General features: G+C 36.9%; 4 protein-coding genes across 4 annotated transcripts; 3 read left to right on the top strand and 1 right to left on the bottom strand.

The window, feature by feature from the left end:
• The first annotated feature begins 5,580 nt into the window (after positions 1-5,580).
• LOC149839460 (uncharacterized) lies at positions 5,581-29,404 on the top strand. Its single transcript, XM_090004134.1, has 4 exons — positions 5,581-6,111; positions 9,174-9,659; positions 28,340-28,855; positions 28,967-29,404. The coding sequence occupies exons 1-4, from the start codon at positions 5,626-5,628 to the stop codon at positions 29,048-29,050; spliced, it is 1,572 nt and encodes a 523-aa protein (XP_089860260.1). The 5' UTR covers positions 5,581-5,625; the 3' UTR covers positions 29,051-29,404.
• Positions 29,405-68,878: 39,474 nt separating this feature from the next.
• LOC149839459 (laccase-3-like) lies at positions 68,879-84,246 on the bottom strand. The gene is made up of 7 exons (XM_090004872.1): positions 84,171-84,246; positions 77,295-77,341; positions 72,075-72,226; positions 71,216-71,460; positions 70,404-70,532; positions 69,343-70,290; positions 68,879-69,018 (listed from the first exon to the last, which is right to left on the bottom strand). The coding sequence occupies exons 1-7, from the start codon at positions 84,244-84,246 to the stop codon at positions 68,879-68,881; spliced, it is 1,737 nt and encodes a 578-aa protein (XP_089860998.1).
• Positions 84,247-89,032: 4,786 nt separating this feature from the next.
• Positions 89,033-100,047, top strand: LOC149839458 (26S proteasome non-ATPase regulatory subunit 14 homolog). Its single transcript, XM_090002560.1, has 6 exons — positions 89,033-89,205; positions 89,356-89,533; positions 96,663-96,744; positions 97,394-97,570; positions 97,658-97,825; positions 99,621-100,047. Exons 1-6 carry the CDS (start codon positions 89,076-89,078, stop codon positions 99,810-99,812), a joined length of 927 nt encoding a protein of 308 aa, XP_089858686.1. The 5' UTR covers positions 89,033-89,075; the 3' UTR covers positions 99,813-100,047.
• A 6,108-nt stretch (positions 100,048-106,155) lies between these two features.
• Positions 106,156-137,143, top strand: LOC149839457 (uncharacterized). Its single transcript, XM_090004133.1, has 4 exons — positions 106,156-106,590; positions 106,865-107,106; positions 136,338-136,441; positions 136,609-137,143. Exons 1-4 carry the CDS (start codon positions 106,246-106,248, stop codon positions 136,761-136,763), a joined length of 846 nt encoding a protein of 281 aa, XP_089860259.1. The 5' UTR covers positions 106,156-106,245; the 3' UTR covers positions 136,764-137,143.
• Positions 137,144-144,179: the final 7,036 nt, after the last annotated feature.

Genomic DNA, 144,179 nt, shown 5'->3' with positions numbered 1-144,179 from the left:
CTTTATAATATATGTACAAAGTGAAATTTTTTCTTTCTTACATACAATAAAAAAACTAAATTATGTTAATTATGTGTGAATAGACGGAAGACTCCTAAGACGAGGAGAACTGTACCAAGCGAGGAGTCCAACACTTAGAAGTTTCTTTTGGAAACCCTTAACAATCAAGTTACCGTCATTCATGAAACAAGGTAGGAACTGGTCTGCCTCATAACGAGAACATTCAAAAAATCACTTATGAGAAATTCCTCAAGCTAGACCTGTTGGTCATTGCTAGTAAAGCTGACCCAGAACTTGCAGAAAGCTGGATCGAGAAAATCAAGTATGTGTTTCAAGTACTGGGAGTGCTAGAGGAACGAAAATTAAATTTTAGCACATACTAATTAAAGGACAATATACGAAAGTGATGGGACACCGCCAAGATTATCCAGTTTTCAGAATACAAAATCATTTCTTAGAGTGATTTTCAAAGAGGCTTCCTGGATAACTACTTTCCCATATAATCTAGAAAGCATAAGAAGATGAAATTTTTAGAGTTGGAACAAGGTAGTACAAGTCTCATCGACTATACTACCAATTTATAAAACCTCGAGCGATAATGCTTTAGTTTTTTTAAGACTGACCAGGAAAGAGTCGATAAATATATCAATGGGTTACAGTCTCGCGTAATAACAAGCATGCCCCGATCATTCCAAGCTGACATAGCGACAACTTCGAGGATAAATATGGACTGGGAGAGATCCAAGGAAATCATAGGAAAGAGACTAACAACTAGTTATGAAAACAACAAGTGGATGTTCCCAAACGGGCAGGAATCACAACCACCTTTTCGTAAAAGAGAGTTCCAAAGAAAAAACTTTGCTTCACCAGCCAAGGGGCCATCACAGATGGAGAAAGCCATTCAACCCTACCAACAATCCAATTTTAGTTGCCTAAAGTGTAGCACACATCACTCCGGATAGACCTGTCTCCGCAATATAGGTGGTTGCCTATATTGTGATAAGTAAGGCCATCGTATAAGAGAATGTGGCAAAAAGACTTCAAATGATCAACAAAGAAATATAGGATCTGCAAGATCCTCCCAACAAACACAACAACATCCTCCATTGCAACGACCACAACTACCAAAGACAGAGCAAAAACTAGTAATAGGTTGTGTCTATATTGTATCAACTGAACAACTCACAAATAATGGCCTTATCAAGGAACTCGAATACCTTTGATAGGTAGAAGTTATGTTGGTAGAAAGCAACTAAAAAATAACTTATGATCAATTGAATGTTGAGGCCCTAACATGTGGCTCATGACCTTGTGTATGGTCATCTAAATGGATATGTATTTTTGCCCCAAAATGGTAGTCAATAATCTTGTGACTTGTCAATTGAATTTATATGTGCTTGCCCCCAAATTGGTGGCCATTGACCCTATAAGTGGGTAACTGTGATTGTGCAGTTACGACACTAGAAGTCACTTGATAAAATCCAAAAATTATTAAGGAACAGTTCTCAGAAGGAGAATCCTGTGAGGTTTTACATATCCAATATCTAATAGTCTGGCTAGGGCGAGCCTGTGAGGATATACAACTCCACGACCAGGTAATTTTGAGAGACCCTATACGAGTATACATGTATAATACCAGTAGCTTGGCTAGGATGATTTTATGAGGGTGTATTATTTTAATATCAAGTAAGTTCGATAAGGATGAGCTAGTGCGGAGGTATATTTCCAAGATCAGGTAATCTGATGGGGGACTTATTCCAATATGGTAAAAATCTTTATGAGAATGATCAGGTTATATGAAATGATTATGATTGATAGCATGTTGGAAGACTATGAATTCATCATTGTTGTGATTCTTGTAGCATGATTTCATATTGAACTCAGATATGAGAAACATACCCTCATCGATTATAGATCATGATATGAGGTTATGATTGAAACAAATGTGATAACGAACTAGGTGAATGACATATCATACCTATCTTGACACCTTGCAAATGATTGTATAATTGTTTATCCAATATCTGACTAGGATGGATACATTGACATACTAGTGAAAGAAATGTTATGCCTACTTAGTCTTGTTGTTGATAGCATTATCAATCCACTATGCATAAGAACTATCTCAAGCTATTCATGTAGTACTCGTAACGGAATTTTGAGGACAAAATTCTTTTAAGGAGGTAAATTTTTTGAATAAGACTAAGAGGTGTTTTATGTAAATTTATCATATTAACTTAGAATGTGAAACAAATGAATTTTGTAGAGCCAATTATACTTAGGATGCATATATCCTCAGGGATATATGCTCAAATAGTCAAGGAGCCATAACTCACTTTGCAGACAAAATTAAAGAACTTCACAGAGCCAATCTTCTTCATCTTGTCGAGAGGAAAAAATGGTATATTCATTTTTTTTTAAATATCAACGAAACCTAAAAAATACGTGAGCCCCCAAAAAATATCCGGCGAGCCTCACATAAATATCTCAAAAAAATATCTTTTGCGCTCATATAAATATCTCATAGAAATATCAAGTGGGCCCCATAGAGACATGGATGTCATTATGTTACTTTGGCCTTAAGTTTGGATCTTGGTTCAGGTAGACTAATTAGATCAAAACTAGACCACACATGGATCCAAAATTCATATTTTTTCTATAAATAGGAGGAGACCCCCCTTCAAAATCATCTCCCTCTCTCTCTACTTTCTCTCTCTAGCCTCTCTCGCCTCTCTCCTCTCTCTTGGTTCTAGACTAGACAAAGCCCACTTGCAGTGAGCTTGAACCTGCATGGCCTAGCCTGAGCTAAGTTGGGTCAAGTTAACTTGACCTATCAGGTTAGCCTTTTTCTCTCTTCCTTTATTTTGGTCTTAGCTTGGGTCAAGCCCACTTAGCCTAGATTGAGCCTACTTGAGGTTAGCTTGGACCTACCTGACCTACACTGAACACAATTGGGTCAAGACCCCTTAGCCCTGACTGTTTGACCTCCTCTACATTTTCCTTGACTAGGTCCAACTCATTTGACCTAGCGTAGCCCACTTGAGGTAGGTTCAAACCTAGTTGAACCTAAACTAGGTCCAATACATTTTGACCTAAACTTTATCGTTTCACGCAAGAGACGCCCTTGGTTGTGACTCACTCTCTACCCACTTTCGCACACTGAGTCATGCTTCCAAATTTCCAAGATGATCCAGTTCATAGTTCTTCATTGGCTTTTGTTGTTATACTTATGAAATTTTAGATGATATGGGTGTGGTCCCTTTCTTGTTATTGGTCATATTGTATTAATAAACATATTCAAAATTTCCTACAATAACAATACAAAAAATATTGAACAAGCATTGCAAAAAATAAATAAACTATTTGCGTTTAAAAGAAAAAAGTGAACATTTCATTTCAAGCAAAACAAACAAACAAAAGTGAATAGTATTTCATTCATCCATTAAACAAAATGAAACAGAATTTGATTCAGCCGTTAAACAAAAGGGCACATTATACTTACCGAAAAAATACACCATCGATGGTTCAACACTCATGACATGCCTTCGATGAATAGTTGATAGAAATAATTACCAAAAATATTTGATGAAAATAGTTGTTGGAAGGAAAGCAGGTTAGGGACCACTAGTTGTGGACAAAAGATAAAAAAAAATCCTAGATCATGCGAAAATAATCAAATTGGAGATCACATCGAGTTTATATAATATTTGAAAAAATATTTTGCAACAAATAAGCAATATCTAATATGTGTCATACTTTTGTAAATAGTTAAGTACGATATTTATGATATAAGTTGATTTGCAAATTACGTTATGCAAGATCATGTAGTATAAACAAATAGGTGAGATATTTACGTATTTGGTAGTAAGTGAAAAGTGTAGTTTCACACATAAATTTATATGATTTCAGAAAGTATATGCGAAATAGTAAGATATTTATGAATTTAGTGGTAAGTGAAGTTTCACACATAAATTTATGCAATTTCTGAAAGTATATGCCAAAAAGTAGGATATTTGTGAATTTAGTGCTAAGTGGTAAGTGGAGTTTCACACATATATTTTTGTGTTTTCATGAAATATATGCAAAAGAGTAAGATATTTACGATCTTGGTGGTTTCAGTTTCACAAAAAAATCACAAATAAATTTATGCGAGTTTGTTAGGTCTAAGTTTTTGCATAAAAACCTACGATTCTTGATTTAATTAGGAGTTGAAACTAACCAATGGGTGGTACAATTTTATAGTAATAAGACATAAATTCGCATACACTTTACAAACTTACCAGTGGATTTTAAAAACCAGAGTTGCACCAACTCAAAGTGGTACAGCTATCAATGCATCAGATCTACACGAGATTGTTAGATCTGGATTCAGTTCTGACTCTGAAGCGCTGATGTCTGGTCCAGGTAGGGGTGTCAATGGGTTGGACCATTCACAGGATCGATCTGTCTAGACCCAAATCCAGCTCTGAGGTACATCTACTGGGTTAGAGTTTGGGGTCCAATATAATTGGACCTACCAAACGCAAAGCCATACTTAGGTCATGTATGTATAACGTAAACCAGACTCGGACCAAAAAATAGGTTTTCTTTTTTTCCCATCTTTTACACTAAAAATTGCAGATTTTAATCGAGACTCCTGTCAAAGTAGGGTCTGATATAAATGATGCATGGTTTGGTATACTAATCAGACCCTACGAGTCTAACCTGAATAGTTAATCATACTTCTTTCTTTGTCACCAAAGCCAGATCCTATGGATGCGATACAGTGAGTGATCTTGATGTAAATATGTCGTTAGATTTACAGAGAAAATGACTAAAAACTATGAATATCTTAAAATATCTAGCTTTATCTAAGAAAATAGAGAAAAAACATGAAATAATTAACAAAAAAATTAGAATAAACTACCAAAAACTATTATTATCTAAAAATATCTAACAATTTCTAAAAAACAAAAAATGAGAAAAGAAATAAAGAAAATTTCCCATATCAATCTGAACTGCTTAAACTTCAAGATTTCTCATCCAGTAGATGAGAATTTTTAAGTTTGATAAACTCTAAATAAGACGTGTCTCCTGGTGTAAACAAGCATCATAATTAAATATGGATCCAATATTCAAATACAATTTATAAAAAAGTTCAAATTCAAATATGAATTCAAAATAATCCAATCGCCCCAAAGGGGTTGGCATAGTGGGATGAGGCCTAGGCCGCTAGGCAAGCGGTCTAGGTTCAAATCCCGTGAGAGTCTTCCCTTGTGCAAGCCAAAGCGCGATGACTCACTGGAAGCAAGGATAAGCCCACGGAGTTTTACGCTGCCAGTATCCGTGAAGTATAAAAAAAAAAAATCAAAGGGACCCATATCCATGTTTATATGATACTCTATGAGTCCGACCCGATAGCTTATCGGACCTACTTCATGGTCACTGAACCCGGGTCGAATCGGGTCACACCCGACCCATTAACATTCCTTTGACTTAATGAGGGTCATGTAAAACACCGAATGAGCCACCAAAGGGGTCCGACACTCGACCGCAGTGGAGTTCACCACTCGGAGGCACAGAAAATCGAGAAGAAGAAGAAGAAGAAGAAGGGGCTCACAGTCCCCTCGTTTCCTCTTCTTCCTCATGGAGACCGCCAAAGGAGAGACACCCTCTCCCCCTCCAATCGAAGAAGAAGAAAAAGAGAATGGCGACGAAGTTTTAGAAGAAGAAGAAGAAGAAGGAGACGAAGAGGAAGATGAGGAAGAAGCCAATGTGGTTGCAGGGACGGAGGGGCAGAGGACCAAAGTGGAGAGAATGTTCAGGAGGTTGTCCACGGAGAAGGTGGGCGTCCGCGTCCACGACATCCTCATAAAGGGCAACACCAAGACCAAGGATTCTCTCATCGAGGCCGAACTCCAGCTGCTGAGGGATGCCGGTACCGTGCAGGAACTGATCCAGGCCGCCACCTTCGCCAACGCCAGGCTGAGAAGCCTGGAAATCTTCGATTCTGTCTCGATCACCCTCGATGGCGGCCCGGCCGAACTCCCTGGCACTGTCAACGTCATCGTCGAGGTTCAGGAGTTGAAGAACCCGCTTACGGGGGACATTGGTGTCTTCTCGAAACCAGAGGTATTCCTCGATTTCCTTTCGTGGATATCTATTTTTTGGCCATTTCGTGAGGTTTTCTTTCTTGGCATAAAATCTTGGTTTGTTAGGGTAATTCTTGGTGGGTTGAGGTTTTGATTGGCAGTTGCTGGATGAATACATTGAATCATGTGGGGAAACGGGCGCCACCTTGGTGATCAAAATGAGAATAGAAGGATGCCAAATACTTTTTAGAGATTTATTTACTAAGTGCTGTGTTGGAAGAGTTATTATCTGGAGATCATATAGCGGGAAAAAATCTATGTTTGATCTTTGAAAGAGACATTTGAGTAGTAATCAGTTTGATGTTGCCGAGACAATCCTTTGGTTTGTGCTCAAGTGGTTCACAATGATATATCGGAACTTTTCAAGATAACTTACAAGGCTTAATGTGACCATTTCCACAGCCACAAACACAGACCTGTCACCATCACCACCATTCCATGTCAACAATCACCTCCACCAACTTGTGTCAACCCTTAATGTTGATCATTACCACCTTCATCACCTGTAATTATCACCAACGAATTTTCTACTTCCACTACTTCTCATTCCATCTCATCTTGACCTCCATTGAACATTTTCAGCACTTCATATCTCATACATTGCTCGATAGAATAATCCAATAAACACAATCGAAACCTAGTGACCAATTTTGCAAATATTTTGAATTTCTCATGATATTCTAGCAAGAAATTCCAAAACTCTTTGGTGAAAGGTAATTTGCCATGAGAAAACCCAAACATAATATTTTGCATTTCTCATGATATACTCTTAAGAAGCTCCAACTTTTTAAAGTTTTGCAAAAGTTCCTTTTCCTTTTTCTTTGTGCAATTTATGTTTGTTCCTGCTAATTTTCACAATAAGCACAGATTGTTTTTAAATTACCCTGAGAAATATACCTGGAGAGCCATTGGTTGGTGCAATGGCATGAAGTACACAGTCTGTTAGTATGGAAATGCATCTCCTAGCCCTAAGAGCAGCCACCTCATTAAAAGGTAGAAGGTGAGGACCACACACAATTTGCCACTCCTCAGTGTCTAGGGAAATAAAACAACACTGTGGCCTTCTTCTTCTTTTTTTCTAAATGGAATTTATTTCTCTGAACAAGAGAAGGTACAAATTTTTATAGTAGGACACCAGCGTGCTACACTAAGGTGATTTTTATAATGAATCATATTTGAAGGTTAAAGCCAAACACCATCCATGCCCCATCATCAAGCTTATGCCTTTATGATGACATACATCTTATCCTCTAACAATTTTTTTTAGCGAACTAACATCATACACTACTATCTTTTGCTTATTGTGTTATTTATTTGTAGCATTCATTGTTTGGTTTGTTTACCAAGGAGATTGTAAGTAATCTTTAGAAGGCTGCAGTAATAATTTGCCTTTTTGGCTTTTGTTGTTTCAAATGATGAAAGCATTGCAAACTTGTTTCTTCTTGATGTACTCATTTCTTGTCGTACTACATGATGTTTTAACCTTTTAACTGTTTACTTTAAATTGTTCATCAGGACTCTTATCTACTTGATATCATTGTAGCACTATGTCACATAGGTGTGGGTGCGGGTGCGGATGCGGCGATGTGGCACTTTAAAAAAACTTAGGTGCGGAGGTGTGGAGAGGGTATATATATATATATATAATTTTTAACAGTTTTAAGTTAACATTACGTGTATGTGTGTGCATTTATTTATTTATATATAATATTAGATAAAAATGGACTTGATTAGGGTTAACTGAATCTACTTTTGGATAGAAATGGACCTCAGTGTGGTTGACTTCACATAACACAAAAGAAGCCGTGTCCAAGTGTCTCTCCTGCCTGGGTGTGACGCGGGTGCGACGCCCTGTTAGAAGAGTCCATGTTACATAGTTGTAGCATTATTTGTGAGATAAATTTATTGGACAAATGATAGAAGGTGGCTGTTATTGAGGATGGTATTCTTAACTATGTTATCTACTCAATACATATTGCAACATCCGTTGCTGTGCCCAACATAGCTTATGAGTGGCTGAACCAAAAACTTAATTTTCTTAAAGTATTATCCTAACTATTCTATTAGTTCAACTTTCCAGTTACCTTCATTATATCTATTTGTGTACCTTACAATACATTTGCAAACCTGATACTTTGTGTGTTCTTTGTGTAATATATCTGCAGCTAGTCAATTTTGTTAAATAATGAGAATGGAAGCAGTCACATTGTATTTAATCTCATGTAATTAGAGCGCCCCATTATATTTAATCTCATGTAATTAGAGCAAGGAATGAACCATTATCAATTATGCCAAAACATATAATAATAAGAGCGATTTGACTGTAAAAGGTAATGAACTAGCATCTTAATATAATAGGAATAAGCAATTGCAATATTTATGCACCCAATCGGGTCTAGAACTTGTGGATATTCAATGTTGCTACAAATGAAAATCCAGAAAGATTCTTATGGCATTCAGAAATACCCATACAATTCTATCAAATTTACACAGGATAGGACAAGTGGTCAGCTTGTATTTCTTGATCATTATTCATGTGGAACCACATGTAAATCATTTAGTTAAATGCTTGTCCATTGTAAGAGCTTGAATGATGTGTAGGGGTTTGGTGGCTAAGCCTCACATGAGATTTGTGTCCTATACAGGCAATAACTTTTTTTTCTTCTGATGTACTGATATATAATTCAGAATAGTCTTGCATGTATCATCATTTAGATTATGATCCCTTGACAGAGATTCTTAGCAGTAAGTCTGCTATTTTATTTTTCCAATTTTCTCTTTTTTTCCTGGTTTTCTGCTGCAAAATCTGTTAGGATATAGCCCTGAAGTCCTGGGGTGCTCTCATTGTGTTTTTTACTTTAATCTTTTTTTGGGTTTAGTATTAATATATTTCTTGTGCTTTTGTATTTTTTTTTCTTTCTGGCTAAGTTACAAGGTACTGGCACTATTTCCTAACAAAGGGCACATATGGCAGATTGAAATGCTTCGATGTGGTTTTGTTTTGGATAAATTTGTTGTTTCATAATTTGTCATGCATTGCAGGCTCGATCTTGGTCTGTTGAAGGATCATTGAAGTTGAAAAACTTGCTTGGATATGGAGACATTTGGGATGGTTCTGGGTCTTATGGATGGGACCAGACCATGGAAGTTAGTTCTGGAGTATCATTGCCAAGACTGGGAAGATTATCAACCCCTCTGACAGCCAGAATATCCTTACTTTCACAAGATTGGTTGAAGTTCTCATCTTACAAAGAGAGACTCTTGGGTCTTTCTCTTGGCTTGTTTTCAACCAGACATCATGATTTGTCTTACACCCTTTTGTGGCGTACCTTGACAGACCCTTCACATATGTCGTCAAGGTCAATAAGGAGACAGCTTGGTCATAGTTTGCTATCTTCAGTGAAATACATATACAAGCTTGACAGGAGAGACTCACAGCTGCGGCCAACATGTGGCTATGCATTTATGTCAGCTTCTCAGATTGGTGGTCTTGACCCAGATAGTAGGTCCTTGCGGTTTATAAGACAGGTGCAATATTTTAATAATCTATTTTCATTGAGATACAAATTCTAGTGTTGGTTGGTGCTTCCATTTCTTTTTTATTCTAGTCTACTTATTTTAAAAGTTATAGCTAAGCCTATATGTTACGTGCCTTGCACTTCTATTCCTTGGTACCAATGATCTTCATGAAGCAGGCAGTGTTTTTGTCATTTTCTGTGTGCAGTCTGAGAAAATAAAATTTGTGACACTGGTTTGAAATATTTCTTGGCATTGTTTCTCATATTGTAGATCTCTTCCATTTTGTTATATACTAACTTTATGAATCTGAACTATAATTTTATGTCAACAAGTTACATGTTATTTTAATGTTGTGTCATGTTATTAAGGGTGTTGAGATTGCTGGGCTACATTTGGACATTATAATGGGATGGGATCTATAAGTTTATTAAAAAAAAGAGGATGGGAACTATAAAATTTGGTGTTTGGTCATTTTTTGGCAAGCTTGAGAGCACAAACCTCCATTTCAAACTTAATGGTCATGTATTGTGTCTCTTAGTTGTCAAAAGTGGCACTTAGGCACAAGACCACCGCCTAGACTTATGGGTCTCAGCGGTAGGACCCTGTTTTCCTGCCTAGGCACTGCCCAGGTTGTCCCCACCTAGGCGGTGGGGATACAATTGTCTTTTTTTGTCTTCTCCTTTTTTATCTCCTTCCTCCTCCTGCCCAACCCCTTTTCTTTTTCTTCCTCTTTTTTTCTTTTTCTTTTTTCTGTCTTTTTTTCCTCAATTGTTTTCTTCTCTTTCTCCCTATGTCACCTGGGTACTGGCATGGGTACAAGTATAGAGGGTACGACACGGCAGTTCCAAAAAATGTGAGTATGGGGACATGACTATATATATATATATATAAATATATATATATATATATATAAATATATATATATATATATAAATATATATATATATATATATATATATATATATATATATATATATATATATATATATATATATAAAGAGAGAGAGAGAGTTTGGATCTAGATCAAGTGTGGATCTATATTTGGGTCCACACTTAGTCCAGACCCAATTTTTTAATAAAAAGGTGGGTGAGTTTCGGCTGAGAGGGCATGAAAGTCCCCTTTCCCCCCTCCCCTTCCCTCTGTTTGGGTCTAGATCAAGTGTGGATCTATATTAGGGTCCACACTTGATCCAGACCCACCTTTTTTAATAAAAAGGTGGGTAGGCACGAAACCCCTTTCTCTCTCTCTCTCTCGTGTGGGTTTCGGCCGAGAGGGAACCCTCTCTCTCTCATGTGGGTTTCGGTTGAGAGGGCACCCTCTCTCTCTCTCTCATGCGCGCACGCACACACACACAGGTATATTGGAAGAAGAAGAAGAAGAGGAGGAGGAGGAGAAGGTTACCGCCTCACTGATATGCCCCCCCTCTCTCTCTGGCAGATTGAAAGAAGAAGAAGAAGAAGAAGAGGAGGAGAGGCCCAACCCTAACCGGTATGCCCTCTCTCTCTCTCTATCTTTTTCTTCCTCTTGTTTTTTTCTTCTTCTTGCTTGTCCTCTTCTTCCTCACTGCCTTTCGTTGGAGAAAGAAAAACTGGGTTGGGTCCGGGTTGGACCCGACTTGATCCAGACCAGCACGTACCCGTAATGTGTTTGGTACCTGCACCCATGTCGACGTATGTCGACACGGGTACACCGACTGGTTTGGCGTGCCCCGGTTACCTTCTTCTTTTTCTTCATTTTTTTCCTTTTCTCCTTCTTTCTTTTTCCTTTTTTCCTTCTTTTCTTTCCTTTTTCCTTTTGTTTTATTCCTGTTCTTCACATGTATGTTTGTATTTTCTATATATACATATGTATATATATAATCTGTTTTTTCAGTTATATATGTATTATATATGTAGTTTTTATATCTATGTTTGTAGATACATTATACAATATATATATGTTTGTGTTCAATGTTATGAAATTTTACAAATTTTGTGATACAAAAAATTACTCTTATACTCTATTCATAGTGACAATCATATGTTTATTACTAAATTTAATTATTTATTGTAATATTTATGTTTTTCTTAATGTTTTGTTATTTTGGTCCCAACTATACCCAACTAATTCTACTTAGGCCTCAACTAGTCCTTTTAGGGGTCTTTTCCCTCGGCCTCTGACACAGAACTTGAGAAACAACCAAATAAAAACAAAAAGGGACTAAAGCATAAACATAATTCATTTAGCCAACAATGATGAACAACATATTTGTACATCCACAATAATACCAATAAATAAAATAAATAATTTTATTAATAACAAAAATATACAAAAAATGTACAAAGCATCTTCACTACAAAACACTCAAGCATGCACCCTATGTATACCCATCCTCTCTCAACCTTCACATAGCACACACACAACACACTAAGTAGGAGAGAGAGAGAGAAAGAGAGAGAGAGGACTAGCCTAATGGCTAGTTGGACCTCCTCCAACTAGCCATTAGGCATAGTCCTAACGGCTAGCTGGTCAACCTAGTTTGACCAAAAATAAAAACAGAAAAACACAAGAATAAGTCATTCGATGACTAAAAATAAATGAACTTTAAATACCTATTTTTCCCTTAAAAGTATACATTAAGTATACTTAATATACTAAATACTAAATACCCAATAGGTATACCATAAGTATGTAATGAAATATGAAGACTACTTATAGGTCAAGATACAATCATTAACTCAATTCCACTTATGGGCAAGAAAAACAACGTAAAAAATATAAGTAGTTTATTGAGAGAATGCTTGAGAACAAGCTTAAAATACAAGAGGGGGTTCACCTCTATTTATACACAAAAACTACAACTAGAGCCATTGGGAGTGCTCCTAATGGCTTGCAATATAGTGTTTGGAAACTCTCCCAACAACTCCATTTTAAGGGCATTATAAGGACTGTAATACCCTTAATAAAATAAGTAAAATACAAAAAAAAAATAAAACCCTACATAAGGTGAAATGGTGAAAATACCCCTAATAGGTTTTACTTATTACTTGAATATATATATATATATATATATATATATATATCTTAGTTGTCATAGGCGCTAGGTGGAGTCTAGGCGGTGAGCCCCTTAAAAAGCCTAGGCGGTACCCCAAATAAAAAAACATAAAAAATGTACAAATATTTTAACAAACTACTAAAATCAATAACAAACATGTATACAACATAAAATCAATCAACAATAAGCAATAGACAAAACAAAATATGTCGTCGAACACTATAAGACAATTATATTAAATAACTTGCTCAATACATTGTCCACCACAAAACATTTAACATTTAATAACATAATACATTTAACTAAACATAGAGTTCAAAAACATATGTTTATATATAAAAGTCATCTTCATTCTTCAGTAGCAAACTTCATTCCAATCATTTTCTTCGTTTATTGCATTGTTTAGTAGCTTGAGATGATGATGGCGGGTCATCATCTTCTTAATCAGGGACCACCTCTGGCAATTTTTATCTCACAAATGTTGCATGTACTTATGCCTTTCTCTCGTCGCCTTCTCTAAGACTAGTAAGAGGCTCAACACGAATATCTGAAGGAATGCAATGTGTACATAATTTCACAGTGGAGTTTATATGCCCCATAATATGACATTTAAATATATACAATCTTCCATGCATTATAAAATCACAAAAGTTACACTTCACTATTCCTTTGAGAGGCATCTCCAAGTCAACTGATGTACAATATTTCAATACAGGATCCTTTGAGGGGCATCCTCCATCGACCTCCTAGAACATAAATTAATAAATCTAATAACTACAAAGAAGTAAAACAATATAACTGATAATTATGTTAAAAAATGAAATAAAGAACAATTGAATAAACAGACAATGCAACTTATAACCTATACAAAAAATTAAAACATAACCAATTAATCACCAAATAAAAATATAGGCATACCGATATTCAACATATCTACACATACATAACATAACTAACTTTAAGTGTATTCAAGTATAAAATAGTCAAAGAACCCCAATAAATTTATAATAAGTTTACAATAACAACTTGAATTTAATCCTTAGATGATGAACTTGAATCATCTTCAACGATATATTGCTTTTCTTCTCCAGTTTCATCTGCAGAGGTAGCTTCTTTCTCTTCTTCTTCCATGCTCACCACCTTCTTTGTTTTGTCAGACCTTTTCTTTCTTAGGTCTTTAGTAGAATGCGTTCTTGCCCCCGCCCTATGCCTTACGCTCCGGATGCCTTATTAACAAGATTCTATGTAAGTAACACGCCATCTTCGAAGACTGCCTCATCTTCACATGGCCACAAATCCTTATGATCGACTTCTCTTAAGACGATGGGGTCGAGATCGCCTTTGTTCATTCGCTCCTCATACCTTCATTTCAATCTCCGATTATATTGTACAAAAACCAAATCATTCAACTTTTTGTGCAAAAGTTAGTTTTTTTTTTGTATGAATCTGCAAAAAAAAATATATAAAGTTCAAATATATACAAACTGACAACTATTTAATAATTACTAATTAGTAGTAAATAATATTTTACTGTTTTAAAGGTACTCCAGTTACGTTCGCAACTAGATGCACTGCATGTGAGGCCTAAAACTTGAACAAGGGTCTGGAGTTGGGGACAACCAATGGCAAAAGAAATCCACCAATCCACTAAAAAAAATCAAATTAGATGTAAATAAAATATATAAGTTATAAAAATATTGTAAGGCGAGGTATTAAAATTTAATCATCTTACCTAGCGTTTGCACTTTTCTCTTCTTCTTTGCTAAGTCCATCCTGAAAGACCCACTAGCAGTTCTATATCTTATGAGTTGGTCTACTAGTGCATCTCGATCAACTTCGCTTCGAACAAGACGGTTGATGCAATCATATAAGCCATTATTTATCTCCTTATTGGACTCAATATTTTCGTACTCATAATATATGGTTGGATTCAAATACAAGCCTGCTGCATACAAAGGTTTGTACAATTGATTGTTCTATCTTTTATCGATTATCTCCCAAATAGGGCCATATCTTTCTCTATCATTACACAAATTTATCAATTATGTAAAATAATTAAAAATAATCATTATAAAAGCTAAGGTAAATTTTAAAAACAAAATTTATAATTAGTAAAATACAAAAAAATTAAATTATACCTTGATTTGTTCCTTTGCATGTCCCATTTTCTCGTAGATGGAACTTATAGCAGGGTTTTCATCGCTATCAACCAATCAAAGCACTCCAATCAAAGGAGCCATTGTTTTCAGAGCATGACTCACTCACTTTCAAAAATTTGAACTCAAAATCATGCTTTCACATCTTTTACCAACTGACATTTTTGAAAAACTACTTTTTGCCCAATCATCTCCAATAAACATGAACCTTATGCCTTTTTTGCAATTATATATGTTTCTAGAGTAAAAAATGTAGTAGCAAATCTCGTCACTGCAGGCCTATGTAAGTCCCTTTGTGTGTGTGTGCGCTCTCGTCACACTCAACAATTGAGTATGTTTGTATATAAATACTACCAATTGCTTTGCTTTTCAAAAAATGTTCTTTAACTCTTTTAATTCTCGTATATCTTCCAACATCAAATCTATACAATGTGCAGTACAAGGATTCCAAAATAAATATCTTCTCTTATCCATCAACAACTTACCTACTTTGACGTAGTTGGAGGAATTATCGGTAACAACTTGAACCACATTCTCCTCCCCATCTTCTTCAACAATATCATTTAACAATGCAAAAAACAAATTTGCATATTTTATTTCATTTGATGCATCAACCGATTTCAAAAACATTGTTTTCAATGGACAATTAACCAAAAAATTAATAAGTGTATGCCCTTTTGTATCGGTCCAGCCATCTGACGGTATGTTGCATCCGTCCGTCTATGTCCAAATTGTTCCAAGAAAAGAGTTCTGCCATTATCTCTTAATCAGAGAGTCCTATTATTATTTCATCTCCTATTACCACTGTCTAAAGAGTCTTGCCATTTTTATGTGTCCTCTTGGTCCTTAGTGGCTTTTGTGCTTGAACCCATATTTGGGTTGTGTGAGTGACTTTTTGCCTATTGTATATGAACTTTTTTGGGTTATCATGCATTATTTTGTGCATTAAATATGCTCTAATTGCATGTTGGATATATATGTTGAGGATATTTAGATTTTTTCAATGATGGTTATCTTTGTATGAATTTAATTAATTTTTTCTTAATGCACTTTGTAGTGGTCCAAGAACTTCTTCATTTTCTTCATTTCTTTATTCAAAAGTGGTTCTCGCAGCTCGTGATATGATGAAGGCTTCATCCGTGGTCTAAATTGGCCTATAACTTCAATCATACTGTAAAATGAAGGCAATTTTGCTGTATTAAAAGGTATCCTACCATCATAAAATCACCTACTAATGTAAAATTTTTCTTCTTTTTTAAAGCAATTCTCTAACATGGTTTGTTTGCCTTCCTTTCTCTGCTAGATCACTTCAGAAGTATAAATTCATAGGCCCTTTTTCCTGTGATAGTTTCAAGCTGAATGTGCTACTCGACTGCCCCACCATCTATGAAACTGCAACATATCTTTCGCCAAAATCAAAAGCTGAGAACAAACTTTCACTTCTTTCATATATATTAACTGTTTCTCTTATTTTTTTCATCTCTCTTCTTCGATTCCTCCATGTACTTAGAAAGTACTTGTTTGATTTCTGCAGTTGTTTTATCACAAACCTTCACGTTTCTTCCAATCCCAAATAGATGCTGTTTTATTCTGTATATGCCTCCTTTATAAGTTATTTTACATTTAAGGCACATCACAAAATTTGGATCTTGTTTATCCTTAATATAGGTCCACTCCCATTGCTGGATCACTTGATTTTCGCTTGAAGTTTTGCATATCTTCCAAATTTGAAAATGTCAAGCTTAGAGTGGATTTGCTAGTACTTGCAGACGAAGTCCCTTCTATCGTTCTAAAAAATGATAAGAATATAAAAAAAAGGAACATGTAAATTCGCTAAATAAAAAGGAGTAAGCATAAGCACCAATTAACATAAACACAAAATATGAATTCAGCCTTTCACAGAAACACACATTGTCACCTATTACATATATATAAATATATAATATATTATATAATAAGTAATAGTTGCTTTTGGGCTTTTATAAACAAATTTACAAAAACAAATAAATAAGCATCAATTTCATTGCCCGAGCTCGAGACCGAAACCAAGACCAAGCAAAAAATGAAAAGAAGCCTAAGAATAACATAGTATGACCTTAAAGGTGATAATATAAAATTTTAAGAAAACACATTAGAGAAGAAGCTTACTCAAAATCCTTAAGAGAGATGGTTAGTGCTTGATGAATGTGAAGATGTGTCAATCAATAAATTTATTATTGTTTTTTTTAACTTACTCAAGCAAAAATAATAAAAAACATGGAAGAATTGCAAGACCATATCAGGAACTCAGAACAACATATGTTATTAGTTCTAAATGCATGCACTAAAAGTTAAACAACAAGAAGAGAAATCAAAAGAAGCCAAGAATTACATAGTATGACACACATTAGAGCAAAAAGATTTAAACCATAGTCACAAATATCGATAATTCGAACACATTGTTTGTTATAGTTCTTGTCCTGATGTTTTAATAAATGAATTATTCAATAGTTGATTTGAAACTTAAACTTTGAGGTTAGTGTATATCATTTTATGTTCAAAAGAATAAGATGAAGAGGAATTGGTGGGTCCCAACCAGTTTATCCTTCTAACAACCCTCACCACTTCAAAAAGATGGTAGTTTTTTTGCTTAATGTAAACTTGTAGACGTGTTTATCAGAGCCTAATTACTAAAAAACATGATTTGGATTGAACTTATTTAAATGCAAATTTGAATTTTTATCATCAAGTTCTAGTAAAATATGTGTCATTGATTTTGGCTGTTCTTGTTATCCAAGATATACTTTTGGGTTTTTGTCAATGCCATCTTAAGTGAAATAATTATAAAATAAAATACAAATGAAAACATTCATGAGAAATTCTGAATTATTGACAACCAGTTATCCGCTATGGAAGTACGCCTTCCAACAAATCAACTATTGGATAATTCATTTATTAAAACATCTGGACAAGAACTATAACAAACAATGTGTTCGAATTATCAAATTTGAACCAAGCCCGAGAGAGAGAGAGAGAGAGAGAGAGAGAGAGAGAGAGAGAGAGAGAGAGAGTACCCATACATTCTTCTTCCTTTTCTTCTTCTTCTTCTTCGTGCCCTAACGAGAGAGAGGAGAGCACACATAAAAGGGGGAAAAGGGATCCCTTTTCCCCCTTTTATAGTCGTTGACAGTCAACAACTTAATCAAAAGTCCTAGGCGAAAAAATAGAGCCCGACCTCCCAAACTGTATTGCCCAGGCGGTGGGGCTGTGCCTAGACTGTATCATCCAGCCTTATATAGCATCGGAATTTCAGCGACTTCTTTACGAAAGCTCTTCCTTCTCCCTGGTTTCTTTTTTTGCTTGACAAACGTTTGGTGATTACATTGTAAGTTTGAGGAGTGTTAAATTATATATATATATATATATATAATTTAAAGATTAAATTTCAAAAAAATATCTAAGAAAGCCTAAATCAGTTATTTCAAAGCTTTGTTTTAAAACATTCTTAATAAAACTATTGCTTTTCCTAGAGAGGTTTTGATTGCCCCTCACCTCAGCTCTAGGGGCACCCGTTGGAAGTTTTTATGGCATGTTTGGGTATTGAGTCTATTGACTGCTTGGCGGCTCATTTGGCTTGAGAGGAACCATCGTGTGTATTCAGAGGTAGAGCAAGTGACCTCGAGGGATTTTATGATCAGATTTGATGGGAGATTGGTGTGAGGGTTTGCCTTAAGTGGCCGCACCTACATACGGACTGGATTGGGGAACACAGCGTTTTTTTCGATTCAGTCCGAACAGTCTGCTTGAAGGGTTTCCGGATGTATTGAATGAACATTGTACAAGGAATAGGGACGGCTGCTGTACTTCTGCGTTTCTGGTTTTCGTAGATGGTACAAGCCGAGCTAAGGAGGCCGATCATTGTCGCTGCTGTGATGCTCATGTTTTTCTGCAGTAACTGCGTTTGAACTGCAATTCAGGTGCTGTTCTTGGTCTTGTTTTCTGTACTACGATTCATGCTTGTTGTGCTGTACTGTATAGGTGTTTTTGGTTTTGGTTTTACTGTTTTCGTTTTCATGTACTGTCTTCCTTTGCAGCAGGTGATACCTCATCGCTTGCTGCTATAACTCTATTATGTTTCACTTTTTTGAATGAAATGATATATTTTTCCTTAAAAATAAGAGTCATCTGGATTGAAGTGTTGGATGACTTCAAGTGCTGCTCTGCTCATGATAGGTCGGGGTAGTATGCGATGTTTCTAGACCGATAGGTGGCTATGTGGTTACAAACTCTCAGGCAATTTTCTTGCACTGTTTGTGTTGGAAAGATCTTGTAACTGCTCAGTGAGAGATCGTTGGGCTCATGATGATGGTTGGACCATTCTCTCGATAAAAAACTTCAAGGAGTTGGCTGATTGGCATAAGTTGATGTTCCTCCTAGTTGGTGTCCAACTTAATAAAGGTACTTTAGATGGGGCTCATTGGAGCTACAGTCAAAAGGGAACTTTTATAGTGGCATCCTGCTAAGAATCTTGCTAAAACCATGTGCACAATTATTTTCTAAACACACCTTATGAGGGCTTAGTCCTCTATAGATGTCTAAGACCTTTGCCTTGTTGTGCATAGTGGTGACCAACAAATAGAAAATTCACTCTAAAGAATTAATTTTGACTAATGATAAAGATTACAACATAAAACATAAAGTACAAAGAAAATGACAGAAAATTTAATAACTCTTAACTCAAACTATTCACATAAGCAGTCCTTGATCTTCTTTTGCAAGTGTGAACACATAACCAATCCTTGATCTCCGTTTATCTAAATCTCCAGCAAAATCAGAGTCAACATACAACAACAACAACTACGCCTTCATCCCAAAACAATTGGGGTCGGCGATACGAACCAAAAAAGAAAATCATTCTGGGTCTTCCACAAAAATCCTTCTCCTCCAATCATTTCTATCCAATGCCATGTCCTCGGTGAGGTTCAAAGCATTCATATCCTTTCCTATCACCTCCATCCATGTCTTCTTAGGCCTACCCCGACCTCTTTTAACTAATATATTTTCCCATTTCTCCATCATTCTAACTGGAGCATTATTAGGCCTTCGCCGAATATGTCCAAACCACCGTAAACGATTCTCTCTCATCTTATTTTCAATGGGTGCAACGGCTACCTTCTTACGTATCTCCTCGTTCTGAATCTTATCTTTTATTGTATTTCCACACATCCATCTCAGCATACGCATCTCAGCTACACTCATTTTCTAATCAGAGTCAACATATCCAATTAAATTTTCTAATAGCTTTTCATCATCATTTTCACCTCGGACTTCTGCTTTAAGACATAAATTCAAACATTCCTCAAAAAATCATCTATGAAGGAGACAATTAACCATACCTTAGTTGTCGAAGGCGGCCTAGGCGCTGCCTAAGTGATTAGGTTTGGGCGGTGGGGCCCTATATTGTCGCCTAGGCTGGGACCACCTAGGCTTTTTTTAGAGCCTGGCTATTTTTTTTAAGATGTTCTTTTTTTGAAAACATCATTTGTTTTCTTCTTCTTCTTCGAGAAGAAGAGAAAGAAAAAAAAGAAGAAGGAGAAAACATGTTATTTGTCTATTGCTTGTACTGTATCTATTGTCGAGAAGAATAAGAAGAAGAAGACATATTATTTATCTACTGCTTGTATTATGTCTATTGTTGAGAAGAAGAAGAAGACATTATTTGTCTATTGCTTGTATTATGTCTATTATTGTTATTTTTTTTTTTTTTTTTTTTTTGTATACATGATTTTATTTTTTAACTCCGCCTGTGTAGTTATACACTGCCGGTCCCAAGCCCGGATAAAGGAGGAGGGTTGCGGTAGGCCTGTGACAGCCAGCATAAAAACTTTGTCATATCTTATGAAAATGAACCAATATGAGAATTTCGTTGGGGCGTTCCCTACTGAGCGACGCGCTGTACTCTCTAGGCCCGGAGGCAGTGATAAATGTGCAAGGGTTGCTAGGTCGTCGCCCAGAAGCGACGCGTCACACCGACGCCCGGGTGTGGTGTCAAATAGGCAAGGGTTCCCTCACTTTGTTGGACGGGTGGGGGTAAATAAGTTAGTCCAAGACCATAAAATTAGGTTAGCCACTTGGAACATAGGGTCTTTAACTGGTAAGTTGGTAGAGTTAGTAGATGTTATGTGTAGGAGAAAGATTGATATTTTATGTCTTCAAGAGACCAAATGGGTAGGTGAGAAAGCTAAAGTGATAGAACCTTGGGGATATAAGATTTGGTATACAGGAATAAATAGGAATAGGAATGGAGTAGGGATTGTTATGAGTCGTCAGTTTATAGATAATGTAGTTGAGGTCCGTAGGAAGGGTGATAGAATTTTACTTATTAAATTAGTATTAGGTACGGATATTATTAATATTATTAGTGTTTATGCACCTCAAGTAGGTTTAGATGATTCCATTAAGCATCAATTTTGGGAAGATTTAGATGGAGTAGTACAAGAGACATCTTATGGAGAAAAGCTTTTCATCGGCGGTGACCTTAATGGACATGTAGGCATTAGTAGGGATGGATTTGAGAATATCCATGGAGGCTATGGTATAGGAGAAAGAAATGAAAGTGGAGAAAGGATTTTAGATTTTTGTTTGTCCTATGATATGATCTTAGCAAACACTTGGTTTAGGAAGAGGGAGTCTCACCTAGTAACATTTAAAAGTGGGGTTAATACGAGTCAGATAGATTTTTTCCTACTTAGAAAGAGAGATAAGGGTTGTTGCATCGATTGTAAGGTTATACCAGGAGAAAGTGTAGCTACACAACATAGAGTCTTAATTTTAGATCTTAGAATTAGACAATGCCGCAAAAGGGATAGACATAGGATAGATCCTAGAATTAAGTGGTGGGCACTGAAAGGAGCTAAACAAGGAATGTTTGTAGAGCAGGTAGTTAAGGAAGTTGATTGGTGTCTCGAGGAGGATTCAGAATCAATGTGGAATAAGATAGCGGGTGGTATGAGAAAAGTAGCTAAGGAGGTATTGGGTGAGTCTAAAGGCGGTGCACCACTAGGTAAGGATACATCATGGTGGAACGAGGATGTCAAATTAGCTATTAAGGTTAAAAGAGAGTGTTATAGAAATCTAAGTAAGAGTCGTGATAATGAGAATTTGGAGAAGTATATGATAGCAAAGAAGGAAGCTAAAAAAGTTGTTCGAAACGCGAGGGCTAAGGTATATAAGGAGGTTTATGACAAGTTGGATACCAAAGAAGGCGACAAGGATATTTATAGGCTTGCAAAGATGAGAGATAGGAAATCGAAGGATTTGGGTATGGTTAGATGTATCAAAGATGAAACGCAAAGGGTTTTAGTCAAAGATGAGGAGATTAAGGAGAGATGGAAAGATTATTTTGATAAGCTATTTAATGATAGTCATGCTCAAGATCTTGGAGACTTCTCCATTCCTTTTCATGAGATAAATCGTGACTTCATGCGCAAGATTCAAAAGAAAGAAATTGCAGAGGCTTTGAAGAAAATGAAATCAAGAAGGGCAGTTGGCCCAGATGGTATACCTATCGAGGCTTGGAAATGCTTGGGAGAGAAAGGTTTAGAATGGTTGACAAATCTTTTTAACTTGATTTGGCGAACAAATAAGATGCCTAATGAGTGGAGGAAGAGTACTTTGGTGCCTTTATATAAGAATAAGGGTGATATACAAGATTGCACAAACTATCGTGGTATAAAACTCATGAGTCATACTATGAAACTTTGGGAGAGGGTGATTGAGTCTAGGTTGAGGAAGGTTGTCATGATATCGGAGAATCAATTTGGTTTTATTCCTGGAAGATCAACTATGGAAGCTATACATCTTCTTAGACAACTTATTGAAAGATATAGAGAGAGGAACAAAGATTTGCATATGGTTTTTATTGATTTAGAGAAGGCATACGATAGAGTACCTAGGGACGTTCTCTGGTGGACAATGATGAAGAAAGGTGTTTCTCTCAAGTACATTAGTATAATTAAAGATATGTATGAAGGAGTAGTAACCAATGTCCGCACTTGTGGAGGGGTGACAACCAATTTTCCGATAACGGTTGGGTTACATCAAGGATCTGCTTTAAGCCCTTTCCTATTTGCAATAGTGATGGATGAGCTTACGAGATCAATTCAAGAAAATGTACCGTGGTGTATGTTGTTTGCTGATGATATTGTTTTGATTGATGAGTCTAGAGCTGGGGTTAATGCTAAGTTAGAATTATGGAGACAGACATTGGAAGCTAGAGGTTTTAAGTTGAGTAAGAGTAAGACTGAATATATGGAATGTCGGTTTAGTAAGCAACGAAGTAGTGATGGGAGTGTAGTGAAGCTTGGTGAGCAAGATATACCGGTGAATGATTATTTCAAATATTTGGGATCCATCATTCAAAAGTATGGAGAAATTGATGGAGATGTAAATCATAGGATAAAGGTTGGGTGGATGAAATGGAAAAGTGCTACTGGAGTGTTGTGCGATCGTAGAATGCCATTGCGGTTGAAGGGAAAGTTTTATAGGACGACTATTAGACCCGCTTTACTATATGGTACGGAATGTTGGGCTGCCAAGAGACATCATATTCAAAAAATGAGTGTAGCTGAGATGCGGATGCTTAGATGGATGTGTGGAAATACAATAAAAGATAAGATTCGGAACGAAGAGATACGTAAGAAGGTAGGTGTTGCACCCATTGAAAATAAGATGCGAGAGAATCGTTTACGGTGGTTTGGACATATTCGGCGAAGGCCTAATGATGCTCCAGTTAGAAGGTTGGAGAAATGGGAAAATATATTAGTTAAAAGAGGTCGGGGTAGGCCTAGGAAGACTTGGATGGAGATGATAGGAAAGGATATGAATGCTTTGAACCTCACCGAGGACATGGCGTTGGATAGAAATGATTGGAGGAAAAGGATTCATGTGGAAGACCCAAAATGAATTTCTTTTTTGGTTCATATCGCTGACCCCAATTGTTTTGGGATGAAGGCGTAGTTGTTGTTGTTGTTGTTGTATACATGATTTTATTTTTTGTTTATTGTTCATTCACATTATTAGTTGTATGGTTTGTTTATTCAAATTGTTAATTTATTCCTAATTTGTTTGAGTAGGTTAAGGTTATGTAAGATAATTGCTTTACAATGTTCAACGACATATTATTTGTCTATTGCTTATTGCTGATTGATTTTATGTTGTATACATGTTTCTTATTATGTTTTTTTTAATTTTCTTTATTTGGGGTACCGCCTAAGCCGCCTAGCCTAGGCCTTTTTAGGGGCTCACCTCCTAGGCTCTGCCTAGTGCCTATGACAACTAAGAACCATGCTCACAAATATTCTCTCGATCATATCTCGACAAAGCAATTTCTCGAGATATTATAGGTTAGGTTGATAAATCGCAGGCTTAAAATTTAAAAATATTAAAAAAAAGTAAGAAAATAACATTTATTTTAGATAATTAGAAAAATAAATAACAAATGTAAAAGAAAGAAGAAAAACATATTTAAGATGTAGAAAATAAATAAAAAACTAACAAAAAATGATAATATCGTGATATTATTACTAGAACATCGCAAGATATTTAAAATGTTCAAAATAACACAATATTTTACATTTATTATTGCTTGCAGATTTACAATGCAAACAACAACAACAACTACGCCTTTATCCCAAAACAATTGGGGTCAGCGATATGAACCAAAAAAGAAATTCATTTTGGGTCTTCCACATGAATCCTTTTCCTCCAATCATTTCTATCCAACGCCATGTCCTCGGTGAGGTTCAAAGCATTCATATCCTTTCCTATCATCTCCATCCAAGTCTTCCTAGGCCTACCCCGACCTCTTTTAACTAATATATTTTCCCATTTCTCCAACCTTCTAACTGGAGCATCATTAGGCCTTCGCCGAATATGTCCAAACCACCGTAAACGATTCTCTCGCATCTTATTTTCAATGGGTGCAACACCTACCTTCTTACGTATCTCTTCGTTCCGAATCTTATCTTTTATTGTATTTCCACACATCCATCTAAGCATCCGCATCTCAGCTACACTCATTTTTTGAATATGATGTCTCTTGGCAGCCCAACATTCCGTACCATATAGTAAAGCGGGTCTAATAGTCGTCCTATAAAACTTTCCCTTCAACCGCAATGGCATTCTACGATCGCACAGCACTCCAGTAGCACTTTTCCATTTCATCCACCCAACCTTTATCCTATGATTTACATCTCCATCAATTTCTCCATACTTTTGAATGATGGATCCCAAATATTTGAAATAATCATTCACCGGTATATCTTGCTCACCAAGCTTCACTACACTCCCATCACTACTTCGTTGCTTACTAAACCGACATTCCATATATTCAGTCTTACTCTTACTCAACTTAAAACCTCTAGCTTCCAATGTCTGTCTCCATAATTCTAACTTAGCATTAACCCCAGCTCTAGACTCATCAATCAAAACAATATCATCAGCAAACAACATACACCACGGTACATTTTCTTGAATTGATCTCGTAAGCTCATCCATCACTATCGCAAATAGGAAAGGGCTTAAAGCAGATCCTTGATGTAACCCAACCGTTATCGGAAAATTGGTTGTCACCCCTCCACAAGTGCGGACATTGGTTACTACTCCTTCATACATATCTTTAATTATACTAATGTACTTGAGAGAAACACCTTTCTTCATCATTGTCCACCAGAGAACGTCCCTAGGTACTCTATCGTATGCCTTCTCTAAATCAATAAAAACCATATGCAAATCTTTGTTCCTCTCTCTATATCTTACTATAAGTTGTCTAAGAAGATGTATAGCTTCCATAGTTGATCTTCCAGGCATAAAACCAAATTGATTCTCCGATATCATGACAACCTTCCTCAACCTAGACTCAATCACCCTCTCCCAAAGTTTCATAGTATGACTCATGAGTTTTATACCACGATAGTTTGTGCAGATTTACAATGCAATATTTGAAAATATCATTGATATCTATGACTGTTTTTAACTAATTTCTCCTTTGCAAGTGTGAATACATAACCAATTGTTGATCTCATTTTATTTAATTTCTAGCAAAATCACAGTCAACATGTCCAATCAATTTTTCTAATAGCTTTTTGTCATCACCTATATAGGGTCCTGCAAAAGTTACTTATGAAGGTGGAGCAAATTATTGTCTCCTTCATAGATGATTTTTTTAGGAATATCTGAATTTATGTCTTACCAGGTGAAAATGATGATGAAAAGCTATTAGAAAATTTGATTGGATATGTTGACTCTGATTTTGCTGGAGATTTAGATAAACGGAAATCAAGGACTGCTTATGTGTTCACACTTGCAAAAAAAGATCAAGGATTGTTTATGGGAATAGTTTGAGAGTTGAAAGTTATTAAATCTTCTTTGTCATTTTCTCTGTACTTTGTGTTTTATGTTGTAATCTTTATCATTAGTCAAAATTAAGTCTTTAGAGTGAATTTTTTTAGAAAATAATTGTGCACCTGGTTCTAGCAAGATTCTTAGAAGGATGCCACTATAAAAGTGCCCTTTTGACTGTAGCTCCAATGAGCCCCATCTGAAGTATCTTTATTAAGTTGGATACCAACTAAGAGGGACATCAACTTATGCCAATCAGCCAACTCCTTGAAGTTTTTTATCGAGAGAATGGTCCAACCATCATCATGAGCCCAACGATCTCTCACTGAGCAGTTACAAGATCTTTCCAACACAAACAGTGCAAGAAACCTGAGAGTTTGTAACCACATAGCCACCTATCAGTCTAGAAACATTGCATACTACCCCGACCTATCATGAGCAGAGCAGCACTTGAAGTCATCCAACACTTCAATCTAGATGACTTTTTTTTTTAAGGAAAAATATATCATTCCATTCAAAAGCAGGTCCACCTACCACAGTTTATGTTGATGTTTCAGCGAAAATAAACACATTGAAGTAAGATATCATTTCTTCAAAGATGTGATTAATACAAATAAACTTCTCATAAAGAAAGTTGTAATGGTAGAGAATTTAGCTGAAATGTTTACCAAGTTGGTACCGAAGGATAAATTCAAGTAATCTGCTTAACATTTATGCTTGAAAAATGTTCAGGCCGAGGTAAAGATTGTTATCATATATGGGTCTCACTTTTAAATAGGATTTCTTGAAATTCAATTAGTTTGGGCTATCTAGAATAGAAACCAACTAGTTGGGCTACCCAAAATATTTGGGATAGAGAAAGTTAGGTGTGCCACCTACTACTATGGTAGGTGCCTACAATTTTCAACCATGGTAAGTTGGTGAAAAAAATGTGTTGGACAAGGTTGGCTATTGGTTGGTGAAAATCCTTTTATAGATAAGCATCAAATAAACCCTCAAAGGCTAACGACTCAGTTTGTAGTTCTTTTGTAATCAAAACATGAGTTTCAAATTGAGTTTTTTTAAGAGTTGTGTGAGAATATTTTAAGGTTTAAGAGTTGCTGTTAAATCTTCTTTATAATTATTTTGTACTTTATGTTTTATGTTGTAATCTTCATCATTTAAGTCTTTTAGAGTGAAATTTTCTATTTACTGCTTGCTGCTGCACACAACACGCCTGACTCATTTACCTCACATCAAAAGGTTAGGCTTGTGTGGCCGGGCAGGTCCATTCTATGTCTCAAATAGGAGGAACCCACGAGGCATCTGTTCTGGACCTGCGAGTTCTTCCAGGTTTTATGGACCAGGCCATGACCTAGTCTACAGATTTACATCAGTGAAGAGGCTCCATTAATGGACCTGTTACTGGGTCTAGCTTAATTGAGGCAGAGCAAAAGGTGAAAACGAGGCATCTGTTCTGGACCTGCGAGTTCTTCCAGGTTTTATGGACCAGGCCATGACCTAGTCTACAGATTTACATCAGTGAAGAGGCTCCATTAATGGATCTGTTACTGGGTCTAGCTTAATTGAGGCAGGGCAAAAGGTGAAAATTTGTTTTGGGGGGGGGGGCTGGCTGTTCATAGCATGGTGAATTGGAAAGAAAAGAATAACCATTCGTTCAGGGACTCCCCACTCAGAACTGGCTATGTGCACAAACTTATCATGTCAGATGTACTTTTATGTGCGTCTTTAAGATGTGGAGAATCTGATCAGTCTTGGTTTAGATCTTTTTGTGGTTCGGGTTTCTTTGTTTTTGACTGTTGAGGATTGACATCTTGTTATCCTTTTTGGATTTCTTCTCTGTTCAAGGCAGTTTTCTTTCCTCAAAAACAAAAAAAAGATGCTGATTCATAATGTTGATGGTAATTAGTTTATACTTGCCTGTTTCTACATTGGATCAATTAGTGTTGCTGATGTTTTCTTGTTGCCATTTGTTTTTCTGTTTTAATATACAGTAAATTAAATAAATTGTTGGTCAAACATAACTGTTATTGTTCTCATTCTTCTCATTGCTGTTAGTAAAATAGTTGTCAAAGAGTTGTTTTTTATTAGTCTCATCATGGTTTCACTCCATGAACAGGAATTTGATATGCGTTATGCTTTTCCACTTGGATTCTTTAGTGCGGCTGTTAATTTGGGAATCTCTGCTGGTGTTATCCTACCTTGGGGAAAAGGATTCATGAACTTGCCTTCCCCCTTGCCAGAGAGATTCTTCATAGGTGGGCATTCTTCTCCAGTATGCACATTGAGTGGGCCAACCTCATTGTTGGGGTTCAAGTGTCGGGGTTTAGGCCCAACAGATGCAAGGAGAGTGCGTATCGATCCATCCAATGAGAAAGTGACCAATGTTTCTTCCAGTAGGGATGTCCTGGGAGGAGATCTTGCAGTCACTGCCTTTGCTGATTTGTCATTTGATCTCCCTTTGAAGCTGTTCAGGGATGCAGGAATTCATGGCCATCTCTTTGCCTCTGCTGGCAATCTCACCAAGTTAACTGAGAATGAGTTTAGGAATTTCTCGCTTAGGAAATTTGGGGAATCCTTTAGAAGCTCTGTTGGAGGTGGTATTATTGTTCCAACCAAGCTTTTTCGCATGGAGGTTTGCCACTTTGCCTTTTAAATTTAACTGGATCTAGTGAATCTTAGCTTTGTTATGCCACCTGGAATCTCTCTTGCTTGTAATGATAACATGTTCTTTTAAATTTTCCAGATAAACTACTGTTACATATTAAGGCAGTTTGATCATGACCAAGGAAAGACCGGAATACAGTTCAATTTTTCTGCTTCAGCCTAGGCTGGTAGGCACTAATAACATATTGACCCTACAAAGTGGATAGAATTTTTGCTGCTGATTGAGATGGTAACTGGTAGTCTCTTCTATTTGCTCGCTGCCATTTTACACATCCATTTTTCTTGCTGCAAAGTGGGAATTCTTGTGCCTTGGCAAGCCCAACTTTTCTTGAAGGCTGTCGTCAAGCAATTACTGTTAAGAATATTACAGACTTAAAATAAGGTTTTTGTTATCGGTTTCATTTTATGGCATTACTTATGTGGTCCTTTTGAAGGACTCGTCTCCTCTACTCTTATACTGTTCTCGTGTGTATCAAATATTTTATTGGCCCGACTATGAAGTCCGATTGAAACTTCATTTCCGAGACTTTTGTGCTGCCATCCTTAAAGCGGTAAATACTTTATCCAAGAGTACCTCATCTTTTTCTGCTTCCCTGCCATCAAATATTTCCCGCCTGGCAAAGCTGAAGCACGATGGATAAACCGTCACTAGTATCATATCACCTAATGGAAGATCGTGAAGTTTCATTTTTCCTATTACAAGATTATTATTATTATTATTATTATTTTTTGTGTTGCCATGCCCATTGCTTGTAACTACCCCAATTTATCCTCGTAAAAAGTGGATTTTTTTTATTATTTAATTTCTTGTTATTAAAGGTTTACTCTAGAGGGTGACGTCCCCTCTAGAGAACTCATTTAGGTAGAGTTTTATTCAATTTAACCTTTAATTTGATTTTAAAGTTTTAAATTGATCATATTTTGGATTTCGGATTCAAGATTCAAATACATATCTAAAATTCATATGGATTTTACCTGGACTAGATCTTAGTTACTATGGATCCTAGATTGGGTCTAGATTCATATTGACTTCGATCAAACAAATTTAGTTTGATCCAATCTAGAAAAAAGTAAAAATAGGGGTAGGTTATTTTTGAAAAACACAATTTTTGAGTCAACTATAACCTGATCAAAATTCTTAGAATTTTCTTAAAATTATGAGATGCATCTAACAATATACTTATCTTATTTTCGTCTTTGAATTTAACCTGAATTTTGCTTGATTTTAAAGGTTAAAAATAAAAAAATTTATAAATATTAATAGTCTCATTTTGGTCTTGTCAGGGCACTCTAGGCCATGCTCAGACCCAGTCGACGTCGACGTGAATATGAAAAAACTAAGGTGGAAGCGCTACACAATAAACTGAATCACCAACATGCTCAAGAATTTCGAAAGGTCCAACATACCGAAGGCTCAACTTTTCCTTCTTCCTGAAAACACTATTCGTAGGCAAGATCCGAATAAACACGTGATCACCCATGGTAAAACTAAGCTCTCTACGCCGCTGATTAGCGCAGCTCTTCTGCCTGTTCTGCGTTGTAACCAAACGTTGTCTAGATCAACCACACTTAGTCCGAGTAGCGTTGGATGGCCTCTAAAGACTCTACTGCTTGCACTCCAACCTTATTCTAGTACACCGGAGATCTGCATGGTTTGCCATACAAAGCTTCATACGAGGTCGTACTAACACTGGCATGGTAGCTGCTGTTGTACGAAAACTCTGCAAGTTTCATATGCCTATCCCACTCCCCTGCCCAATCCAGTGTGCACGCTCTAAGCATATCCTCAAGCGTCTGTATCGTGCACTCTGTCTGTTCGTCAGTCTGTAGGTGAAATGCCGTGCTCAACTTCAACATGCTACCAAGGGCCTTCTGCAACTGATGCCAGAAACGAGACGTGAAACACGGGTCTCGATCTGACACGATTGAACGTGACATCCTATGAAGTTGGACAATCTCATACACATGCAGATCTACTAATGTCTCCAAACTTTGACGGACCCTGATAGGTAGAAAATGAACACTCTTTGTTAACGGGTCCACAACCACCCAGATGGCATCGTGCTGATGATGGGTCCTCGGCAAACCCATGATGAAATCCAACAAGATGTCATCCCACTTCCACTTTGGAATGTCCAATGGCTGAAGAAGTCCACTCAGTCTCTGATTCTCGATCTTTACCTATTGGTAGGTGAGACACTGATACACAAACTCTGCAATATCTCACTTCATTCCGTTCCAATAATAAGTCTGTTGGAGATCATTGAACATCTTGGCAGAACCAAGGTGAACATAATACATAGACTTGTGGGCTTCACTCATCCGCTCTTCCCGGAGTGCCTTCAGAACCCAACATCTGTCTCCAAACATTATGGCCCCATCCTCCTCATAGTGAAACTGTGCATTAGGCTTCTGGGCACTCACGCATAACCTCTCAAAATCCGGATCGACCTACTAAAGCTTCTCGATGTGATCTGTGATCTTAGGTCACGCCTTCATCCTCACACAAATGATGTATCTAGAATCGTCTGCAAATGACTGCCATTTGACAAATTCTTCAATCAAGTCCCAACTGCAACCAATCAAGCTGGCTGCTGTGACTGAAGTCTTCTTGCTAAGCGCATCTACTACTACATTCACCTTATCAGGGTGGTAGGCGATGGTGAACTCATAGTCCTTGATGAACTCCAACCACTTGCGCTGCTTCAAATTCAAATCACGTTGCGTGAAAATGTACTTGAAACTCTTGTGTTAGAAAGGACTTCAAACTGTTCCCCATACAAGTAGTAATGCCAGATCTTAAGCGCGAAGACAATAGCCACTAACTCTAAGTCATGCATGTGGTAGTTCTTCTCGTGCACCTTCAGTTGCCGAGAAGCATACGCAATGACCTTTCTATGCTGCATCAAGACACAACCCAATTCGATATCTGAAACATCGTTGTACACTACGAACCCTCTCATTCCAGAAGGCAAGGACAACACTGGGGCTGAGGTCAACTTCCTCTTCAACTTCTGGAAGCTCTCCTCACACTGAGGTGACCAAACAAACTTCACTCCCTTGTGTAACAACCAAGTCATAGGAGCAGCTAAAAGCGAGAAGTCTTGTATGAATCGATGATAGTAGCCCACCAATCACAAGAAACTCATAATCTTTGAAACCATCTTCGGCTGCTCCCAAGACAACACTGCCGCCACCTTGGTTGCATCAACCTCAACGCCCTTTTTTGAGATCACATGTCCGAGGAAAATCACCCTATCAAGCCAAAACTCACACTTTGAGAACTTAGCATACAATTTGTGTTCTCTTAGTGTCTGCATCACGATCTGCATATGCTCTCGGTGCTCCTCCACGCTCTCAGAATAGATCAAAATGTTATTGATACATATAATGATAAATGAATCCAGCCACAAACTGAAGACCCAATTTATTAAGTTTATAAACGCTACAGAGGCAATGGTGAGTCCAAAAGACATCACCAAGAAGTCGTAGTGCATGTATCTGGATCTGAACACAGTTTTTGAAACATCCTCTACCCTGATCCACAATTGATGATACCTAGAATGAAGATCAATCTTAGAGAACACCTTTGCCTTATGCAACTGGTTGAACAAATAATCAATCCTAGGCAAATTATACTTATTCTTCATAGTTACTTGGTTTAGCATGCGGTAGTCTATGCAAAGTTGCATAGACCCATTTTTCTTCTTGAAAAAAAGAATAGGTGCACCCCAAGGTGACACACTCAGCCTGATGAAACCCTTGTCAAGAAGTTCAGGTAGCTACTTCTTCAGCTCAACAAGCTCTGCAGGTGCTATGCAATATGGCACGCGGTGTTGTGCCAAGCACTAGCTTGATCCAGAACTCAATCTCCCTATGAGGAGGCAAACTCGACAAGTCCTCAGGAAAGACATCCAAAAACTCACAAAATACGTCCAACTGCTCCAAAGGTGTCGCCTGACTATCCATCGCAGGTACACTAGCCAAAAACACCATACAACCCTACTTGCAGTACTTGGAGATCTTCAAAGTCGAGACGATCTTTACCTCTCTCACAGGCTTAGTCGCCTCAAACACCAGTGCAAACAAGTTGGGGCGCTCCAACAAAACCTTTTTCCCCCAACACTTAAGGGTGACATTGTGCCTAAATAATCAGTACATACCCAGAATGACATCATAGAAAGTCATGTCCAGTATGACTAAGTCGGCAGATAACTCATGCTCCTCGATGACTACTCGAACTACAGGAAGGTACTTCTCACAATGAGTAGATACACTCATAAGAGACATCACATTGAGAGTCCTCTCTAGCCTAGATGGAAAGAGATCAAGCAAACCCGTAAAAGAAGATGAAATAAATGAATGGGTAGCCTCCGAATTGAACATAACATGAGCAAGATGGTTAGCAACTACGAATATACCTTCGATCAAGTCGGCCTGATCGCCCTGCTCAGTAGTTGTGACAATATACACTCTCTCATTCATCCTCTGTTGTGCCTGTTGCTGAAGTCTCTACTGCTGTTGTTGTCCGCTCTGAGCTGCCGGCTTGTTCAGGCAGTAAGATGCGATGTGTTTGGGCTGTTGACACTGTTAGCAGACTCCCTTGAAGAGCAGAAAAGAGCCTTGAGGATGGCTCTTGTTGCACTTCTGACACACAGACTTAGCCTTCCCCTGTTGCTACCTCTGTTGGGGTTGACTCTGTTGGGCCCCCTATTGGGTCCTTTGCCTTACCCCCTACGCCTTGTCGTCCACAGGTGGGTTCTTCCTTGCGCCGCCGCTGGTGTTGTTTTTGTTGCCTCCTTTCTTCTATGATCCACTCTTGAATCGCTCTCACTCCTCGTTTAGGATGTATGCAGACTCAATCACATTGCTTAATGTCGTAGGATGACTCGTCATCACACGAACCCGAAGACCGTCCTTCAATCTGTGCACGTACTTTGCTGCCCTCGCCTTATCATCAGTGAATAGGTTCAAGCAATAGCACTTCAAACTCTAAAATTTAGTGGTGTAGTCCACTAAACTCATGTTCCCCTGAACCAACTTGATGAACTGCTACTGCATATACTTCCGGGCATAAGCAGAAAAATATGCATCTAGGAACTTCTCCCTGAATATCTCCCAAAGAATGTCCTCTATACCTGCGTACTTCACCCATCACATGGTGTCCCACCACTTCTTGACATCGCCCTTCAGCCAGTACGTGCCAAAATCACTCTTCCTCTCCTCGAGCATAGGCAGGGCACGAAACACTTGCTCTATCTCATTGACCCAACTCTCAGCTACCTCTGGGTCAGCCTTGAGAACTTCTCGAAGGTAACTACACCAAGGTTGGAGGTAACCTCGACGAGATGAACAACACACATTGTCTGCTGCGCCGCCTGCCCCTAGACATGCGTAGTTACCGTCGCTGCTAGGGTATTGAGGGCATTTGTGAGGAAGTCCCTTTGCTCTTGCTAGTCAGCTCGAGCGCCAAAAGACGAAGCTCGAGCACATGTATACATCTATTATATAAAGATTTATTCAAAATTCGTACATTGATCAAACCTACCTCCTTAGGATTGATCCATAGTAAAAATCACAGTCATACAAACACATCAAATTTTAATTCACATATATTGAATTAAATAAAATTATTCCTACAATCAACGATATAGAAATTCAACAATTTTACAACAGTAAGGACAATTTTTTATAGATAGCTCTTACCAGTGATGTAGACTGCTTTTAGAGTATGAGTCATGACTTTCTGATAATAGTTCTGACACATCTAATAGAGCTCAAATACTAACTTTGTCTTATACAAAGACAAATTGGTATCCCAAAAATAGTTCAATACATAGTTTTGCGGTCTGGCTTTGATAGCAACTCTGTAACGATCCCAACTTACCCTTGTAAAAAGTAGAAATTTTTATTATTATTTTTATATTATTTAATTTCTTGTTATTAAAGGTTTATCTAGAGGGTGGCGTCCCTTCTAGAGAACCCATTTAAGTAGAGTTTTACTCAATTTAACCTTTAATTTGATTTTAAAGTTTTAAATGGGTCATATTTGGATTTCGGATCGAGATTCAGATTTAAGATCTAAATTCATATCCAAAATTCATATGGATCAAACTTGGACCAGATCTTAGTTAATATGAGTCTTGAACTGGGTCTAGATCCATATCATTTTAAATCAAATGGAGTGGATAGAGTCCGATAAAATCTAGAAAAAGATAAAAATAGAGGTAGGTTATTTTTTAAAAACATGATTTTCGGGCCAACTATAACCTGATTTCAAAAAAACAAAGAACCAACATTATCAGAATTACGAGATGCATCTAATGGTCTACTTACCTGATTTTTATCTTTGAATTTTGCCTAAATTTAACTTGAGTTTTGCTCGATTTTTGCTTGATTTTAAAGGTTAAAAACAATTTTTTTTACAAATATTAATTGTCTCATTTTGGTCTTGTCAGGGCTCTCTAGGCGAGACCCAGTTGAGGTCACCTATTTTAAGGTTATTTTTCATGATTTTTTTCTCATACTCATTAAAATACTTAGTCAAAATTTCATACTTTGCAAATTTTATAAATTCTGGAAAAACACACGGTATTACATTGCTACTCTCTCTCTCTCCCTCTAATTTGCCAGTTACTAATTCATTTCTTCGGCTCTAACAAGATCCAAAGTTCTTGTGTGCTTTTCAAGCCAGGTGTTTTGTGTGTCAAGAAGGTATGACTACGTTGTAAGATTTTGCGGCTATGTGATACATCTGTAGTAATTGAATATAGCCGAGCAAGGGGCATGATGCTTGGTGCTATCCATAGATTGTGGAGGTGTTAGAGACCAGCAACTTGGATTGCTTGCCTGTTAGATGCTATTCGGTGGGTAATGTTTTTTTCTTCCAGATGATTTTTGCCTTCTTGCCGTTCTAACCTTCAATCACTAATGTAAAAGACAGTCTTAGTTATTCTGATGGTGGTATACTTATTTACTTCAAGATCAACTTAGAAATGCCTTCTACAATCTCATCTCCTTTCTATAGTAAGGTTGGCAGTGAATTCATTAGAGGAATAAGGACTTGAAACGATAAAAAGATTAAACCATGATCGAGAAGGTTGTTTTGGAATTGGCGTAAAACAGACAAATCTAATATGCTTGTCAGTCCCGAGGCATCAAAATGCGCTCGATTGCTGCAAGTTGTGATCATTGGATCTGTTATGGTTACTCATGCTGATTCCAACTGTCTTTTTTTAGCTGAAGTTGATGCATTGTGGAGCTATATGCGTAATTTTCACTATGGCATGTATAAGATCAATTTTGCAATATTAAAATACTAACACAAATCAAGCGGATGATAACGATCGGAAAAGCAACATGCAGATGGTCAAGGTAGGAACAGTATAACGGCAGCTAACAACAAAAATCTCACCATCTGACTAACATGGTGCTAATTTAGACTATCGCATCCACTATGGTAGGCACTGAACCATAAGTCCTGGGCCATAGTCTACCGCAATACCTAGTATAAATTAGTTTTAGAATGGCCTGTATTGTTAAATCCAATCACTTTCGAGTTTGTTTAGGCACACATGACTAAGAAAACTGCGAATTCTTCTGAGTCAATAATTGGTTGAATTTTCTCATTGTTTTTTCAGAAAATGACCGTACTGTCCTTGCAAAATGGAGTGCTTCCCGAATTACCTAGCAATTTGACAAAATCCCCCCATGTTAGACTTTTGAGGACATTTTTTGTCCTTTGCACATGAGAACTTGTTGAGGTTCAGGTGATATATAGGTACACTGTAGAAAGTTTGCAACCTTTCAATAAAAAGAAGATTATGCGAACATTCACAAATACAGTATGACCTTCACGAATATAACCTGCAAACTTAAGTAAATACTCCTCAAGGAGCTTTGCTAATGTGCGTGACATTCGCTTATTGTGAATGTTCTCGATGTTTGCACTTTGATGAGTCCTCCACAAATATAGTACGACATTCAAAAATACAGAACAACCATTGTGAATATAACCTACCAACCTCCTTTAAGTAATTCTTGAGGAGGTCTGCAAATGTCTACTGAAATTCGCAAATACTTGTTCTGAATGTACTCGACATTCACAATCTTATGAGACCTTCGCAAATACAGTACGACCCTTGCAAATAAAGTACGACCGTCACAAATATAACTTGCAAACCTTATTTAAGTAAATACTCCTCAAGGAGCTACACAAATGTGTGTAACATTCACAAATACCTGTTGCAAATGTCCCCGATGTTTGTACTTTGATGTGACCTCTATAAATACAATACAACCTTTGCGAATATAACTTGCAAACCTCTTTCAACTAAATACTCTTCAAGGAGGTCTGCAAATGTCTGCTGACATTCACAAATGCCTGTTGCGAATGTCCTCGACATTGCATGCTTGCGGTTTCATATATAAAGTTATTGCAATACTTTTTTTTTGTTTGTTTCTCGTTAGAACCCTAACCCCTTTTCCTCTCTCCATATCCTCTTCATGACAATTCCTTTGAAATCATCTTGCAATATTTGAACGAGGTTGCAACATCCTTTTGGTTAACTTTCTCGTCTTTTGGTAAGGTCTTAAAGTGAGTTTCATATATGTTGTTTTCTTGCATTCTTAAGTCATTATATATATATATATAATATATATATAACAAGTTGTAGTATTTGTGTTTAGTTGTTGCCATGGAAGATTTATGTATGTTTGTCTGCATTTTATTTTACATTTGGCATCAAGTTGTACATTTAGGGTTTACTATTTTTAGGATTTTTTTTTTTATAAATATGAATATTTTTTGGTGTTGTAGATGATTTATTTTTGTTTTTTTATTCTTTATTTAATATTTGATGATTTTGTCTTGGGGTAATGGGGTTAGGGTTGACTGTGCAAAAGCATTCAATTAGTGTCATGGGGTTGTAGTTGACTGTACAAATGCATTCAATAGAGATTAGGGTTTTTGTAGGTAGTTGATTTTTAGAGTAGTTGTTGTAGATAATTTTGTTAATTGAATGTATGAAGGACATATAGATGATCTTTTTTGTCACAAGCTATTTTCATTAGATGAATGATATATTGTGTGGTTAGTGTAGATAATTAATGATGACTTCTGAAAGAGTTAAAGTACACTACCATAACACTAATCATACTAATAGGAGATCTATAGTGGCCTAAAAAAATAGTAGCTTTAAAGAATTTATGGCTTTGATATAACGTAGAACTGGATATGTAAAAGAGTTATTGAGCCTCCGGTATAGTTATTTTTCAAATGTAAACAACCAACAAATATAGATAGATGTTTTGGGTGATGATGATATGGAATCAATGTTATTTAGTGGTGATGCTTACTTGGAGGGTTGCAAAGTTAAACAAGAAATAATTTCTTTTGTATCTAAATAAGAAGCAATTGAAAATGATGTACAAGAAACATTTGATGATGAGAATGATGAGAATCCTGTAGAGAATGTGCATCTATCTTAAACACCATCTATTAAGCCCAGTCCTTTGGTGAACATTCAACTATCTCAAACAATAGGCTATATTGATGTTCTCAACATGCACGCAGAGGCCATTCAATTCTCAAACCAATTAGGAAAATAGATGTTCAATGTGCATGCAAATATTTTTGGAGTAGATATGCAACTATGTTAGTAAACCAATGTTATTGATCTTCACCATAGTAATTTTGATAACATCCAGCCTTCCATGGCAGATTGTTGGACTTTGCAATTTATGCTTGACATGTAGGTGTGATTTTTATGGTTAATCATAAAATTTAGAAGTGTAGGAATATTGCATGTATGAAAGCAAATGAATTAATAAATACAATGATTTTTATTTAGTTTGTGCATCCAAACATTCCATTAGTTGTAGCAGAGATCACACTGACAATGAAGAATCAAATAATGCTGATGACTATACCATGTCAAAAATAAAGATGACTAAAAAACAATAGAAGGTGACCAATACACTGATTACATGGAGCAATTAATGGCAGATGCAAATGATGCATAAATGATCATTGGAAAGTCGAACCCTTCATATGTTGTATAGGCTATATGTGTATTTATTCAACAGTAGAATTGTTTTATATTTTTATACAAATAATACATGGTTGAATAAGAAATACATGGTTGAATAAGATATCGTTTAATGGATTCTCATACAATAAAGAACAATTGAAGATAATTGAAGTAGAGGCATCTTAATTGATTGACGAGTCGCGTAACAAAAAACTTAATGATTAAGAATCTTTTCAATGGCTAACAATAAGCTCAAATGATGAAGACATTGCCATCGGCCAAAGATTTAGTGATCTAAAGCACCGCCGTGAGTTTTGAAAGATCATGTGATCAACAATAATTATAAAACAAAATTCTTGAGGAGTTACAGTAACATAGTGATTGTCATATAAACGAGAAAGAACCTGTTGACTATGGGTGATTGTCCTTGAAAGATCTATTACATAAATGTGCATGAAGCAATGTTCTTTCAAATGAAGATTCTATAAAAGAAAGCATATATGTGGTGAATCATTAGGCAACCTTCGAGTGAAAAAAGTATTTGACACGTGAAATGCAGGTGTTATTTGCAAACACCTACACGATAACCCGAAGATGACTCCAAGAAAATTCATCAATAACATCAAGCGCAAGGAAAGTGTAAAAATTAGTTACAAAAAAGTATGGTGTGGATATGAATGCACAAAGACAAAACTATATGGTTCATATGAAGACTTCTTCAAGATGCTTTCAAACTATTTCAATCATTTGATGAAAGCAAACCCAGAAGCACTAGTGTTCATTAAGATTGATAAGAAAGATCGATTTAAGTAAATGTTCTTATCCTTCCATTAATGCATCGATGACTGTTTAAAATGGCGTCATCTAGTTCTTTTGGTAGATGACACATTCTTAAAAAAAATACATGGCTATATTATTGTTGGTTCATAGTATTAATCTTTGTGGTGAGATATTTTTTGTAGCGTTTGCAATTGTAGATAACGACTCAAAGGATTCATGGGCATAGTTTTTGGAGTTATCAGCATGAGACGAAGCATCTCTAGAAGTGACACTAGGAGCATATCACGTATGGGAAGAATCCAGAAATTAAAGCACTCTGCTATATTAGATGTCAAACACATATATTTTTTTTCTTAAAAGTGAGATATAGCTCAAAACTTTAGTTTCATATTAATGACATTATAATAATATGCAGCTATATCTTGCTCCTGAATTTTTTTAAGAAAATAGTTCTATTATGATTTTGTGGTTGCTCGAGCAACGCTCCACCAAAGTGCACTGAGTGATGAACCAGATTTCTTAGAAAAGTTTTTTGTCAAGTGCTTTATGTAATGTCCAATATGATATCTAGGAAAGGTGTGGGGGACGATATACTTTAGTCATAGGTGACTATTTGAGATAATAATCAATTTTGTTATCTCTCTAAACTCATTGAAGTGTATGTATTTGTGCTTCTCATGATTACAATGTTGATCTTGAGAAAATGCAATGGTCTTGTGAAGAGTGACAAGTGAGTGAGATTCCATGCAAACATGTAGTTGCATGCATTTTATATGAGGACAAGCTATCAAAGTATTATTGTGATGATTACTTCAATGTTGAATCATAACTACGTGCATATCATATATTTTCATTCCTTTCAATGCTGAATAATATCCCACACAATGCACCATTGACTCTTATTCTAGTTTATCTACCGAAGGTGATGCGTAAACCAAGGTGACCTAAGGTGAAGAGATAAATAACAACAACAAAGGATGTTGTTCCCTACAAGTATAGTATGTGGTAATGTTGACAATAATAGGCGGAAGCACACATAAAAGTATGTTTAAGTACTTCTTATTGCGAAATGAGTGTGTTTGTGTGTGCTTTTTTATGTGTATATTTGTTAAAAAAGTTTGCTTCTATATATTTATCAAGAGTTTTTTAATGAACTGCTCCAATGTCATATATCTTCTATGTGTATCTTAGGCCTTTCACAATATACCACATAAAAAAAAATGTGGCAACAGAAAGAGAACCAAACCCCTAACCCAAAGCAAGGATCAAATTGTGATAAGATGTATAATGAAACAAGTTAGGTGTATATATAATTAGTAATACTATATCTACGTGCTTATATTTAATTACAATTGATCATGAAAATATGTTGATGGCAACCTACCACAAGGATGTGAAGTTGTAGAGGTGTTCGAGTCTGATTTCTTCATGATCACTTTGTTGGCTAGTGATGTAAGTGTTAGATTTGTATAATTGTTTGTTTGTTTGTTACATTTGTATGTAAACTCATTTGAATTTAACATAAACGTATCACATATGATGACTATGTAGAATTAATATAGATTCATAGAAAGATATTCAAAATCATAATCACGACGCGACAACAGAAAATGAACAAACAAGGATCATTTAGCTTACCTCATATTTCTCAATGAATCTCCAAAGTGACTGCCCTCTTGTTTTTCTATTGACTAATAGAAACTAACTACTGAACATTGTTCACAATAAATGGTTGAATATCCCAATACGAAAGAAGGGGCTCATTCTTTATTGGAGAACCAAAACGTTCCATATCATTTTGAGGAATGCGACAAGGTATCTGTTGAACAACATTGCATACTTACATTTATGTTTACACCACATATGATATGTGCTTATGTCTTGAACTCGATTTATATTACAAATCTTAATTCATCTCAACTAGGGCAATCAACACTAGGTTATGTGGGAGATGACCATGAAAAAAAAGAAGTTTATACTTTATAATTCCACAGAGACTACATATAATGCAGATAAGGACATCAAAAATATAGTACAAACTTATTACTTATTCAATAATATTTTATTTTTCTCTCATATTAGCTATGATTAATGTTGGATTGCAAGTTAATTTTTTTGTAGAGTACTTTAGCTACGTCGCTTACTCTAATTGGATGGCCTATCCCATAGATGGTATGCCTCAACAAAAAAATAAGTAATTACTTTGCACGTGTGTCTAAACTCAATACATATGTGTACATGTTGTTGAATTTATATATGATTATACAAGATTGATTATAGTATATCTGTCTTGATGTATATGCTATATTTGGGCAGAAACATGAAACTCTATTTTACGCATGTACATATTTATATGTCCTGTTTTGTTGTGTTCTTGTGATGTAAGCTAATTAGTTTTTTGCTAATAACATTTTTTTAGGTTGATGCAATAAAGTGCAGAAAGTATATGGTCAATTATTATGAGAAAATGAGAAAGGAAGAAAATAAGGAAACCCAAAAAAGGGTAGAGAAAGAGGCAACAAAGCAAAAATAACCGCAACACAAAACAAAGACAAGGAAAGCAAAGTCATCTACCACAAAAGGTCTAGAGGCAAAACAAAAGGCAAATGACGACAAACAAAAATAGAGGAGGAGGCGCTAGAGGACCTTGATAAGGAAATTGACATGAAGAAAATATGAAATTTTCTAAGTCATTGTTGACAACATTATAATTAGATGTTTTATAAATTACTTTGTAAATTATTTTGATTATAAAGTTATGTACTTTTAATGATTATTGTTATATTTATATAAAATTTAGTTTGCTTACAAAGTTATGCACTGTTATATAATCAAGGTTAAACAAAGTTATACAAAGTTATACACTAATAAATATATAGGTCAGTTCGCAAACAGAGGACATTTGCAAATAGATGCCTATGTTGCCTATGTTCATATGTATAGGTCATAGTTAAAAAATGGAGGACATCTGCATAGAAGCCTATGCTCACAAAGTTATGTCATAGTTTGGAAACAAAGGGCATCCACAAATAGAAGCCTATGTTCACAAATATAGGTCATAGTTCTCAAAATGAGTACATCTACAAATAGATGCTTATGTTGCCTATATTCGCAAGTATAGGTCAAAGTTAGCAAACATAGAACATTCACAAATTGAAGCATATGCTATCAAATATTGGTCATAGTTCACAAATAGAACACATTCACAAATAGAAGCCTATATTCACAAATATAGGTCTTAGTTCACAAATGAAGGATATCCACAAATAGAAGCTTATGTTCACAAATATAGGTCATAGTTCACAAAATGAGTACATCCATAAATAGAAATTTATGTTAAAAAATATAAGTCATAGTTCATAAAAGGAGTACATCCACAAATGAAAGTCTATTATCATAAATATAGGTCATAGTTTGCAAATGGAGGACATCCTCAAATACAAGCCCATGTTCGTAAAATATATGGCATAGTTCACAAAATAAATACATCCACAAATACAAGCTTTTGTTCATAAATATGTGATGTGAACGTCTTAACCTTCACAAGTTTACAATGAGGATGAGGTTCGCATGTTCGAGTTATATATTTGCAGTTGTGGGGACCTTCATGCATTATTTTCATTTGGATCTACTTTAAGTATACAACTTAAACTTGAAAAATGACATTCACAAATAAATGTTTTAGTTTGCAAATATGCTATGTGAATGTCTTGACCTTCGCAACTCTCGAAGATGGACATCCGTAAATACGTGTTTACATTCACAAATATGGTTTCAGGTTCGCAAAATATATTCATTGTATGCGAACCTCTTGTTTGCTAAAAAATGACTTTCACACACTCTTATATGCGAATGTCTTGAAGTTTACACTACTCTGATGTAAGAATGTCATCCAATTGATAAGGTTAAGTTGTCAGTTGTGAATGTTCTGAGGTCCCCTTATTCTGATGTGTGATTGTCATCCAATTGGTAAGGTTGTTCTCAGTTGTGCATGTCGTAAGGTTCACACTTTTTGATGTGCGAATGTTGTCCAATTGATAAGATTGTCCTCATTTGAGAACGACCTGAGGTTCACAACTCTATTGTGTGAATGCTCATGGTTTCACACATTCTGATGTGTATTTACATCTATACATTCATACATTCATTCATTCATTAAAAAATAAACATGCTCATACATATATTAATTTATTCATTTAAAAATGAATTTCCTTATCCATACAATCATTTATTCATTTATTCAAAATAAACCTGCTCATTATACATTCATTCCATTCATTAAAAAATAAACTTGTACATTCATACAATCATTTATTCAAAATGAACATGCTCATCTATATATTCATCCATTCATTAAAAAGTGAACATGCCCACACATATATCCATTCATTCATTAAAAAATGAACACATATATATACATACATATATATATATATTCATTTAATTCATTAAAAAATGAATTTGCTTATACACTCATTTATTCATGTATTACAAAATGAATGAACCTGCTTTTATAATCATTTATTTAATTATTCAAAATGAACTTGCTCATCCATATAACATTTCATTCATTTATTTAAAATGAACTTGTTACAAACATTCATAGTATATACATTCATGTTACAATTTGTATATACATCCACACACCCAAAGTATATACATTTATGCATCTAGCACATCCATATATCCACACATTCAAACAATGAAACAAAAGTTTATACAAATAAAAGAATATACAAATTATATCTGTTTGTGAATGTATATATACAACAAAAACAAATAGAGGATATTGCTGTGGAGGCTGCAACTACTACCATTGTGCTCTTAGCTCCTCAAGCTTCCTCTTCTTGTTAGAGAATAGCGCTGTCTGAGTTTGTGAAAGCTCTTATAGACTATGTATAATGATGTCCTTATTAGAGAGCTCCATATCCCTTACTTCAAGCATATATTGCTGCCTACAGGTTTCAACTCCTGCAAGAGATAAGTTTGCACTCTTTTCACTTTCATCCCTTCATTGATTATGTCTCATCACCCCTATTTGTTGCTTCTCTTTTCATTTGTAATCAAAGCATATATATAAGTGCATGGGAAAATAAATTTCTAATGAAAATAAATTTGTAAAAAAAATTAATATATGTAGTAGTGCATTACTATGCCAATGCCCCTCTTCATTATTGAATTGTTGAGTGACAACAGGCACACTCACATGACGATGGAGTCTCATGGAATACAAAATGATGTCATCGTCGTTGTTGGGCCAATTTTCAAGTTCATAGGAGAACAATGTGGGGGTAATCATTTGAACTATCCTTTAAATAGAGAACACACTTCTGCTAATGACAGGAGGATAATAAGGTTGTTGCTGAGCATCTCCAAACAATCAGACTAATCAGCTAGCCATTTGGCATTTAACTTTATTCATGCAACCAAATGTCTTTCCTCATGAGGTTCATGTCTTGGACAACCACATCTTCCTCTACTACACCTTTTTTGTAGGGGCACCACATTACCTATATAATGAAGTTTCATTCATGGTTAGTCATATATTGTATTATTTATAAAAATATAACCCTTTTAACGTATACTTACATGTTCTTTGGTCAGCACATGACTTTTTCTCATCATCTTCTTCCTCTCTAGTGTGTGACTTGGTCCACATAGCAATACGTAAAAATTAAGGGACTGAGTCATGCCCAAGGAGCCTTCCAATAGATATGTGCTCTTATATCCAAACCTATAAAGATTAATACATAGATTAATACATAAATTAATACATAAAGATAACAAAATCATGTTTTCGTATCAGTCAAATCAAATAAATATTCATACCTCCAACAACACTAACATGCCAGTCATTTTTTTCATATGCTTCAATTGACTCAATGTTTTATACAAGTGTGCAAGTGAAGCTGCTCTCCATGCAAATTCAACGACGCAATCTAGGTCTTGCAGTAATTTTACATACGATGCATGAATCATCTTTCAATCACTGGCGATAAACAAGCATGTACCAAAGAAGTAGAACAAAAATGCTCTCAATTCCCTTTCTACCCTAGGACCGACCTTCCCTCCAACACATGGTATTTTCTCCTTCATTCTCTTTGCCTTGCTGCTGTCATATGTCTTTTTCAACCATGACAACTTCAACCTTTTACCTTCAAATGCATTCTCGGGTGCTCTCAATAAAACTTCACATTAAGTACTTCAAATCTTCAAATAGATGTGCATTTACTGGCTCCCCATGGCACTTTAGTTTGGTGATGAGTGCCACATCTTTCAAGGTGATGGTACTCTCAAAATTAGAGATCTTAAATGTATTGATTGCCAAGTTTCATAATTGCACAATGGAATCTACGAGACTATGACAATTTTCATAGTGTGAGCTCCAAGAATTTTTGAAAATGCATTTGATCTAACCAGTTATTCGCTTCCTCCAATGGTGTTAAAAACCACAAATGTGCTTGAAACCAGTAGAACCAATATATAAAGCATGTTAGATCCTCCAACCCTTGAGTATGCGAATCCTACAATTACAATAAAATTTGCACAAAATCAGTCAAATATCACAATTTATACAAAAACATATAACTTAAAATTAAAATTTGATATAAATTCACATTTCAAATTCAAAACCAAGCACACAATTAAAATTCAAATTTACACCCATATATAAAGTTACCATTCAATTTTAAATGCAACTTTAAAATTCAAAACTAACCTCTTCAAATCCAAACTTACAAAAATTTAAATTCAAATGTAACCTTACAATTCAAATTATAATCTAAGTAAAAAATTTAATTTGAAATTCAAAATCATTTTTGAAATTAAAATTAAAATTCTAAATTAAAATTCTAAATTAAAATACAAATTTAAATTCAAATTTCATATGAAAATATATACTCATAACCCAAAATCAAATTTAAATTCAAAAACAAATTTGAGTTCATATTCATTATTTAAATTTGGTTCCAAGCCCATAATTCTAATTCTAATTCTAATCTAAACTCATAATTCCAAATTTGTTTGAAGTTTAAAATTCATCTTAAAATCAAATTCAAACTCAAATTAGTTAAAAGTTCAAATTTAAAATCCAGATTTAAGTAAAAACTCTTCAAAATAAAAAGTTTGTAATCTAGATATCCCTTTTGTAAAATTCAGTTTCAATTTCAACTCCAAACTCAAGTCAATTCCAACTCAAACTTTAAATTATAAGCTTATAAACTAGTTTTATTACATATTTAATTTACAATGTAAAATTCATTTAAAATTAAAACTCAAACTCAAATTCACACCCAAATTAATCAATGAATTTAAATAATCAAACTAATTATCTTAAAAACATGCTTCACACGCAAATACACACATATATGACAATTTGCTGAATGTATGTCTATACTCAGACTAGTTATCTTAAAAACATGTTTTACATATATATATGACAAATTAATCAATGAATTGCTTATTCAAAGTAGTGATCTTACATACATGCTTCACACACACACACAATATTTTAAATATTGAATTGCATGAATCAACACAAACACATATATATGGCAATTTAATGAATGATTGAATATAATATTGAAATAGATTGTAAACATATTGCATACAATAACTAATGAAGAAAGTGTCTGTCCACAAACACTGAACTTTCTTTGCTGCTACAACCTTTTTCTCGGAGCATGCGCTTGCTCCTCCAATGGTTGATCTTTTACCTCTTCAGACTCCTTAGCATCCTTTTGCGCACTCTCCACCTCAGCCTTCTCCTTTTGTTGAGCCTCCTTTGCAAAAGGACCTCCATTATCTTTCTCCTTTGGCTGATGACCGTCAACATCATTACCACCTCAGCATCTTTACCTTTTATCTTCTCCAAAATCTTTTTCACCTCAATCATGACATTCTCCTCTTGTTGAGGTACATCCTTCGCCTTTCTCACCCTCACATTGTCCAAGCTATCCATCTACATCTCACCACTGCCACTGTAGGCAGCCACACCTCTTGCTTCCTCCAGTTGGACATTGAGGTTAGCAACAACCAAAGACTCAGTCAATGGTTCTTTCAACTTCTTCACAACTGACTGCACCGATGAATCTTCCTCCTTAGATGCTTCTAAGATGGGTGACATGATTTTGACTAAAGGCTTCTCAACTTTTTTTTTGTAATACTTTTGACCATTAAAAGTGTTGACTGTTCTTATTTGAGCGCAACTTTCTGGACCTCAACTTACTCATGTTGCATTTATTGTGGTATATGTCGAGCACCTATACTTTTAAACACAGAGTAGGTTCCATCTTCATCCATGTGTTGAGCTTCCTCCATACTAGATAATAACTCTGATAAACCAATGAGTGATTTTTCTGTTTTTTTGTTTGTTCTATTCCATTACTAGGTATTGGTATAGGTATGGTTAACTCCATGACAGTCTCTCCAATCATCATTTTTAATAAATGATGATTTTCTTATAAAAACAAAATGAACAAACTGGTGATTGAAAAATTATTTTCATAACTAACAAAAGTAGGCATCAACACTTTACAATAAACACAACATCAAATATTCCAGACGCTTAATCATATGCATTGCAATAAGATGAAGCAAACAATATATATTAATTAAAATAGAGACAAAAGGTTTACTATTAGACTTTTTTTTTTCTTTTCCTTTTTAGATATAATACAATCATCTAAACAAGAGATCAATTTTAATAGCAATATGCATAGCATTTGATGATCATGAACCGATAAGGATAAAAAACAATTTATACTAAAAAAAAAGCAAATGCTAAAAAAAAAAAAAAAAAAAAATCATGGCATTGATTGGTCCACTATGTTTTTAATTATGTAAAATTGAATAAGACCAAGAACCTTTGGCCAACTTTCAAAAACTCTTATTCATGTAAATTTTCTCATAAGGGGTTCTATGAAAAAGTATAGGCTCATAAGCATGCTGTTTAGAATCCATCAATCACTTCTCATAAACAACTATATTAAATAAATTTAATAATAAAAAATCAGATCAATACACTTCTCAAAAACAATAATTTTAATGGTCAATGCACTAAATATAATTTTTTTATAGTGTAAAGCTCATGACTGCATCAGATAAACAACCACATGAAAATTAAAACACACCAAATTATGAAAACACAACGAGAAACATAAACTCACATGAAAATGAATTAAACAAACAAAAAAATAGAATAAACTATTGAAAATCTAAAGAGAATTTGAGAACTATACATTCTTTGACAAAATAACAAATTTGTGCCAATGTTTAGTTAAAATAACTAATTTAAGACAAAAAAAATAAAAATAATTATTTCAGTCATTAAAGATGTGCTTATCGGAATAATTCATCGCCAAAAAAGTGCTACAAAAAATAGTCATCGAAAAATTGCCAAAAAATTTCGCAGGAAGAATACAATGGTGCAAAAGAATTCGGGGGACAACAAATAATGCCTAAAATACGAAAACCTTAAAATATGAACCATCACTTTTTAAAAAATGAACTCACATTTAATGCTCGTACAAACATTCACAAAACATAAGAAAGTTCACATTTAAGTCTTGAAAAATTTTGCAAATTTCATATTCAACGTGTAAATGATTAAAAAGTCAACAAATGAAGCACACGATTCACATATACAGAGGATGTTCGTGAATCATCTTACAAACGTCTTGCAAACGAGTATATTTATTACAGGTATTTGCAAATGTCAGCAAACATTTGCAGACATCCTTGAGAAGTATTTACTTAAAAGATGCTTGCATGTTATATTCACGAAGGTCGTATTGTATTTGCGAAAGTCTCATTATAGGGCGAATGTCAAAACATTCACAATATGTATTTGCGAATGTCACACATTTGAAGAGCTCCTTGAGGAGTATTTACTTAAGTGAGGTTCATAAATTATATTCGCAAATGTCATACTATATTTATGAAAAATCTCTTTTTTATTGAAAGGTTGCAAACTTCCTACAATGTACCTATATATCGTGCGAACCTTAATAGGTTCGCATGTGTGAAAGGCAAAAATGTCATAAAAAAACCAGGCATCGGTGATTTTGGATATGCAAAATTTTTTGTCAAATTGTTAGGTATTTCGTAAAGCACACAATTTTGCAAAGACAGTACAGTCATTGTGGGAAGGCTTAATCTGTTCTGGCGATTCCATGTCAGAAGATTTTGGGTTGTAACCACACAACCACGAGCATATAATTATATCTATTTTTCACAGCAAAATTCTCACACTATACAAATAGCAACAGCCGGGACCAACTGCATTACAATTCAACAGCCTGGTCTTTATCTATCAGCATTCAACTCTTCTGCTGCATGGCTGAACTGAGCAACATATGGCTTATAAGATTCTTGTCTTTAGCCCTATGGAGCGGATATCGATTTTGAAGGGTTCATCCACATCAGGTGGTAATCTTCTTGGGAAGTTAACAGATGCTGCTACGCGCACTGTTGTGTACTTTCCAATTTTCAGCAGGTGCTCATCAAACTCCAGACCTGGCAATCCAAATAAAGTAAAAGGCATCGTATTTTTAAAAAGCAAAAGACAGTACTCACAGGAATAATGTCTTCCAAAACAGGCAAGTATAGTAAAATATGCAGCATCATTAATCTACCTATGCTACATGATGCTGATTCAAGGTCAGGACATTGATTAAACGTACCTCCAGGTGTCAGGTGGAATCCAGACCCAACTTCATTATAGAAGTTCACCATCAATTGTGAGAAAGGGGAGTTCTACATATTCTCGAGATCAGAAAGAGGAATTCTTAAGAAAATAGAACAAAAGACATCAGATAAAAGATAATAATGTTAATCTGCTAGTAATTTCAAAATCTACACAAAGTGAAAGATTGAAAGGAAGGGATGACGGGTGTGCTTTTTGCTTATTGATTCACATGGTGGTAATTCCCCAAACAGTAGAGTAGAAGACAACATGGTCATGAAGATGATATCGAGTGAAGTTTTCTCCAACCATGCAGATGCATCTAAAGAAGCATTCCCCATACATTTGGAATCTATTATTGCTTGGCTGCCAAAAGGTTCATGTTGTTTATCTAAAGCAAGTGATCACTACCATTAACAACAAGATAAACAAAGGGTACAATAGGGTGAATTATTTTTTAATTGCAGTCGCCTAAAGCAAATAAGCTTCCAAATGTCCTCTATCAGGTAGCTCACTGCAACTTTCTTTGATGACCTAGATACTGTTGCAGAGGCAGAACTCACACCATTGCAAAACTGTGAAGTAAAAACATTGTGGACCAATTCATTCATCCAAAATGCCAATTTTCATGTGGAGCCAAAAAACTTTTAAAGGCAAGAATGGTCATACCCACAAGTAAATTTGTATAAACACTTCAGAATTCCAACAAATCTGGTCCAGTATATAGATGCCTAGGTGGATATGTAGTGAAAAGATAAGACTTCTCAGCAAGGTACAGCTCCCCAATGACTTCAGAGGCTCATACAAGAGTAGATGTAGGGCATGTATATTGTTTTTTCTCATACCTTAAAAGAGGAGCAAATTCTCTGGTATTCAAATCAGTACATATTTTTAAATTAAGAGCAACCTCATTGTTTGGGGGGGGGGGTTAAAAATCAGGCTTTTTTTTTGACACAATCCTTGGCAACTTTCTCTCCAAGCAAACAAGCTCATTATTAATGGCAGCCCACTGCACAATTTTTCTCGGACTGAAGCTGATTCTTAGAGACTCTAACAATGGTGCACTCTTGAGAATATGCTTTATAAACTTCAGACTCAGGCAATGATAAGAGGCTCGGGAATGTGCAAAGCTATTTACGGACAAACATTTTTGTCAAACGCATATCTACTTTTTTATGTTATTTTATTATAAAATCGTCATGGGTAACAATGACATATGAATTATCGTGGGTCCCAAAATATTCTTTCGTACACATTGAAACACGCAAATTTGTCTTGAGAGAGAACACACAACACCCTCTCACCTTTGCCACTTCATTGATAATATATGCAAATTACAAATTAATAAACTTACGAGTCCAAATCCTCTGGGTACCAATCCAGAGGTTTGTCTTTCAGAGTGCAACTTTGTCTCAGCACAGCCAACGAAAATAATTGGTTTCTAGCAATACAGTTACACTCCTCTGGCACTCGTTCAATCTGCACACGATCAAATTGATACATATAGCGTCCAAGACACTTTTATCCACTAAGTCCAAGTTTCACAGGCAGCAACCGCATGAAAATGAAAAACCAAAAATTCCTTGCATGTGCAATAAATAATGGCCAAAGAAGCACTTCAACACTGTTTGATTCGGTTGCAGAGAGAGCACATTGTTCGAGAATTAATGTAAGATTCAGACACAGCTTTAGGCAGAGAGAGGAGTTTCAGCCCTCTGCTCTTCAAATCACTTCCACCACCTACTTTAAATCTGAAAAACTCTCCTGAACTTCGATGATGATTCACATGCACTCTTCTTGCAGGTGACTCTAGTATTCCTCCCACTACTTGGGCTTCCCCTCTACATCCAAGAAATGACAATCCCCAACCATGACCATCTTCTTTAGTGCTATCACCATTCTGAGTTTTGGACCTGAAACAACAAAATCTCCTTAGAAAGGCTTCACTGAAATTTTTTGCACCACCAACTTTTTTGTTTCCATCTGGTTGTCTATTCTGCTGCTTGCTTTGTGAGTTGCCCCTTTGAGGTGAAGGCCTATAGTTATAAGAGATGGCCAATCTGGGGCACCCACACACATAATGTCTCATTGTTTTGGTAAAGAAGAGCCCCATGAACCCACAGTCCTTGGGGGGTAGGTAGTGTGGCTCACCATACTCATCAAAGTACATCCCTCTTTGGAGAGAAGGACTCACTCTGCATGGACTTGGTGGCAGCTTCCCTATGTCTTTGGGAGAGTCTGTGAGCTTATTACTGTCTGTGCCTTCCATTGGCTTTCCTGGTGAGCTCTCCCACAGAAAAGGAACCCTTTTGCTGCCTGAGGAATCACCTATATGTGCTGAGTTATGCACATCATCATCTACATTGGCAGCAGTTGGTTTCCTCAGGGACCTGAGTGGAGCACTGAGATTCAATCTTTTGTTGGTTCTTTCACTCTTTTCATCCATCACAAGCTTGTTCTCTAACTGATCCCCGAGAGCAGCAATAAATAGTGGTAAGATGACTAGGGAGCGTTGATGGTGCAGTTGAAAAAGTGGCCGTATGATATGTTAGGTGTGGTATCTCGTGAGGGCCTAGAGAAGGTCTCGATCATGACCACATGAGTCAAGTGATTAATAACTGCTGACACCCAAAAAGTGAGATAGAGAACTTGGGCCAGATGTCGGGTTATACTTGTAGGCATGGAGTCTGAATCCATGTCACAAATATCGACCATATTTTTTGCTATAATTATTTCTCTGTACAATCTAGTTGGGATGCGGCAATGCAAGTTGTTTTTACTTGGTCTAATGTTGTAGATATGTTCAGTATGCGCCATTTTGATCAGAATTGACCATTGGATCATGTTTTCTATGAGAAAACATGTCTTTTTAGTCAGAAAAAATTGCTGTATTTTATAGCCGTTAATTTTTCAATGACTGAAAAAAAACCCCGCTCTGATGAAATCCAGCAATCCCCAAGGGACACGCTCTGATGTCAAGCCTCAGTTTGTAAGTTTGGGCGCTTTTTGATGCGTTTTGTTTTTGAGCGCTGACCGTCTATCACGTCCATCAATGCCCGTGATGGACGGTCAGTGCCATTAAGCATGGGTTAAGCATCTATGCACTAAGTACCTACGCACTACTCTCTCTCTCTCTCTCTCTCTCTATATATATATATATATATATATATATATATATATATATATATATATATGTGTGTGTGTGTGTGGATCATCCTACACCTTTTTTCATTAGGTTATGTTAAGACCCCTCTAAAATTCAAACTTTCAAGTAATTTTTTCTTGATTTCAATCATTAGATTTGTTTATCATTGTTTATTCAATAGAGAACATGTATTTGATTAAGATTTTTTATATTCAGTGTATTTTAAAGAGGTACAAAAATCAATAGTTGCTATTATATTAAAATTTGATGATAAAATATTTACATTTTCCTATCAAATCAATTCCAAAGAAAGCTTATTTCTTATTAAATAAGCAATGATAAACATATTTAATGTCTCACATTGAACAAAAAATACTTGAAAGTATGATTTTAGAGGGTGATCCAACACAAAAGGGTAGGATGTCCCCATTATATATATATATATATATATATATATAAAGTTTCTGGTGCAAATATGCATACAGTATCAATGAGTTGAAATGAGAAGTATCTTATTTTTCATATTTTTTCAAGTGAATCTAACCTTACAGTTATGTTCTACATGGTTTGCTTTGGTGGGGATCAACTTTCAAATGTCCAAAATATGATGTGTGTACATGTTTTTTTGGTGATTCAAAAATCAATGGCTGAAAATGCACTGAATTTTTTACAACTGAAAAAAAATTAATAAATACAATCCAAGGGTTGATATCTAACAATTTGACTGAAACAAAAAGAAACAAGATGGTGCTTTGGCTGCTGTTCATCGCATGGATGAACAGGATCCAATGCAGCTCATCAAAGCTGCATCTGACCTCTCTCTCTCATGGGATCCTTGATTTGAGATCCACTGTTTGAACAGCGTTTGATCTTGGCATAGGTGCATACCACATCAGCGCATATCATCCTGCCTTGGATCCTCAGGCATGAGATTTGAAGCTTGGAATCATTGTCAATGAGACAATTCATTCCATCCTTTCCTCCAAGCAGCTAGCTTTCTTGCTCATAGTTGATCTTATGAAAGCGTTCGACTTCATATGTTAGGATTATCCCTTGGCATGTTTGAAGAGCATGGGGTTTGGGTCAAGGTGGACTGCGTGGATTAAAGAAATAGTCACTTTTGCTTATATTTCAGTTAGATTGAATGGAAAAGATGGTGACTCCTTTGACATGTCCCATGGGTTGCGACAAGGATGTTTGTTTTTGCCCTTGCTCTTTAACCTGGGTGAAGGCTTGGTTGCAATGATGTATAGAGCAGAATAAGAAGGGTTTATGTGAGATGTTTGGATTCATGGCGCTGGTCTCCTATTGTTACAACAATTCATAGACACATGACTTCTGGTAATTCCTCATTGACACAAATATGAACCTGGCTTGCTTTATACACCTTTTTACTTTTCATCAAGTATGAAAGTTGACAAGGTGAAATATTCTCTGTTAATGGACAATGTGGAGACCTCCATTATCTACACTGGAATATATCTTTCGGTCTAGAGAGGGGGTTGTGTGTTCTCCCCCTGTGTGTACGAAGGAATATCTTGGGATCCATGATAATTCATATGCCAATATTACCCATGATGATTTTATAATAAAATAACATATAAAATAAATAAATAACATATAAAAAAGATAGATATGCGTTTAACAGAAATATTCTCTTGCAATGCATTTGACAGAAATGTCCTCCCGTAAATAGCTTTGCACATTCCTGCGAGTCTAGGTTCTCGCCTTGGTTTTTAGCTTGTATTGCAACACATTGTCGCCTTCTCGTTCCTGCCTTGTGTTACAAAACATTCCCGGGTTCGTTCCTACCTCATGGAGATAACTATAAATCGATCGACTAGTTCGATCATTGGTGGGCGTCATAGGGGGATTTGTCGGCCATCTCTTTTTACAATCTTCTCTTCTTCATTTTTGTTAGGCAGTATGGAAAAAAGCAATAACGAATAAACATTCCAATAAGTGCCATTAAGACATCGTGAGTACCTTTCCTTGTCATCATGCTATTGTTGAAGAACATATGTCATCATGAGTGTCATTAAGGCATTGTTTTGTTATTGCAGGTGGATGTTGGCTTTTTGACGGTTGGAAAATTGAAGATATTTGTAAGACATTGACACATGTCGACAAGAATGCTTGGTTACAGATAAGAAGAAGGGCCTTTACCCCATCCGGTATCGTTCATTCACTCAGTATATGCAATGTTACACAAATCGCGGTTGTAGTAACATACTAATGATTTGTGATATATTGTTTTGTTTGTTAATATCAATTTGTAAGCTATTATGCTAAATTTTCGTATCGATTTGTAATATATTATGCGACATGTATATCGATTTGTAAGATATTATGTATTTTCTAGTATCGATTTGTAAGATATTTGTAGTATGATTTTAAAATGTGTGCGTGCAAAATTTATATTGTTGAGCGCTTGCCGTATCGATTTGTAATATATTATGCGATATGTATATCGATTTGTAAGATATGTGTTTTCTAGTATTGATTTGTAAGATATTTGTAGTATGATTTTAAAATGTGTGCGTGTAAAATTTGCATTGTTGCATGCATGTGGTGGCAATTTGCATATTCAAATCGTTGCTCATTTAGCGATTTCTATTGAAATCACTTCACAACATCGTAAATATAATTAAATCGCTGTCACATGATTTGCCATCGTCAATACACATATATGATAAATTGTTTCTTTTATTGGCATAGTAAATAACAACTCGATGTATAGTATAAGCAAATAACAAATCATTGTTGCTTTAATTTATACTGTGATTCATTCAATTGTTTCTTTGACTTGCTTAACTAATCAGTATCCGTTGTTATATGCATCTTGAATAAATCATAGTAAACATATGTGCTGGCTAACATAAATTGATATCTTGCTTATGATAGTGGCGAGCTTATCATCTGGTTGTAGTGAAGATGATGTATCTCAATCATTGAAAAGTTATGGGGAAGTGAACATCTGTACTAATGACACACCTGAAGAAGTGAACATGTGCACTAATGATGCACATAATAAGAAGAGTGCAAGCATTGAATTCACTCTTGACTTGAATGTTTCAGCAGAAAAAATATAATTCGATAAAGAGATAGACGATCATGACAGTACACTTGATAAAGGTGTAGGCATTGGGAATGTACATGATAGTACACTTGACTTTGTTCCCGCAGAAGGAATGCAGTTTAATAATGAGAAAGTTGCATACAAATTTTATAATGATTATGCCTTAAAACTTGGCTTCAGTGTTAGAAGGTATTCTTGGTCAAAAAATGCACAGGGTGTCATGGTGAAAAAAATATATTTTTGTTCTAAGAAAGATTGGAAGAAGACAAGCGAAAATTCAACAAAAAATAAACCAGATTCAAGATGTGGTTGTTCAACGAGAATGGTGTTAAGAAGACTTTCGAATGGAAAATATGTAGTTCATACTTTAATCAGTGATCATAACCATGAATTAGTAGCTTCATTTATGACTCCTATATTAAGGTCACATCGTAAAGTAACTGAAGCACATACTGCAATTCCTGAAATAGCTAATAACGTCGGCATTGCACTAAGGAAGACATACAATTTATGCTCTCAGATAAATGGTGGTCGCGAAAATGTGCCATTCACACCTATGGATCTAAGAAACCACTTGAGAAGGAATATGACAAATAACATGAAGAATGGAGAAATATGTTCTTTGGTTGATTACTTACAGAAGAAATCAAACAAAGACTCTGGTTTCTTTAGTGTAATGCATCTGGATGAAGATGGATATGTTATGAATATATTTTGAGCAGATTCAAAGTCAAGAGTAGATTATGAATGCTTCAATGATGTGCTTGTTTTTTATATGATAGTGAAGATTAATACTAAATAGTGGCTATTTGCACAGTTTGTCGGAGTGAACCATCACTCACAAAGTTACATATTAGACGGTGTTTTTTTGTATGACCAGACCAAGAAAACCATTGAGTAGTTGTTCAGAGTATTTACATAAGCAATGAATGAGAAGCACCCTGAAGTTGTACTTACAGATGATGATCATGCAATTGCGGCTGCATTATCTCATGTATGTCTAAATGCACACCATCGCCTATGTTTATGACATATATTTCAAAATACAATAAAGAACATATGACACATATTTAATCAAAAGACAAGGTTTGATAAAAAGTTTACAAGGTATGTACTTGAGAGCATAGACAAGGTCACCTTTATGTTTGATTAGAAGAAAATGATTAAGATGTACAACCTTGAAGACTGTGTATGGTTACAAAATTTATATACAAACAAAGAGAAGTAAGCATTGACATATGGAAGATAATACTTTTGTGCTGGTATGACAAGCACACAAAGAGCTGAATCTATGCATGCCACACTGAAGAAAACCTTGTAATCATGTTTAACAATGTTTCACTTCATGAAACAATATGAATTATTTATAGACGGTTTTAGAAAAAATGAGCTTGAACAAGATGTGAAATGCTTCAACACACATCCTGTAACTTTGAGCATAAAAATATTGATGTGACCTACAGATCTGTATACACGAATTGTATTTGAATGGATTAAGAAGAAGGTTATACAGGTCATGAATTATAACATAAAAAGACGTATGCAAACTGAGAATATGCACAAATACCATATTGTATGGGAGGGCGAAGAGCATAAAAAAAGGCAAGAAACACATGTAATATTGACAATAGAACAATTGAATGTACATGCAAAATGTATGAATTCAAAGGTATTTTATATCATCATGCATTAAAAGCACTTAATCAAGAGAAGATACAAGAAATACCTGAGTCATATTTAATACGAAAATAGACGAGACAAGCAAAGATTGAACAACTCGATATGGATAATGTTAGTCCATCTGGTGTTGATGAGAAGTGTCACATAACCTTCCATTACCAACAATTATGTAGGTCACTTATGTATGTTACGGATTTGGCATTGAAAAGTGAAGAAGCCTATGTATACATAAAAAAAGTGTTAATGGACTTACTTGAAAATGTGTAGTTAATTCACCATCAGTCCATTGCAGCTCATGAAGACCAGTCTAAGAAAATGAGAGCGAACGGTGAAGGTGAAAATCATGATTCCCCTGACCCGCATGAGAAGTTGGACCAAAGCGTAAACATCATCTTTAACAAATTAAGAGTCAATGTTGTAGATTATGATAGAAAAATTTACCTAGCGAAGGTTATCAAAAGGAAACCTGCCTCTGATCATAGTCGTCGAAGGACAAAGGGTGCAGTAGAATTGGTTGGCAAGAAAAAGTCTAAGAAACAACCAACCCCTAAGCAAAAGCAACCAAGGCCTTCGCATTAACAGGTATGTAATATATTATATTACTTTCCATCTAAATTATATTACGTGCAACTTATTAATATCTAACTTGTGTAATTTCTAACATGCAACAATACCCTACAGACGTGCACTACAACGTTGAAACCTTTAATCCTCTCGACCAGTTTGAGTGAAACAATGACATCAGTTTTACAAGTTTTTTGGTATGTAATCAATGTTGGAAGGATGTTTGTATTTCTTGTTAAACTTAATGTAGTGTCTTATATTGTTCTGTTTCATGACAAACTCAATTCAATTTAAAAGTGAGCAATGGAACATAGGAATCATGTGTGAATTCTTCAGCTACATAATTATATTTGATTATGTTAACATGAAGAAACATAATAAACCTGCATAATTTATGAATTATGTAATTTGATGTAACTTAATAAATCTTCGTGATGATTGACTTGTGTAATTGAAATCGCGCTATAAAAAGAATTGTTAATAGTGATCATTTCAAGACCGATCATTGTAATATGTATCCTTCACATGTATAAATCGTTGTCTCATCTAGCCTATAGAGCTACAATTTTGATAATATTGGTAAATCGTCGTTGTTCAGTGCTTATATCATTAGTAAAAATCGTTGTCTCATGTAACCTTGACATGTACAAATTGTTATAGATACAAAACACTTTTTTCTTTTCAGTATGATTTTTATTTATGAATGCTAAACGTGTGATGACAATTTGTACTAGGGGTGCTAACTAATATAGCATTTATCGACTTCTCCCATTTAATAAATCGCTAGTATTAAATCACTATTGCTGACACGTTTGTGGTTATAAACCACACCGATGAGTTACATTTACTACATGTGCTTGGTCGTTGTTAAATCTTTGTAGTTTAATTTTTATACTATTAGTAAATCACCTTTGTAGTTTTCTATCACGATTACTAATGATATAAGAATGATGTCTATGTTATATAAATCATTATACCATGTAGTGTCCTATGGCAATTTATTTGTTATATAAATCGTTATACAATGTAGTGTTCTATCGCGATTTATGCAATGGCATCTATGTCGACCATAACTAGATGAAAAACGCACTGTACATGAGTACAAATCGCGATAAAAGTTAGCCTTTTAAACACAATCTACATTAGTACAATTAGAAGTACAATGTATAGAATTTGTATTTGAATCGAGATAGATGTACATATTTTGTATTTGATTAAACATGAATATACTCAGCAATATGTATACATAGTCTATTATAAAATTTGTATACAGTACAAATTCTATTTCAGATCTCTATACATCATATTATGCCTGCCGAGCTCGCACCATGCGTTGTTATGTAAATAAATTGTATTATAAGTAAAAATTGTTGTCTCATCTAGCATTCACATATACAAATCATTATATATATACTGTATTTGAATTATTGCGCAAAAAGTTATTTTATAAATAAATTGTATTAAAAGTAAAAATTGTTGTCTCATCTAGCCTTTATATGTACAAATCATTGATAAGATAGTTATTGGAAGTACCAGGACATGCAAGAAAAAATATCATCCACTATCTGACTACGAGTGTCTATGCAGCATATTATAAACATTCTTTTTTTAGAAAAAGGGAAAACAATACAAACATATGTATTAGTTTTCCATTTCACTAAATTGTTGGCTAAATATTCTGAGATTTTTGGAAGATGCTCACAATGTGTGACCCGTTTTATTTTCTTCTAAAGGTTTTTTAATCTCATACTTTCTATGAGGTCTCTTGTAGGCTTAAGAAACAAAATTATCACTTTTTTCCTCATATATGAGTATAGTATTTTCTGATTCAATTCTATCAAATACATGGTTTGTCCAATTGATGTTGCTACATGTGCATGATTCTTTTAGTCCTACCTTTATCGCATGGAGGATGTTGTACTGAGGTTCTCTAGTCAAACTTCATTATATATAACTTATTCAAATTAACCAGGAGTTTCTCCACTTCAGATGAGAATCACGTAAAACACACATGTTTAATCAGATTTACTTTGGAAAGGTTATCAATTTTTGGTGTTTCGCTATCTTGGTGCCATCAAAATAGATTTTTGCTTTAAAAGATTACTGAAGATATATTTGCTTACAAGAAAATATTTATTAGAAAGAGAGCATAGAATGCTTGAGATTTACAAGGGGTGAAGTCCCCTATATATACACATGAGAGAGCATTAGGGGCTCCGACATGGAGTCGTTGGGAGCCCCCAATGATCATATTTATGACCGTTGGGGCCCCCAACGACTCTATGTTGGGACCCCAATGCATGCTACAAACAAAAAAAGGAAAATAAAAGAAAAGAAAAGAAAAAAAAATATAAGAATAGTTGTTTCTAGAATAACTATATAAAATGTTTAAAATACCCCTATCAGGTATATATATATATATATATATGTTAGTACATGTATTTTAACACCCTCCCTTAAACTTTATGGGGATATAACCGAAAGTTTGTTTACAAGAAAAATAAAACGAGGAGCAAGAAGAGCTTTGGTGAAGAAGTTCGCCAATTGATTTTCTGATGTGACACACCGTAATATAATAGTTTCTTTTAGATATTCATCACGTACATAGTGACAATCTATCTCAATGTCCTTAGTTCGCTCATGAAAGATGTGATTGCTTACGATGTAAATGACACTTTTGTTGTCACAGCACATCTTCGAGAGTGTGGAGAAGACGATGCCCATATCACTAAGAAGGCTTCGAAGCCATACGAGCTTCATTGTCGTAGTAGTCATTGCCCGATATTCAGCTTTAGTTGAGGATAGCGATACTTTGTGCTACTTCTTGCCTCTTTATGAGATTATTGAGTCACCTAAAGACACACAAAAACCTATAGTTGAGACTCTATCATTGGGATTTTCTTCCCAATCAGCATCAATATAAGCAAACAGATCAAGTGAAGAGGATGATAAAAGAAAAACTCCCTTACTTATTGTGTTCTTGATATATTTGATAATTCTTAAGACTGCACTCAGGTGCACAGTGGTAGGAGCATGTTGAAACTGACTGAGTGAACTATATGAACTATGTCTGGCTAAGTGATGGATAAGTATATAAGAGGTCCAACAAGTTGACTGTAAGGAATAGGATCTTGGAGTAGAGTCCCATCTTCTAGTCTCAATTTGACATTAATGATTTCAGGGGTCTCTATCTTCTTATCATCTAAAATACCAGACTTAGTACAAATGTCAGCTGTAAGTTTCATTTGAGAAAGAATATACCCTCTTGAAGAGTATGCAACTTCTATACCTAAGAAGTATCTTAAGAATCCTAGATCAAATATATCAAAATTTCTTTTAAAATTCTTTTAATGTCATGAGTTCCTTGCTTATCACTTCTAGTGATAATCATATCATCTACATAAAGTATAAGAATAACCACCATAGATCCTGTACTTTTCATAAAAAGAGTAGTATCAATATAACATGAACAAAAACCCAGATGAGTCATCACATTACTAAATTTATCATGTCACGCTTTTGGGGCTTGTTTTAGACCATATAAGACTTTTTTAAGTTTAAGAATTTTTTCATTCTCAAATGCAAATCCCTAACGGAGGATCCATGTAGACTTCTTCACTTAATTCACCATTCAAGAAAGTATTTTTTACATCTAGTTGGTAAATAGTCCATTATTTGATGAATGCAATGGCTATGAGGGTCATAACACTAGTCATTTTTGGCAACAGGGACAAATATTTCTTCGTAATCAATACCATATTCTTGAGTATATCCATTTGCCACTAATCTTGCTTTGTAACGTTCTAAGGACTCATCACTCTTAGTCTTAACTTTGAAAATCCATCTACATCCTATAGGTTTTTATATATGGTAACAAAGTTATCTCCCAAGTTTTAACTTTTTCAAGAGCATTAAGTTCTAAATTCATGGCTTCAACCCATTGGAAAAGTTTTTTTGCTTTGTTATAATGAGATGATTCATGAAATGAATGTAATGCAATGAGGCATGGCCTATATTTTGGTGTTAAAGTGTCATAGGATACAAACCTATTTGGGAGATTAGAGACACGACTAGATCTCCTAAGAGAAGTTTCCTCAAGATTTGAACCTTGAGAATATTTTTTCAAAGCATTTTATAGGATTTCTTTGATCACACCGGGTATAAGTTTGTATAGGTCTATTAATAATGTCGTCACTTATATGTATTCTCTCCTCAATATTTTCATTATCATTTTCATTTATATTTAAGGGTATATCCTCTTTGTCATTCAAAAATTCATCATTAGAGAGTAGCACTTCTTGCGGTAAGAGATCAAACAAAAAAGTATATTCAATTTCATTGTTGTCTTTGGTCTTCTCAAATCCACTTTCATTTACTAAAAAATTCATATCTTTTAAAACATATAGTTTGTTATTTTTTTGATCAAAACATCTATATCCTTTGTGGTTTTCACCATAACCTAAGAATACATATTCAATAGCTTTGGGAGACAATTTATCTCTTTTATGAAAAAACACAATGCACTTACAACAAAAAATTCTTAATCTATTGAAGTCGGGTATTCTTTCAAATAATTTTTCATAAGGAGATATATTTTGTAAAATTGATGAGGTCATTCTATTTATCAAATAGGTTGATGTTAGTGCAGCTTCGACCCAATTTTTTTTTGGAATTTCCTTAGAAATAAGTAGTGTCCTAGTGGTTTTCAAGATGTGCTTATGTTTCCTTTCGGCTAATCCATTTTGTTGAGGGATTCTAGGGCATGATCTTTGATGGTAAATTCTATTAGTTTTTAAGTAATTTTGAAACTCATTTGATAAATACTCACCACCCAAATTGGATCTAAGGATGGAGATGTTGCAGAATTGATTTTTAACAATCATATTTTTTTTTTTAAATGAGAAGACATCAGATTTCAAATTAAGAAAGTATATCCATACATATCTAGTAAAATCATCAATAAATATCACATAATATGAGTATCCTCCTTTTGATATGACAGAAGAAGGTCTCCAAACATCAAAATGAACTAATTCAAAAGGCCTCTTAGAAACAAAGGTTCTATTTGGAAAAAGAGTGGATTTCATTTTCCCAAAAATATAGTTCTTACAAGAAAATTTCTTTTCATTACAATTTTTTTTCCAAAAGGAAAAATGATACATCTTAGAGAAACTTGGATGTCCAAGTCTTTTATGTCAAGTTTTAATATTTTTATCTTGAACATAGTTACAAAAAGAGTTGGTAGGAAGGTTCAAAAAGTTTATGTAGTAGAGATCCCCTCTTCTATGGCCTTGCCTAATAAGTTTCCTGGACTGAAGATCCTGCATGGAGCAACTCTTAGATGGGAAGGAGATTCAATATCCATGATCGGATATTTGAGAAACAGAAAGAAGATTTAGATTTAGTTGTGAAACAACTTTAACATTTGGCACAAAACAGTTTTTAGAAGAGTTTAAGGTTCCCATACTTTTAATTTATAAAGATGTTCCATCGACAGTTGAAACATAAGAGGTTTTTGAATTAGAGTATAATTCGAATAGACCATTCTCAAGAGATATCATATGAAAAGAGGCTCTTGAATCAAGGATCCAAGAAGTCATACCTGGAGGAGAGGAAGAGGCAATTACGGCACCCAATGTAGATTGTGATTTGAGTAGGATTTGTAGTGCCTCCGATAGTTGAGTAAGAAAAAAGAAATCCTTTTCTTGATTGTTTTTTCCTTCCTTAGTGTAGTTTCTTCAACGAAAGCAACCTTGCTTTTGGGAGCTTCATTTTACTTGGGACAATTTGGCCTTATGTATCCCGGTTCTTGGCAATGATGGTAAATGACTTTTCTATATTTTTTTATTATAGCCACTTTGTCTCCCAAAGTATAGAGGCTTGTAAGTTTTAACATGATTGTCGGGTTTAGACACGACCAAGACTTCATTTTCACCCTCAATCATGCCCAGACGAGTTTCCTCTTGGCATATTTTAGCAACGCCATCTTCTAGAGGAAGAGGCTTAGATCTATGGAAAAGAGAAGATCTAACTTGTTCATATTCGGGCCTAAGCTCTTGTAAAAATTGAAAAAAGTGTTTTTTTTTTCATTTGTTCTCCTCTAAGTTCAACATCTACACTAGATACCCACTTGGGTTCTAGTAGAGATAACTCATCTCACAAGGGACTAAGAGTGCTAAAATAGTCACAGACACTCATGTCCCCTTGTTTAATGGTGCAAATTTTTTCTTAAAGAAAAAATTGCCTTATGAGGTCTTTTTGAGTATACATATATTTTATGAAAAACCATGCCTCGTTTAATTTGCTTAATTTGGCAATGTTGGCGCAAATCTTTAGCTCTACATTATTCATGAACCATTCAATAATTTTTACATGTTTACTTTTCCAATCCTCAATCTTGGATTGGTAATCTTCAATGGATTTAACGTGTGTATTTTTTTTTCAATACTTTTTCTTGCTCTCCTTCCATTTTGGTGAGTTGAAGTTGTGGTTTTGGAATTGTGGCCATCACGTATCCCCAAAGTTTTTTGCCCTTGAGGTTGTTCTCCATTGCGGATGCCCACATCATGTAGTTGGTGTCGTTGAGCTTAAACTAAAGATCAATCTTGTGCACACCCTCCATATTGACTTTAGAGAGAGGATAAGCAAAAAGAGTAAAAAAGAATCTTGAGAAAAAATTAACAATAGTTTTAACAAGATTCAAGAGTACAACCTTATTCTGATACCATATAATGAAGTATGCAAAAATAAAAACAAAGAATGCTAATGCATTCACAAAGTCCAATAATGGACAAGCACTAAGGTGCACAAAAGAGAAGTCTACAAGGGATAATACAAAAACCTAAAAAAGGCTATAAGAACATAAGAAAATAAGAAAATATTTATTAGAGAGAGAGCATAGAATGCTTGAGATTTACAAGGGGTGAAGTCCCCTATATATACACATGAGATAGCATTGGGGGCACCCACATGGAGTCATTGGGAGCCCCCAACGGTTATATTTATGATTGTTGGGGGGGACCCCTAATGCATGCTACCAAAAAGTAAAAAAATAAAATAAAAGAAAGAAAAGAAGAAAATATAAGAATAGTTGTTTCTAGAATAACTATGTAAAATGTTTAAAATACCCCTATCAGGTATATATATATATATATATATATATATATATATATATATGTGTGTGTGTGTGTGTGTGTACATGTATTTTAACATAGACTACAAAAGGCATTACATAGAATGACTAATTCAAGATTGTTGACTATAGAATGACTAACACAATTTTTTACTACGTAATGGACCGATAGTAGTATTACATAGAAAAGAGAGAATTATGGAAATATCCATAATATGATTATGGCTATGTAACATGGACTCTTCTAACCGGAAACCGCACCCGTGTCGCACCCTGAACCCAGGTGGGTGCAACACTTGGACACATCTTCCTTTGTGTTAGGTGAAGTTAACCACATTGAGGTCCATTTCTATCCAAAAGTAGATTTAGTTAACCCTAATCAAGTCTATTTTTATCTAATATTATATATATAAATACATAAATGCACACACATACACGAAGTGTTAACTTAAAATTATTAATATATATATATATACCCTCCCCGCGCCCCCGCATCCAAGTTTTTTTAAAGTGCCACATCGCCGCATCCACACCTGCATCTGCATCTGCACCCGCACCTATGTGACATAGGATTATGGTTTAAATGATGTTATCTCAAGAGCCATGCTTGAGTAAAAATGTATTGGAATTTTGAATTTACTATTACAATAATTTCAAATGCAGTCACTTGTTGTAGCTACTATCATTGAACAAGGCCAACAATATTCTAAGTTTAGGGGATCTTACCTAGTTTGAACAAGACCAACAAATTAATCTATAAGTTTGAACGGTGAACCCACCACATAGCATCCATGAAAATCCTTTGTAACTAGGTTCATATTTTCTACTTTGAAGGAGTTGTTTGATGTTTCACATGTTGTGGATAGAGCCCTAGGTTCTTTGAGGAATGCTTTTTGAGATAAAGGTAGCTTTGGTTGTGAGACCACTAAGATATTTAAGACTATTCTAATCCACAAGATCTTTATCCAATCCCATCATGAAGGCTAAGGCCCTGGTTGGAAGTGTTTTCATTAATTTTTAGCAAACATAAATAAAAGAACATTTTATAAATATTTATAATTAAGTCAATGTTTGGTTCACAGACTATTTTAAGGTAGGATTAACAAGAAAGATGAATGAATAGGTTCACAACCAAGAATGTTTCTTACAGTGTGTTGTGTATGAAATGGTGAATGGAATGTAGAATAGAATCAAGAAGCCATGAAAATATAGCTGGATTAATATGAGAGTTATATAACCATCTTGATGCAATAACACATGCTGATTATTTGTTACTTATTGGAGTGCAGTATATCTCTATGGAAAGGAAGTATCTCAAATGGAGGGCACCTGGCACTTGGTTTGAGAGACTTTCTGGCATCCATCCAGCAGATAGGCATATCCTATTCCGTGGAACAGGTCTGCGTATGGTTCGTAGTGGTGTAGCATGCTTTGCCTTGGTTGGAAGTTACTTCCTAGCAGTTGATTGTATTTTCTAACTGGAAGTGTCATCTTCATGATGCCTTCAAAGCAAGAGGTCGAGCTTATTATTCTCAACTGTAAGCTGGAAGCCATTGAGACTGTTCATAATTCATAGAATGTAAATTTTTTGATGTATCATGGTTTTCTCTGAGTTTTTCTGTTTAAGTTTCACAACTTATTCCAAGAAATCTCAGTTGAAAGCGTGCAATATTAAACCACCAGAAAGCTGATGCAATTTAATCTCATTTTCATGTCCTTTTAAATTACACGAGGATAAGATAGTTCATTTTCGACTGAGGAGAAAATACGACAGCAATAATATCAAGCAATTGGACTTTTCCTTTTTGTCTGATGGTTGTTAGTAGAACTTGTATATTGGAGCTCAATAATTGAACTATGGTCTCCATTATTAGAAAAATATGAAAAATTCAAATATCATGTCAATGTATTGGTACTTGTGAATGAACTTTCGCAGTATGTCAGCTTGTAATGCTAGTTATGCCACACACATGCTTTTTGGATCTCTCTAGGGATCATATGTTTGCCTTTTGTGATTTCTGCTGCTGCTGCTCTCTCTCTCTCAGTGTGAACGTGTGTGTGTGTGTGTGGCGGGGGGGGGGGGGGAGCACCATGCTAAATGAAATGTGATATTGGATTTTTGTTTTTTTGTTTTTTTGAAATTCTGACCCCATAGATGTGTTCAACATGATTAATTTACCAGAAATCTACAATTGGATCATGCATTTTGGATGAAACAATGGTATTTGGAGCCTTGAAAATTGTAGGCTGTTGATTTTTGAAACCTTGTAAAAACCTATACATGCATCAAAATCAAATGCTCCAAGAAGTAATTCCTATAAAAACAAGCATATAGATCACATATGTACGGTCAAAAATTCAAAAAAACACCAGAAATCCAATAGCATGTTTCATTCAGCACGTGCCTATTTTGTAGGTTTCCATTTTCCTATATATGTGTGTATATGTACTTCTGTATTAGTCGATAAAATTCCTGCCTGAGTAGTGAAATGCCAGTAATTTCTATATTTTGATAATAAATAACCAAAGTACATAAAAATTTATATCCCACTCAACCCTTAACAGAACTGAATATTCATTGGTTGAACATTTCAATTTTAGCATATATATTGCACTAAGAACAGGAAGGCTTTGGGTTGAACTGAGTTATGGAGGTGATTGATATTGCCCTCTTCTAAATGGAACAAAATAAGAAGGATCAGAAACACTCTCACTAAAAGAACAGAACATTACACTGGGCACTGCATTTACTTAGGCTGCAGGCTGAAAAGAAGAACTAAAGGGAAGAAAGCCATTTTATTGGAAACAAGGATAAGCCAACAAAAGAAATTAACCAATCAATGAACAGAGGGATCAATCATGGTAGTGACTAATGACTGCAGCCCAAAGAGTTCGACTAGAAATCAAGGCAGACGGGATAGTCCTCTGGTACAGTCGCCAAGGATTCCAGTTCTTCGATTCCATTCTCAACCAGTAACACAGTAGCCAGTCCCCAGGTAATATGTACATCCAGATGACAATGCATTAGCCAAGCTCCTGCACCATATATCAGCAGCCATCATTAGTAATTTTCTCAACTATGACATCACTGTGGATAAACTTGAAAGTAGAAATCATTGCCGTCTCATCCTCTGGTTTTCTTTCTAGAGACAGTCAACCTATATATATATATATATATATATATATATATATATATATATATATATATATATATATATATATATATATATATAGAGAGAGAGAGAGAGAGAGAGAGAGAGAGAGAGAGAGAGAGAGAGACTGTTTCTTGGAAACAGTAGCCGACGAGGTTGGTAGGAAAACTGTGGATGGCTGGTGGTCAGAGTGTGCATGTTCACTCACCGGGATTATTGGCCACAAAACGTATAACAGACCAACCATTGACTGGAACACCAACTGTGTTGCGGAGGGGTGGGTCTACTAAGTTAAACTTTGCTGTGTCGGTGGCTGGATTGAAATTTCCGAATCCTTCTGCTAGTACATAGAACTGGTAGCCATGTATGTGCATTGGATGATTCTCAGCTGCAAATATGTTGGTATCTTGGAGCACAATCTGCACCATAGATCCAAACTTGATCGGCTTCACCTTGGTTCCCGGAATTGGCTTCCAAAGGTTTCTACTCACATTCATGGCTGTGTAGTCGAACACTACAGGTGGTGTGGCAGGGAAATCCCTTGTGAAAATTCCATTAATCCCTTTGACATGAGCCTCAAGGATGGATATTGTGCTAGGAAGATTGAAGGATACGTTGTTCATGCTGGCTGTGAACCTTGTGTTGTTTGGACCACCACAGTTGCTGTTTGGAGGACAGTTAATCAGCCCGAGGTTAACAGTGAAGAAGAGGTTTTCATCAACAGTCATGGGGACCTTAGCAGGGTGCTCAGCTGAATTAAGGCTGCGGAGTTTGGCAGTGAAGGCAGTTGCTGTGTTGGTATCATTGTAAGCAGGCAAGGCTGGCATGACTGGCGCAGTTGTTTCTGGGATGCCTTGGTACTGTAAGATTGCTGTGGTGGTAGTGTTATCAAAGGGTACACCTTGGGCACTGGCGTAGGCCCGTGCTGCAATGTAATAGCGGCCGGAGGCTTGGTTTGCAGTGACAAGAACATCAGTAGTTTGACCAGGTGCTATCATCATCACATTGGTCTGGAATGGTTTGGTGTATGCTGCATCAATGCCGACAACTGTCATGTCATGTGAGGCAATGCTGACAAAGAGCTCTGTGTTCATGCCCGCATTTATCATCCGGAGCAAGTAGGTCTTTCCACTCTCAATAGGAATGACGGTTGTATCTAGTATTTTGTCAATGATCCATGAAATATGCAACAAATCAGTCTAATTAATCATATTATCTCAGATGCGAAGGTAGATGACTAAGAAAAATAAAATAAACTTGCTAATGCACCTGCACTTGAGCATGGATACAGATCCCCAGGTTGTCCGTTTATTGTGAAGGCATCTGAGATATTTGGAGCTGCTCCAGTAATGGCTGCTTGAGTGACAACTTGTATTGGGTCCCTGTTCCACCATTCTCCTGTTTGTTTCCATAATAATTATAGCAACTCAATTAGCAGTTGCATTAGAGCAATGCTTTATATGTTTACATCTTTCAGCTGTTATGATGACCATGTTGATGATTATGATGGATATAGACTGATGGGGCTGTCTGTTATATCAGTGGTGTTCAGGGCTGAATCCAAGATTAGCCTGGGCTGGTCGAGTTCGCTCATTTAAAAAAGCATCTGTTTGAGCTCGGCTCGAGCTTGATCCAAGCTTGAACAGCCTTGTTCAAGCTCAACTGAGCCAGCTTGAGTGAGACTCGGTTTGGCTCGAGTTGACTGAATTCATTAAAGATTTTTTGAAATGCATGTTAAAGGGTGCAGGATTTGGTTATAAGGCGAGCCTCCTTAGAACATGTTCTTTTTTTTTAATACTTTTTACACGGCATAAGATATCTATATACTGATGTAAGTATGTTAAACGAGCTTAATCAGGCTGATTAGCCCTGATCAAGCTCGGCTTGTTAGCATATACCGAGCCTGGGCTTGTTCTCGAACTTGGCTCATTGACGTCAGGCTCGAGCTTACCCAGCTTCTTGTGCATCCCTTGGCGTTGGTGCTTTCCTAGTACTATTGGCCCATCTTCGATATGACTATCATCACATAGCATAATGGTCATCATGATCAACATTAGGTTAGGAAATGAGATGTTTGGTACCTATCACAATGGGGAATTCTCTGTGAGGGTCCTTGAAAGGGTATGGCACACCAGCTTTTGGGCGAATGATGAGTGCTCCAAACACGGTTGCTCTGAGCCAAGAGCTATGGGCATGCCACCACAAGGTGCCTTCCTCACCTTGAATGGTGAACCTGTAGGTGTAGCTACCTCCTGGCTTGATTGGACACTGTGTCACAAATTCTGGCCCGTCTGCCCATGCTGTCCTGAATTGGCTGATACCATGCCTACAAGCCAATAGTAGATCTTTAAAAGTTTTACAGAAGAGAATATAGATGCATATGAAGTTGTAATTCCATCATTGATGCATGCTCTACGTGACCACATGCATGATTTTGTTGTCACATGGACACGACATTTTGGCCCTACGTTTGGTGGCATGACACAACAAGGGACATGACACGTGATACACCCAATACATGACAGATATTTTCAGTAAAGAACATATTTCTAGATATTAACATAATCCAACCTTCAATATAACTGTTCAAAATCTGGTTTAACTCATCATCCCACATGCTTGAAATTGGGAAAGTGAATTGCTCTTGCTCTTAAATAACAAGGGTTACATGTTGATAAAGGAAATAATTTTAAAATCAAGCCCAATCACAATTTTTGTGTGGCCGTGTTTTTGGAACTCATAAAAAAAGCCAAAAACAGATTTTGGGCAGATGATTGATACATATGGCATCACGACTTTGTTGGGACCTTTCTTTTGAGATGCAACGTGGGGTCATGCAACCTTTTTCCAAATAGCACACTAACATTTTGTTGGCATACATAATTCAATTCAATTACGCATCAATTGGCCAAAACCAATTAATTAATTTTGCAAACTCACCAGTGGAGGGTAACGTTGTATTTGGACTTGTTGATTGCATTGATAAGCAGGGTGTCACCGTTTCTCACTTGTATGGTAGGGCCTGGATACTGACCATTCACAGTGATGATCTCGTGGGTGTTGCACAGCCTCTTCACTGGCGTTGCTTGCACCTGCTCATCGCCAGCCCCAGCAGAGCACTTCGTTAGTTAGCATTCTCACAAACGAGAGAGAGAGAGAGAGAGAGAGATGCCCTTGTGAGAAATTCAAATTTTCTGTTTCTCACAGTTTTTATCAGCAAAAAAAAACTCAAAATTTTGGAACAACAATATGTAAAAAGAACAACAAATAAAAATATAAAAAATAAAAAACCCTTTTTTACAAGATATATTCAATATAAATGTATATCTTGATAAAATTCTGATATTTTTGTTAAAATGACAATATCGTGATTTTTTTTTATGACGAGAAACCCTCATCAAAGCGAGGGAAACCCCCGGGTGGGGCCTTACGACCACCCTGCCCTACGTGGCCAACCTCTGAAAGCTAAGGACACAACCGTGCACCAGCGAGGTTTGATAGGAGGTCTTAATATGGTTAGGGGTGGCAATCGGGTCGGGTTGGCGGGTCGGGTTGGCGGGTTGGCGTGTCAGCATACCTCAACCCGAACCCGACCCGTTTATTAAACGGGTCGGCTGTGGCAAACACGAACCCGACCCGTTTAATAAACGGGTAACCCGACACGACCCGCCAACCCATTTAATAAATGGGTTGGGTCGGGTAAACGGGTTTTCAGGTTCGCGGATCGGGTTGGCAGGTAGGCAGGTTGGTGGGTCGGGTTGACCCACCCGCCTAACCCGTTTATTAAACGGGTCAGCCGAGTTGGCGGGTTGGCATACCCCCAACCCGAACCCGACCTGTTTAATAAACGGGTTACGCGGGTTGACCCGTTTATTAAACGGGTTGGCTTAAGCCCAACCCGAACCCGCCTAAGAGGCGGGTTGGCGGGTCGTGTCAGAAATTGCCACCCCTAAATATGGTGATATTTTGAATATGACATTTTCAAATATCACTAATATTTTCCTCGATGAGAGAGAGAGAGAGAGACGCTATACAATGAATTCATAAGTGTGAACTTCTTGTGCTTGTAATTGGGATAAGGCCTCATGACGCTGAGGTTGATGATGATGGTGGTGGTGACGACGACGATGATAACGAAGAGCGTCTTGTGCTAAGACTGGAGTGTGCATGTAATGCAAAACAAGGCAATGAAGCACAAGCACTAAGCTGTACAAGAAACTCAAGGACAATCTTGTGTTGACAGGCACTGTTGCCATATTTGGCTTCTAGAAAGAACTGAAGTGAGGGTTAAGGCTGTGTGCAAGGACAACCCCATCATTATATACACAACCAAATGATGAAAAAAGAGGACTGGGTTGTTTTGGAGTTGGCAGATTAGGTTTGGATTGTTAAGGGCAAAGTCATCTTTTTCTTCAGGGGACCTAAAAATTCCCTGAAAGTTGGTTGACCCACTCCCCTCCAAATCTTGAGTAGGTTTCTTTCCTGTTTAAGCTAGTGCTTTCTTAGCAAGTATTGCAATCTAAAGTTTCAAACCTGTAATTCAGATCAAGGCTCCAATGTGGCTCGAGTCAGCCCTTGTTCTAACTCATCTAGTGACTAGGTTGAGTCAGAACTCTCTCTCTCTCTCTCTCTCTCTCTCTCTCTATATATATATATATATATATATATATATATGATAATTCATTTAGTCGAATTTTGGTGAACATTTTTAGACCTGAATAAAATGGATCAGTGCACTCACAAATGAATCAAGTCACAGAACGTTTATTGTGGAATGCCTCCCCTCCAAGAAATTGGTCTTTTCACATAACGGAATGTTTTTGGGATTCCTTTCTCTTTACCACCAATTCTATATTTGATAGTTGTTTAAAGTTTTTTTCTTTGGAACTCTTCAAACTCTTACAAATTATATAAACACTACAAGAATACGAGTCAATAACATCAATAAAAGTCATCACTATTGCTCTCTTTGTCGCCGTTATAGACTCTTTGTCGCCGTTATAGACCGTGTTATAGACCGTAACGGTGACAAAAAATGACCGTCCAATTTTTTGCCTCTCATAACAGCAACATTTTTTGGTCGACGTTAAAGGGTACGCGTGACTTAGTCTATAACAGCGACGTCCCTGTAACAATGACTAGCCTATAACAGCGACTAGATTTACTAGAATATTGAACTATTTTAATGAGGGTTCTAATTATTTGGCTAACAAGAATCTTATGATGTGCTAAGATGAAAGGGCGTCGTGAGTTCGAACCCCTGGGTGTGCATCCCTTGCCATAAGGCCGAAGCTAGGTGTATTATATAGTGGGCAAAGAGACCTAAGGTTTTAGAACAACCAACCCCACAAAAAGGGCACATGTCAATCAACTACATCTTTCAGAAAAAAAAAATAATAATTTTCTCACGAGTTATCCAAAAAAGATGAAAAGTGGTTTTTAGTGATTTCCCAAAAAACAGGTTTTTAGCCTTTCCCTTTTGCAAAGGTAGCTCTAGAAGCACCAAAGGGGGCTCCGCTTGTCTGGTATGAGCAGCTGGTGCACCTCACCTTGTGTTCGGACGTTGCAGGTTCAAAACCCAATAGCATAGTTGTATAACTAGTAGGGATCTGCCTAACCCCAGCTTGCCTTTAAAAAAAATAGCTCTAGAAGCCTAATTTTTTTTTTAAAAGATGGAAACTTGAAGTCCATGAATGCGGTCGTGGTCTCAAATATCCAAAACATTAGACATTCTGCTGTAATTTACACCTTGCATATCTTTTTAACAAACTTGCACTGAGATAGTTGGCATTTGGTTGGAGCTGGTGGAGGCTTGTCTATGACTACTGACCCCATCAAAGGACACGGCAGATACTATCTTCCCCCATGTGCATGTCTTTTTCTTCTTGAAGGTAAGTGTTTTTCAAGTTCCAACTGGCTTTGTCTTACCAACGTATCTTTTTTTTTTTAAGAGGGTGTGGAAAGATGGCAACAAACCTAATGCTTCAAAATGTCTTTATAAAATACATCATTACATGATGTCATGAGAAGACCACTGTATGCATTTTCAATTTCTTGAACACAAAGACATGCATTTTCAAAGATTTAGCTCCCATGACTCATGCTTTGGTAGTTTTGTTTCAAAAGTGGATGTTTCAATCACATGGCTAGTCATGAAAGAGAGCAGTTACCATCATATTGTAGATGTAATTCATCACCATTACGCGTCCCTCTTGATGAAAGTTTTATATTATGTTTTTTACTTCAGCAGGGAAAGCAAAATGTCATAGTGGCAATTAGTTATGCTAATTAGTTTTGCTTTTGAAAAAGCATGTTCTATGGAGCAAGGCAACTTTTGAGAATTCTTGCGCCCCATTTAAAAGTTTGTAAGAAATTTATTTAGGGGGCATTCTTAATTTTTTTAGCAATGTGGAAACCCTTGCTAACACTACAACAGAGCAGTAGATTAGCGACGACCACCTTCCGTCGCTAATCCGTCGCTAACCATGTTAGCGACGGATTAGCGACAACGCGGCGACAGTATGCTTACGTCGCGAATATTTCGACGCTAACTGGCGACGGAATAATTCCGTCGCCAAGTCCGTCGCTAATTGCGACGGAATAACGAGCGCTATATTCCGTCGCCAATCCGCCGATACTAAACGGCGACCACGGCGTGGCGACGGATTTAATTCCGTCGCTAAGCCGTCGCTAGATTAATATGAATAGCGACGGAATCATCCGTCGCTAATCCGTCGCAAAAACGAAAAAAAATCAAAAAAAAATTATTTAAAAATTAATTACGGAGAACTGTACAATTTATATTTCCTGTACAATTTATATTTTCTGTAAATAAAAAACAAACCACACAAAAAAATTCATATAACAAGTATCTATAATAATTAATCGTTCCACCTTAAAACTAAGAAGTTTAATTATTTACAATTCAACAATTACAATTAGGAAAAATAAAAAAAATAGAACTTCTTCAACACAGTCCTCTAATCATCGCCAAGATTTTGTGCGTCTTCTTGTTCATTGTCTTTATCTGTCCCTTCAGCTCCACTACCCTGATTATCGCTAGCAGCCTACACAAGAAAAGAACAGTCAGTATTGATAAACAAAATATAATGAAATAAATTACACACTATATGTGATTCTATCATGTGCTCATGTGTGATCTAAGGCAATAAAAAAACTCTATATGTGATTCTATCATGCTCATATGTGTGCTAAGGCAGTCAAAAAATTGAATATGTGATTATAGCATGTTCATATGTGTTCTAAGGCATATAAAGAAACTCTATATGTGATTCTACCATGCTCAGATGTGCTTTAAGGCAGGCAAAAAACTATATATGTGATTCGATCATGCTCGTATGTGTGCTAAGGCAGTAAAAAAATTGAATATGTGAATATAACATGCTCATATGTGCTCTAAGGCAGGCAAAGCCAAAAATTTTATATGTGATTCTATCATAAATGATATATAACATGTTCATATGTGTTTTAAGGCAGTTAAAAAACTCTATATGTTATTATAGCATGTTCATATGTGTGCTAAGGCAGTCAAAAAACAGAATATGTGATTATAATATGCTCATATGTGTTCTTAGGCAGTAAAAAAACTGAATATGTGATTATAGCATGCTTATGTGTTCTAATGCAATCAAAAAAACTTTATATGTGATTCTATCATGCTCATATGTGCTCTAAGACAGACAAAAAGTTAAATATATATATATATATATATGTGATTCTATCATGCTCATATGTGTGCTAAGGCAGTAAAAAAATTGAATATGTGATTATAGCATGTTCATATGTGTTCTAAGGCATCTAGAAAAACTCTATATGTGATTCTACCATGCTCAGATGTGCTTTAAGATAGTCAAAAAAACTATATATGTGATTATACCTGAGAGGGACCTGGAATCGAAGATCCCCTATCCTGAACAGCGGCCTTGATCTCATTTCGGAGAAAGGGGGCGACGGTGTATTGGAAGTAGTTATTCAGTGATTCATTAATGATCTCAAATTATACTCGGACTTCAAATTCATTAGTTGAAGAACTGCAGACAAGATAGTGTGACTCTCACAACCGTTCCAAAGTGGCTCATCAGCATCTTTAAGTAAATCATAAAATCTACTAACTGCATCATTTGGTGATTCTTCATCTACGACAGTTCTTACATCACTAGAACTCATAGCAGAACCCAGTTCTGTTCCTGCAGCATCAAATATCAAATTCGTATATGGATTATCGTGCACCACATTCACCCGTGCATCAAAATCGTTTCTAAATTCTTCTCCATGAAACGCCCAGTTCTGATAATCACTCACAAAACCCTTCTTGTATAGGTGATGTCTAACGCCATGAGGTTCTACAAATCGATTATTCTTACAAATCTTGCAGGGACACCTAATCCGATCTGTGGGATCTACCGTACTGACACTCGCCGTTGCAAATTCAATAAAACTATCGACACCATCCATATATTCATGCGATAACTCATTGTCCACTATCCTACGGTACATCCATTCACGGTTTGCAGTCATTCTGTCGTATGATGTTACGAATAGTATCCTAACGAATTAAGAAAAAAACAATCAGAATGCGACGATGAAGAAAATATCAAATTTATCATGCAATATACTATGTCAAACAATAACAAGAATTTTGATGCATGCATTGATAACTTAATATTTTCATGTGCAAACTATTAATGACATGATACAATCATTTGAAGCATGCTTTTATTATAAAATTTCACATGGAAGTCAAAATCAAATTGAAAGTAACTACATGCAAGCATGGATACAATTACATCAAACATTGCAATACATCATAATCATTCATATCAAATAAATGACAAACATGTACCTGCAGCAAACACACTTCAATATCTCACTAACTACTACCATGCTTAGCATGGACTCCGTACTCCAAAAATAAGAACACTTCCATATTTCTACATTAAAATCATGCTCAGCATGATCTCCGAACTCCAACAAAGCAGTCCTAGATATCAACAACTAAGTGAGTGTGTGAACAATAAAGTGCTGCATTCAATAAATTAAATAACATGTGATACGTTTGCATCACTTACTCACCACGGGTATTTACCCGATTTGCATTGTTTTTGTCATTTACTTACCACAGGTGGCCGAGCACGAGTTGGTTCCGTTGAAAAATCTGCACAAAAACAAAACAAATTAAGTAACAAACTAACTAATCATGAAACAAGATGAAACACTAACTAAAAAAATTAAAACAAATTAAAACAACTCTAACTAATTGAAAGAAGAGAAAAGAAAAATAGTATATATGTTAAGCCAAATCTAACTAGAAGATGCTAATTTAACAAACCAGCTATAACATGTTGAACCAGTCGACTAATATAAAGTCATAGACAATTTCTAATCTGAACTACTTAGCAAAGGAATAGTAAATCAATCAATTAGTTTACTAGAAAAGATGTGAACTCCGTTTAACCACCACTATCATAAAGAATTCAAATAGCCCTAATCTAACTAACTGATTGTGAGAACATTAAATACCAATCTATCTAAGAAAAATATAATTATAAAAGACCAATAGATTGAAATACTCTAACTAACCAGATTTCAAGAAAACAAATTGAAGTAAAACTAACTACCAGTAGACATTAACAAACTAACAAATTGAACAACATGGACAACTTGTATATATACATTACAAAAAAAAATTCAACTTAAAATCCATATGGACAACATATATGCAAACTACACTTAAAACCATATGGACATCTTATATACACATATTACAAATTTTTTTTCAAGCTAATCACATGGACAACATAGGGATCACATAATAACTTTTTTTTTTTTAAAAAGAGATCACATGGGCAGCATAGGTATGCATAACAAAAATTCTTTTCAAAACAGATCACATAGGCAACGTAGGTATCTCATAACAAATTTTTGTTAAACCCAGCCGAGTGGAAGAGAAAGAGATAGACTAAGAAGGTTGGAGGCCTTGTGCTCAGCCAAGCTCCCTTCCACAGCCCCTTTTCGCGTTTTTCTCTCAAGGTACGGGTATTTTCTTATGTGAAACGTTTGAGAAATCGGGTAGAGGTAGGATTTCCATGCATGTTTTGATGGAAATCCATGGCGAATCAGTGGATCTACGAATCCACTATGTTATATTGATATTTTTCCTTGTTTTTCATTTTTTTTTTCAAAAAGAAATCCATGGCACGATCGATGTGGTATGGGTGTCGGCTGACAGACCAGCCGAAGTCAAGCCGTGAACCCTCGTTGTTGGCCCAGCCGAGTGATCGGCTGGGTATGATCCCTTTATTTCAAAAAAAAAATCTTTTTATTCACGTTGGTGGCTGTTGGCTGGCTGGCAGCCAGCCGAGTAGCACTCGGCTGACTGCCAGCATGCTGGCAGGTGCGCCAGGCCCAGCACCCAGTCGGCTGGGTGCTAGGCGAGCCTATGACAGGGCCATAGCCGGCCCAGCCGACAAAAATTCTTTTCAAAACAGGGAAGGGGGTTAAACCCCCTGCCGGAAAGGCAGTTCCGGCATGGGGGGTTGACCCCCTGCCGTGCCTTTACGGCAGGGGGGTCGACCCCCCATGCGTTTCCGGCAGGGGGTCGACCCCCCATGCGTTTCCGGCAGGGGGTCGACCCCCCATGCCTTTCCGACAGGGGGTCGACCCCCCTTGCCGGAAACGCAGGGGGTCGACCCCCCCTGCCGGAAAGCACGGCAGGGGGTTAAACCCCCTCCGTTTCCGGCAGGGAAGGGGCGTACCCCCTGCGTTTAGAAGAAGAAGAAGAAGAAGAAGAAGAAGAAGAAGAAGAAGAAGAAGAAGAAGAAGAAGAAGAAGAAGAAGAAGAAGAAGAATATTACCTGCGCTTCGCCGGACGGTGGCGGGAGGTTGACGGGGAGCGGCAGCTGGCGAGCGGTGGACGGGGAGCGGCGGCTGGCGAGCGGCGGTGGCCGGACGGTGGCGAGAGCCGACGGGCGGCGGGAGGGAGCAATACAGCGAAACAGGGAAAAGAGAAAGAGGGATGGGATTAGGGATTTACGCGACATTTAGCGACGGCTTAGCGACGGAAAAATTCCGTCGCGAAGCCGTCGCGAAACCCAAATACCAAAAAAGCGACGGAATATATTCTGTCGCTACTCCGTCGCTAATTAGCGACGGAGTAGCGACGACAGAGTTCCCTCTCTAAATCCGTCGCTAAAATGGTGTTCTTGTAATCAAAAGTAGCGACAAAAACATGCAGTCGCTAATCCGTCGCTAAGTAGCGACAGATTAGCGATAAAAGTCGTTTCTTTGCTAATCCATCGCAAATTAGCGACAGATTCTATCTCTAGCTAATCTGTCGCTAAGTAGCGACGGGAAAAATCCGTCGCTAATTTCCGTCGCTAATTAACAATTTTCTTGTAGTGTAAGGACTAGGTCAATTAATGGCCATGCCTCCTAAAAGGTAAAACAGAAAATGATCGTACTACATGGCTAATTTATTACGCTTCTCGAAATGTTCTATAATTTTCGATATTTGTCTCATGTCTAAAATTATAAATCAGCTTTGAAATGTCCTTTTTATCTTTCGTATGCACGAAACTCATGAAGTTCATGAAAAAAATCACTCCGTTCGTCGGGTGCTACAAACTCTCACTTAAAATGTGGTTCACATAATTTTTTGCGGACTTCACGAAGTTTGCATAATAATATTTGTGAACATCCTGTCAAACTCGAACCTCAAAACTTCGCAAATGCCTAACTAAGTGCACATATATAGGAAGTGTGCATAAAAATATGTGTGAACATCCTGTTAAACTCAAACCTTGAAACTTCACAAATATCAGACTAAGTGCATATATATCTCAGAAGTTTGCACAAAAATAGGTGTGAACAACTGGTTAAACTCAAACCTTGTAATCTCACAAATACTTGACTAAGTGTGCATATATGTAAGAAGTTCACATAAAAATAGGTGTGAACATCTAAGTATGCATATACCTCAAAAGTTTACATAAAAATAAGTGTGAACATCCTGTTAAATTTAACCTCATAAACACTTTGGAGGAGGACTTCCAACGTTACTTATATTGTATGCAAACATCCTATTCTTCACCTATATTATATGTGAACTTCCTCATTATATGCAAACATCCTCATCTTTGCCTATATTATATGTGGACTTCCTCATTATATATAGAATTCATACAAAATACATCATTTACAAAATATATCATTTATAAAGTTCATACAAAACATATCATTTACAAAATTCATACAAAACATTTCATTTTCAGAATCCATACAAAACATATCATTTACAAAATTCATACAAAGTATTTCATTTTCAGAATCCATACAAAACATATCATTTACAAAATAAATACAAAACATTTCATTTACAGAATCCATACAAAACATGTCATTTGCATAATTCATACAATTCAAATTCATACTAAACATCTAAAATTTAAACTCACATCTTAATTTATAATTAATCAAATCTAACATTGAATTCAAACAAATTTAGAATTACAATATTACATTAACAATTCAAACTAAACTCCCTAGAATTGTCTAGGGATCAACTATCGAGACCTCTCCAACCGACACTTGATTGTTCGATGTCTCCTCAACCTTTGCATTTTTTATAGCCTTTGTACCATTTGTGTTATGTTGTAGTTTATTTTTGTTATTTGCCTCCTTGTCAGCCTTCTTTATGTGTTCATAGAATTTGATCATACTCCTATAATCTATGCCATGTTTATGAAAAAAGGGTTATTAACAATTAACTAATTATAGCTTACATCTAAAATGTCAGAACAAAACATAACATATAAACACATACATGTGTGAAGTTCAAATCTCAGTTTCTACTTAAGTATTGCATGTATGTGAGGACAAATATACCACAATCATACATGTAACAATCATATACCAAGTCATCAAGAATATGTACATGTACTAATTAAGTTAACAAACATATGAAAATTATTTGTTTTCTTGTTAAAGAATACCCTCAATTGTCTCAATTGACTAATCATTGTAACAATTGTAGCCAAACTATACAAAAAAATTGTCTGTAGAAAAACAAGTTAAAAAACATATGCAAAATGAGTAGTTAACAAACAAATACAAAAAAATGAGTACATTATTGAATAAATAATGTTATCATACTAATTATATGACATTCTTATCTGCAAAATCTATGGACCCATGAAATTATAAAACTTGAACACCTTCTACTTCATGTTCATTTCACAAAAAAATCCAATGGTAGTTGTCATAATTGACATGAATTAAGATCTGAAACATAAATTGACTTTAAGGTTATTGTGCATGTGAAAATTTAAGTTTTGTAAGTATGCAAAGTTGTCTAACAAATACCTTGTCAGCTGCAAAGAATTGATACGACAACTCACTGCTCTTCAAGCACCCAATTTTTTCATCTCACTATCCTTTAGTTGCAAGCATTTGATGTGAACAAAAAAGGTTGACCAATTAGTTTTTATTGGTCGGTAGAAAAAAATAGAAACCTTGTAATTCAGGCTCACAAAGAAATATTAAGTAAAGGCTCCTTGATAGTTTCGTTCATCTTTTTATGTCCTCGTTGTGAGCCATTTGGAGTCTTTCTATCAATCTTGCTAGATGCTACATGGTCAAAATATGTGAAACATTTATGTTAAATTCAGATGAGTATGCATACAAACATAAAAAAAAAAAAGAACAACTATACAAACGAGAAAACCTAACACTTATGTTACTTGCCAACATAGTTTCTTCACCAAATTCATATTATTTTTCCTCTTGTCTTTTGCTCCACATCTTCTCCTTCTTGAGGCAACATAATTGGTTATTTGCCTAGGGATGGGAATGTAGGTTTGGTTTCTTTTCTGCCACGTTTCTTTTTACGTTTATATATAGTACCTAACATATACATAGAAGACATAAGACATTTAAATAATTTATTAAAAAATACTAAATAAATACAATAAAGCAATTCATTAAACAACTCTTTACAGATCCTACATTTTGCAAAGCATACATATTCTACAAAACATTAGATAAATACGAAGAAGCAATTCATTAAACAACTCTTAATAAATCGTACAATTTATAAAACATAAGTAGTCTAACATACTAGATAAATATAAAGAAACAATTCATTAAACAACTCTGAATAAATCTTACATTTTATAAAACATACATATTCTAAGATAATAGTTAAATATAAAGACACAATTCATTCAACAACTCTTAACAAATTCTATATTTTGCAAAGCATACGTACTCTAACATACTATTATTTGTGTTTTCGCTTATTGTGACCAACCTCACCACATGAACTGCACTTGTATGACGCATCCTTGTATTTTGTTAACCGTCTCTTCACCTTAAGTCGTCCAGCTTTATGAATAACTTTTGATAGATAGACATGTACAAGAGTCAATAGAGTGATGTGTGGGATATTATCCGCCATCAGAAGGAATAGATATGCATTGTATTTTGCTTAATACGATTTAATTGTTGTTATGGATAAAATTTCAGAAGATGGTGTGGATCCGAGCCTCAAGATCTACATGCCTTTTTTTGTAGGCAGTAAGGGTTGTCCAGGCCTAGGTGAGACCCAAAAGCGTTATGTGGCAATTGATGTGTGGTCCTTACATGTAAAAAAGTCAATAAACATGTGTTCATACTAGAAAAAAGAAAAGTTTGACACATGTTTGTATCAGAACCAAGAAGGGCCACCTGGTGGGGCCCACATAGGGGGTGTGAACCAGGAAGCCAGTATGGGACATCCCCTACTTAAGGAGCAAACACCATATTCATGCCCAAGCTATGTAAGCACGACACAATCGTAGGACATCTACGACAATAACCTTTAGAGGCCCCACCCCCTACACAACAGATCTATGGAGTTGAATATCCCACCAGACGATTTCCCATCGATAATGATTCTTCCTCCAATGTGACCATCATTGATGCCACGACAATGCACCATGAGCCAAGAGCATGTCCAGGCAAGCTGGTAGCTCAACCAACCTATAGCCATGATAATAGTGGCCATGAGTTTAATAACATCGAGCGCATATAATAGTGCACTACTTGGGGTGCCCATTGCTCGGTCTGGTCAACAGCAAAATGATATAGATTATATGAGAGATGCGGTTGTAGTGAAAAAAGAACAAGAACCAGCAATAGCTAGTTGTCGATCAAACAATTTTGGTTCAGTATCATGGCCAACCAATGTTAACTTGGGTCATAATAGGCAAAACATAAACTAGTTGACCCTTGCTAAAAGTCAAAACGTGCAGCAGGATGCGGTGCTCATCAGTTCCACCGCTAGGGTAATAAAAGATAAGGGGCAGTTGGGAGTGCCCAAGCCCTTACTCGCATGAACCAAAGGCACATTCAACGACCTCCTATTCACAGTGTGTACGATGTCCAATCAAACTCCTTCTCATCAACAATTCTTATATGTGGGGGCCACAGTCCCTTGCATAGGTATTCAAGAATGGCAAGCTGAGATTTTCTCATGGACACAGAGCGACATTGATTCAGACTTCGATAAAGCGCAACCATATCCCACACTCCTTCGCTTAGACTCGACTTAGCTTGGGAGTTGAGCAGTGGTTAGAAAACAATGAACAAGCAACCGTGGAGTCACCACAATGCTTGGGGTTGATGAAAACCTCATGTTTGGTCTGGGTAGAGCAACTAATCAGTTGGGTCATGGTTTCTCCTACTTTGGGGGCAAAGTGGTGAGGAGCGTGGTGTTTTGTTATGACCCAAATTTCAGAAGATGATGTGGATCCAAGCTCTAAGATCCACACACCTTTCCTTGCAAGCAGTGAGGGTCGTTCAGGCCTATGTAGGACCTAGAAGAGTGATGTGTCAGTTGATGTGTCCTTCTCACATGTGAAAAAGTCAATGGATATGTATCCATACCAGAAAAAATGAGATCTTGATACATGTCTGTGTCAGAACCAAGGAGGGTCATCTGGTCGAGCCCACATAGGGGGTGTGAACCAGGAGACCATTACGGTATGTCCTCCACTTCTAGAAGCTTCCTTGATCCTTCTTGAAATTAATTAGATAGAGTCTTAATTGTTTAGGAGTTTTAATTAATGTTGGAGTCTTCATAGATATTGGTTTTTAGGAGTCTCTCATTTATTAAGTTTTATGTTCTTGGTAGAATTCTTTTTGAAGTAACAATTAGTTTAGAATTGAACTCCAAGCCTCCAATCTAAATATAGAGGGATGGGGAACCCAATTGAATTATGAAAGGAATTGAATAAAGTTTATTTCTAACATACCTTAGGACCAATCTATGCCCTGACAGTCATGGTTTTGCTTATCAGTCTTCCTTACAAACGTGTTTCAGGTATTTATACCACTTTTTGTACCTCTATCATACCTTAGGACCAGTCTTTAACCTTTCATATAATTGCTTAAGTTGTTTAGATCAAGATCACACCTTAATGAGTAATGCAGTCTCATTTTGTGAGTTATTTTGCCTTTTCTAATCTCTTACACATAACCTGATCACACTTGAATATGTAGACTCTTTCATGACCTCCATAGACTAGTTATACAACCCTTGAAACAGATCTCAGCCTTAGCTAATACCTACCCATGTTCGAGACTCGAAATACCAATATTGCACTCTACTGATTTGGTAGAACATGTAGTTTCACCTGTTTGACCTTATCAACATCTCCAATGACCTAGCCTTACCCTTCTAACCCCTAGCACCTATATCAGACCCTAATACATGTTGTTAGGTCCCTCTAGAAGCTCTGAACCAGGTCCTTTTAGATTTAGAGCAGAATTCCTTCTCAATTCTCATATAAAGCCTAGTTTTGATGTATTTGATTTAGTTGTTGTGACCTGGTAGCTTTCGTACCTCCTAAACAGTCACTATTAGAGGCTTTAGGCCTCTACCCAATTGTGTTTAGCAGGTATCAGAACCCCCAACACATCTATCCTAATCATGGAAGTCTAAAAACCACATGCATGATCCTATTGCTTCTGTCGAGCTCAAACTAGAGTACCTATATGTTGCTAGCCCTGGGCTCCCTTATGGTCCAAGCTCCGAACCAATTCAATCAGACCTTGAGGAGGGCCTAACAAATTGATATCAATGCAAAAATTCATTCATCAACTATGGATCGCAATACTCGCTATCAGATTTTGATAGGACTAAAAGAAGTATATTGTGAACTTGCATCCTTGAAAAAAATGACGGATTCACAATATGATCGGAGCATAGAACTCTGAAAAACTTTCAAGAATGAGAGTGAGTTTGTGCATAGCTTATGCACAAAAAAAGAGCAAACATCATGTTCGTGCACAATCTCTATAAGCACAACACAACTATAGGCCACCTACGACAGTGGCCTTTATAGGCCCCAACCCCTGCACGACATATTTATGGAGTTGAATATCCAACCAGACGATTTGCCACCGATAGTGATTCTTCCTCCAGTATGGCTATCATTGATACCACAATAGCATACCATGGGCATAGATAAGGTCTTTCAATAAGAAGAATTAGGGGCTTATCATATATGGCGAGAATCCACGAATTGAAGCTCTCTGTTATATTAGACGCTAAACATTCATATCTTTTTGCTGAAAAGTGACTGTTAACTCAATGATTTAATTTTACGTTAGTGACAACAAAATTGTATGTGGCTTGGTCTTGTTTTCAATTTTTTTGAGAAAAATAATTGCGCTATCGTCTCGTGGTTGCTCCACTCCACAAAACTGCACTGAATAATGAATCAAATTTGTTAGAAAAGTTATTTTTCAAATGGTTCATGCAATATCCAACATGACATGTAGGCCATGTATAAGAAACAACATACTTTAGACCTTCATGCCTATCTGAGATAGTATTTCCTCACTATATTCATCAAAGCGTATCCGTATCCGTTTTTCCTTTAGATGCTTAAAAACCCATACCCATGAATCCTTTGACTCTTTATCATCAACAACAAATGCTACCGAAAACATCTCACCACAATGATCAATACTAAGGGTTTACAATAATATACATGTGTATCTTTCTTTTAAGAATGTGCTATCTACCATAAGAATTGGAGGACATCTTTTCAAAACCTCATCGATGCTTAGAGAAGAAAGATAAAAATATGTAGTAAAATTGATCTTTTTGATTAATCTCAAAATACCCTAGTAATCTTTGGTTAGCCTTTATCAAATGATCCAAATAGGCGGGAAGCATCCTGAAGGACTCTCTAAATGAATCATATAGTGACTCCTTAATTTGTTCTCGTTCACGTTCACGTCATGCTTGTTTGTAACTAACTTTCATACCTTTCTCACAGCTGATGTCATTCATGATTTCTCTTAGACCAACTTGGTTCAGATCTGGGTGAGATATTTTGCCAGTCTGACCCAAGAGTTGCTGCCTCTATTCCATTACCAGCATCCTTTCTAGTCCAATATACCCCAACATTGCACGATGGTTTAAAAACTCGTTGAGTTGACTAAATGACTCAGTTGACTCAGCCTGGATGACCGAGTAAAAAGGCAGGTGTGACCTGACTTTAGCAAAATTCGACCAAGTCATAGGCTGACTTAGCCGGGTAGAGTCATGGGTGAGTCATACATATATACATATATAATATATTTTACATATAATTACATATATTATATGAAACATAATATAAATATTATGTATATTATATATAAAGATATGATTATATATGTATTAATATAATTTTATATTAAATATATTATAAAATCATATAATGTATATTATATATAATATATTAGAAAAATACTATAAAATATACATAAATTTATATATTTTATATAAAATATAAAGTTAACATGACTCGCCGAGTTGACCTAGCTGAGTCACGAGTCACTCAAAGACGAGCCCAGTAATGAGTCACCGAGTTTTAAAACATGCACGGCACAGTTTCAAACCTAGAAGGGAGGCCTCAAAACTGCTTTATAGACCAATTAAATTGACTAGTATCTACATGATCTAATCAATGTCACAAATCTCGTTAGGGGGGAAAATCTCGGTAAGAAAAAATCACATGATATTGAAAAATATGGTTACAGTTTATGATATATTTTTTTTAGAACGTATTAGCATGCATAAAAAATATGAATTAGTTCTGATGAGGTTAGGTTGAATCCGAAATACAAGTGAAAATACTGGATCCAAAAAAAGAAAAAGAAAAACCAGCTATTTACATTTTAAAAATGCAAACGGATTGAATTTTGATTAAGATCAATTGGGATACAAAATTAAAATATTGATCTTAATCCGACCCAAATCTAAAAGTAATCCAATTGAACAGATATGGATCCAAAAGCAATCTGATTGAAAAGATCCGACTGCACATTCGGATTTTACTTAAAGGATCCAACTCTGTAAATGACATTCAGACTCGGATGGGATATCCAATAATATCCATTCCATTTGCAGCCCTAGTACTGAGCCAGATTCGGATCCAAAAACGGATTCACCTATTGAAAGTTAAATCCAATATTGGATCAACCCCAACCCAACTCACGGCCGACCCAATTGCAACCCTATCTGACAGGGTTGCACGAAAAGAGATATGGGCATATCAGATACCTGGACCATACCGACCCATTCCAGCCCTAGCGATCCAACTGGGTTAACCCGTTTAACCAAGTCAAGCCTTCTCAAAGATCCTATTCAACTACGGGACCCAACCTTTGATTTCTAATTGGACCCGATCCAAATAGTTGAAATTTTCACATGAAATTCTTGCCTTCTTCCCCAAGAGTCAGTATTTCTGTAATTTTGCTATCTTATCTTGTACAAAATCGTCACTTCGGCGCTCCTTCCCACAATCAATACCAGAGCAGGGGGGGGTGGGTCTGGCTTTCTGCCATTTCTTTTTGATCGGCGGGTCTGTGCCAGAGGAGAAGAAGGCGATGGAGAGGTTGCAGAGGATCTTCTCCGGGGCGGGAGGGATGGGCCATCCGCCGGCCGATTCTCCCCTTCTCGACTCCTCCGAGCAGGTCTACATCTCGTCGCTCGCCCTCCTCAAGATGCTAAAACACGGTAACAATCCTTACCCTGTAAAACGAAATTAGGGTTTTCTTCGGATTTTTTTTTGGGTTTTCGGATTCTTTTCTTGTTTCTTGCTTTCGATCTCCTGCGTTCTATGTGTTATTGTGTTGATTAACTTGTGCTTCTTCTCTTTCTCCCCAGGGAGGGCTGGTGTTCCTATGGAAGTGATGGGTTTGATGCTGGGGGAGTTTGTCGATGAGTACACGGTTCGTGTGGTGGACGTTTTCGCGATGCCGCAGAGCGGGACGGGAGTCAGCGTGGAAGCGGTTGATCATGTTTTCCAGACTAACATGCTCGATATGCTCAAGCAGACTGGAAGGTTTTACCTTTAAAGATTTTTTCTTTTTCGTTTTTAATCTGGGTTTTAAGGATATGTTCTTTTGTTTATACATATTCGGGTGCCGGTTTGTTTGATCTGTGGTTTGGACCATTTGGTGTTGTGTAGTAATTCAGTTCCACAACGCCTTTTGCCCATCTGTGAGATTCATATCCAACTTAACTACTAAGGATTACAGGGTGATATTTGTCACCTTGTATGAGAAAGAAACTATTGTTTTTATGTTCCAGTTTTTGTTGTTGAAAACAATACGAAAGGAATAAAACACATTGACAAATTGGGTGGTGATGAGTGATCTGGAAACTCTGTGCATAACCTATGACTCATTTTTTGTTCCAAAAGAAGTCCCTGCTGTTGTAATTTTCTGCATTATTTGTCTAAGTAGCCAATGATGCAGAAAGGTTTTTTGGTTGTACAGTCCTTCAGTTTGATTGAGATGAGGAAATCATGTGGCCATACAATGACTGAGCTTATATGCTACTGGAAATAATGGAACCGTGTTGGTCATGTCTATCTATCTGGGCTCATGCTAACCTTGTGGAGAAGTTTTGAGCACGCGTATGCATATTCTACTCACAATCCTAGCCAAGAAAAAAAAATGTGGATTTTGGTCGACTGGAAAATTGAAGTTAAGTAGCTTAAGGAAGTTGGACTTATCTATTTGTTTTCCATTAACTAAATAAACTCAGCAAGATTGTTAGATGTACCTCTATTTGGTGCTTCATTTGGTATGGAGCATCTTATCCTAAATCTATTAGGTGAAGAAGTGAAATGTAAGGTTGGAAGAACAATGACTAATGCTTAATGCTAATGGATCTTTAATTCCTGAACAACTCGATTGGTTCTTTCAATTTGGAGGTGAAATGGTGCCTGGTGCATGTGGAAAAATTGAGCCAAAGGTGAAAAAGGTTGTGTTGGCTCTAGGGTCTGCAATCAGGGTCGTTTCAGGCCCGATGACCTCCGGCTTCGCTTTTGTCTGTGCACTTGAAGGATTTTAAGTCCAAACCTGAGTTTTCCTCCACCAAATGACCTATGGAGAACGTGACGGCGCAGCCAGTTGGCAATCAGAGCAACTTCATTTGGCACCTCTAAAATGGGTGCCATTTCAGGCCCCGATGCTTTCTTATTCAATTTTTCGTGACCACATGGGATCGTTTGGACCCAAAATTGAAGATTCACCTACTCGATTATATATGGAAAGTGTCGATGCAATCAGTTTGCTAAACTGAAATACTTTGCAGTCATGCTTTTTGGAGAATTTGGCTAAGTAAAAATTTATGGTTCCCTTAGTGTTTTTCAGGGTTCCCTTGTTCATAGAGGGCGAGCACCTAAAATGCTTATATGGAGGACCTTTCACTTGGCTTGCAACGACTCATATGCATTGGTCTTGAGCATGGTCACTCCCTATACCTCTTGGTTTGCATTATTGGTGCTCATGGGGGTGCTCAATAGTATGAAAAATATCCATAGGTCGCTAACACATGCATCAACGCCTCGGTTATTCTTTGATAGCCTCGATTACTTGCCGCTCATGTGGGCCCAACTATGCAAGGAGTTGCAGAGGGCATGATAAGTTCATGTAATGCGGCGGTGAATGTTCTTGGTTAGAAAACTTCACTGTGTCTAACTAGCAAATAGCTTCGTTTGGTGTTTGAAAGACCTTTCTCTTCGGTGAGAGTAAGTCATACCATGGGGCCTTTCCACAAGGAATAAGGAAGGCTGACTTTCTAATTAGTGACAAAAGTAAGGCTCTGAACAAGCTGAATTGGGCCTGATATGATTTGAGGAGGTCCGACATGGGCCAATGTGCTTCTGAACATGCTTTCACTAAAAGGAGAGCAACTATATAGCATAAGCATAAAATTTATCAGTTGTTTCTTTTTTATTAGTCTTGCCATACATCTTTTGCTGCCTAACTGAAATATGGTTCACCCATTTTGATATGGTGGTTGCACATGGCCTGGTGGTTTGTATGTCTGGAATGCAATAATGATACATTTAACAACTGGACGGGGACTTCAAAAATGCTTCATGCGCAAATTCAGTTTGATATAGGAGCCTGCTCTCAAATGGCCAAACTCAGATCTTAAATGGATTTTTCACTCTATTGTGCATTGATTTGACTATTCATATTGTATTTGCTGTTGGTGACTCCTTGTCACCTTTTTTAATTAATAATTTTTCTTTTGAAAAAAAAAATTATCATAACTGCAGGTAGACTTATTGAGTTGCATATCCAACTTTTTATGTATGTATGAGGTAATTCAGATAGTCCTTTGAGTATATTCTAGCTGGATCTGGGTGTAACATTAGGGTCCATTTTAATAAGTCATTGGATCTTGGATTTGAAGCTTTAATGAATTTGGTCCACAATGAGTTGTGGTGAAATGAAAATTTTCTTTCTGAAGTTTTTTTTTTGTTTAAATAGGTTTGTCAATGTAGAAAAAAAGTCTACCAAGTGTGGATTTGTCATCTCCTTTTGAGTTTTCACCTTCCTGGACTTTGAGAGTTAGAATAGTTCATTAGATTGGTATCATGTAATTTAATAGACTTTTGAACTTTAGTTCATATTTAGCAGTTATTATGTCATTCTTCCTCTTGAACTCATGTGAAACCCTCGTGTCTACATCAAATCTGCTCATGGGTAGGGGTGGCAATTTTTGACACGACCCGCCAACCCGACCCGCCAACCCGCCTCTTAGGCGGGTTCGGGTTGGGCTTAAACCAACCCGTTTAATAAACGGGTCGACCCGCGTAACCCGTTTATTAAACAGGTCGGGTTCGGGTTGGGGGTATGCCAACCTGCCAACCCGGCTGACCCGTTTAATAAACGGGTTAGGCGGGTGGGTCAACCCGCCAACCCGTCTGCCCGACCCATCAACCGCCAACCCGACCCGCGAACCTGAAAACCCGTTTACCCGACCCAACCCATTTATTAAATGGGTTGGCGGGTCGTGTCGGGTTACCCGTTTATTAAACGGGTTGGGTTCGTGTTTGCCACAGCCGACCCGTTTAATAAACGGGTCGGGTTCGGGTTGAGGTATGCTGACCCGCCAACCCGACCCGATTGCCACCCCTACTCATGGGTGAGGTGAAAGTATTCCAAACATCCTATCCAAGCCAAGGACAGATGCCTTGAAGAATCCAACCCTTGTGAGCAAAGTATGACAAAAGAACAACAATAAAACCATAGTCACAAATATCCTCGGCTATATCTCGGCAAGGCAACTTCTCACAATGATATAGGTTTAGTTGATAAATTTTGGGAAAATCTTGGTGCTTCAAAAAAAACAAAAAAATAAAAATAGTAGAAATAAACAAAAAAATAACATGTTCAGATGTTAAAATACAGCTATAATAAAAGAAATAAGTAAAAAATTATAAAAAAAGAAGCATAAACGTAGTTAAAATATAGAAAAGAAGTAAAAAAGTTAAAACTAACTCATAATATCATGGCATATATAAATTTCTGATATTTTTCAAAATATTATGATATTTTGCCTTTAATAACGTTTTATGAATTTGCAGCTTTATTATTGCTATATTTTCAAAATATCGCCTAAATCTGTGACTATGAATAAAACTCACTGTAAATGAATCCTACTACGAATCAGGTTGTTCCAGTAAGCTATGGGTTCAAAAAATGGTTTTAATGACCAAGCAAAGGTCGTGGAATGGAAAAGGCACTCTGGCCATAGAGATGGCTGAGGTGGGCTAGACGTTGCAGCTAATTGGTGTAATACCAGTCAATAAACAGGTGGTCCACTAGCCAATTGTATGAGTCGAAAGGAAAGAATGAACTATAAGCTAGCAATCTTCAATTATTCTACCTCTCAAATCCTATGAAGTAAACTTGAATAAGAATTCATGTAAAATGTTTTCATACTTCAAAGATTTAAATCTGAACAAGAAAAAATCTTCAAATGGCGAGTCTTAACCTTAGTGTGACACACTAAGGATCAAATCCACCATGAAGGTTCCCAATCCAAATTTTGATGGCTTCAAGTTCTGCACCCAAATTGAATCAGAAATAATACCCAAATGGCCACCCAATGCATATACTAACTAAATTAGGTCTACTTGCATATAGAAAACCTTTCAGCTTGGTATCAATCCACAATTAGATTTTCATTATGTGCTAAAGGCATGCTTAGTCAAAGTCGGACTAGACGTGGTGGACCCCAAAAAAGAACATGAAATTTAAACCCTGATTTGAACCAGAGTTACCGGAAGCGCCCCTATAGAAGGGGAAGCGCGCTTCCCCGATACGCGCTTCGGAAGCGCAAAACGTCGCGCTTCCGAAACGCGTGGGGAAGCGCACATTTCAAATGGGAAGCGCGTACCCCTTTAAAGGGAAGCGTGTCCCCCTTTAAAGGGGTACGCGTCCCCCTTTAAAGGGAGACACGCTTCCCTTTAAAGGGGTACGCGTGTCCCTTTAATGGGGGAAGGGGACGCTTTCAAGGTTATGACTAGTTTGCCCTTAAATATTTTTTTTACACGTGTGCTTTAAAAATCAACACGTGAATATGCCCTTTAATTGAGGGTAAAATCGACATTTTACAAAACCCGTGAAAAAACAAAACCCTGAGGGCTTAGGGTTTTATTTTTTCACGCATCCGAGTCCCCCCCCCCCCCCTCTCTCTCTCTCTCTCTCTCTCGAGTTTTCGGCGAGTTTCGAGTTCTAGCGACCTCCTCCCTACTTCTGGCGATGAATCCATTCAGGTACGCTCACTTCTCTTCTCTCACTCTATTTCTTCTTTCTCCTCTCTCTCACGCTCTCTCACTCTCTTTGCTGGGTCCTCGGTGAAAAGGGGTCGGCATGGGTTTTCTATCAGACTTGCCGATGTGTTTCCCTTCATTCATGCTGACACCAGGCTGGCTTTTTGGGAAGCTCATTCCCACCTTGCTAATGGCCATGCTGGTATGCCAACAACTAATCGGTCAGGTGGGATTGAGTTCCCACCTTGCTCTGCTGTCCTGCCAACAGTAATCGGTTAGGTGGGATTGAGTTCCCACCTTGCTAATGGCCCTGCTGGCCTGCCAGCAGTAATGAAACTTCAGCACATTTATGGCTGGTATTAGAGTATTGTGTTGGTGGAGATCTTATGACCCTGCTAAGACAGATAGTTCTCTTCTCCTATTCCTATTTTCACCACAGAATTCCACAGAATTAAATATTCCATTAGCAAAGTTTTTTTATTATACTTCCTAGGTCCATGTCGTGCTTCATATTTTTTGCTCATGACCTTTTAATGGTCATTTTTTTTGTTGGAATAGGTAACAAGACACACAAACATGATTTATATTGCTCCTCATATTGGACAAGAAAATCATGCCATTTTAGTTAATTTTTATTGCTGACATTCTCAGAAGATTCCCCCCTCTCTCTCTTGTCCTTTTTATTTCATGTAACTGATAACAAGAATATTTAATGTAGTTTTACATTTTGTAGTGGAAATTATATAGTTAATCTTGACTTCAATTTTGGCCAAGTGAAACTCGGTGTGGCATCCAGACAATAATATTGTACATCATTGTGAATATTAATTTTGACCAAATGCATAAAATGTTTATATCCCCTATATATGGCCATATCCATGTGACATTGAGATAAATGTAATCTCATTGTCTCAGCAGTTTGTGGAAACAAGAGCTATTTAAATTTTGAAACACATGCCACGGGGTAACTTATTTGGTTTTAAATGTAAAGGCCTGTCAACAAGAATTTGATTTCATAATTTAAATGGTTGAGAGTGTCAAAGATAATACCTATTTATGTAATTCATACTTAATAATGTTACAAGTTGATGGGCCTTGGTTAAGCTGTCTATAGTTCAAACTTGGGACCAAGTCTTTTTTTAAACCACGTTTACCAAAACCCATCTTCTTCATTCATCCCTCTAGAATTTTCTAAGCATCAATAGCAGAAAGGTTAATCAAAACCATTTTCTAAGCCCCATTTTTTTCGCTTCCCCCTCGCTTCCGGTTCGCTTCCTAGGTCGCTTCCGAGACGGTTCGTAATTTTCTTCTAAGTGGTCCCCCGCTTCCCCGCTTCCTAAATTTTTGAAAGTGCCTCGCTTCCCGCTCCCGCTTCCCGTATCGCTTCCCGCTCCCGCTTCCTTGACTGGTAACTCTGATTTGAACTTGACTCAGATTCATCGTTGTTAACATGAACCTAGGGCTGAAGCAGTTCATCCAGACCATAGATCCATCCATGTAGGTTTAACCCATGGGTTCAATGCTAGTGACATGCATGACATGGCAAACTGTCTAAGACATGATGAGAAAATATTTTTTCCATGTCTTTTTGTAACTATCCATATTTTTGGTGTTATACGATGAAGTTGAGGCATTTTTAGTGTTTGGTTTTAATGTTTTTGCGACTTTTAATTTCTATTCTAGCCTGAGTGTTCTATTCTACAATATTTTCTGTGGCATTAGAGATTTAAGGAAATTTCCAAAGACCCACCAATCTTTTGGTTCTATTGCTTAAACCCACTTCATATATTGAGATGGTAAAAACCCATATGACTATCATGACTACAAGGTTGTGCATCTGAACTTAACCTATGAATGCAGTTACCAAACATATGACCCTGCTACCATATCCATCCCAATCGATATTTGGATGTCCAAGCGTTTCTGAGTAAGTATTTGGTATGCTTACTACCTTGTTTGCTTAGTTTTTCTGCAATTTTCTGTGTGAAAGGATGCTATGAGTTGTTTCTTTTATCATTGATTTTTTAATCAAGCTAGAATATGTCGAAGGCAATGACTTAAGAGTGTGGCTTTTCACTTTAGTGTTTTGAAGTGGTCTGTAAGAAATTGAGACATATCTAAAGCAATGATGTTCTTTACTCCTCTATTTCCATGAACGGTGCTGATGATTTTCATGGTTTATTTTCTTCTCTTATCTTGATGGATGTACCTGTATTTGTCTGTGTGCATGAGCCAGTGTGTGTTCTCATATATTTCACTCACATATACGTGCGTGCATGTGTGTAGATCAGTATCTTTTATGCATGGGTGTAATTTTAACTAAATTACTTTCTGATGACCATTCCCTTTGGGTGAAAATTTATCTCTTTGCATTCTTTTTTTGCTTGGGCAGGCCAGAAATGGTTGTTGGTTGGTATCATTCACATCCTGGCTTTGGTTGTTGGCTTTCAGGGGTGGACATAAACACTCAACAGGTAGCTGTCTCTCTGCCTTTGACAACCTTGGTTTTTGTTGTAACTGCCATTATCTTCAATTTGGATATGTTCTCAAATTAATTCTTAAATTTGTAATGATAAGATTGTAGAAATTTAAAGTGGACTTTATATTTTTCAGCTTATGTTTTATACTGTTTACCATTGTAAAACTCAATGCTGTTCTATCCTGTATAATGGCCATTCTCTATGTTAAACCATATGTGGTTTATGTTGGTATTTGATATAATATCATGCAATATGCTTTCATGACAATTGGCACGCATCATGTTATTTCTAGAATCCATGGTGAGGGAGAGATGCTTGTGATGATTTCTCTACATCTTTTAAGATGTGGAGCAGCGCCTGTTTTTCCAAATGAGTGATTATTATTTGAAGGTGAGAAGGTTGCTGTATTTGAAGGTAGCAAATGAAGATCAATTTGGCATTATTATCTAAGAGTTTAAATATGGAAAAAGGACACGTGGTATTTGGGCCTCATATTTTGAAGGCTTCAAATTAACTGTTGTTAAACAGATAAACTGATAATACATACTGGCTTTTTTGTCTTCTCTTTATGGTTTCACATCGATCATGAGGTTAAGATGATTTCTATTTTCCTTATCTCGAAAGATTCAATGTATCCTTGCAGAGTTTTGAAGCCTTGAACCAAAGGGCTGTTGCAGTAGTGGTAGATCCGATCCAAAGTGTGAAGGGGAAGGTTGTCATTGATGCCTTTCGCTTGATCAATCCTCAGACTATGATGCTAGGTCAAGAGCCACGCCAAAGTACTTCCAACCTTGGCCATCTTAACAAGCCATCCATTCAGGTAATTCTATTACCACATGCCTGCCAACGTCTCTTCAGCAAATGCCTCGTGTTCATTCATTTTATAAGCTTTTTGCTTCTGATGCAGGCATTGATTCATGGCTTGAATCGGCACTACTATTCCATAGCCATTAATTATAGAAAGAACGAACTTGAGGAAAAGATGTTGCTCAATTTGCATAAGAAGAAATGGACTGATGGGTTGACTTTACAAAGATTTGACTCCCATTCGAAAACTAATGAGCAGACTATCCAGGTAACCTGTTTTCTGAAGTCCTTTTCAATTTTTGGTTTCTGATTTCTCCTCACAGGATTTTTTCGTAGATGCTCGGGGTCCTTAAAAACACATTTTATCTTTTAATGAATTTTTTGTGCATGCATAAGTTGTGAGGGTCCTGAAATTTATTCAGGAGAAAAGGTAAGAACTTTGGAGACCTGCTTTGGAGAGAAAATCTATGAAATAAATGAGAAATATTGGGGTCCAAATGACTGATGTCTGAGAAATACCTGCTTTCAAAATCTGACTTTGATTCCAGGAGTCTGTAGTATCATATCAACAGCAGTGCATAGATCTTGTTGTGTATGAGTTATTTTCATGGACCTGCTTGTTCACCCATAGAACTTATTTATGTTTTGATCTATGTCACATGGGTGTGGGTGCGACACGTTTGCGGCACAATTTTAAAAATTTTGGACACGGGGACTCAGCTATATATATATATATCTTGTGTGCATATATGTGGATATTGACCTCTAAAGTTTGGCACCAGCATGAGTGTTTTTATAGACTTTGCAAATTGTACTTTTGCCCTTGCAGAAAGGGGGGTCGGGGGCTCCCCCCGGCGCAGGTCCCCGTGTCCAATTTTTTTTTTCTGGGGCTTATGTTTAAGACTCGTGCTATATATATATTTTTTAAAAATATATAAAAAGATCATTTTTTTGTTTTTTACCCTAAAAATAGACAAAATTAGACCCGGTCAACATTGATCGAGTCTAAAACAAGGACGGACTCGGCCTCGACTCGTTGACCGAGTCCGACTCGGCATTAATCGAGTCCGGGCCGTGTCTGAAGCCGCACCCGTGGCCACACCCGTGTCGGGGCGTGTCGACTCGGGTGCGGCGCCTCCCTAGCCGAGTCCGTGTGACATAGGTTTTGATGCATGAGCAACTGGACCCTAGCTTTGGTGGAATATGGTTAATGGCAAGGTTGTCAGACTAAGCGAGAAGCGATGCATTTTAAAATGTATAGTAATCAGGAAGCAAGGAATATATATATATATATATATATATATATATATATATATATATATATATATATATATAGGAATTGAATGAGAATCAAAATAAAACACAAATAAAAATTAAAATAAAAGTGACTAATATTAAATTTTATGATTTTTTAGTGTAAGAATTAAATTAAAAATGATGACTACCGCTTTAGAGAAAGCATATGGAAGTGAGTGAGAAGAGAGAACACATAAAAGAACATAAAAAGTTGAGTAAGATAACATATAAGAAAAATAGATGAAGCATCGTAGGGGAATCGAGGTTATCATCAAGTTTCGGAAGCGAGGAGTATCGCGCTTCTGAAGAGAGTTTTCGAGAAGCGGGCTTTCCACCTATCTAAGAAGCTTCCGGTAACTCTGGTTCATGGCATGAACCACACAAAGCCTTTGAGAGCTACACAGATGATAGATTTAGTAGAAATATCGAATGATAAGACATGAACCTTCATGAAGTGGTAGTCTAAAGGCATGATGATCCAACCATGTCTGATGGCACGTTCAATTGTATCTGTTGTTGATCAGATGAATCGTATGTTTCTTGGGAGTATTTGGGACTGTCCCATCTATGTAGAGCATTCTATCCTTGCTTTGCTCTTAAAATTTCTATTCTTGCTTGTTCTTTCTGTTTAGTGATAGTTATGTTTTCTCATTGACAATAGTGTAACTTTTTTTCTACTGAATGTGGTGGGTGTATCATCTTGTTTTTTAATATCACCATCAATATGGGCTTCTGAACTTTGTCTCAACTATATCATGAAAAAACAGGAAATGCTAAGCTTGGCGATCAAATATAACAAAGCAGTGCAGGAGGAAGATGAATTGCCGCCGGAGAAACTTGCAATAGCTAATGTTGGCAGGCAGGATGCCAAGAAGCATTTAGAAGAACATGTTTCCAACTTGATGTCTTCAAACATAGTGCAAACGCTGGGGACAATGCTGGACACAGTTGTATTCTAGTTGCATATGCTTGTTGACGTTTCTCCTGGGGTGACATGACATGGCCAAGAATCTGCGGGTTACTTCCAGAAGATAATATCAAAGGGTATCCCTGTGGGCTTCTGGATGTGATCATAGTCACATGTACTTTCTCCTCGACTGCTGCCGCCACTTGTGCTTCTGATCGACAAGACCAGTATTTTGTTAGAAACTATGCCTGAATCTTTGATCACTTCAGCCCTTTTACGATGGAAAAGGGGGAAATATTTCTATTTATAATAGTTGAAATTTGTTGGGAACTCGATTGAATTCTCTATCGTGCTGGGTTGTTGATTGTTTCTTGCATGTTTACTTTTCACGCATCTTATTTGAATTCGTTTATTGCTATTTTGCTACAAGTATCAAATTAGCTGCGGCGTTATACAGTACACAACAGACCCATGAGAATGTATACAGTACACGATGGATGGCTGTAAGATTGGAGAGCTGTTGAGGTCAGGGGCACCTAATACCGTCAGGGATCCCATTGATATGTGGGGACCTAAACTGTAAGGATTTGGGTCAGATCTCTGACCCAAATCTAAATCCGTTTAGTTGGCTTTGTTAGCCAAAATAGGATTCGCTAAGTAATTGGACCTGGATTCAGTATCAAAGTTTTGCATTTGAATCTAGTTCTGAATCCGACAAAAACCTGAATTTGACTAAAATTTTCATCCAAATACATGTAAATGCAATATTTTAAGCAAGTCCGATCTGGTTTTAGGTTGGCCCAGTCCCCATCGGACTCCAAATCTGAATCTGGATCTAGTTATGCTAGATCCGAACCTATTTACATCCCTACTTTGTTGCTATTCATCTATGATGAATTGACATCTAAAGAGCCATGGCTGGATTGCTTGCATTATAGATGTAACCCTACAATTTTTTTCAGCGTCATTCATGATTTAGATTAAGCGCATCTAAAGCAAAGAGATTGAACGGCTGAAAACAGTTGCAAAAATGATGATTAACGGCATCCATTACGGTCAGGGGTAGGGCTGGGAAACAAGCCAAGCCGCTTGTGACTCACTCATGTTCGTTTCATAAAGAGCTCAAACTCTTAAAAAATAGGCTTGGCAAGCTGAATGTGAACAATAATACTCGGCTGGCTCAACTCGCATAAGCTGGTTAGGTAGTAAGAAACATGTTTTATATATATATATATATATATATATATATATATATATATATATATATATTTTTAGGTATTTTTTTGTAATTTTATTTCTTTCAGCTCTAAAAAAATATGTTTTTTTTATTATAAATAAGCCAACTCGAACTTGGCTCTTTTAACTAGGGTTGATTATAAGCTCCAACTCTGTTTTGCTTGCCACGAGAATGAGACACTTCAAGCCATGTCTTGTTTCTTTGTAAATAATGTTCCAGGCTTCTATAGTTGTTAACTAGCTAATCAATTTTTTCACTTCCAGAACACATGATCTTTGATGGTTTTGAACCCAACCAGTACCGATTTCCACTCCCACATAGTTGCTGGATCTCTCCACATATGCCAAATTGAGTTAATAAAGTACAGATACTTGCAGAAAATCAACTGTTCATAGGTTTCCTTCCTTTGCAGCAATCTGCCAACCAAGCTTTGCAAAGAAAGCACAGTTCATTTCCTCCATTTTCCGTATGCTCAATCCTCCTTCAAGGGGGAGACAAACTAACTGCCAACTAATAAGACGGGTGTTATTCTGAGTCCCCACACCGCTCCATAAGAATTCTTTCATTATGTGCTCTATTTTCTGAACTATAGACTTCGGCAATTTGAAACACATCATCTGGTACGATGGGAAATAAGTGAGCACTGCTTTAATGAGAACCACTATACTGGCCATGCCACCTTTAAAATGAATGAAGATCAATTTCTTCTCTTCACTAACATTCAACCCTCATTTATGCTTAAAGTCTCTTACCACATTCAATAAATTTTCCACAGACCCTCACAAAAAAGGGGCATCATCCACATAGAAAGTATGACTCCATTTGAAGTTTCTAATGTTGACTGGAGTCAAAGAGCCACACATCTCATCCAACACAATAAGACGAGATAAACGTTCCATAACAATGAGGATGAGATATGGAGACATTGGGTCCTACTGTCTTATACCCCTAGAGCTCATGAATTCTAGCAAACTTAGGAGTGCTCACACAAGTCATGATCCGTTGGATCCAAGCACAGGGAAAGCTGAAGAACCAGAATGATCTCTCCAGACAGATTCCCAACTAACTTTTCCATAGGCCTGAACCAAATCAGTCTTAAACAAAAGACTTGGTTTGGCACTATGCTCCAGCGTATCCACAAGCTCATGAGCCAGGAGAATACTCTCTTGGATGTTACGTCCTTTAAGGAAGCTCTTTGATTATAGGAGATGATCCTGTGAAGAATAAGCCTCATCCTATTCACAATAATTTTTAAGATAATTTTATAAATGAAATTACAGACTCTCAAAAACTTTTGGAATCATAATAATATTAGTAAAATTAATTTGTCTCGGCATGTGGACTGCACCAAAGAAATTTATGATGGCTTTGCATATATTATTCTTAATAGTAGGCCAATAAGATTGAAAGTAATCGGGGCCCAACGTGCTTTCCTTGTCCAACTCAAACATTGCTTGGTACACTTCCTCTCGAGAGACTCCATGTTGATAAAAATTTATGAAGAGGAAGATTTGACATGACTGGATTTTGCGAAATCCCTTTTAAAAGACTTTAAAAGATGTGGGGATGCCGTTTGCAAGCTCTAATCGTTGTTTGCCAGAAGAAAAGTTAAAGTCAGGCAGGTTCAAGGTTTTTGGAGCTCTTAATTTTGAACTTGAAGGTCCATTTGGATTTTTTACTGCTTTGGTTCTGAAAGCACCTCAGCGTAGGTACAAAGGTTCTTCAATGACGTTGGGATAGAGTGCTGACAGGGCTTGAGTAGGCTTATTCTATAGGATCAGAATTCGGACAGAAAAAATTCAGATAACCAAACTGTAGGGCTGAACCCCTATTTATAAGATTCAGAACAGGAACTGGATTATGAGATATTCTAGGTACAAATCTGACCCAAATATGTTTAGGTCTATCCCAAATGAGAATAAGACCTATCCGGATGAAAGTTCATCCCAGAAGAATATTCTTTCTTGGAAATGCACAGGATCATTGGGATCGGACAAGGATAATCCAAATGGCTTATCCATAGATTTGAAGTAGAGGATGGAAAAAGGGTGGACGATAAAGCCTTTTGTTATCTCTAAAGCTGGATGGGTCAAATGGGGATGGGATGACACTATATTGTGTTGTCCCTTAAGCTAGACGGCTAGACGGCACCAAGTGTCTCATTCCCAGAGTTGGATGGCACTAAGTGTGTCATCCCTAAAGTTGGACGACATTACTGGAATGTTGTTCCTAGGGATAGAATGGGACAAGACGGGTTGGACAAGAGTAGATGGCAAAAACACTTTGTCTTCTCAATACTGGACAACAAAACCTGTCGAATGAAAAATCTACCGGACAACAAAACTTATGGAATGACAAACCTACGGAACGACAAAACTTATTAGATGGAAAACCCCAAAAATTCAAGATTTTATTATATTTTGAGTATTTTTGACATTTGGTGAGATTTTTCTAAAATTCTAAAAGCTATACCTGACTTTTTAGGTTTTTTTGTCAACTAGGGTAAAAAATAACTCAATTTTGAGATTTTTGCATTAGGACCTAAGAAAGCACTTTTAAACAATGTTATCATTAGGACATCTTGAAAAATTTTGGGTGTCTACAGATGCACCTCTTTATCAGTAATCGAATTAGATTTGATTTATGATAAAAAAAAATTGACATGCCTAAATTTTAAAACACAACTGGATTATCAAGATTGTGCTTAGTCTCGTTGAATGAGGTCGGGCTAGTTTGAAAATCATTAGGCTGTGGAGACCATTTGGGTCATGTCGAATGAGGTCAAGCCAATGTTTAAAAACTAGGTCGTTGAGACTGTGATTGGTCCGACTAAATGAGGTCAGTGCCAATATTTTAAGGGAGGAATTGGACTGTTGAGACCATTATGGGTCTCACCAAGCGAGGTTGGATCAGGTCAAGGACAATTGAATTGCCAAGACCGTTTGGTTGTCTTGTTAAGCGAGGTTGATGCCAACATCTGACAATAATTGTTAAAACTGTTATGGGTCTCGCCGATCGAGGTGGGATTAGTCTAAGGACAACTAGGTTGTCAAGACCATTTGGTGGTCTTGCCGAGCGATGCTAATGTCAATGCAGGGGCAACTGGATTGCCAAGACCATTTTGTGGTCTTGTCGGACGAGGTTTGGGCCATTGTCAAAAGGAGAAAGAACTGATATGTGAAAACCATTATGGGTGCCACCGAACGAGGTCAGGCCAATTCAAAAATCACTTTATTTGTATTAGAGAGAAAATGTTGGGCTCCAAGCAAGGATATGACAAGAGAAATGTGGTTGCCTTTCATGCCTTTGAGGCCCGTTTTGATTTTTGATGCATTTATGAATTATTTTCTTTTTGAAAAATTGTGGAGGCAAACACTAGGAGTCCTACACCTCTTGTGGGTTCATGGATAGAGTGGAGTTATCCGAGTAAGACCTTAAAGCGAAAATACTCTTCTTAAGATAATCAATTTAGATATGAGACTTCGTGCCTCCATGATGAGAGTTAGGCATATTTTGATCAGAAAAAATGATAGATCTTTCTATGTACTTAGACTCAGGATCTCTATTGTTAGAATATTTGATGTATGCAATGAGTTTGTATGATATGCAGTATGACTCATGTATTTATAATAAAGTGGATAGCTTATGACATCTGCGAATGATTAATCATATAATATCACAAATTTTTGTTCTTTCTTCAAAAATTAGAACCTTCCTAACAATTTGAACCTTCAATTACTTTTTTGCCTAAATGATGCAATCGCAGGAGACTCTTATTAGAAGACCCCATGGTATGAGTGCTACCCCAACTTATTTAGATTGGTTTCCCAGGGTATACTTGGATGCTTTGGTCCTTCGATTACTTTGAAGAAAACAAGTCACTCCTCAGACGTCAGGTACATGGGGCAAACATCTTCAGCACGTCCTTGATCACCCAAGATCCACCCGACGTTCTCCTTTACAAGAGGATCTTTCATTTGACCTGGAGGGAGGGACTTCCTGTTACTGCAGAGGATTATTCTCTTTTGAAGACTCTAGGTTTCGAGGGACCTCTTAAGGAAATGACCATTTTGAAGATAACTGAATCTATTTTAGAATAAGATCATTTACCTTTAATGATCTTTCAATGACATGCTTTGCATCATGATGAAGCTCTATCCTGCTCTTATGACCGTGGAAGTCAAGAGAAACTGAATTGTCAAGAACGTTCTAGGTCTTGTCGAATGAGAATGTACCAGTTCAAGGACGACTGGGATATTGAGACTATTTATGATATTGTCGAACGAGGTTGAGCCGGGGCTGATGCTAAGGCCCCTCATTAGCAAAGGACATGTTGATGCCCTACACATCCACCTAGCTTCAAGAAGGGTCATCGGTATCCGGGAACCTCCCACCTGGAGGCTAATCACCCTGATCCCCACCCTCATCACTCATCCTTCCACGTCAATTTGAATATTATTGATCAGGTCCTAGGTAGGTATCCACCCAACTTTTCTGAATTTTCAAATAGCTCCCAAGCTTTTAACTTAGGCTAAGCCAAATAACACCATAAGGAAACTACCACTAATCAACATATTAAAAAGATTAAATTACCATAAAATAACTGAACCTATGATTGTCCAACTTTGTAACGTGTTATTGTCTTGATTTATTCGTCTCAAACAATAAAATCTATCAATAAATAAAGAATCTTGAACATTCGATATTCTCAAGGGCAGAAAAATAAATTTATATTGAGCACAAAAAAGTGCTATGCGTACCTTTTTTTTAAGGGTACATAGAAATTTTACTTCTATAGAACTAAACTGTCAACAGTAGAGAAACAGTGACATTTGCTTAAAAGATGACAAAACTTTGGATGCTATTTAAAAAGTAAAACCTTTGTTCTGCATATTGATTTTGATAAAAAGGCTTGGTCGGTATTAGGAAATCAGTGTCCATTGTGCAGGAGGGTGAGGATGCCAAATGACTTTTCTAAAAGTGATTTTGTCCAATCACTTGATCTGCTATTGTTTTCTTGCCCATGTATCATCAAGTAATAAGAGAGAGACCACCGTGGGTTCAAATCTAGTTTCACCTGGGTCCCCGACCCGTTGACACCCCTAATCGTGGTTCCTTCCCCGGTTTGGTTTTCCTGGCTTCCGCAAGGTACCTCGTCAAGTAATGAGAGAGAGAGAGAGAAGGTATCTTCTGGAGTTCTACTGTTCAACAGCAAAAGTGGGAATTGGGGAACAGAGAGAAGAAAGAGATGAACGGTTTGAAAGAAGTGGCAACACCAACAACGTTCGACGGCCCCCCACAACATCCCGGAGAGCCAAATATTCGCTCCTCCTCCTCCTCCATCCCCTTACCATTCCCATCATCACCACCCACCCCCTCCCCGGAGGAGCAGGAAATCTTGGGCGTTCGTTTGCTGAAGCTGCTTGCCTCCCCATTTGTCTCCCTCACCCGTTCCTCCCAGACCATTCTCCGTCTCGACCTTAGGCGCCCTCTCTCCTTTCCCAAGCACCCACCTCCTCCTCCTCCACCACCCACTTCTTCCTCTCTGCTTAGCTCCGTCCATGGCAGCCGAGCCCGTCTTCAACTCATGCAGGTATGCTCACCATGAAATTTCTGTTGTTTTTTCTTGTTTTGAGTTTTTAGTGATGTGTAGATAGAAGAACTTCTAGAAAAAGTATCACCATCATCATCATTTCTTTGAAATTTGGTCTATTTTTTTAGTGCATTGTTGTGGATATCGAGTGCCTTGTATTGAACATGGAATTTTCTGACGGTGGTGTACAATTTTTTGTTATTAGAATTTGGTTCGCCATTTTTAAATCGGGTTTTGTTTTTTATGGGTGGTTATCTTCAATTCATGAGTTTAGACGTGGGACTTCCCTCCTAAGAGCGAAGAAGAAGCAATGGTGGGTGAATCTAAGGGGGTTCGTGGGTTGAATTTGGGGATTGGAGCTAGCGCAGAAATGGATGATTATAGTGGTTTTATGGTGCCTAAAGCTCGATTGAAGACTAAATATGCAGTCCTCCATGTGTTGCCTAAACCGTCTCTCGAGCTCCGAACGAAGTTCCCAATGGGGATATCATCTCTTGCTGCCAGCATCCGCTGCAGGTATCCATATATTTTCCTTTGTTCTTTATACTAGTTTATGTTCTTGCGAGTATGTGCTTAAAATGGGATATTTACGTGGTTTAACATGGTGGTGATGCCTTGGAATTGCTTCAAATAGGGTTCATTTATAATTTTGATAGTTAGAAACATGAGGTAATTGAGCTTTAATTATTAGTTTTCTTCAAAATTTCAGTTTCACTATCTTGTTCAGCTGTTCTTATTTCCACTGTGTTGGAATCAAGCTAGGATTCTTGTCTACCCCTTCCATAACTTGCGAATGTATGTGGAAGAAGCTATATCGATTGTAGAACTAAAAGAGAGCCATGCCATTTGAAGAGAAATATTGCAAGCAGAAAGCTTAGGAATAAAAAGTTGTGTGCTGCAAAACAGCATCAACAAGAAAGATGATGCATATATTACATCTGAGAGGCTTTGGTAAATTGCTTTTTCCCTGAATTTACTAGCCAAACTTTGACGTCTCTAGGCTGACCATGATAGTCACTGCTCACTTTGGTTTTGGTAGCAACTGCATCAAAGCGACTCATGAACTAATTCTGGTAAGAGTTATGAAAGTTCTGCCTCTTTGTTCTCCTACACTAGCTCAAACTCTCTTCCAATCAATCAGCCTCTCATTAGTTGAATCCATAGCTGTCAAGGTCCATCATCATAAAAAATTATCAAAGAAATAAACTGTTGAAGGTTGGTCACAGCACAGAAGTCATTCTCAAATTACCACTGACAACCTTAAATCGCAACTCTTAAATGTCATACAACCTTAGCTTCTAAATCTGACTTGATCTATGGACATCTCTGGTTAGTGAATTAACTCTCTCAAGAATTTATAAAACATTTTGCCTATGTCACACAAACATTTCACTTAACCTGTGTATCCTGTGTAGACACAACACAATGCTCAGACACACCAGGACAACCAGTGTCGAACATAGTTAATATTGTGTCATTAATTTTTTCTGTTTTCTTTTTTATCTTGATATTTTGTATTCACTTGCATTCTTTTTCTTTTAAAATTTGTCACCAATTACATTGCATTCCCAATGTTCAAATTCTTGAGAACTGCCATGTTGTACCGAGTGTGTCCACATCATATCCTGTTCTCATGTCCGTATTCATGTGACAGCATTTTAGAGTTACCCACAGTAGATACTTCAGAGGTCCACATGAACCGAGTCGACTCATCTTTCCTATAGTTCTGCTGACAGGTCAGTTAAAAGGTTTAATTCTCTTAATACACAGCAACCTCTGCATTTGAATGAATGAATCAGTGAGAGACTGGTTTCCCTCATTGGCATTATGCCTCTAGGCAGTCCATCCCACAAGCTTATGGGCTGGATTATAGTATTTTAAACTTTTACATAATTAGTTTTAGGGATCCACACCATCTAATAGACATTTTTTATGTTCCTCAAGACAAAGCAAGTCAACTCTGTATCTATAGAGACTCATCTCATACATATGCAGTGCAAGCTGACAATGTTACTTGATGGACTTTTAGTTGGTGCTACCCATTAGCTTAGGTCTCGACCACCTACCTTGATGTCTTGCATTGGGTTTCTCGACATGGTAGGTGATGCAGGGTTGACAAGTGTACCTAGCCCCATGCGAGTCATAAAGTTAAAAACTTGTTTTGTGTTTGTGTGTGTGTGTGTGGGGGGGGGGGTGCATGTGTGGAAAGTGGGTTTAGCATTCTCTATGAAAATAGGGAAGGCATAGAGTCAACTGATTCTTTTAGAAGATGACTATGAGAATGCCTGTTGTAGTAGGTTGATTCCTAAGGTTGTATGGTTTTAAGATCGGTTCTTCCCCACAACCACTGATAGTTTTTTGCATGTCTAAGAAGCCAGAGTTTTGAGATTGAAGAAGAGAAGAAAGGGAGGTATTAGCTCATCTAAGTGGCCATGTGTGCTCCCTACAAGGGCTAGCATATAGGAGGCTTAATATTGTTATGATTAAGGCCAGAACTAGGGGTGTCAACGGGTCTGGTTCAGTTTGGACCCAGGTGGAACCAGACTTGGACCAGATTTTTGCATATGGTAACCCAGGTCTAATTGGGTCCACCATATGAAAATCCATACCGGACCCGATAATTACTACATGAACCAAACCCGTACCATATGCGGTAAAACCGTATTTTTACATCAAAAAAATTGTGGGTCTTAATTGGAACTCGGGTCGGGTCCGGGTCTGGTATAAAATTTCACAAACTATACCTGGGTCCATGTATTAATCGAAGCTTCAGGTCTGGACCCGGGTCTTAATCGGGTCTTCTTATTTATCACCATACCTGGACCCTATAGGGTTTGGTTCGCGTCTGGTCCGGGTAAACCAGGCCCGTTGACACCCTTAGCCAGAACTGCACCATAATCTGCTACTATGTTTCATTTTCGCTCTCTTGAAAACCTATTTGCTCATTTACCTGCTTATGTGGATGAAGACTGTGGAATAATGCCACAAAACCTTTAATTGGATCATGCATCTAATGTTGCATCAGGAAAATCTGGTTTACTTCTGTGCATTTGTTGTTTCTTATTTATTTTAAATTTGTTTAACTCTAGACTGAAGGTACTAATCCTACACTTCCTTTTGTATAGGTGTGAACTATGTTACTTGGACACTGAACTTTGGTATAGTCGTGAACTGTTGGACACTGACATGGGTGTCAGCTATGTCACAGGGATTCGGCTAGCAGGGTGCCGCACCCGCGTCGACGCGACTCGATGCGGGTGCGGCACTGGGTGTGGTCAACCCGACCCTGGGTGCGTTGACTGCACCCAGGGTCATTTCGGTCCATTTTTTTGGATTTTTTTTTAAAAATTGCCCTATGAAATGGGCTGCGGAATTTAAAAAAAAAAAATCTTGGGCGGGGCGCTGCCCCCCTATAACCCCCGCTAGGGGCAGCCCCCCCTGGACCCCCGCCCGTTGACCGCACATCGGGACCCACGCCGGGGGGAACCCCCGGACCCCCCTTATATATATATTTACATTTTTGCCCCTGCCGCATCCGCACCCGCACCCATGTGACATAGGGTGTTAGTGTCGGACATGGGAAGAAGTGTCTGACATGGTGGGTCTTAAAAATCTAGACACTTGGACTCGACTATATATATATATATATATATATATATATATATATATATATATATATATATATATATATATATAGAGAGAGAGAGAGAGAGAGAGAGAGAGAGAGAGAGAGAGAGAGAGAGAGAGAGAGAGAGAGAGAGAGTTATGAAACAAAACCATAAAATATAAAATGCACATTCTCTCATTTGCAATTTGATCCTTGATGATTTACACAAATGTCAGTGATGTAATATGAACATGTATAATTTTAAGTATAAAAAGTCAAAACAACTCATCAAGAATGATGGGAGCATTGGATGCTCAATGCTGGCACGATGGATATCTCCCAAGTAGGTATCTTCCAACTCTAAAATACTTGACACTTGTTTAATGAGGAAGTGTTCACAAAGCTGGACACCTGTGTCTGTGATACCCAACACTAGACACGGGGATGGCACTTGCTGGACACGGCATGTCAAGACACCTTTTAAGGTGTCAGACACTAGACACGCATGTCCAAATTTTTGGACACTCCTAAATTTAAAAACAGAGTGTTGGTGTTGTGTCCAGGAGTGTCAGTGTCAGGAAGTGTCTGACACCAACACTTCAGCCTAGATGAAGTGTCTATGTAACATAGGTCATGAATCTGCTTTCACTGCTTATGTAATTTTTAAGCATGACAATGGTGATAATTAAGATATATAATATTGCTGAACTCACTCTCTCTCTCTCTCTCTCATAGGACAAGGAAAAGTATATGCTGCTGTGGAAGTGTGTCCATGCAGATGTATGTAAATAGTAGAGTTTCACGAGGAAGTTGGTGCAATTGAGGGTTTCAGAGTCAACAAGCCCTGTAAGGAAATGAACATTCCTTAGAATCTCAAAGAAGCAAGGTTCTCAATGGAGAAAAGGAAAGGTAATACTCTGAAAAAGTCTTCAAAGAGACTATATGCACAAGAAGACTAAGTTCTCAATGTGAGAAGTGTGCACAAAGGCACAAGAAGAACACTTGGAACAAGTGTGCACAAAGGCACAACACATACAATAGATCACAAATGCACAAAGGCATAAAAATAATATAGAATTTTTATTAAAGGAGGGAGCTTTTGCTAAAAAGCTTAACATTTACAAAGGGGGATAACCCCTATTTATACAAGAGGGACACCTTGGAGGGGCTCCTCTCATAGACGTTGGAGCCCCTCTAATTTGTGACCGTGGGAGGGGCCCAACGCCTATGAAGTGGGCCTTCCAAGGCTAGAAAAGATAAAAAAGAAAAAGTAAAAAGCAAAAAATAATTACAATCATATTAAAAAATATGAATATGCGTAAAAGGTGAAAAGACAATTTTACCCTTATCGGGTTTACCCTTATAATATATATACTTATTATTAGAATATGGATCAGATATGGATCCAGTAGAGGATCCATATCCGACACGAGTTTGTATATGGATATAATATATATTACTTATACAGGACAGTTTTGTCCATGTAAAAAGAATTGTAAACCCTACTAATGTTAATGAAGGATTAGTGCAGCACAGCAAAAAAAAAAGCTTCTGGCTGCCGATTCCAGCATAGCAGAGTTCTTCTCTCTCTCCTCTTCGCCTCCATTCCTTCTCGGTTTTCTCGACAAAGTCTGCCAATCAAGGGCAGTTTTCACATGGTATCAGAGCAGCGCAACTTCTGGGCGTGAAAAGTTGTCTGGACTTTGCTCCGTCAACGTGAAAGGTCGGCTTCCACTCATCGTCGATAGGTCACGCTATTCTCATCCTTTTCTGCATTCTATTTCTTTCCCAGGTCACACTATTCTCATCCTTTTCTGCATTTTATTTACCCCTATTTTTTTTTTGCTGAGCTCTTCTATCGCAGATCTGAAACATATTCAGATCTGCTGTCCTCTCCTCTTGTTACCTTCTTCTGTTCACTTGCTGAGTTCTCCTATCGCAGATCTGATCTGCTGTCGTCCCCTCTTGCTGCCTTCTTCTGACGCAGATCTGAAATCTATTCAGATCCACTATTGTTATTGCCTTCTTTCTTTCACGCAGAAGCAAAAGTCGACTTCTAGCCTTTCACGTGATCTGCCTAGTCACGTGATCTGTCTTTTCTTCTCCACCTGCATCACGTAACAGCCGAGTTCCCTACCTTCTTTCTCATATCACGTTTCCTTTTAATCTTTGGTTTGGAAACAACTCTTTCTCGTTCCTTTTACCTGTGTCTCACGCATCTGAATATTATTTCAGATCTACTGGGAGTCTCACATAGTTCTGAAATTGTATTTAATCTCAGTTGTCGTTCCCCATTCATTTTTTGTCAAGTTTTTTTTTTACACACACAATATATATATATATATATATACTTATTGTGACATTGCTTTCTCTGGGTCAATTTCTATCATAAATCAATAGTTGTGTCAGTTTATGATAAAACAATCCAGTTTCAGTCACTAGTGTTTTTTCGTTCAAACTCCGATTTCTGTCAACAAGTCTGCAAATGGATACTTCATCCAATTCTGGTCTTTCTTCCAATTTCCTGGGGTAGCTGGTTTCGAAAAAGCTAACCACCAACAACTATTTGACTTGAAAAAGGCAAATTGCTCCTTTTATTCGAAGTCAAGATCTTTCAGGGCACTTAGATGGCTCCACTTGAATACCTCCAGAATTTATCACAACTGAAGCAAAAGAAGACGGAGGATTGCCAAATATCACTCGTAACCCTGCATTTGTTACTTGGATGAAGCGCGATCAGGCCCTTGTCACGTACATCACTTTCACATTGTCACAAGAAGTATTGATTTTCATTCCTGATGATTGCACGTGTAAAGTATTGTGGGAGGCTTTAGCTCAGACCTACTCTCAGATATCAGAGGCCAAAGTGTTGTTTCTTAAACGTGAATTTCATATGTTAAAAAAGGGGGCAATGAGCATTATTGAATTCTTAAATCAAGTCAAAAGCATCACAGATCAATTAACCATTGTTGGGTATCTAGTGTCAGATAAAGAAAAGGTGCAGCAGGCACTGAATGCCCTGGGATCAGAGTATCACGTTCTTGTCACCTCTTTATCATGCTTGCCTACATTACCCAGTTTTGAGGAATTACGTGCCAAACTCCTTCAGTACGAAATGACTCTGAAAAGCATGTCTGATGCTTCAGCAGGACAATCGTCTACGCATGAGGTTCTTGTCACAGGGATGATCGCTGATCGTACACGAGGAGGGCATGGCAGAGGCAGGGGAGCTCCAATCCAGGGTGGACGTGGGTTACTACCTACACCAAATTCCACTGTCAGTTTTTTCAACAATGTTCCCACATGCTATCAGTGTAACAAACGAGGTCACATCAAAGCCAACTGCTGGTTCAATCCACAAAATCGAAATAGAACGCAAAACAATAGAAATGTTGCTACATTAGGAAATGCAGGTACATTTCGGGTCAGTGATGATGCTAAGGATTTTCTCTTATCCGCTATGGCCAACTTGAATCTGAAGCAGAATGATGATGGAATTTGGTATATAGACTCTGGGGCGGTAACTCATGTCACTGGCAATGTAGGTAAGTTCTCTACTTTGACTCCTTATTTTGGTAAATCTAATATTGTAACTGGAGATGAGACTCACCACCCTATTTCGAACATAGGCAACATTCTCGTTCCTTTGTCTGAGTCATTCATTCCTTTATCTGATGTTGTTCATGTACCAAATATAAAGAAAAATATTGTCTCTGTTTCTAAGCTTGTTGACTCTACAAATTCATCTGTGTAATTTACTCTTACTTCTGTGTTTGTGATGCAGCCCACGTTGGAGGAGGAGTGAAACAAAGGCCCACCGTGAATCGGTGTGGCTGCACTTCTTTATTAAACTCAAATAGTTTCACTAAACAATGGGAAAATCAATAACAGTAAAGAACGTAAAGGAAGAAAAAAAATAGTATGCAGGCAATAAAGAATAGGAAAACTGCTGGAAGGAAATGACGGCTGGAGCTTTTAATAATCTCTGCCTCCACGCAACCCTAGGAAGGGCCTTTTAAAGGCTATTTACTGGACCGGGTCGCGGGTCCAGATTTGGATCCGACCCACGATCCGGGTCAGCCTCTATCTGCGGCTGGTTCTGGGGCGTGCAAACTCCACCACGCCTGGCGTAGGTGCGCAGGGATACCTCCCTGCGTCGTGGCTTCGTCCCTGCAGGTGAGTCATACACGCGGGGTCCTCCATCTGCCCTTTGTGGCGGATCGGGTGGCACGATGGACCCAATCGGGTCCTGCCCTGCATCATTCTCCCCTGGTTGGGAAGAAGTCAGCTCTGTCGACTTGTTGTTGCCACAGTAAGCATATAGATCAGCCACGTTGAAAATAGGGGAAATATGCCAATCATCGGGCAACTCAAGGAGGTAAGCATTCGAACACAATCGCTGAAGGATCCTAAAAGGGTCATACTTCTTAGGACTTAATTTGCTATAGGTGCCTACAGGAAAACGCTCTGGACGCAGATACACCCAGACAAGTTGACCGACCTCGAAATGGACATCACGACGACCCTGATCTACGAAAGCTTTGTAGGTCTCGTAGCTTTCAACAAGTTTGGCCCGGACTTGTCTGTGAATGTCACACATATATTCGACGGCATCAAAGGCATCCGGAGATGGAGCTGAGAGATCTGACACAGGGGCTAGATCAACGACATGGGTGGGAGACCGACCATACACTATCTGGAACGGAGATTTACCAGTAGAACGGTTAATGTAGTTGTTATAGGCGAACTCGACTTGGGGCAATACGAGATCCCAAGTTTTGACATTTTCGCCCACTAGGCTCCGTAACAAATTTCCTAAGGTGCGGTTCACAACTTCGGTTTGGCCATCAGTCTGGGGGTGATACGCACTACTGAACTAAAGCTTAGTCTTCAACAGGGCCCATAACGATTTCCAAAAGTGGCTCATAAAACGCGTGTCGCGATCAGAAGTGATTGTGTGAGGGAGACCATGGAAACGGGCAACATCCTTGAAATAATATGAGGCGACTAAAGAGGCATCGGTGGTGTGCTTACATGGGACAAAGATAGCCATTTTGGAGAACCGGTCAACAACTACTAAAATTGAATCAAAACGACATGGTGTGCGGGGAAGGCCCACGATAAAATCCATGGATACGTGCTCCCACGACCGTTCAGGAATGGGTAACGGAGTATACAGACCACTATTCTGACGATGACCTTTGGACACTTGACACACATGACAACCTTGGATGAACTTGACAACATCTTTCCGCATTTTGGGCCAAAAGTATCGTTCATCTAAGAGAGCGAACGTCTTATCATGCCCGAAATGCCCTGCTAACCCTCCTTCATGTAATTCAGAAATCAACTGAAGTCTAAGGGAGAAATTGGGCACACATAATTGGTTACCACGGAAGAGGTAACCATTATGAATACAAAAACGGGGTCGAGGGTGCGATCTGAAGAGATGCACCCTTCCCAGACTTTGTGAAAATCAGGGTCCGTGGGGTATAACTCTTTGCATTGTTCGAAACCAATGACCTGCACTGACATAGTCATCAGAAGGTTGTTTTCCTACTAAGAGCGTCAGCCACCTTGTTCAGGGTACCAGATTGATGGCGAAGCGAAAAGGTGTACTCTTGCAAGAAGCTGACCCACTTGGCATGACAAGCACTCAACTTCTTTTGACTGTTCAGATACTTCAAAGCCTCATGGTCCGTGTACAAGACAAATTCCTTATAAATGAGATAATGTCTCCAATAACGAAGGGCTTGTACAACGGCATAAAACTCAACATCGTAAGTGGAGTATTGACACCTGGCCTGAGTCAGCTTCTCACTAAAGAAGGCAATGGGCCTACGATTCTGACTCAAGACAGCGCCAATCCCCACTTTGGAGGCATCACATTCAACCTCAAAGACTGCACTAAAATCTGGGAGAGCTAAGACCTGAGCACTGGTCATTTTTTCTTTGATGATCGTAAAGGCTTTGTCAGCCGCGGGCGTCCAATGAAAACTAGTGCCTTTTAGGCACTCCGTGATGGGGGCCATAAGGGCACTAAAATTTCTCACGAAACGTCGGTAAAAAGTGGCTAACCCGTGGAAACTACGGATCTCTCCGATAGTCTTTGGGGTAGGCCAATCGACAATCGCGCGAACTTTTGCGGGGTCGGCCTTGACGCCATCAGATGACACAATAAACCCTAAGAACACGACACTGGACGTCATAAACTCACACTTTTTGGCATTGGCATACAATTTTTCCTTTCTCAAAATATCTAAGACTTGACGCAGGTGACTCAAATGCTCGGACAATGAGGAACTATAGATCAAAATGTCGTCAAAGTAGACAACAACAAACTTCCCAATACACGGACGCAAGACCTGGGTCATCATGTTCATAAAGGTACCTGGGGCATTAGATAACCCAAACGGCATGACTAACCACTCGTACAATCCATCACGCGTCTTGAATGCCGTTTTTCACTCGTCCCCTTCGCGTATACGAATCTGGTGATACCCGCTTTTTAGATCTATTTTAGAGAAAATGGAGGCACCAGATTGAAATGAAATGGGGATCTTCGAAACACGAGCTTTGATTAACAAGAGCAAGTGTCAAGAATGACACTAAAGCATAACCCTTAAAAAGGGTATAACTGGAAACAAAATAAAAATAAAAATGTATTCTTTATTGATATGAAAAACCAATTGCTTAAGAAGCATTGGAGTGAAATACAAGAGGGGCTGCACCCCTTTATATACACAGCTGAAAGAGGACTCAATAGAGCTGTTGGGCACAGTCCAACAACTCTATTAAGAGCTGTTGGACTGTGTCAGTCCAACAGCTCTATTGCTAGTCAAGTCTGGACAGGACTTGACTAGCAACAGTCATTCTAGTTCAAACTGAACTAGATGACATAAAGACAAAAAATAAAAATAAAGGAAAAAAAATACAGAAAAGAAAGAAATTAAAAATGTATTTATATATATATATATAATAATATAATATTATTATATATACATATATGTACAGTTTTACATTTTAACACTCCCCCTCAAACTTACGGTACAATGAGCGAAAGTTTGTCTAAGAGAAAGTGAAATCGGGGAGCAGCGAGAGGCTTTGTAAAGAGGTCTGCTAACTGATATTCTGAAGTGACATATGGCAGATCAATTATCCCGTGTAGATATTCCTCTCTGACGTAGTGACAATCCATTTCGATGTGTTTGGTGCGTTCGTGGAATGTTCTGTTACTGGCAATGTAGATCGCACTTTTGTTGTCACAACACATTTGTGAAGCCTTTGTTGCTTCAACTCCCATGTCAGCAAGCAGTCGTCGGAGCCAAACTACTTCCATGGTCGTGGTTGCCATGGCTCTGTATTCAGCTTCGGTGGATGAGAGAGATACCTTCTGCTGCTTTTTACACCTCCACGAGATTAATGATTCCCCTAAAAAGACACAAAAGCCAGTGGTTGAGTGTCTGTTATTGGGATCACCTCCCCAATCAGCATCAGTATATGCAATTAAATCAAGAGAAGAGGAGGAAGATAAGAAAAGTCCTCGTGAAAGAGAGGACTTGATGTATCTGATAATACGCATGACTGCTCCCATATGAACAGAAGTAGGAGCATGTTGAAATTGACTTGCTGTATGAACAGCATGTGCTATATCTGGTCTGGTAATGGATAGATAGGAAAGTGCCCCGACAAGCTGTCTGTAAGGAGTAGGGTCTGCAAGAAGTTCTCCATCATCAATCTTCATTTTAACATTAACAACTTCTGGAGTGTCAACTTTCTTATCATCAGTAATACCAGACCTGAAAACAATATCAAAAGCAAATTTAGTCTGAGATAATAAATATCCTCTAGGAGAATAAGCAACTTCAATGCCTAAAAAATATCTCAACAAGCCCAAATCAGTCATTTCAAAATAAGATTTAAGAAGTGTTTTGATTGTTTCAACTCCCTGTTTATCGCTTCCGGTGATGATCATATCATCCACATAGAGAAGAAGCACAATGATCCCTGCATCAGAATTCTTAATAAACAAAGCAGTGTCAGTTAAACAGAATTGAAAACCAATATCAATCATAACACGACTAAACCTATCATACCAAGCTTTTGGTGCTTGTTTAAGTCCATAAAGAGCTTTTTCTAAGCGAAGGACTTTACCCTTAGGAATACTTAGACCAGGAGGGGGTTCCATATATACTTCTTCAACTAGCTTTCCATTTAAAAAAGCATTTTTGACATCCATTTGAAAAATAGACCATTTTTTGATAGAAGCTAAGGCAATTAAGGTTCGGACAGTAGTCATACGAGCCACCGGAGCAAAGGTTTCTTCATAATCAATCCCATATTCTTGGGCATAACCTTTGGCTACTAAACGGGCTTTATATCTTTCAAGAGTACCATCACTCTTGGTTTTAATTTTATAAACCCATCGACATCCTATAGTTTTCTTCCCTGGAGGAAGATCTTGAATATTCCATGTAGAAGCCTTTTCAAGTGCATCTAATTCAACTTTCATGGCTTCTATCCATTTGATATCATTTTTTGCTTGAAAATATGTGGATGGTTCTTCATATGAGTGAATTAATGCAATAACTGCCCTATATGTGGGTGAGAAAGACTCGTATGATACAAACTTTTCTGGAGGCCTCGAGATTCGGGATGATTGTCTAGTTGGAATGTTAGAATATTTCTCAAGTGCACATGGAGTATTAGACTCTTGTCGCCTGGAATATTGAATACTAGTATCTCTATGAACTTCTTCATTTTCAACATTAAGATCAATAATTCTTGGATCATCATCAAAGTTACAATCAAGGTCATATTCATCAGATGTTGATGTTAGATCTAGCAAAAAGGAGTACTCAGTGACGTCTTTTAATTTTCTAAAATCAAAGAAGCTCTCCTTTTCAAGAAAGGAAACATTTCTAGACACATATAGTTTATTATTTTTGAAGTCAAAACATCTATAACCTTTCTGGTTTTCAGCATATCCTAAAAAGGCACAGGGAATCGCACGAGGGGAAAGTTTATCATTTTTGTCAGTAAATATGAAACATTTGCACCCAAATATTCTTAATCTAGAGTAGTCTGGAGAAATGTTTATAAGTTTTTCAATGGGAGTGATATTTTGTAACGAAGAAGATGGCATCCTATTAATGAGATAGGTGGCAGTTAAGGCAGCTTCTGCCCAAAAGTCTTTAGGGACTTGATTTGCTATTAATAAAGTTCTAGTGGTTTCTATAATATGGCGATGTTTTCGTTCTGCCAGTCCATTTTGTTGAGGTGTATAAGGACAAGATCTTTGATGTGTGATGCCATGCAATTTAAGATAATTTTGAAAATCTGTGGATAAAAACTCTCCCCCTGAATCTGTGCGAAAAATAGTAATATCATTTTGAAATTTGTTTTTAACCATATTATGAAAAGTTTGAAAGTATGAAAATACTTCAGACTTATGTTTGAGAAAGTACATCCACGTATGTCGGGAGAAATCATCGACAAAAATAACATAGTAAACAAATCCTCCTTTAGAAATTACTGGTGCAGGACCCCAAACATCCGAGTGTATTAATTCAAGTGGTCTTGAAGAGAAAAAGGTTCTGTTCTGAAATGGTAATCTTTTCATTTTGCCGAGAATACAATCTTTACAATCAAATGATTCAGAGTTACAAAATTTCCCTAGATTTGGAAAATGTTGGATTTTGGCTATATGTGGGTGACCAAGTCTCTTATGCCACAGTTCCAACTCTATTTTTTGAATATTATAACAAAAAGCTTTCTTCGGCATTTCCAAAAAATCCATGTAATAGAGTCCTCCTTCTCTATGGCCTTCCCCAATCAGCTTGCCTGACTGGCGATCCTGTACCCAACAACCATGAGAAGAAAAAGAAATATTACACCCATAATCAGAAATTTGAGATACAGATAAAAGATTTAAATTTAATTTTGGAACATGTCTAATTTCTGGAATAAAAAAATTTTTTGTTTTATAAATTTTTTCAAAATTTCCTATTCCTTCTATTTCAAGAGAAGTCCCATCAGCAGTAAAGACCTTTGACACACTTGTTTTATTTTTAACACATTTGGATAGACTTTGATTATTTGGGGTCATATGAAAAGATGCACCAGAGTCAAGAAGCCAAGAAATTTTACCTAAATCAGAAAAAGATGAGGCTGCTGCGCCGGTTGAAGCTTCAGATGAGGAAGAGGCACCTTTGATGAGAGGCTGAAGGATCTCCATTAGTTGGGCCAGGGAAACTGGTGCATCCTGATCTTTAGGCTCTGATCCAGCAATTGCAGCTCTTTTTTCTCTCAGCTCCTTAAGTTTGGGACATTGTGGCCTGTAGTGTCCCGGTTCATGACAGTGATGACAAATAACTTTCTTCTTATCATAGTCACCATTTTGTCGGTTAAAGTGAGGAGGCCTATATGATCGAACATGATTCCCTGGTCTAGACACGGCTAAAACGGAATCATCTTCAATTTTTAAAGAACCTTTCCGGAGACGATTTTCTTCCATTGTTAACTCTTCAATAGTTTCAACAATAGAAGGAATTTTTCCCCGGTGAAGTAGGGCCGATTTACTGGTTTCAAATTCCGGCCTTAATCCAGTGATAAACTGGTAAAAATGTTCAACATCGAGTTGTTTCTGACGAAGCTCGATGTCTTCGGCACAATACCACTTTGGTTCTAAAAGGGAAAGTTCTTCCCAAAGTTCGGACAACCCATTGTAATATTCACGAATAGTTTTGTCTCCTTGTGTCATCATTCGAACTTTTTCTTGGAGGTTGCACACGTGTGCAATATCTTTAAGGGAATACATATTCTTAAGGTATTCCCATGCCTTATCGGCATGATCAAATTTGGCAAAACTTGAGCATTTTTTAATGTCAACGCTATTGATAAGCCATGACATTATCTTCGCATGAGATATTCTCCATTCTTTCCATTTCTTCTCGTATGAGGCAATAGCCTTGATTTTCTCTTCTTCCGATAGAGGGACGTCTTTATCTCCCTCCTTTTTAGTAAGAGATAGCTTAGGTTCCGAATCGGAACCATCCACAATCCCCCATAAGCCTTTTCCCCATATATGGTGCTTCATGATTGAAGCCCATGTTACATAGTTCGTATCGCTTAGTTTCATAGGCATGATGGTGACTTTATCATTGTCATCCATCGATTACAAGGAGAGAAAGAATAGGGATAGAAGAGAAACAAGAAGGAAAATGAGAAAGAAAAAAAAAACAATACAACAAGATGTGAAATCTTCTCCAATGAAGTGATAAAACACTTCTCTTCAAGTGGCGAACACTTTTGCAAACGGGCACGGAAATCGAGGCAGCTTTTCCTCAAGATTTAGTACTTCCGCGGCTCTGATACCATGAAATGAAATGGGGATCTTCGAAACACGAGCTTTGATTAACAAGAGCAAGTGTCAAGAATGACACTAAAGCATAACCCTTAAAAAGGGTATAACTGGAAACAAAATAAAAATAAAAATGTATTCTTTATTGATATGAAAAACCAATTGCTTAAGAAGCATTGGAGTGAAATACAAGAGGGGCTGCACCCCTTTATATACACAGCTGAAAGAGGACTCAATAGAGCTGTTGGGCACAGTCCAACAGCTCTATTTAGAGCTGTTGGAATGTGTCAGTCCAACAGCTCTATTAAGAGCTGTTGGACTGTGTCAGTCCAACAGCTCTATTGCTAGTCAAGTCTGGACAGGACTTGACTAGCAACAGTCATTCTAGTTCAAACTGAACTAGATGACATAAAGACAAAAAATAAAAATAAAGGAAAAAAAATACAGAAAAGAAAGAAATTAAAAATGTATTTATATATATATATAATAATATAATATTATTATATATACATATATGTACAGTTTTACATTTTAACACAGATAACATATCAAACATATCATCCAAACGAGGAATGGGAAAACGGTATTTGACTGTGATGCGATTGATCGCACGACTATCGACACACATGCGCATGGACCCATCTTTCTTAGGAGTAAGTAAGGCGGGAACGGCACAAGGACTAACACTCTCGCGAATGAAACCCTTTTGCTGCAATTGCTGAACCTGTCTTAATAACTCAGTATACTCAGTGGGGTTCATGCGATATGCGGGAAGGTTGGGTAGACTCGACCCTGGCACAAAGTCAATGGCATGTTGAACTACCCTTGCCGAAGGTAATCCATCAGGTAGTTCATCTGGCATAATGTCGCGGAACTCCTCTAGAAGAGGGGCAACGTCCGCGGGAATGGACACTGACGAACTCATCACTGGCTTTGCCACTAGGGCATAACAATAGCCATCTTCCTGACAATGGTTCAGGAAAAGCCGGTACGAGAGGCCTGCGAGTCGGGGATAATAGGCTTGGTCTGAACTCGAACCCCGATCCAAGAGATTATGGGTCTGGTTTTGACCTGGCTCAAATCCAAACTGGAGCTCCGTTCGGGTCCGATATGGGCTAGGGTCGGCATGGGATCTACTTTGAAGGTCAAAATTACTGGGTTGGTTCTGGTTCGGGGTTGCCCTCGCACCTGAACCAACTACGTAGGTTGGGTAAGGGATGTCTAGACCCAAACCCGCTCCCTGGGACCCATGGGTTGGTCCTACCGAAACGGGCTTGTGCCCTGCTGGAACAAAAACCGGGTTGGACCCTCTGGTGTCATGTCCACCCCAATGGTTTTGGCCCGCTCCCACTCGTAGAGGTACTGTCTCGGAGCCTCCCCGCGCGGGATCGGGAGGGAGAGATGGCTCTCCCCTGGTTCGGACAGACGAACCCGGGTCTACAACTGGGCCCAGCGTGACGCTGGGGCCCTGCCGACCCAGATCCATCTGCAGCACCTCGTGCATGGTGCCCTGCAATGAGCCAGGACATGCAGGTGGGCCCAGCGCAAGGCTGGGACCCTACAGGCTCGGGTCACCCTGCAGCGTAGCCCCATGTACGCGCGACCACGCGCCGGGACCTGCAGGTGGCCCCAACGCACTGCTGGGGCCCTGCAGGTTCGGTCCTACCTGCGATCCCAACGCAGGAGGACACTGTTTGGAGTGCGGGGCCGTTACCAGGGAGTTGCTGCTCATCGGGGCTCTCTGGTGTTGATGCGAGTTACTCAGATCCGGGGCGATGGCTGTCGCTGGCAGGAACGCGGTGCTTCGACCCTGCTGGATTGGCGTTGGCTGCAGGGATGTGGTAACGCTGGGAAGTGGACCTGCGGCTGCGCCCTCGACGAGGCCTGCGCACAGCGTTGCGCACGACTCTTGGGGTTTCTCGAGTGTTATCATGCAATCTTCAAACCCGTCCATCCTCTTTGACAGGCCGGCGATATCCCTACTCATTCGCAGCATGTTCTCTTGGATTTTCGTCAACACGTCCATGACACGCAGTAAGGGGTCTTCGCTGCCAGCCTCCTCACGTTCCTCGCCTCGCACCGGATCGCTCCCTGCTTCAAGAGCCATCTCGCTGATGAAGATGGGTGCGACTCTGATACCACTTTGATGCAGCCCACGTTGGAGGAGGAGTGAAACAAAGGCCCACCGTGAATCGGTGTGGCTGCACTTCTTTATTAAACTCAAATAGTTTCACTAAACAATGGGAAAATCAATAACAGTAAAGAACGTAAAGGAAGAAAAAAAAACAGTATGCAGGCAATAAAGAATAGGAAAACTGCTGGAAGGAAATGACGGCTGGAGCTTTCAATAATCTCTGCCTCCACGCAACCCTAGGAGGGGCCTTTTAAAGGCTATTTACTGGACCCGGGTCACAGGTCCAGGTTTGGATCCGACCCACGATCCGGGTCAACCTCTATCTGCGGCTGGTTCTGGGGCGTGCGAACTCCACCATGCCTGGCGTAGGTGCGCAGGGGTACCTCCCTGCGTCGTGGCTCCGTCCCTGCAGGTGAGTCATACACGCGGGGTCCTCCATCTGCCCTTTGTGGCGGATCGGGTGGCACGATGGACCCAATCGGGTCCTGCCCTGCATCAGTTTGTCAAGGATCTTTAAACGAAGGAGATGTTCGCTAAAGGAGAGCGACGTGGAAACATGTATATCTTCAATGAAGATCTAGCCTCCAGTGTTTTGAAGCCCAAGTCCAATCATGTCTCTAAAAGCATTCTTAGTATATCCAAATGTAATAAGTCAGATCTTTGGCATTCCCATCTTGGTTATTGTAGTAAAGTCTTTTTTGAAAAATTAGTGTCCAATGGTTTCCTTTCAGAGTCTGTTTCATCTTTGTTGAAAGACACAGTGTGTCCCAGTTGTCAGGTCTGCAAAAGTCATGTACTTCCTTTTCATCAAATAAATAAAAGAGCTTCCATGATTTTTGAGATAATATGTCCTGATATTTGGGGTCCAACCTCTAATCCTTCCTCTTCTAGAAGTAAATATTATGTATCATTTATTGTCAATTTCTCTCATTTTACCTAGATATTCTTTATGAAGCACAAATCAGAGTTTTTTCTTCTTTTCCGTCGCTTTCATGCCTATGTTAAAACTCAATTCTCCCAAAATATTCAAACTCTCCAATGTGATGGAGGTGGTGAGTATTCCTTCAAAGAATTTTTAGATTTTCTCCAAGATAATGGGATACATCGTAGAGTTTCTTGCCCGCACACTCCACAACAAAATGGAATTGCTGAACGCAAACACAAACATATTGTTGGAAGTGCAATGACTATGATGCATGGTTGCAACTTGTCTATTAGTCTTTGGACAAAAGCTTTTCATACTGCCACTCATGTGATAAATCGTCTCCTTATGCATATCCTTGAAAATTAGTCTCCCTATTATGTTCTTTTTGGTGTACATCTCGATTATGATGAGTTACGAGTTTTTGGATGCACATGTTATGTACATATCGATAAATCCATGAGAACTAAATTTCAGGACAAAGCCTCTATATGCCAATTTGTAGGTTATGCAGATGAACACAAGGGTTACAGGTGCTATGATCCTGCCAGTAAAAAGATCAAAATCTCCAAAAATGTTGTTTTTGATAAAAATAGTTTTCTGGAGAATAAAGCAAGCAATCGTGAACATATTGACATAGCTGCTAATTGGTATGATCCATGGCTCAGTGCTGAACTTATTTCACACACCGCCATATTACTTTGGATCCTAAAAGTATACATGATGAGACGACATCAGATAAGGTATTGAAAACAGAATGTCTGAGATACAAAAGAAATGTCTATACTAGGCGACCCAGAGAGCAAGCAAATATACTTGTTGGAGAACATGTGGCATTACCCAACGATAAAGAAGCACCAAGAAGATCAGACAGGATAAGGCGTCCTATTGAAAAATGGGTGAGTTATGATAATTTTTCTATGGATTTTCAGATCTTTCTATCCAAGATTGAAAAACACGAGGAACCACTTGGGTTTTGTCAAGCTATTCAATCCAACAAATGGATTGAAGCAATGAATGAGGAGATCGAGGCACTTCATGAGTGTCAAACATGGGAGATAGTTGGTCGCCCCCCAAGATAAAAATGTTGTTGGCTCAAAATGGGTATATAAAATTAAATATAAACCGCATTGTAGCATCGAACGATACAAGGCACGTCTTGTTGCTAAAGGTTTTACTCAAGAATATGGTCAAGATTATGATGAGACATTCAGCCTAGTGGTGAAAATGGGAACTATTCGTATTATTCTTGGCCTCGCTATTGAACATGGGTGGACCCTTAGTCAGCTTGATGTTAAAAATGCATTCCTTCATGAGGATCTAAAAGAAGAAGTCTACATGGAGTAACCTCAAGGTTATGCAGAGGGAGACCCAAAAGAATATGTATGCAAGTTAACCAGAGCATTGTATGGTTTAAAACAAGCCTTCTGGTGATGGTTTGAAAGCTTCTCCTTAGAGATTCAGAACCACAGTTTCTTTCGCTCTCAACTGGATCATTCTCTATTCATATACAGGGATGGAGCAACTGTGGTTTTCTTACTTATATATGTTGATGATATCGTGATCACTGGTAATGCTCTAGATCATATTCAACGAATTAAAGCTTTACTAAGTATGCGGTTCAAGATGAAAGATCTTGGGGAACTGAGATATTTTCTTGGTGTAGAGGTGAACAGAAAGGATGGAAAAATGTTATTAACTCAACACAAATACACTCTTGATCTTCTAGTCAAAGCAGGAATGGCAGATTGCAAACCACTACCAACACCCAGCGTTGTCGATCAAAAACTCAGTCTTTGTGATGGTGAACTATATCCTGACGTAGGCAAATATCGCAGTTTAGTGGGCATATTACAGTACCTCACCTTTACTAGACCAGACATTGTATATTCTGTAAATCAAGTATCTCAGTTCATGCATGAACCGAAAACTGATCATATGGATGCCGTCAAACGCATTATTCGTTACTTAAAAGGCATGCTGGGTGATGGACTCACATATGTACAATCTTTATGGGAAACACCAAAACATGACATATTGGCCACAGATGCATATTGGGCAAGGGACCCAGATGAGAGAAGGTTTGTTTCAGGATACTGTGTTTTTATTGGTAGAAACCTTGTCTCATGGAGTAGCAGAAAACAGAAGGCCGTGGCGAGATCTAACACAAAGGCAGAGTATAGATCTATGACAACTACCACAGCAGAAGTGACCTGTATTAGGCATTTACTTACTGAGATGGGAGGGAATATCTCAAGTTCGACTCTCATGTATGATGATAGAAGTGCTATACAAATTGCATTCAATCCTATTCATCACAATCGGACTAAGCATATTGAAATTGACCAACATTTTATCAGACAAAAGATAGCGGCCAAAGAGATTGAACCGGTTTATGTATCTTCAGAAGACCAAGTCGCTGATATGTTTACAAAAGGTCTCACCAGTAACCATTTTTGGTATTTGAAGAACAAGTTACACATGGTTCACTCCCATGCACAACTTGAGGGAGGGTATTGGAATATGGATCCAATAGAAGATCCATATCCGACACGAGTTTGTATATGGATATAATATATATTACTTATACAGGACAGTTTTGTCCATGTAAAAAGAATTGTAAACCCTATTAATGTTAATGAAGGATTAGTGCAGCACAGCAAAAAAAAAAAAACTTCTGGCTGCCGATTCCAGCATAGTTGAGTTCTTCTCTCTCTCCTCTTCGCCTCCATTCCTTCTCATTTTTCTTGACAAAGTCTGCCAATCAAGGGCAGTTTTCACACTTATATGTATATATATAGCTTACATTTTAACACCCCCGCTCAAACTTGCGGTGTGATGACCGAAAGTTTGCCAAGAAGAAAATTGAATCTGGGGGAACAGAGTGTCTTAGTAAAGAAGTTGGTCAGTTGATATTTTGATTTTGCATAAGGGAGATCAATGGCTTTCTTCATATATTCTTTTCTAACATAATGGCAGTCATTTTTGATATGTTTTGTTCGCTTATGAAATCTGTGATTCTTAGCAATATATATTGCACTTTTGTTGTCACAACACAACTTTATAGACCCTTGAATACGAACCCCCATATCTTCCAACAATCGTCGAATCCAAACAATTTTCATGGTTGTAGTTGTCATGGCTCGATACTCAGCCTCAGTAGAAGATAGAGACACCTTCTGTTGTTTCTTGCATCTTCAAGAAACCAATTATTCACCTAGAAATACATAAAAAACAGTGGTGGAGTGACGGTTATTTGAGTCACCTCCCCAATCAGAATCTGTATACAACAACAACAACTACGCCTTCATCCCAAAACAATTGGGGTCGGCAATATGAACCAAAAAAGAAAATCATTCTGGGTCTTCCACATTAATCCTTTTCCTCCAATCATTTCTATCCAATGCCATGTCCTCGGTGAGGTTCAAAGCATTCATATCCTTTCCTATCACCTCCATCCATGTCTTCCTAGGCCTACCCCGACCTCTTTTAACTAATATATTTTCCAATTTCTCCATCCTTCTAACTGGAGCATCATTAGGCCTTCGCCGAATATGTCCAAACCACCGTAAACGATTCTCTTTCATCTTATTTTCAATGGGTGCAACGCTTACCTTCTTACGTATCTCCTCGTTCTGAATCTTACCTTTTATTGTATTTCCACACATCCATCTCAGCATACGCATCTCAGCTACACTCATTTTTTGAATATGATGTCTCTTGGCAGCCCAACATTCTGTACCATATAGTAAAGCGGGCCTAATAGTCGTCCTATAAAACTTTTCCTTCAACCGCAATGGCATTCTACGATCGCACAACACTCCAGTTGCACTTTTCCATTTCATCCACCCAACCTTTATCCTATGATTTACATCTCCATCAATTTCTCCATACTTTTGAATGATAGATCCCAAATATTTGAAACAATCATCCACCGGTATTTCTTGCTCACCAAGCTTCACTACACTCCCATCACTACTTCGTTGCTTACTAAACCGACATTCCATGTATTTTGTCTTACTCTTACTCAACTTAAAACCTCTTGCTTCCAATGTCTGTCTCCATAATTCTAACTTATCATTAACCCCAGCTCTAGACTCATCAATCAAAACAATATCATCAGCAAACAACATACACCACGACACATTTTCTTGAATTGATCTCGTAAGCTCATCCATCACTATAGCAAATAGGAAAGGGCTTAAAGCAGATCCTTGATGTAACCCAACCGTTATAGAAAAATTGGTTGTCACCCCTCCACAAGTGCGGACATTGGTTACTACTCCTTCATACATATCCTTAATTATACTAATGCACTTGAGAGAAACACCTTTCTTCATCATTGTCCACCAGAGAACGTCCCTAGGTACTCTATCGTATGCCTTCTCCAAATCAATAAAAACCATATGCAAATCTTTGTTCCTCTCTCTATTTCTCTCAATAAGTTGTCTAAGAAGATGTATGACTTCCACAGATGATCTTCCAGGCATAAAACCAAATTGATTCTCCGATATCATGACAACCTTCTTTAACCTAGACTCAATCACCCTCTCCCAAAGTTTCATAGTATGACTCATGAGTTTTATACCACGATAGTTTGTGCAATCTTGTATATCATCCTTATTCTTATATAGAGGCACCAAAGTACTCTTTCGCCACTCATTAGGCATCTTATTTGTTCGCCAAATCTTGTTAAAAAGATTTGTCAACCATTCTAAACCTTTCTCTCCCAAGCATTTCCAAGCCTCGATAGGTATACCATCTGGGCCAACTGCCCTTCTTGATTTCATTTTCTTCAAAGCCTATGCAATTTCTTTCTTTTGAATCTTGCGCATGAAGTCATGATTCATCTCTTGAAAATGAATGAAAAAGTCTCCAAGATCTTGAGCATGACTTTCATTAAATAGCTTATCAAAATAATCTTTCCATCTCTCCTTAATCTCCTCATCTTTGACTAAAACCCTTTGCATTTCATCTTTGATATATCTAACCATTACTCAGATCCCTCGATTTCCTATCTCTCATCTTTGCAAGCCTATAAATATCTTTCTCGCCTTCTTTGGTATCCAACTTGTCATAAACCTCCTTATATACCTTATCCCTCGCGTTTCGAACTACTTTTTTAGCTTCCTTCTTTGCTATCATATACTTCTCCAAATTCTCATTATCACGACTCTTACTTAGTTTTCTATAACACTCTCTTTTAACCTTAATAGCTAATTTGACATCCTCGTTCCACCACGATGTATCCTTACCTAAAGGTGCACCGCCTTTAGACTCACCCAATACCTCCTTAGCCACCTTTCTCATGCCACCTGCTATCTTATTCCACATTGATTCTGAATCCTCCTCGAGACACCAATCAACTTCCTTAACTACCTGCTCTACAAACATTCCTTGCTTAGCTCCTTTCAGTGCCCATCACTTAATTCTAGGATCTATCCTATGTCTATCCCTTATGCGGCATTGTCTAATTCTAAGATCTAAAATTAAGACTCTATGTTGTGTAGCTACACTTTCTCCTGGTATAACCTTACAATCGATGCAACACCCCTATCTCTCTTTCTAAGTAGGAAAAAATCTAGTTGACTCGTTTTAACCCCACTTTTAAATGTTACTAGGTGAGACTCCCTCTTCCTAAACCAAGTGTTTGTTAAGATCATATCATAAGACAAACCAAAATCTAAAATGCTTTCTTCACTTTCGTTTCTTTCTCTTATACCATAGCCTCCATGGATACTCTCAAATTCATCCCTACTAATGCCTACATGCCCATTAAGGTCACCGTCGATGAAAAGCCTTTCTCCATAAGATATCCCTTGTACTACTCCATCTAAATCTTCCTAAAATTGACGTTTAATGAAATCATCTAAACCTACTTGAGGTGCATAAACACTAATAATATTAATAATATCCGAACCTAATACTAATTTAATAAGTAAAATCCTATCACCCTTCCTACGGACCTCAACTACATTATCTATAAACTCACGACTCATAACAATCCCTACTCCATTCCTATTCCTATTCCTATTCCTATTCCTATTTATTCCTGTATACCAAATCTTATATCCCCAAGGTTCTATCACTTTTGCTTTCTCACCTACCAATTTGGCCTCTTGTAGACATAAAATATCAATCTTTCTCCTACACATAACATCTACTAACTCTACCAACTTACCAGTTAAAGATCCTATGTTCCAAGTGGCTAACCTAATTTTATGGTCTTGGACTAACTTCTTTACCCCCACCCGTCCAACAAAGTGAGGGAACCCTTGCCTATTTGACACCATACCCGGGCACTGGTGTGACGTGTCGCTTTCGGGCGACGACATAGCAACCCTTGCCCATTTATCACTTCCTCCGGGCCTATAGAGTACAACGCGTCGCTCAGTAGGGAACGCCCCAACGAAAAATCAGAATCTATATACGCAATTAAATTTAACTTAGAAGATGAAGATAGAAATACTCATTTATTTATGGACCCTTTCATATATCTGATAATCCAAAAAACAACGCTCATATGAACTGAAGTAGGGGCATGTTGAAATTGACTTGCAACATGCACTGCATGAGAGATATCTGACCTGGTGATGTTAAGATACATCAATGAACCAATGAGTTGCCTATAAGGAATAGGATTTTCTAGAAGAATCTCTTTTATCAATCTTCATTTTTGTTTCTATTATTTCAGGAGTTTCACAAGTTTTGTCATCTGAAATGCCTAACCTATCAATAACCTCGCAAGCAAGTTTAGTTTGAGACAAAAGTAACTCCTGTGAGAATGGGTAATTTCAATACCCAAAAAATATGTCAGAAATCCTAAGTTTGACATTTCAATTTTTTCGTTTAGAGTAGACTTGATATTCTTAATTCCTACTTCATCATTACCTGTGATCAACATATCATTAACATATATTAACAAAATTACAATACCTGCATCAGAGTTCTTGACAAATAGAGCAGTGTCAGTGTAACATGAAGCAAAACCATTTTCTACCATTATACTGGTAAATCTATCATACCAAGCCTTGGGTGCTTGTTTCAACCCATAAAGGGCTTTTCGTAGGCGAAGGACTTTACCTTTAGGCACATTCATACCCGGAGAAGCATCCATATAAACTTCTTCATGTAGATCTTCATTTAAGAAAGCATTTTTAACATCTATTTGATATATGTTCTATTGTTTAATAGATGCAATCATAATTAGACATCTAATAGTAACCATTCGCGCAACCAGGGCAAAAGTTTCATCATAATCAATATCATATTCTTGACTATACCCCTTTGGCGATAAGACGCGCTTTATATCTCTCGAGAGACCCGTCACTCTTGGTTTTAACTTTGAAAACCCACCTACATTCTATTGATTTCTTTCTTTTAGGTAAATCTTGATATTCCCAAGTGATGGCTTTCCTAAGAGCTCTAAGTTCATTATCCATTGCATTCATCCACTCTATCATTTTCTTGGCTTCTTCAAAACTTTTAAGTTCTATATATGAATGTATAACACTAAGACATGCTCTATGTTTAGGTGAGAAGGATCCATAAGAAATAAATCTAGAAGGGTTTTTTCTAGTTCTCCGAGGATTATTTATTGAGAAAGATTCACTAGATTCACTATATTTTTCAATTGCACTTCTAAAATTATTTGTATATCTATGTGTATAGGTGATGGGGTCACTAGATGTTCTTTCTTCTATAGGATGATCGATAAATTGATAAGAAGAGTTGTTATTTTCATCTATATTTTCGTTATCACTAAAATCATTATATAAGAGTTTAGCATCGCTAGAAATATCATCTTCTCTAGACAATAACTCAAACAAGAAAGAGTAATCCATCTTCTTCTTATGAGATTCACATTCTTCAAAACCACTAACATTTTCTAAGAAAGTCACATTCCTAGAAATATATAGTTTATCATTCTTAACATTATAGCATCTAGAACCTTTTTTAGTGTCAGAATATCCAAGAAATGCATAAAGAATAGTTTTTGGTGAAAGTTTGTCATTTTTATCGGTAAAAACAAAACATTTGCATCCAAAGATTCTTAACCTATTGTAATCGGGTTCTTTTTGGTATAGAATTTCAAAAGAAGATTTTTTATTTAAAATTTTTGAAGGAAGACGATTTATGAGATAAACGGATGCAAGGGCCGCCTCGGCCTCAAATATTTTAGGAATGTTTTGAGAAATAAACAAAGTTCTAATTGTCTCAATAATATGCATATGTTTTCTTTCGGCTAGACCATTTTGTTGAAGTGTTTTGAGACAAGATCTTTGATAAACAATTCTATAATTTTCAAAATAATTTTTAAAATAATTTGAAATATGTTCTCCTTCAGAATCAGTTCTAAGAATTAAGTTACTGTTAAATTGATTTTTAATCATCATATGATATGTCTTAAACGATGCAAAGACCTCATGTTTATGCTTAAGAAAATATATTTAAAAAAATCTAGAATAACCATCAACAAAAATAACATAATAAGTGAATCCTCCTTTAGATACAACGGGTGTCGGTCCCCATACATTCGAATGCACAATTTCAAAAGGTTTGGTTGTAAACATAGTTTTTTGTTCAAAAGGTAAGCTTCTCATTTTTCTAAGAATGCAATCATTACAAGTGAAATCATCTTTACATAGATCTTTAACAAAATGTAAATAAGAAAGCTTGACAATATTGGGATGCCCAAGTCGCTTATGCCAAACATTTATGTTTTTATGTTGGGCAATATTACAAAAAGAGTTTTAGAATTTGAAGAAATTTCACGTAGAAAAGATCTCATTTCTTAGAGCCTTCCCCAATCAACTTCCTGGACTGGCGATTCTGTAACCAACATTTATTAGATGAGAATTTGATATCACACCCATGGTTCGATAGTTGAGAAACCGAAAGTAAATTTAAATTTAACTTAGGTATGAATCTAATTTTAGGAATAAAAAAAATTGACTTTCAAAATTTTCAAATCCTTCAATTTCAAAAAAAGCACCATTGGCGGTTGAGACAAAAGTGGGAGATGAGTTTTTTGTGTATTCGGAAAGAGCAAAAGCATTTGGAGTCATATAAAAGGAGGCACCCGAATCTAAAAGCCAGAAAATCTTACTGGGAGGAGAGAATGTAGACATGGCGGCTCCGGAGATAGATCCCTTGATAAGAGGTTGGAGAGCTTCCAGAATTTAATTTAGTGATAAGGATCCATTGTTGGATATGGATGGTCATTTTTCTTTATTTGGTTGAAATGTCATGGACATGGCCACCATTTTCTTTCACTTTGGACAAACCGGTTTAATGTGACCTAGTTCTTTGCAAAAATGACAAATAATCTTACTATAGTCTTTTCTTTGGTACCTTCTATTTTGGTCGTCATCTTCTCTTGCTCCTTGATTTTGAAATTTGTTAAAATGTGGGGGTTTATAAGTCTTCAAGTTATTCCTCGATTTAGACACGGCATATGCTTCTTCATTTTCATCTTTGTTTAGAGGCATAGCAAGAACACTAGGGTTTGTTTTAATGATACCCAATCGAGTTTTTTCTCCACTTAATTTAGTGAGAACATCTTCACGTGGTGGAGAAGTGAAAGAGGGCAATAGGGAAGATCTTATTTGTTTGAATTCGGGTCTAAGCCCGTTTAAAAAATTTTAAAAAAATGATCTTCTTCCAATTGTTTGTGTCGAAGCTCAATGGCTTCTCCACTCCATTTATGTTCAAGCATAGCAAGCTCATTCCAAATAGATAATTCGGCAAAATATTCTCTAATGGTCAATTTGCCTTGTTGAAGGGTCAAGGCCCTTTTTTGGAGATAGTACTTGTGGGATAAATCTCTTGAGGTATACATCCTCTCAAAATATTCTTAAACTTTAGACGTTTTTTTGAATTTTAAAATATTTGCATTGATTCTAGTCTCAACGGAAGAGAAAATCCATGAGAGAATTTTATAATTTTTCATCTCTCATTCTTCATGCTTTTTGCTATATTCTTCAAATGCTTTCGTCATTTCCTCTCAATCAAGAACTTTTATTTCCTCCTTTTCCACTATAGTGATTTTTGGTTCGGGTTTCGGGATCGTTCCTTGGATATAACCCCAAAGACCCTTTCCTTTGATGTGAGTCTATATTATTGGCCCAAACATGATAGTTTGACCCATTGAGTTTGAAACCAAGGAAAAAGTAAGAATCTTTTTTCACCATTGAGAAGCTTTACGAGAGAAAAGACAAGACTTCAAGAGTAGAAGCACTTACCACAACGGGTCTTTTAAGCTTACTTGATGTGGTGTACTTCATTAGAAATGAGATATAGAAGCTCTTCACGCCAAAATGCAAGGAGAAAATATGAGTACACTTTTCGAGGCAACCACCGGAATGAGGTAATGCACGAGCAATTCTTTTAGAGACCAAGCTCTGATACCATGTGAAAAAATCTTCAAGGAGACTATATGCACAAGAATACTAAGTTCTCAATGTGAGAAGTATGCACAAATAGATCACAAATGCACAAAGGCATAAAAATAATATAGAATCTTTATTAAAAAACAGAGAGCTTTTGCTAAAAAGCTTAACATTTATAAAGGGGAGATAACCCCTATTTATACAAGAGGGACACCTTGGAGGGCCTCCACTCATATTGTGACCGTTGGAGGGGCCCAACGTCTATGAAATGGCCCCCCCCCCAAGGCTAGAAAAGATAAAAAAGAAAAAGAAAAAAGAAAAAGTAAAAAATAATTACAATCATATTAAAAAATATGAATATGCATAAAAGGTGAAAAGACAGTTTTACCCGTATCGGGTTTACCCTTATAATATATATAGCTTACATTTTAACAAATACAGGCCTGCATAAGAGGGGAGGAAAGTTGCCAGGGATTGTGTCAAAACAAAGCCTGGTTTTTACTCCCCAACAATGAGGTTGCTCTTGGTTTAAAAATATGTACTGATTTGAATACCAGAGAATTTGCTCCTCTTTTAAGGTATGAGAAAAAACTAACATACATGCCCTACATCTACTCTTGTATGAGCCTCTGAAGTCATTGGGGAGCTGTACCTTGCTGAGAAGTTTTATCTTTTCACTACATATCCACCTAGGCATCTATATACTGGACCAGATCTGTTGGAATTCTGAAGTGTTTATACAAATTTACTTGTGGGTATGACCATTCTTGCCTTTGAAAGTTTTTTGGTTCCACATGAAAATTGGCATTTTGGATGAATGAATTGGTCCACAATGTTTTTACTTCACAGTTTCTTAATGGTATGAATTCTGCTTCTGCAACAGTTTCTAGGTCAACAAAGAAAGTTACAGTGAGCTACCTGATAGAGGACATTTGGAAGTTTATTTGCTTTAGGCCACTGCAATTAAAAAATAATCCACCCTATTGTACCCTTTGTTTGTCTTGTTACTGGTAGTGATCACTTGCTTTAGATAATCAACGTGAAGATCCTTTTGGCAGCCAAGCAATAATAGATTCCAAATGTTTAGGGGAATGCTTCTTTAGATGCATCTGCATGGTTGGAGAAAACTTCACTCGATATCATCTTCATGACCATGTTGTCTTCCAAGAAACCTACTCTACAGTTTGGGGAATTACCACCATGTGAATCAATAAGCAAAAAGCACACCCGTCATCCCTGCCTTTCAATCTTTCACTTTGTGTAGATTTTGAAATTACTATCTGATTAACTTTATTATCTTTATCTGATGTCTTTTGTTCTATTTTCTGAAGAATTCCTCTTTCTGATCTCGAGAATATGTGGAACTCCCCTTCCTCACAATTGATGGTGAACTTCTATAATGAAGTTGGGTCTGGATTCCACTTGACACCTGGAGGTACGTTTAATCAATGTCCTAACCTTGAATCAGCATCTTGTAGCATAGGTAGATTAATGATGCTGCATATTTTACTATACTTGCCTGTTTTGGAAGACATTATTCCTGTGAGAACCGTCTTTTGCTTTTTAAAAATAAGATGCCTTTTACTTCATTTGGATTGCCAGGTCTGGAGTTTGATGAGCACCTGCTGAAAATTGGAAAGTACACAACAGTGCGCGTAGCAGCATCTGTTAACTTCCCAAGAAGATTACCACCTGATGTGGATGAACCCTTCAAAATCGATATCCGATCCATAGGGCTTAAGACAAGAATCTTATAAGCCATATGTTGCTCAGTTCAGCCATGCAGCAGCAGAAGAGCTGAATGCTGATACATAATGACCAGGCTGTTGAATCGTCATGCAGTTGGTCCCGGCTGTTGCTATTTGTATAGTGTGTGAATTTTGCTGTGAAAAATAAATATAATATGCTCATGGTTGTGTGTGGTTACAACCCAAAATCTTCTGATATGGAATCACCACATCAGATTAGGCAATCCCAGTAGCAAGGGAAGGGAAGGGAAAGAACCAATGCAAAATGACCATACTGTCTTTGCAAAATTGTGTGCTTTCCGAAATACCTAGCAATTTGACAAAAAATTTTGCATATCCAAGATTGCATATGCCTAATTTTTTTAGAATATTTTTGCCCTTTGCACATGCAAACCTATTAAGGTTCGCACGATATATAGGTACTTTGTAAGAAGTTTGCAACTTTTCAATAAAAAGGAGATTTTGTGAACATCTATAAATATAGTATAACCTTTGCGAATATAGTTTGTAAACCTCACTTAAGTGAATACTCTTCTCAAGGAGTTTTGCAAATGTGTGACATTTGCAAATACATGTGAATGTTTCAACGTTCGCCCTTTGATGAGACTTTCGCAAATACAATACTACCTTTATGAATATAACATGCAAGCATCCTTTTAAGTAAATACTTCTTAAGGATGTTCACAAATGTTTGCTGACATTTGCAAATACTTGTAATGAATATATTTATTTGCGGACCTTCAAGTGATGTTTGCAAGATGATTCGTTAACATCCTTTTTATATGTCCATCGTGTACCCCATTTATTGATTTTTTTAACATTTGCATGTTTGACATGAGATTTGCAAATTTTTTCAAGACTTAAATATGAACCTCTTCATGTTTTTATGAATATTTGTACGAGTATTAAATGTGACTCTTCATTTTTTTAAAAGTGATGGTTTGTATTTTAGGGTTTTTTTTGTATTTTAGGCATTGTTTGTAGTTTCCAAACCCCTTTTGTTCCATTGTGTTCTTGCAAAAAAATTTGTCAATTTTTCAACAATTATTTTTTGTAGTACTTTTTCGGTGATGGGTTATTCCAGTAAGCACATCTTTAATAGCCAAAATAATTATTTTTTAAGTTTTTTGGCATAAATCGGTTATTTTAACTGAATAGTGGCACGAATCAGTTATTTTGTCAAAGAATTGTATAGAACTCAAATTCTCTTTACATTTTCAATAGCTTATTTTATTTTTTTGTTTATTTAATTCATTTTCATCTGAGTCTATGTTTTTAGTGTTTTCATAATTTGGTGTGTTTTAATTTTTATGTGGTTGTTTATCTGATGTGCCCATGTGCTTTACACTACAAAAAAAATTGTATTTAGTGTATTGACCATTAAAATTGTTGTTTTTGAGAAGTGTATTGATTTTATTTTTTATTATTAAATTTATTTAATATAGTTATTTTTTAGAACTGATTGATGGATTCTAAATATCATGCTTATGAGCTTATACTTTTTCATAGAACCTCTTATGAGAAATATTAAATGAATAAGAGTTTCTGAAAGTTGGCAAAAGGTTCTTGATCTTATTCAATTTTACATAATTGAAAACATAGTGAACCAATCAATGTCATGATTTTTTTTTTATTTTTTTTTAGTATTTTCTTTTCTTTTTATTATAAATTATTTTTTTCCTATCATTTCATGATCATAAAATATTATACATATTGCTATTAAAATTGATCTCTTATTTAGATGATTGTATTTTTAAAAAGAAAAATGAAAAAGAAAAGTCTAATAGTGAACCTTTTGTCTTTAATTTAATTAATATATATTGTTTGCTTCATCTTATTACAATGCATATGATTTGGCATATGCAATATTTGATGTTGTGTTTAATGTAAAGAATTGATGCCTACTTTTGTTAGTTTTAAAAATGTTTTTTAAATCATCAGTTTGTTCATTTTGTTTTTATAAGAAAATCTTCATTTATTGAAAATGATGATTGAAGAGACTATCATGGAGTCAACAACACCTACATCAATATCTACTGATGAAATAGAGCATACAAAAGAACAGAAAATTTATCCATTGATTGATCAGAGTTATTATCTAGTATAGAGGAGGCTTAACACATGGATGGAGAAGGAACCTACTCTGTGTTCATAAGTATGGGTGCTCAACATATACCACAATAAATGCAACATGAGTAAGTTGAGTCTCAGAAAGTTGCGCTCAAATAAGAAGTAGTCAACACTTTCAGTGGCCAAAAGTATTACAAAAGAAAAGGTGAGAAGCCTGTGGCCAAAATCATATCACCCATCCCATAAGCATCTAAGGAGGAAGATTCATGTATGCAGTCAGTGGTGAAGAAGTTGAATGAACCATTGATTGAGTCTTTGGTTATTGCTAACCTCAATGTCCAGCTTGAGGAAGCAGGATGTGTAGCCCCTTAGTGGTAGTAGTGGGATGCAAATGGATTGTGTAGACACTAGGGAAGGGCGGAGGAGGTACCTCAACAAGGGAAGAATGTTATGATAGAGGTGAAAAAGATGCTGAGGTGGTTAATGATGTTGATGGTCATCAATCGAAGGAGAAGGAGAGTGGGGTTTCTTTTGCAAAGGAGGTGCCTCAACAAAAAGGAAAATGCTAGGGTGGAGTGCGCAGAAGGATGCTGAGGAGTCTGAAGAGGTAAAATATCAATCATTGAAGGTGCAAGTGCATGCTCTGAGAAAGAGGTTGCAGTGGCAAAGAAGGTCCAGTGCTTATAGACTGATACTTTCTTCATTAGTTATTGTGTGCAATATGTTTATAAAATATTTTCAATATTATATTCAATCATTTATTAAATTGTTATATATATATATATATATATATATATATATATATATATATATATGTGTGTGTGTGTGTGTGTGTGTGTGTGTGTGTGTGTGTGTGTGTGTTGATTCTTGTAATTTAATATGTAAAATATTACGTGTGTGTGAAGCATGTAATATAAGATTACTATTTTGAATATGCAATTCATTGATTAATTTGTCATATATGTGAAATATATTTTTAAGATAACTAGTCTGAGTATAGATATGCATTCATTAAATTGACATATGTGTGTATGTGCATGTGAAGCATGTTTGCAAGATAACTAGTTTGATTATTTCAATTCATTGATTAATTTGAGTGTGAATTTGAGTTTGAGTTTTAATTTCAAATGAATTTTACATTATAAATTGAATGTGTAATAAAACTAGTTTATAAGCTTATAATTTGAAGTTCGAGTTGGAATTGACTTGAGTTTGGAGTTGAAATTGAAACTTAATTTTACAAAAGGGATATCTAGATTATGAACTTTGTATTTTGAAGAGTTTTTGCTTAAATTTGGATTTTAATTTTTAAGCTTTGAATTTAAACTTTTAACTAATTTGAGTTTGAATTTGATTTTTAGATAAATTTTAAACTTCGAACAAAATTGGAATTGTGAGTTTAAATTAGAATTAGAATTATGGGCTTGTAACCGAATTTAAATAATGAATATGAACTTTGTTTTTTAATTTAAATTTGATTTTGGGTTATGAGTATAGATTTTCATATGAAACTTGAATTTAAATTTGTATTTTAATTTAGAATTTTAATTTTAATTTCAAAAATGAGTTTGAATTTCAAATTAAATTTTTTACTTAGATTATAATTTGAATTTTAAGGCTACATTTGAATTTAAATTTTTGTAAGTTTGGATTTGAAGATATTAGTTTTGAATTTTAAAGTTGCATTTAAAATTAAATGGTGACTTTATATATGGATGTAAATTTGAATTTCAATTGTGTGTTTGGTTTTGAATTTGAAATGTGAATTTATATCAAATTTTAAGTTATATGTTTTCCTATAAATTGTGATATTTGACTGTTTTCATCCAAATTTTATTGTGATTGTAGGATTTGCAGACTCAAGGGTTGAAGGATCTAACATGCTTTATGTATTAGTTTTACTAGTTCCAAGCACATTTATGGTTCTTAACACTATTGGAGGAAGAGAATGACTGGTTATATTAATTGCATTTTAAAAAATTCTTGGAGCTCACGCTATGAAAAAATTGGCAACCAACACATTTAAGATCTCTAATTTTGAGATTACCATTATTTTGAAAGACGTGACACTCATCACTGAACTAAAGTGCCATGGGGAGCTAGTGAATGCACCTCAGTTTGAAGATTTGAAGTACTTAATATGAAGTTTTATTGTGAGATCCCGAGAATGCATTCGAAGGTGAAATGTTGAAGTTGTCATGGTTGAAAAAGACATATAACAACAACAAGGCAAGAAGAATGAAGGAGAAGATACCATGTGTTGGAGGAAATGTCGGTCCTAGGGTAGGAAATGAATTGAGAGCATTCTTATTCTACTTCTTTAGTACATGTTTGTTTATCGACGGTGATGGAAAAATGATTCATGCATCATATGTGAAATTGCTGCAAGACCTAGATTGTGTCGTTGAATTTGCATGGAGAACAACTTCGCTTGCACACTTGTATGCAACATTGAGTCAAATGAAGTGTGAAAAAAAAACTGACTGGCATGTTGGTATTGTTGGAGATACAAATATTTATTTGATTTGATTGATATGAAAATATGATTTTGTTATCTTTATGTACTAATTTATGTATTAATATATGTATTGACCCTTATAGGTTTGGATATGAGAGCACATATCTATTGGAAGGCCCCTTCGTCATGACTCAGTCTCTCATTTTTCATGTATTTTTATATGAGACCAAGTCACATACTAGAGAAGAAGAAGAAGATGAAAAAAAGTTGTGTATTGACCGAAGAACATGTAAGTATATGTTGAAAAAGTTATATTTTTATAAATAATACAATATATGACTAATTATGAATGAAACTTCATTATGTAACATGGTTCCCCTACGGAGAAGGTATAGTAGAGGAAGATATGGTTGTCCAAGATATGGACCTCATGAGGAAGGACATTTAGTTGCATGAATTTGAACGCCAAATGGCCAGCTGAGTGGATCGATTATTTGAAGATGCTCAACAACAACCTTGTTACCCTCCTGTCATTAGCAGAAGTGTATTCGCTATTTGAAGGATGGTTCAAATGATTACCCCCACATTATTCTCTTATGAACTTGAAAATTGGCCCAACAGTGGTGATGACATCATTTTGTATTCTATGAACCTCCATCGTCATATGAGTATACCTGCTTACACTCAATAGTTCAATAATGAAGAGGGGCATTGACATGGTAATGCACTCATACATATATTAACTATGTTTACAAATTTACTTTCATTAGAAATTTACTTTCTCGTGCACTTATATATATATGCTTTGATTACAAATGAAAGGAGAAGCAACATATAGGGGCAATGAGACATAATCAATGAAGGGACAAAAGTGAAAAGAGTGCAAACTTAGCTCTTGCAAGAGTTGAAACATTTAGGCAGCAGGATATTCTTGAAGCAAAGGATATAAATCTCTCTAGTAAGGACATCATTATACATAGTCTACAAGAGATTTCAGATACTCAGGCAGCGTTGTTCTCTGACAAAGATAGGAAGCTTGAGGATCTAAGTGCATGATGTCAGTAGTTGCAGCCTCCACAACAGTCACCTCTATTTGTTTCTGTTGTATATATACATTCACAAACATATATAATCTGTATATTATTTTATTTGTATAAACTTTTGTTTCATTGTTTGAATGTATACACTATGAATGTGTGGATATGTGGATGTGCTAGATGCGTAAATGTATATACTTTGGATGTGTGGGTGTATATACAAATTGTAACAGGAATATATATACTGTGAATGTTTGTAACAAGTTCATTTTGAATAAATGAATGAAAGATTATATGGATGAGCAAGTTCATTTTGAATAAATAAATAAATATAAAAACAAGTTCATTCATTTTATAATATATGAATGAATGATTGTATGAGCAAGTTTATTTTTTAATGAATAAAATGAATATATATATATAGGTTCATTTTTTAATGAATGAATGAATATATGTGTGAGCAGATTCATTTTGAATAAATGATTGTATGAATGTACAAGTTCATTTTTGAATGAATGTATAATGAGCATGTTCATTTTGAATAAATGATTGTATGGATAAACAAATTCATTTTTAAATGAATGAAATTAATATATGTATGAGCATGTTCATTTTTTAATGAATGAATGGATGTATAAATGTATAGATGTAAATACACATCAGAGTGTGTGAAACCATGAACATTCACACAACAGAGTTATAAACCTCAGGTCATTCGCAACTGAGGACAACTTTATCAATTGAACAACATTCGCACATCAAACAGTGTGAACCTTACGACATGCACAACTGAGAACAACCTTACAAATTGGATGACATTCACACATCAGAATAAGGGAACCTCAAGACATTCACAACTGACGACTTAACATTATCAATTAGATGACATTCTCACATTAGAGTATTGTAAACTTCAAGACATTTGCATATAAGAGTGTGTGGAAGTCATTTTTTAGCAGACAAGAGGTTCACATACAATGAATATATTTTGTGAACCTGAAACCATATTTGTGAATGTAAATATATATTTAGGGATGTCCACCTTTGAGAGTTGCAAAGGTCAAGACATTCGCATAGCATATTTGCGAACTAAAACATTTATTTGTGAATGTCATTTTTCAACTTTAAGTTGTTGTAAACTTAAAGTAGATCCACATGAAAATAATGCACGAAGGTCCCCACAACTGCAAATATATGACTCGAATATGCGGACCTTGTCCTTATTATGAACTTGTGAAGGTTAGGATGTTCACATCACATATTTATGAACAAAGGTTTATATTTGTGGATGTACTTCTTTTGTGAACTATGACCTATATTTACGAACATAGGCTTGTATTTGAGGATATCCTTCATTTGCTTATGACCTATATTTATGAGCATAGACTTTCATTTGTGGATGTACTCCTTTTATGAACTATGATTTATATTTTCTAACATAAATTTATATTTATGGATGTACTCATTTTGTGAACTATGACCTATATTTGTGAACATAGGCTTCTATTTGTAGATGTCCTCTATTTGTGAACTATGACCTATATTTGTGAACATAGGCTTCTATTTGCGAATGTGCTCTATTTGTGAACTATGACCAATATTTGATAACATAGGCTTCTGTTTGTGAATGTTCTCTGTTTGCTAACTATGACCTATACTTGCAAATATAGGCAACATAAGCATCTATTTGTAGATGTACTCTTTTTTAGAACTATGACCTATATTTGCGAATCTAGGCTTCTATTTTTTGATGTCCTCTGTTTCCAAACTATGACATAAATTTGTGAGCATAGGCTTTTATACAAATGTCCTCCATTTTTTAACTATGACCTATACATGTGAACGTAGGCAACATAGGCA

The sequence above is a fragment of the Nuphar pumila genome, chromosome 4, assembly GCF_984573655.1.
Source record: "Nuphar pumila chromosome 4, dmNupPumi1.hap1.1, whole genome shotgun sequence".
Lineage (NCBI taxonomy): Eukaryota > Viridiplantae > Streptophyta > Magnoliopsida > Nymphaeales > Nymphaeaceae > Nuphar > Nuphar pumila.
Note: the sequence above shows the minus strand (reverse complement) of the source record. Positions and strands in the feature narration are given on the sequence as shown.

Bases quoted from the DNA above. Each gene is read 5' to 3' on its own strand.
- LOC149839460 (XM_090004134.1), top strand. From the start codon at position 5,626: ATGGAGACCGCCAAAGGAGAGACACCCTCTCCCCCTCCAATCGAAGAA. The intron at 6,112-9,173 runs GTATTCCTCGAT...CATGCATTGCAG, and splicing joins GTGTCTTCTCGAAACCAGAG to GCTCGATCTTGGTCTGTTGA. The intron at 9,660-28,339 runs GTGCAATATTTT...CTCCATGAACAG, and splicing joins CCTTGCGGTTTATAAGACAG to GAATTTGATATGCGTTATGC.
- LOC149839459 (XM_090004872.1), bottom strand. From the start codon at position 84,246: ATGGGCACCCCAAGTAGTGCACTATTATATGCGCTCGATGTTATTAAA. The intron at 72,227-77,294 runs GTAGATGAAGAA...GGCGATGAGCAG, and splicing joins CTAGTGATGTAAGAACTGTC to GTGCAAGCAACGCCAGTGAA. The intron at 71,461-72,074 runs GTGAGTTTGCAA...ATTGGCTTGTAG, and splicing joins TACAACGTTACCCTCCACTG to GCATGGTATCAGCCAATTCA.
- LOC149839458 (XM_090002560.1), top strand. From the start codon at position 89,076: ATGGAGAGGTTGCAGAGGATCTTCTCCGGGGCGGGAGGGATGGGCCAT. The intron at 89,206-89,355 runs GTAACAATCCTT...CTTTCTCCCCAG, and splicing joins CCTCAAGATGCTAAAACACG to GGAGGGCTGGTGTTCCTATG. The intron at 89,534-96,662 runs GTTTTACCTTTA...TTGCTTGGGCAG, and splicing joins ATGCTCAAGCAGACTGGAAG to GCCAGAAATGGTTGTTGGTT.
- LOC149839457 (XM_090004133.1), top strand. From the start codon at position 106,246: ATGAACGGTTTGAAAGAAGTGGCAACACCAACAACGTTCGACGGCCCC. The intron at 107,107-136,337 runs GTATCCATATAT...TATTTTCTGAAG, and splicing joins GCTGCCAGCATCCGCTGCAG to AATTCCTCTTTCTGATCTCG. The intron at 136,442-136,608 runs GTACGTTTAATC...TTGGATTGCCAG, and splicing joins ATTCCACTTGACACCTGGAG to GTCTGGAGTTTGATGAGCAC.